Consider the following 144,179-nt stretch of genomic DNA (forward strand, 5'->3'; position numbering starts at 1 on the left):
GTACTGTCACGCTACCGGCAGGGAGATCCGCTGGGTCCCCCGGCCGGCAACAGCAACCGCCGCGAGGTAGGGGGAGACCCCCCGCTTCGGTCCGGCAGCCGCAGCTGCCGCGAAGAAGAGGGAGACCCCCCGCTTCTGCACAGCAGACGCAACCGCCGCGGAGAAGGGGGAGACCCCCCGCTTCTGCACAGCGGACGCAGCCGCTGCAGATTGAGGGGGAACTTACCTCATCCACGTCGCGTTCCCAGCAGCTTCAGCCAGAGCACAGGTCCAGCTCTGGTGTCCGGACGCGTTCTTCTTCACGCCACCTAGTGGCGCCCGCGGAGACTACATCTAATTATATAGGAAGATTACGCAATCGCCAACCACAAGATGGCTGCGCAGGAAGTGACGTAACGGCACTTTGAAATTTTGGCGGGAAATCTCCAATTAGTGCCTAAACTTCCTGTGCCTACTTAAGAGACTTCAGTACACTGAGACCTTGCCTTCTGATGGTCGTCTATGCCCTGTGCTAGCACCCAGATAGCGTTTTCCTGCTTGATTCCTGTATTTGACCTCGGCTTGTTTGACTATCCTGATCTCTGGTATCCTGACCTCGGCTTGCTCCTCGTTTATCCTGCTCTCCGGTATCCTGACCTCGGCTTGCTCCTCGTTTATCCTGCTCTCCGGTATCCTGACCTCGGCTCTCTGGACCATCCCTGCGGTCCTACCTGACTACGGAGTCTCCTCTGTACGCTGTGTCGTGACATACAGTTGATGTTTTAAGCATATAGTAAAATCTATTCTCTGGGCCCAAGGTTGTCTGAAAATATCTTAAACATTATTATTTTTTGGTTATGGATTTAAGCTAACTTGAACCTACTTGTGGGGGACCTTGCAGTCCCATATGAGACCAGCTCGGAGTTCCTTTTTCCCAATTTACAATAGCAATTAAGTTTGTAAAAAAATAGGAGCACTGGGTCTCTTACTGTAACCTTGCACATGCAATGCACAGCACATGAATGAATAAGAGGAGGAGACCTCGCTATGTCCCATTTATTTTGGAAAGACCTGTGAGTAACATAATTTTCCCTTACCAGAATATTAATTAGTAGTATGGAACAGTCTGTCAAAACAGTTTCCTTTGACATGAGTTCTGCTATACTCATTACACAGAATATCCATGGAATAAATAAAAGGAAGAAAAAAGGAAAAGAGGGATTTCAAAAAAGTAATCTGATTTAAAAAAAAAAGGCAAAACATTGTTGATACTCTGATCAATCGGCCTAAAACAGAATTAAGTATAAAATAAATCATAAAAATAAAGAAACCCCTGTGTTAGCCTCGCAAATCTGTACACCCCTATGCTGACGACTTGACAACTGATGAGCTGTTTGAGTGCATTCTCAATAATTGATTTGTCATTTAATTGAATAGCATGACTGGCATAGCTCATTATTCTGCTCATTAGTTAACTATTGAAGAAAGTAAGACAAGTCAATAAAATGGAAGGCCGTAAATTCCTTTACTAATTAGCACCATTTCCTTAGAGAAACATATATTAGGCGATTGGTTACTGGAACATCTTTTTCTTACATTATAATACTTAGTTTAAACCTTTGGTGTCTTACAATTTTTATTTAACGTAATAACCAAATAGCAGGCACTAAAACAAAGTGCGAACATGAAACCTACTGGAAAGACTGACATTTAGTGACGTATATATTAATTATCAGGAAAAGCATAGAAACATAATAGGCATTACCTTATATAAAAACTATCATCCTGCAACATATGAGTTTCTTTCTATGCCTAGAAAATTATTTTTGTAAATTTTAAGTAGATCTTCTTTTATACTTTTTTAATTCACGTATATGTGATGGATAGCCACCTGTTGATAACCACTAAAGTACTAATACTATTTTGTTCATTACAAGGTTTAGACGGTTAACTTCAGTATTTTTTTAAAAAATAAAGACAATTAAAAGACCATTTTAAAATGATCTGTGATCTACCAAATTTCACAAGTAGAGACTTCAAAATACTATTTTCTATTGCTTTGAAATATTTATAACTAATGAAGTTAATTATTATTCTACAGAAGACATACCTTACATAGAGGATACAAACTGAAAGACAAGTCTCACATTGTTTGTAGCAAGGATGGTTTAAATAAAATGCTCCTTTACCGCATGATAGTTATCATACATTCCTTGTTTCGGGAATTACTTGTGCGATAAAAATATAAAATGATTATAAATTTTATATAAACTGTCTAATCTAAAAATAGTTGCAGTATTAACAAACTGAAGGACAGTATAGGTTCTTCTTGCCCATGCAATTTTATGTTTCAATAGAAAATAAATACATTTACTTATTATGAATATTTAAGAGTATCGACAGCCTCAAATTCTGTCTTCTTCAAAAAACATACCCACTATGAAAGTGAAAGTACGAATTATAGGTGAAAGATGTTTCACTTCAGCCAGTAGGTTATTAGTATAGTGGTAATGGACCTACAAAAGAAAACAATAAATATTATTGTATATTGTACTTAACCGTAGGATTTGTCAATCTGAATAAATATACATTCACAGACATTAGATTAGCTTCTAGAGTAAAATCATAATTCTGTGTAGGAAAGAATAAACGGTGTGGTTATTAACCCCCAAATAATTCAAATGCTATGTAAGTGCTTTTTTCATAAATAAATACTGATATGTATTAAAAAGACAAATATTTGGTCCTCAAAATGAACTTTTATTGACAGGCAACTATTAATTATAAAAGGATAATTTGAAGGCAATATCTTTGAGGGTTTTTTTGTACTTATGTATGAGCCTGTCTATATGTTTTACCTGGTCACCTAATTTTTGTGTCCACAAAAAATGTATTACAATAAATGGTCAAGTACATGTTTTAGTTATTTATTAATTGTTGAATATGCAATTTATGTGTCCAGAAATCAATGGTGTAGAATTTGACATAGACACATAAAGAACACATATTGTTCAGTATTTTAGTGCACATCCTTTATATGCTACATAAATCATTTTTAAATATTTTTTTCACAAAACAACTGATACAGAATAAACATTATAAAGTTCTACACATTTTACACTTACAATAATTTTATTTGTACTGTGTGGTTTTTTTTTTAAACTGATTATAAATATATTTTATATAATTCCTTAATAAGTCATAATAGTTTTGTAAGCTTGCGAGCAGGGCCTAATGTAAAGTTTTGTCTTAGTCTGTCAATTTTAGTTTTAACCTATGCTGGGAGAAGCCCTGCGTAAATTGTATATTGAAAAAAATAATAATAACAACAAAGTTAGAAATATGGCTTTTTTTTATTCCTGTGAATGCCAGCCAGTAAGTTCTTGGAGTTAATATATGCAACAGAAAGGCAGGCAGAAACACTTGCATTTAAATTGTTGGCAAGGATAACAGGCTGTCAGCTTTAGGAGAACAAAGTATTAGTGTCATGCTTCTAATGGGTGTGATTCCATGGACCTTCCTTAATTCATGTAAGCCTTTTTACCTCTCAACAAAGAGTATGCAATGTCCTTTTAGGGAAACAGATTTACAGCTCCGTGGTAAGCGAGAACAATGAGGAGGCCAGTTGACCAGAAAGATGTTTTCACACTGCTCCTGACAGACAACCCCAAGAGACTCCATCCTTGTATATTTGTAAGCTTTGCATCCATTGCCTTTGTTGCTAACTTCATTATTTTGGTGCAAGCTCTTAAGCACCTCCTCGGAAAGCCTTAGGGAGGATGTGACAGAAGGCCTGCTTTATTTACCTTAGTGGCCTCCCCATGTCATCTGGTTAATCATGTGGCTAATCGACAACATTGACGATCCCCCTCCCACACTGTGCTTAACAATGATGGCTCATTCATATTTAATACAATGAAGCGTTTAAGTCATTCCATGCTCTCCCTGAGATGATTGGTTCTCTTTGTTTTGGTACTCTAGAGATTTTTATTCGAAACAGGCATATGTTCAGGCTCCTGCGACAAAACAGGCTGCTTCAGCTGGACAATACACTGGATCTTTATTACTAGTGGGAAAGTCAATGAATCGATTTGTGTAGTGTGAAACGTGGCCTGAAAAACCCCTTCCTCACAAAAATGATCACATTAACCGTTTGCTAGTCTTATGAATAGCATTTGAAAAATATGTCCCTGACAATTCTTTGTTTAACCGATCAAAGCTAGGTAAAATAATAACAAAAACACTCATAATTACTTCTTAGGGCTACATAAATGAAATATATACTGATTTATCATAACAAAGTATTTCTTTATAACTGTAAAAAACCACAAGTTTATTCTAAGAAAAAAAGCAAATTTTTCCCCAAAAAAATCACCACATTTTTATTACAAGGTCTTTCTAGTAAGCTTTTCAGTTATTATCCCAAACCCTGAATTCTGTGAAGTTTAGACTATAGGTTAAAAAAATATATTGTAATGATTATAGCATATTAAAGTATAGGTAAAATAAAATATTAGCACAATGTGTAGGCTGCGATTTATAATAAAAGTACAAAGAATATTGTACTTTTTCAATTTTAATTAGATTTTCAAAAAAATATTTTACAGGCAACATAGATTAAAATAATGCTCAATGTGAAAGAACATTTGTAGAGGTAGAGTTGCATGAGCTCTCTATGGTAAATCTAGTTTAATTTTTAATTGTCTATGGTTCTGTATAGTCTAGGATGTCTGTATTGTTGCAAAAATGTGAATGCCAAAAGAAAAAACACTGTAACAGGAGTGTTTTACACTATACCTTATAAAGCATCTCCTGCAATGTGGAAAAGTAGCTATATAAATGTAGTTTGTCATACAACCAGCGTATTTGTATAAACTACATTCTCTTAGCTTACGTTTAGGAGTTGATGGTAGTTGTGTTAATTTATGTAACATACATTAACATTAATGCATGCCCCATCTTATGTTCACATCTTAAAGATCAATTTTTACCATACCTACAGCAACAACCAACCTGAAAGTTGCTCTATTTCTAACTTGGTATTAGTGAGCAGCTAGTGATAATATATTCAGCCCAAGAAAAAAAAACGGGTGGCATCAGTAGTGGAAACAAGGAGAAGGATCTTATGATTTAGATTTTTTTAGTGCTCTGGTAGTCTAGAGGGTGAAAACAGATATTTGTGATATTTGTGATATTTGTTTCTTTGATGATTTTAATCAAAAGTGGAAGAGCTTTTCACTTTGAATAAGCCATAACGTGCTAGATGTCACAAATATGATAAACACAAATGGGTCAAGAACATATAAGGTTAAACATCATTATTTAATTTAAAGTAATTTAAAGTGGGACAAGGTGGTGAGAAGTAAAAAGAAAAGAAGCGCTGGCTCTATATAATCTGAGAGTTGTATCTTTCTTACCATTCATTCATTTCTTGATTATTTTCATTTTGGGAGGTCTATTATTGATATATGTTTCTTTATGATATCTTTTACCGATGAACATTATTGATTTACAAAAAAAAGGAAGAACAATATCTAGGGTGGTCTTTCTCAATGGTACCATCGCACACAATAAACTATAAACATATTCATTTCTTAATTTACTGTGTCCTGCTTTGATTACTGCAATTCCATCCCACTGATTTGCTAATTAATCTACTTTCTACTCTTCAAAGACTATGAAGTATGCCACTACAAGACCAATCAATCTACACCGACATTCCTCATTTAGAGATCCAACTGGCTTTCCATCACTCTTAAAATTATTTCTCACCACCTCTTCTAAATCTTATCTGGTCTGGATCTACAGGTCAGTCATAATCAGAAAAGCCAACAGATTGTTTTACATTTATTATGAGGATGGGTAATGCTCTATCTATCTATCTATCTATCTATCTATCTATCTATCTATCTATCTATCCATCCCTCTCTTTGTAAAGCTAGAGAGAAAATGTTGCAATTGCATATTTGCCAGAATGGGATATTGAGTATTGGATTTATATACCTTAATTATATTCTCTACTTTGCAGCCTATGTTCTTTTGTCTTTCGTTAAAGCTGATTGGAAATACAGTAATTGACACACAGTATCCCCCCTGATCCCCGCTTCATTAACACGTTTGCAGCACGTTATCTTTATCATTATTCTGTTGCCACTTCAAGGATTAAAGGGTCATTTTATCACTTGATGAGTTGATACCATTGTGATGGAGTTGCGAATTGATCACTAACATGACAACTGGTGACAAGTCTGCTTCATTAGTCTGCTACTTGGCTTTTAATTACAACTTATTAGCCTGCCTGTTAGAAGTGGGAAACGATAGACTTAACAGATTTTGCTCCTGTCATCTCCCAATCTACGTACTTTCTTAGCCACAAGAAAGTGTTATTTATTGCTTCTATTTTAAAATGATGACCAATAGTTTAAATACAGCACTATTAACGTAAGATTATTTTTTTAATGTATTCTGTGTTTTAGTTAGCTTTGCAAAAAAATAAAATAATAATCATTATAAATAGTTGTCATTTAATCTCTAATATATCACTGACAGGCCCGAGCTGGCCATCTGGTAAATAGGGCAAGATCGGGTGCTGTAGTGCGCAGCCAGTGGCTGGATATGCCCAGCCGCATGATACATGAGCATAAAAAGGTATTTCCAGTCTCACAAATCCAGCTGTCTGTCACATTACATCATCAGGCAGCCGCTGTCTTTAAAGTGCCAGGGTCGCCTTGTGACCCCAGTCCGGCCCTGATCGCTGTGTTTGTGCATTAGGATGCTTCTTATTCATCTCCAGAGTAGCCTTAACTTACACATAATTTGATGAATTTCAGCATTCCGCTCCCATGACCGAGGCTTCGACGGGCTGCTCACAGTAGTCTCACCGCGCCTCCAGGATCTTTGTCCGTGGGTCCCCTTGAGTCGGCACCAGCCGTGATCGCAGTATGCAACGCGTGCTATGTGCTACGTCATCACACGTCCCACAGCCCATATATCCCATTAAATCTTGGGAATGATTAGTTTACCATGAAACTTGTATGAATGTTAAATAGATCACTTTGTAAAATTCAATAATGTATATGGAAACAGTAAATAATTTAATTTCTTTTCTGACTTATCATGATACAAACTTGTATACGACCATTGAGATCTATGAATGTATAAATTTTTCTTCTTGATATTGGAAAACTGATTTTCTTTAATATTATTAATTTTATACTGAAAAGATCAATAAAAAAAATTATATATTTAAGAAAAAAGGTTAGAAAGGTTGGCCAGTTACTCTGAAATACACAACATAGAAACTGAACCAGATATATGATGCAAAATAAAATAAAGCAATTTAAACAGGAACAGGAACAGGCCCAGACTGGCAATCTAGCAAACTGGATAAATGCCCTTTATGCCATTGGCAACTTGTGCCATACACTCACCTTTACTGCTGCTCAGGTCCTTCGGTGTGACACTGCTGGGTAGATACACATAGCCACACAGTGTGACGCATGTGCATTCAGCCAGTGGTCGCTAGACTTGTGCATTCGTCTTCGGGCGAACATGAAAACGAACACGAAGAGTGCGCTTTCGTGTTCGTTCCGAAGACACGCCGAAGAGAAGACAGTGGCGGTAAAACGTAGGCGAAGACGAAGACACACACCACGAAGATCTTCGTGATCGTCTTCGTCTACCGTTCCCCCCCCCCTTCTAATTTACCTTGTCTTTGCGGCATCGCGGCAGTTCCCGGAAGTGGAAATCCGCAGGTTCGCCGTCACGGGTTACAGGGCAGTGTGAATGAGCCTATTGCAGGGCGACCAATAGAGTTGCTCATACGTACATTTAAACTCCTGGCGCCAGAGCTGCATTAACACAGTATTAACCCCTTAACCAGGAAAACGAAGAAAAACCGAACACGAAAAATGTCCACGAATATTCGCCCGAAGAGAAGACAGGAACAGGTGAATATTCGCGGAATACGAAGATTTTTTCCCCCCGAAGACGAGCACGAAGACGAACACGAAGAGCCCCCTTGTGCCCAAGTCTAGTGGTCGCACACATGTAATTTAGGGGCTACTGGCTGTAAAATGTCAAAGCCCTTTTCCCCAGCTTGAATAAAAACACACTATGAAATCAATAATGAAATGTATTTTACAGCTAATAATAATATACAGCTAATAATAATAATAATAATGCTCTTCGTGTTAGGTCATTAGTGGTATAATTCTTACTTTTGCACATTCTAAAAATTTGAAGCATTAATGCGTATTATACACCTGAAAATAAAGGCAAATATACTAAAGTACCAATTCAGGTCAAGCTTATTAATGTGTATTGTACATGTTATACAAGAACCATAGTTGTTGTTATTTCGCCAATATTTTAAAGCTTTACGACTGAGTTTTTAGACAAGTAGGGTAGCTCAATCTACTCGATGTCGAGTTCTAGATTGAGCAGCAGTAGTAGGAGACACCAATTATCTGGATGCTAGTTATTAACACAATCATTGTGTGTTTGTTACACTGCTTGGCCCTGTCTGCTTTTATCATAGGAACACCATTTTATTATAAGTCAGTATTGTTGACAAGCTGTTAACTTGTGCCAGATCTCACATTATTTCCACTCAATGTTCATTCTACTGATTAGTAATTAAGCATTGACTAAAACCAGACATAACAGAATTGCTGCTACTTTTCATGTTACTTCATGAAAGTTAATATTTCATAGTTTATTTATAAAAGTGGCCCTAAAAACACTTTTTGGTAACTTTGTGTGCCAATTCTCCTACACGTTGAAAAAAATAACTTGAAACATTATTATTATTATTAGTAGTAGTAGTAGTAGTTGTATTTATATGTGTATTAATAATTCATGTGTATTATTGTTATTATTATTATTATTGTGTTTCAATTTATGTAAATGAGCAATCACGTACAGTATATGAGGATTGAAAAATATCAAGTAAACATTTTATAATATATATTTTATGAAGTAAGATACTGTTCGTCTACTTGACTAAAACCAAGGTTCGAAAAATTTAAAGCAAAATTATATTTTTCTTTATATTCTCATTGACAAAGTTTAAAAAATATTGTATATAAAATAATTTTCCTCAATATCAATACTTTTCCTGTACCTGATGTCCTAATGTTTAAGAAAAGTTTGTGAAATGAAAATGACACTTAATGTCTGTAGTCATTAATATCTCAATTGATTTTATTGTTTCCTATGTATTTGAGTATGTAATCCCTGTAATCTATTATAGATCATATAATCTCTTCTGTTCCCTTTTAAACTGGAAAAACATAAAAACCAAAGTTAATCAGTCAAACAATGTCATCAATTAAACAGGCCCTGTTGGTATTTGCATTTGATTCTATAAATGCATACATTACACAGTAAAGGGTTATAAGGTTTCATTTTTCTAGCTATCTATTTGCGATGTAATATGTAATATTTCATAATGTATGCTACGTAAGTGTGGACATTTTCCAGTGCCTCTACAACCACCTACTCAGATATTGTAAATAGTTCTATGTATTTACGTTTTTATTCCGAGTATTTATATGTATTTAGGACTAGAGAGTAACATATGTGTCTTTACTATGCATGTATTGGAGTAAGTGGATGAAACTATGAATGATGATGTAAAAAAAAATCATCCAAAAAAAGAAATAAGAGCTCAATGCATGGAAGTAGAAAAAGTAAGAGAGTGACACGCATTTACGTATTTGCTCGATTATAAGACAAGTTTTTTTCAGGGGTCATCTTATAATCAGACCTCAAATAGGTCTGACTATGAGACTAAGATCCAGATCCCCCGCAGCGCAGCAGGGGACCTGGATCCTCCTGACTCCCCCCCCAATTTACCGGTGCTTCTGAGTCCCCAGTGTGTAGCAGGGGCAGTGTGTAGACGTCTACGCGATTCGCATAGACAACTTCCGCTGCAGCCGGAAGGAGGTGCGGTTAGCACCGGGGGTTGTCTGCGTCCATCGCGCAGACCTTCCCCGGCTGTCAGTGAGGAGAGTTACAGTGCGGGGAATTCTCACTGACAGCCGGGGAAGGTCTGCGCGATGGACGCAAACAACCCCCCCTGCTAACCGCACCTCCTTCCAGCTGCAGCGGATCGCGTAGATGTCTACACGCTGCCCGGACAACACAGCGGGAGTCAAAAGCACCGGTAAGTTTTGGGGGGGGTGTTAAATGGGGGGCATAAAGCATTTCTGTAGGCAGAGTGCTCTATGAAATGCCTTTTAACCCCCTTAATGCCACTCTGACTCCAGAAATGCCTTTTAACCCTCTATACACCACTCTGCCCCATAATATGCCTTTTAACCCCCTAAATGCCAGAGGGTCAAAAGGCATATCATGGGGCACAGTGGCATTTAGAGGGTTAAAAGGCATATCATGGGTCACGGTGGCATATAGGGGGTATGAGGCATTTCTGGGGCAGAGTGGCAAGCCTGGGGGCAGATGTGCATAACTGGGGGGGCAGGTTGGAAAATAAAAGGAAATAAAAACAAATTATTTTTCTCAATCATAGCTTTTATTTAAAAAAATAGTTTACATAGTTTACATGAATTAACATTTACTGGTAAAACTTTTTTCCTATAGGGTCGTCTTATATTCAGGCTTTTTCTTTTTTTCCTAAAAAAATATTCAGATTTTGGGGGGTTGTCTTATAATCAGGGTCTTCTTATAATCGGGCAAATACGGTATATATATATATATATATATATATATATATATATATATATATATATATATATATATATATATATATAAAGGAATTTTACTGCATGCTAATTAGTGCAGGTGTTATTTAGTTATTGAAGTTAGATAATGTTCTAGTCAATGAAAGTAAGAGCAACAACCAATCACATGTATGCTATCAGAATACATTATTTTGCTAGCATACATATAATTGGCTGGTGCTTCAGTGATTTAAGTTGTAGTGCCAGGGGTGAAGTTAAATGAGGCAGAAGACTTTTCTAACGCCAATAACTAAAGAATACCTACATAAAAATAAAATGTTATTATAGTGCTCCTTTAAGAGGCAATACTTATAATTTCCACATATCCTAGCTGTCTTGTTCGCCTTTTAGTTATGCTTAATACCCATGGTTTATTTTGTATGACAATACTTATATTAGATATACACTGACCTACAATTGATGAAGGCCCTCGTGCTGTCTATCCGCTAAAATAGAATGTTGGAGTGGAGTTCCCTTGTTATATTTTGCGTCTACCATCTTAAGAACTGAAATTCGGAATCATGATAAATCTAAACATATATTGTTTCTATGGTAACACATTGAATAACATATTATGAAACGAAAGAAATAGTATAAAGTAGGGTTTTTGTTTAATTCCATCACTCCCTAAGGGATTTTCTTGAAAATATGAGGTTACTTTTATCAGTGCTGGCTGTTTGAAAGGCCTCTTTTGTTTCTGCATAAAAGCCCAGAGGTATGTAACATAACAGGAGTGTCTATCTTTCATGTGTCAGTCATTTATTCTTTCTTCTGTGCATTAATGACCTGTGTAACTATATCATACGTATAAGTCATAGCACAATATTTGTTGACAATGTATATGTTAATGTATATCAGATTATGGTAAAATGAAAACAACGACTATTGCTTCAGTGTGAACTAGTTATGCATTAGATGTGGGAGTTATTAATAAAGATAATATAAGTGATACTTTCTGTGTAAACATCTTGAAAGGTTGACAAGGCAAAGACTGTAGTACTACTCTCCTGTTTTTACATTGCCGATTGTGGTTGGTTGGTTGGTTCAGGCAGCATTATTAAGGGTAGGTGATTAGATAATTCCATGTTTAACGAAAAGTAATCAAATATCTCAAGGACTGTACCTAGAACATTCCTAGGACTTGTCTCCTAGAACACATGCTATCCTAATCCTTACAGGACAGTGGAAGGAATTGAGTGGGGTGAATGGAGACACGGCTAGCTGTTAAAAAGAAATGAGGCACGAGTGGGAGAGCAATGTCTACCCCAGAGTACCAGTAAAGAGTGTCTAGGTCAAAGTAACAAATTCCCATGTTTGCCCATGACTTGTCATTGTCATTGCACCTCTGTTCTGATAATGTTTATATTTACCTGTAACATAAAAAAATCCCACAGCCATGTTTTTAGAGATGGTATGATGTGGTTGTGACTGAAATGAATCATGTTAATGGTTGCTTTTTCAGCCTTGACTTTTTAGAGATGATAAACTAAAGCAGTTCCATGGGTGGCACAACCATATAACCACTTTTAAGAATCAGCAAAGCTTAATATATAGTAGAATATTGGAAAATAAGCAAATGTTATCAGAAATTACTTTTCTACATTTATTTGTTGCGAAAAGCCATGTGTTTCTTGATTTGTTTCTTGCATTTCTTAACCAATCACAACTCAGTAAGAATTCTTTATTACTGCCTAGAAAATGTACAGTGGATAAGTGGAACTGTTTTCTAGTGCCAGAGACCAAGGAAGGCAGGTAGGATGAAATGGAGTCTAGATAGGCAAAATGCTGCTAATGAAAAAAAAAAGTGATTTAGTTGCTAACATACTTGTGAAATACAGCTATATGCTAACTTTTTGTAGATATTTGATGCAGGGAGTTCTATCATTAATGAAGGTTAGATTTTATTCAGTAAAACAATAAAGTAAACAATAAAAAATAATAAATAAATAAATAAATAAATAATACAAATCATATTCCACTAAATGGGAGACATGTAGGTATTGTCAACCCACCAAAAAAGTGAACTCTGGGGTTCTATAGATTACTGAGCTTGTGGGTAAAATGGCTCGCCTAGGGCCATCGCTGCATGAAGTGTTTTGACCTTTAGATATTTTTATGAAATTATGTTTCTAGACCTCTTGCTCGTCAGAAGTAAAGGAAAAAATAAAAAATAATGCGCTGTACATTTCTTTAAAATTCATTTAGAACATCTATGTAAAAAATGAAAATAAATTACTAAATGTGTGCGATTAACATTGCAAAACTTTTTTTTCAAACTTGAGTTCGAAAATTGTTTTTTTTAAAAAAAGAATAGAAATACCCTGATTATGAGCATGAATTCTTCAAAAATCTTTATATTCAAAAACATACTGCAACTACATTTGCCCAAAGGTTTGTCTATTGTGACATGTAAAAATGCTTTGTACTTTGGGTTTCAGCCAATTTTGTTTTAAATTAGCATGGAAAAACCTTTTATGTACATGCAAAAGTCATGAATGTGAAACATATAGCCAGAAGGCTTTATGTTCCTTGCCTTTTACAAGAAAACATGGCTGCCCAAATAAAACAAGATCTGAATCCACCTTAATAAGATTCACAATCGTGTCTTAATGCAATTTGTCCAAATGCATCTAGCAGGAACACGATTATTTATGATTTCCAGTGACATGAGACGATATCTATTGTGGAATGAAAATCTTAAGAGAGCTTTAGGTACTATATTCTACAAGTTCATAAAATATAATTGATGTACTATAAGCAAATTATATTATATTTGCTAAGAATAAAATGTGCTGGTCTTTACCAGCTGGTATGAAAATGATACTTTGTCTTGTATATATCATGCAGTTCACCACATGATTGAATGTTCTGATTCACGAGCTTAATAACAGAGCAGTACTGTCTGTTTAGCTGAATCACAATAATTTACTCCTTAATGTAAAAGGATGATAGTTGCCAAAAAAGGCCCTGGCTCAATGTTTAAATTAAGATGTATTTGCCAAAATAACTGCTGATTCTTATCACATTACCATTTTCTTGAAGAAAGGACATTGATCTACTCTACAAGAGGCTGTGTTATCAAAGCAGAAATGCAGATTTCTTGTTAGAAATCTTTAGAAATACAGTAATAGTGTAAAGACAGTTTTGTCAAATTGTGCTTTAGAATTATGACATATCTATTGGTGTTTGCACTACTATGCTGTGATCCTGGATGGAATGGAGAGGTTGTGTGCATCAAAACATATATAACCTTGAACAAGCCACCAGCTAACATGCCTTTGGCCAAGAGTCCTAGTCCAGCAGTTGCTGCAATACACCTACAAAACACAACACCCCAACTCTGAGTAAAGAATCTGAATAAGCAAATGGCCAGGGATGCCTCTGGGACAATGAGACAAACACAAAATAATGACAATAAGACATATTTTAGAAACAAAAAAGGAAGGTAATGGACAAGAAGGCAAAAAAGACTTAAGACACCTCCTCTCACCTCTTTTTACCCTACAAAAAAGTACTTTCCCTGACAAAAAGGAGAGAGTCAACAATACATCCCTCAAGTGCTAGACAAGGGGAAACCACAAAAACAGAAATTGTTGCAGTTTCAATACATTGACAGGACTGAACATATTTAAAATGCCCTCTAGATTGTAAGCTTGTTTGAGCAGGGCCCTCCTCGCCTGTTGTTTCTGTAAGTTTCATTATTATGCTATATTCAATTTGTTAAATCCTGTCTACCCATTTTACAGCGCTACAGAATATGATGGGGATATATAAAACAATAACTCTCTATAGAAAAAAACAAACCGTCTAGAGTACTTACTAGATATGTTTTGAACAGCCAGCAATTATAAACCAGGAAGCTATTACTTTTTCCCTATTCTCCAGAAAACGGAGTGTGAGATTTCAGTGAGGACCCTGTATTTGATAATAGAACAATGGCTATTTGTGTACTAAAACGTATCCCTGTTATGTTTATTAACATTTATAAGTTTTAAAAGGAATATAATACAGCCTTCAATGAAAAGCTATATAAATTTATGAAATGAAACTACTAAAACATATAAAATTAATCAATGCAACATGTAATGGAGATAAAAGCAAAACCCAGTATAGTATATTGTGATACCTTATTAATTATTGTTTGTAGAAAAGCCAAAGCATAATCACGTTCCTTTGTATATTTTTTTTTTCTTATTTACTAAGGATATGCTTTTTTCTTTTTTTTTAAAACTTTTTTTCTTATTTAATAAGGATATGTTTTTTTTTACATTTTTTTTTTTTACTTTTTTTTCTTATTTAATAAGGAAATGCACAAACAACTGTAGCAACCAAGTGTAAAGACGTGACTAGTTGAGCTAATTTATATGCTGTGGGATACTTGCATTTAAATGCAGTTTTAGAATGAGCAAATGAAAATCACTTGGCAATAAGAGACTCAGTGAACAGAAAGAGCTGCCAAGAAACCAAGATTCAATGCAGATTTTATGAGTTGAGAGAGCATTATAACAATTACGCAATTGGCCTGATTTCTGTCAAACTCCTACAGAATTTGGCAAGAATGCCAAGCGTTCCTCCGTGCATAAACAACACCTAGAATTATTTAGAATGACTCATTGGTGTTTCAGTTCTTTGTCCCAGGATTATGTGATATCTGTGGAGCATCCTGTTCATCAGTTCAAGGGGGAAAAAATTGCTCTTACGCTTTCCTTTGGGTATGGCAAATATTGCATGTCTTGTATTGCAAAATAGCAAGTAACTAATAAAGAAACTGGAACAATTATTTTTTATCTCCAAGGCTGTATTGGAGCAACCTGACTTGGGTGATAGATCTGACCATGATATGCTTTAGAAACTGAATCACAGCTTACTGAATGTGAGAATTTACTCAATTTGCATACAGATTATACATATCACATTATGGAGCATACAACCAAACTGTGTCAAACGTTGATGGTACGGCATGATTTTTGACGTGATAATGCGTGGGATGCAAGTTAATGTGAAATTGACTGTTTGTTCCTAGAAATGTGGTTATTGCTGTTCAATAAATATGCTCCCCTGAGCTATGTTGGCTGTAATTGTAGGAGCCTATAAGACAGGAGAAAGGATTGTCAGTATGTCGTGGTAATGGGGTATACTACAATTTGCATAGAACATGTTTATCTTTTTGGGATCTGTCAGGAGGAAATGAAAATATTTGCTCTGCATTATGGAACAAATTGCCTAATCTTGATTTATACTATCTTCTATAATTTGATGAGCATTGGATTTTTAATAAAGGGTGCATGTGACCGCATTTATTTTCATTTGAGTAGAGTTGTGCACTTCGATTAGCAGGTATAGATACTTTTGTATAGAAAAAAACCAGAAGGATAAATAGATTAAAGACTGATACCTCCATGTCTTTCTTTCTTTTCTTTTCTTCTTTCTTTCTTTCCTTTCTTTCTTTCTTTTTCTATTATTTATCTCATTAGAAAATAATATTTAAAATTATTAATATAACATATAATATTGTGTTTCCATGTTTCTATAGTGAGGGTGTTTAAATAGGCAACATAGATTATAGTTTATTTTCTTTATTGCAGAAGCAATAATAACCAGTTTATGCTACATGATTACATGACAAGGGTGATTTATCAGGCATGGAGCTATTATTTGACATATTGATGAATCAACCAAATAAAGTAAAATGACATATATTAATATTGTCACTCTTGAGATTTAATATAATTCACCAATACACAAATGCTTATTGTTAGTGTTAAATCCAACGTTCCTAAGAACTACATATTCACATTTCTGATTGTTTGCTGTATAGCATTTTGTATGATTTATGACATCTTTCAGTGTTAGCCTATGGATAAGTAGATACTGTATGTATATAACTGGGAGTCCGGGTGAAGCACCGCTTCTTCGGGTCACCGAGTCACTCTGGAGAATCTCCAGGCCACGGGGAGTAGCGTGGAGGCATGCCTTACTCCCATCTACTTACCTCCTACCACTTTTTCTTTTTTTTTCTTTTGGGGCTGGCCCCAAATGCATCATCAGCTGAACACCCACTGAAATCAGCAGGGCTGTCCACTAACGTTAGCAGGACCACCCACTTACTACCCACCCGCTACCCGAAGTCTAGATTTTCCCAGGGATGGATATGTGCCAAGAGTTTCATAGTAGCATAGTAATTTAGGTTTTAAAAGACCTAAGTCCATAAAGTTGAACCCTTCTATATCCTTCCGGCTTTTGATCCAATAGAAGGCAAAAAGCCCAATTAAACTATTTTTTCAGATTTTGCCACATAGGGGGGAAAATTCCTTTGTGACTCTAAAAGGCAATCAGATTTCTTCTTGGATCAAGAAGCTGTAAAATTTAAATGTGTATTCTATCATTTATATCCCTCTATTTTCTGCTTTTATAAAAAAAATATCCAGACCCTTTTTGAAGGCATTCATTGTATTTGATAACGCCACCCTTTGCCAGTGAATTCTATACCTTTTTTGCCCTCACTATATAGAATCCTTTCCTTTGTTGTGTATGAAATCTTCAGTCTTTCAGTCTCAGAGATGTTAATGCTTTAAGTTGAAGTACAATCTATAGCCATAATGTTCTGTAACATAAAGTGCATCTCCAACAATGGTTGATCTGTTTAAGAACAAATTTGTACCTAAAATACTTAGGACATAAAAATTTGGGACAAAGAAGCAAATTGGGATTTGCATAACTAACGGCTAAAAAACTAGGAGTTTAAAACATGTTGAAAATAGCAAACATATATCCAAATGTGAGTTGCCAGAATAAATAAAAATTATTATTTTTAATCAATTTGTCACATAAAATCTCAAAAGAGGTAGTAGACGCATTAGTGAATGTACAGCCTGTATAGCAGTGTAAATTTGCTGTCCCCTCAAAATCACCAGAGCTTCACAGGTTGCCACTGGAGTCTTCTTCCACTCCTCTATGACGACATCACGGAGCTGGTGGACGTTAGAGACCTTGCACTCCCCCACCTTCCGTTTGAGGATGCCCTACAGATGCTCAATAGGGTTTAGGTCTGGAGACATGCTTGGCTAGTCCATCACCTTTACCCTCAGCTTCTTTAGCAAGGCAGTGGTCGTCTTGGAGGTGTGTTTGGGGTCATTATTGTCACGGACTAGGTCCAAACAGATGACTAAAAGACCCAGCGCGCCCAAAGATTGTGTGCAGGAGTTACGGTGCAGTAGTGGAGTTGAACAGGGCCTGGTTGCAGGGCGACCACACTCACCCAGGTGATGAGTATCTAGGGATGTGCAGCCAAACACCAGTGCCCTGATATAGCAGCGGATGTAGTCCAGAACAAAGTCAAATCCTGCAGGCACCCTAGAACAGGCATGAGACATCGCACAAGACTCATATGCAGGATGCTGCAGGCTGGGAGTATGGAAGCTAAGCAGAGAAATATAGCAGACACATAACAAGCAAGGGACAGGGAGACCAAGCACAAAACATAACCAGACAAGATATACATAACACAGGGCACAACAGGGAACAAGACAGGACACCCCGCTGCCGGGGATACAGGACAGGACACCCCGCTGCCGGGGATACAGGACAGACTGACATACATAAATACAGAAACTAGCCTAGGACTGTATGATAACTATTGGAGATTCTGTCACATCTTATGGCCATAGTATGCTTAGCCCACCACTACGCCAAAGTACTCCAATGACGGTGGGTCCTAACGCTAATCCCTGCTGACAGAGGTACAAAACAAACTAAACATGTAAACCAAACACATAGCACTGAGACATACCTGTAGACTGCAGACTGAGACAAACAGAACACACAGGTGGGGCACACCTTATAAAGGAAACAGAGCTGAAGCAGAAGCAAGGAATGGAAGATCAGAACAGAGCAAAAGGAAATCCAGGAATGGATTGAAGCAAAACAGGGAAATTGAAACAAGAGCGAGATATGCAGCTCCGCAGCCTGGGAAGGACGTAACAGTTATCATGTTGGAATACTGCCCTGCGGCCCAGTCTCCAAAGGGAGGGGATCATGCTCTGCTTTAGTATGTCACAGTACATGTTGACATTCATGGTTCCGTCAATGAACTGTAGCTCCACAGTGCCGGCAGGCCCAGACCATGACACTTCCACCACCATGCTTGACTGTAGGCAAGACACACTTGTCTTTGTACTCCTCACCTGGTTGCCGCCACACATGCTTGACACCATCTGACCCAAATAAGTTTATCTTGGTCTCATCGGTCCATAGGACATGGTTCCAGTAATCCATGTCTTTAGTCTGCTTATCTTCAGCAAACTGTTTGTCGGCTTTCTTGTGCATCATCTTTAGAAGAGGCTTCCTTCTGGGATGACAGCCATGCAGACCAATTTGATGCAGTGTGTGGCGCATGGTCTGAGCACTGACAGGCTGACCCCCACCCCTTCAACCTCTGCAGCAATGCTGGCAGCACTCATACGTCTATTTCCCAAAGACAACTTCTGGATATGACGCTGAGCACGTGTACTCAACTTCTTTGGTCAACCATGGCGAGGCCTGTTCTGAGTGGAACCTGTCCTGTGAAACCGCTGGATGGTCTTGCCCGCCGTGCTGCAGCTCAGTTTCAGGGTCTTCTTATAGCTTAGCCCATCTTTATGTAGAGCAACAATTCTTTTTTTCAGATCCTCAGAGAGTTCTTTGCCATGAGGTGTCATGTTAAACTTCCAGTGACCAGTATGATAGAGTGTGAGAGCGATAACACCAAATTTAACACACCAGCTCCCCATTCACACCTGACACCTTGTAACACTAACGAGTCACATGACACCAGGGAGGGGAAATGGCTCATTGGGCCCAATTTTGACATTTTCACTTATGGGTATACTCACTTTTGTTGCCAAGGTGTTAGACATTAATAGCTGTGTGTTGAATTATTTTGAGGGGACAGCAAATTTACACTGTTATACAGGCTGTACACTCACTACTTTACATTGTAGCAAAGTGTCATTTCTTCAGTGTTGTCACATGAAAAGATAAAATATTTACAAAAATGTGTAGGGTGTACTCACTTTTGTGAGATATGGAATATATACATAAAACAACAACAGTAATCCAAATTCTGCTCTCACTAGAATACTGTACACTTTTAAAGCTGTCAGAAAAACAAAAATGCACTTGGCTGATAATGTATAGCACATTCCAAAACAAGGAAGTATAAATAATGCTTATGTGGTACACTAACACAGTTACAAAATCCATTTCGGTTGACCTAATTTTTTTTTGTTAAAATGAGATATTTTTGCGCAAATTGTTTTTCTTTTTTGTGTTGTACCATTAACTAGAGTCAGTGGACCAGTTATATTAAATCTTATACAAAGCTGTTAGACCTTAGAAAATTCACCACTTTGTGTTGCTTTACACACATTTTCTCAATTATCATGGGCAGAAGATCCTTTGTTCTGTGTATTGTAGCAAAACTGATCATTCAAGTAATTGGTAAAATGAAAGAAGCACAAACTTAAAGGGCTTTTTCTTATGTGGAATTTATCTGCTGTTATTCAAATTGCTACAGAGCTTTGTTATATGCACACAAAATATAGCAAAGAAGCACAACCTAAAAGGCATACACATTCAGATTCCTGAAATGACTAGCATGTACACAAAAACAGAGCAAGAGTTCAGCACACCCTGGAAATACTGTTAATATTGGGGATATCATAACACTATACAGCCAATTTTGGCAAGCCCTGTACAATCTTTCATGGCTATATTGCTTACCAAGGAGCTGAATCAGTGGGGCTGCACTGCATTTTAACCCAGTGAGACTCTCATGCAATTTAAAGCCTTCTCTGGACACCATTAATAATGCATCTGTGTGGCAGGTAGGCTCATCAAGTGTAAGGTTTGGTCAGAACCTGCAAAAATGCACAAAAAAATACAGAAAGGGAAACACACCCTTAAAAAGCATTCGCTTTAAAATGACCAGCAGAGAAGTCTTTAAATTGCTTGAGAGTCTTAGTTGGTTAACTTAGTGGGTTAACTGAGAGTCCCACTTATTCAGCTCCTTGGTAAGCAAAATAGCCATGATAGGACTCGCCAGAATTGGGGTTCTTTGACAGTGGTGGATAAGAAATATATGGCCATGTAATGTGACGGAATCCCCAACATTTATGCCTCAGATAGGTGCTTTTAAATGGTATTTGCTTGGTGTGCGGTCATGCTTTGTTGCTTTGTAATAAATGCCTGTTATTCTTTAATATATAATGTAAGACTTTCTATACTATGCATATATAATAAAGCAGTGATTGTTCATGTTGTAGAAATTTTACTATTTTTTATGTAGTATATAAGATTTTGAAATCGATATTCAAATAAAAACAATACTATTTAAGCAATTAGAAAATGTAAAAATGAGTACAGATTCAGAGAACAAAAAAACTGTGATTGCTTAATGGCATAAAACAGACCTGTAAATGTAGTTTTATAAATTATGCAATATTTGTTATACAAAGACACAGCAATTTTCATTAAACCACAGCCCTTCATTTTGAAATGTGTTGCATTATACAGATAATATAATTACTTCATAGGACACAAATGTGAAATTCCATTGTGCCAATTACTAATTATTGTACAGATTTCCAAACTCCCAGTTCATTTGAAGAACATAATAATTTCACAGGAAACAACTAGGATCGTTGTACAGGCACATCATTGGTTCATTTCAGGATTTCAGAACACAAAAATGTGGTCTATAAAGCCAAAGACCCCTAGGTTGGTAGATGGCGCAAATCAGTCACTGAGCACCAGAATGAGAATGGATCCATCCACACAGCATTAGGACTGAACTACTTCTTCTAATGTCTCTCTTGGCTAACCACACATATCACTGGAGAAAGAAAGAGCTAGTCTTATTTAACCCCTTACTAAGAATTGATGTGTCATCATAGAAAAACATGCATTAAACAACAACATATCTGCCTGGCATGTCATGGGGTTAAATGAGCTTTGAAATGATCAACAATCCCTTTCTTCACTCAGCGCCATATTGGAAGGCAGCTGGAACCAGTAAGAGTAAAAAGGTTCCAATAGGGTCTGTCCAGGCCCTCCTGAGACCTCTGAGCTCTCCATCCCCATCACAGATACTGCAATCAGCAATGCGGTGCAACGGAGCCCTGTAAATATATAAAAAATAGAAAAATAAAAATCAAATTTTTTTTTAAATCTTCAATTAATAAATAATGTTGTACAATGTAAAAATAAGACTCCAGCGATGTCACCATGACATCATAAGGGGAACCATACAGAAAATGTAAAAAAATAATAGTTAAAAAAAGTCAAAATATGTGCCCAAACACCTTGTACTTTTAAAAGGGTAGAATGTAAGGGAGCATATACATAAAAAAGGAATATACTACTTGTACTTATTGTCCTGTAATTTGCAAAACTTGGGTATTTCTGAACTTGGGACAAATTTTAGAATCCATTTAGCAAATTTTTTCATTAACTTTTTGTAGATGAGTAAAAGATTTTTCAGAAAAGAGTCAGAAAAAGTCAGTTTTCCACCAAATTTTTTTTTATAATGCATTATCACATGATCAAAAATAAAATCGAAAAAAGCCCTTCTTGTCCTGAAAATAAACAGTATATAACTTGTGTGGGAACACTAAATGAGAGAAGAAAATTGCAGCTAAACACAAGCACCACCGAAATGTTAAAACAGCCATTGTCATGAAGGGTACATATTTTTTTTATGCTAATGTTTCTCGACTATTTTACCAATTATGCACTTTAGTATCGGACGCTGAATTTAATACATAAAAACATACCAGGCTTTCCTACTTCTGGTAAATAAAAATGTACATCTGCAAACTCTGGTCATATCTACACTAAATTCAGCTTAATTGAACCTTTATAAATACAGAAAGTAATTATGTGAAGTAGGACTGCATGGCAGTTCTAATTAATTACTAGTGAATCTGAATAAACATATGGAAACACTTTTAACCCTCTCATTTCTGCCCTTAATTAAATACATATAGTTAAACTTAAGCATACAATTCACCATATTTTACTGTGATTTCCTTTACTCTATTTGTATATTATTCTTGCATATTGATTTCCCCTCTTTGACCCTTGGATGTTAGACTTTTTCTAGAGTTTATTTGTTCCCAGCTTCCCACACTCACTGTGGAACTGTGTACCATGGACTTTTTACAGATTAATGACAGCTAATAATATCTGATATATCTGGACATTGCAACATAATGAGATGTAGTCCCACTGGATTTCTGAAGTGTCACCACTAACAAATTTGCCAAAGCTGCATATAATTAGCATGTAAAGGGGGTGTCCGTGTACTAAATCTATAAAGAAAGACGGATAGTCCAGGAGAAAAACCAGAAGGGAAAAAAAGCATACATTTCTTGACACGTCTTGCAAAATATATGTTTCCTGGCGTGAATATTTTGTAGGTAACAAACTGTGGACAGGTTACCTTTATGGTAACATTATTACTGCATGGCTGATAGGCAAAATTTCATTATACTACTGCTAATGTTACAATATTTTCTGGAAAATGTCACCCTATGTAAATGAGCTAAAGGTTTCATTGTTATTCATAGTTTTTTCTTTAAAGATGCACTGTACCTTTTTTTCATGTGGCACCTTTAATGTAACTTCATTAAAAATCAGCCTGATACTAATGTTAGCTTTGATTTATAGATTGACCAATTGTCCTGGAATGTAAAAAAGCAAAAAAAAAAAAAGGATGTATATGACCCATTGATTTAAAGGGTATAGACATTAGTTGGCGCTTAAATGCTTTAAATGATAATTCCTATATACTGATTTTGGATAATTTAAGGATATTAGTGAATTTTATTAGTGAATTTATTAGACTTAACATCTGATGTAAGGTAATACATTTGTTTAACAAAATAAATCGTTGATAAATCCACAAGTAAAAGAAAAAGATCCTGCAACAAATTCTAATGCCATACTGAGTATTGTGAAGTAGTATACACATCTCCATCTCAAATACATCTAAAAAAACTCAACACTTTGTACACTCACACCGATTTGTTCTCCAATATGGTTATCATTGTGATATGTTAAAAGTGTTAAGATGGCTAAAGCGGGTTCCATGTTGTACCGTTCTCTTTTCTTCTCACTGGAAAGCATCCCTCCCACCCAAACAGTATCCTCATCCCAGCTATCCAAACTTCTATTCCACTTTTAGAAACTAACTCCTAGTTCGATTTTACAAGAAGAAAGCACACCAAGCTGTCTTTTTCTACAAGTATCACAGTTTTTCTATATTCCTTTGTTTTTAATTGCTTTATAAGGTTAACATTGTTTTTCTAAAATTGTAAATGGTCTCATACTTGTGTTAATAAGCAAGGGAAATATTAGTGTATTCTTCATAGTAAAATATGTTTTAATAAATAAGATTAGATTCTTAGAAACTTCTGGAATTCCCCCTGAATTTTGTTCCATTGATCATAAAAATGTTAAGAAACGTTACCACACAGCACCTGTACCACCTAAAAAAATCTCCAATCATAGTAATGTTACTTAAATGTATAATTGATCAGTCTTGCACATTATCAGAAAGGTTTGGCCGACCGTGCTGTACACCGCAGCCTACCTGAACAGCAAATCTGAACAAAGTAATGATGACTCTCATTGACCATTTAAGGATATTTTCAGATGCCTAAAGGCATTTTATAGTTTACTACTTAATAAACATATGTAATTGTGTTAAAGTATTAAAATAAGCAATTTATATATATATATTACTAATGAACCTTGGAAGTGATCATCTTAACTTCTGTGATAGTATTCCTGCCCATCAAGTTGCTGTTTCTGGCAGGTGTGCCCCTATTGAGGGGATAACTTCAGGAAATTAGATATTTTTTACATGGATAGATCTCAGCTTCCTCAAGGTAAACTTTGAAATAATATGTCCAGATCAAAACACACAAAGAGGCAGGTCCATTGGGGAGGCAGTCCCCCTGCCACAGAGAGCCCCACGGTGTTCTGCTGGTCAATGGGCTAGTTATAGGGGAGATGTCTGATGTGACTCCCAATTTTTTTTATCAGAGTCTTGTTACTTATAGCCATTTTAGGACCAGGAAAAAAAAACATTTTTAAAGATAATGTTATGTTATATACTACTTGTTATGTCCTGTCTACCCATTGTACAGCTCTAAGGAATATGATGGTGCTATATAAAACTATAAATAATAATAATAAAAATAATAAATAAATGGAATGCTAACATTAAAAAACCAAAACTTACGAATAATTTCAATATAGGATGAACGTCTTAAAAATACACCATGAAGAGAAAAGCAAACATATTCATATTTTCATTCTATTTTCTTCTAGTTTGCATTAATAAGCATATTCAAGAAAATATATTAAATAATATAACAAATTAAGTTATAAATGTAGAGATGTGCTCCAAGTCACTTTGAAAATCTGCATGCGAATGCATAATAATCACATAGCTACAATATTACAATATTAAAAAATACCTAAAATGAAATTATCATGTAGAAATAATCATAATGTTATTGGAAACTCAATTATAGTGGCAACCCTTGTCAGGAAATTAGCAGGGTTTGGCAATGGCAAGTCAGACCTAAATTCATCAAATATATATTATCACAATATTACATGTTCACTTCGATTCCATGTAAAGACAAACATCCTCACTCACTGGTATCTGCTCAATGCATTTGTATTATTCATGAACAACTCTGTGATCTATTATACATACAAAACTGATTGTACACAGTCTGCCGCAGGCTACTATGCAGAGACACAGAATTAATTTTATTATATACACATGCATGATAATTGTGTAGGATTCTGTGAAATATCAAACCTTGTTTCTATGCGGCATTCTTTTACTTTACAAAATGGGTACCTCAGATCAACAGGCAAGTTCTGACATCAAGAGCAGTCTTTATTTTTATTGAGAAAGATGCTAAGTGCGTTTTTGTGACATATTTAAAATTGTTTTGTCAGCTAGTAAAAGTAAAAAAGATGAAAAAGGGTTATTACAAACTTTAATCTTTTCTCCCATTCCATCGTGTGAGCAGTATCAATTGTCTTAAATGTGCCAAGCAATATTAAGGAACAGATTTTTTTTATGTTTAGCAAGATTCTTTTGGTAAGCATTATGAAATGTATGAATTTATAAAAAAAAAAAAAATGGTAAAAAAATAAATGCTAACAGCATTCCTCCAAAGAAGGGGTTTATATTAAAGGGACTAAAGGGACGGTCTACTGCCCCAAACAGCTTCATTAGTTGTAAATGCATATTTATATACTTGGTATATAAATGCCCCCTGTGGTCTCTGCAATTATCATCAATGCTGGCTACATGCAAGCACTCGAGTGTATGAGTTAGATGAAGGTGAGCACCTTGTGGATGCTCAGTTCTGAGCCGAAGATGCACTTCGCCAGATGCCTCTATGGCAAGGAAGAGGAGGTAGTGGCGGGCAAATATGCAAAATGGATTCTGAGGAATCTTTCTATGAATTTGGATGCCAAAAAGACAATTAGAAGGCAATATCCAGCTCACATTAAAGTGCATATGAATGATGGAGTGTATAATTAAGATCCTAAATGCTTTTTAAAAGTAGGTAACAGCAACAACTTGGACACCACTGGAATACCAGGAATATGTCTCAAGGTTTACTAAACATCATAACAAACATAACATTAATTACCAGATATCAAAACAAAGTAGGATGAAACAGCTCCCACTGGTGTTATGGGTACCACAAAGCAGAAAGGACCCCAAATTCTTTATGTAAACTTGTCCATTAGCAGTCTCAAGCAATTATTACAAATCAGGAACAGACAACAATGTAAAGGATAGGGCTGCTTTGGGTCATTTAGAATTTATTGAAGGCCCTATACGAATACATTTACAAATGAACTATTTACTTGTCCCTATTTAATTATTTGGTTGAACCTTTAATGTGACACCCTTGTTCTTTTTATCACCTTTCATTATTTTCTTTTTCCCATCTCTGACTTCTAATTTGCTCTCCCATTCTTGCCTTTACTCAAAAGGCAAACAAATATACGATATAATAATGTCTTTAAATGCCTCCAATTAAAGACTCTCCAAAATGTTCATCCAACAAAATGTTGGTGTCATTTTCAGTTTTGTAGAATGTTTTGTACATAATGGTATGGTTACTTAAGCTTGCCATCTAAGATAGCAACTGATACACAATAATGACTTGGCAGGTTCCCAGAAAACTTAAAAGCATATCAAGTGAGGCTGGATCTGTTCATTGGTAGGATTTATACTGTAAAACAATGACATTTTAATCTACATTAATGTAATGATGATTCTAAAATATCACAACTCTGGTATATTATGGAAATTCTAAAATCCATATCAGGATTGATAAACCATATGTCCTCTTTAAGTCCCTTGATTGTCATTCATGTTTGTCCATAGGGACGTGCATGAGGATTTCTGGTATTCAGAGGGAAAGTACAGATTCAACTGACTATAGCTCAAGGAACAAGCCAAGTGCCTGCCTCGCTCACATTTGTGTAGAATTTTAACTATTTATTGCGCTTGTCCATCGTTAAACCTTAAGCTGTAAGTACATTTTTATGTACAAACATCCACTACAAAAATAGAACACCCACTAAAATAGGAAAAAAAAGGAATATTTTATAGGTTTATTGTACATTTAAAGGGTTAATTGTATTTTTAATGCAATACCAATTTGCGTGTAAGGTGGCATTCGGTTTGTATATCAAACACCTGCCAAGGATACATTTTACTGAAATGAAATATTATTGTTTTATATTTTTAAACTGTTTACGTTTGATGCTCAAATTCAAGTTTTGGATTCACTTCTTACAGATGAAAAACATTTCCAAATGTCTAAAACTGTAAAATGCCTTTATTTTGAAAGAGAGTCTTTTTTTTGACTAAAGGAACAATTGTACTGCTTTATATATCTGGGAATACTGGCAATTATTTTTGCATTATCCAATAATCTGTGGGTCACATAAGGCCACTTCATGTAAATCATCATATTTTTTTTTAAACATGAAATTAAAACAGAGGGAAGTGAAAGACAAAAGGGGGCTGCACCTTTCTTCCACTTAAGAAAACTTACAAACTATACAAGGAGGCTAATTCTAAGGAGTGATTCGAGAAATAGCCCAGATGATTAGGTTGAAATTTGGTATATAGGGGGAGCATAATAATGCATCTGTAGATATAGATACAATTGTGTAAGTGGTAAATCATATTAATCTTCCTGATCTGGATGTGTATACATTCTGGGTATGTGTTACTGTATGGCTCTAGCAAATAAATGGGGGTGCACAAACTTATAGAAGTGTAAAAAAAAAGGCTTTTTTATCAGAAATCAGAAGTGGTCAGACCACTTATGAGAAAGGCGTCCAGCAGAAACGTTGGTCTACAGGGAACAACTCCTTTGTCACTTTGTGTTTTTTGGCTCTTATTTTGGACTTCCTTTAGACTGCTTGAATGTTTGCACAAGTATAAATCTTTTGTGCTAATATGATACATGATTTTTGTATACTTTTATAAGTTTGTGCACCTCTACTTATATTATTTTTCGCTTATTTGCTTATTAAGCTGTCTTATTGGAGTCCGCTTGAGAGCGTTGTTTTTTGTTTTGGTTCTTGCTTTGGCTGAGTACCTCTCTATACTTGGGATCTATCAAATAACCCATTGCTAAAACACCAGCCTCCAACTACACATTGATAATAGGATCTTTACATCTCGGAAACTTAAATAAGCAATGAGACACAAAGGGCACCTAAGTATTAAAACAATGTTACACTATTTTGTGACACCCAGTCTGGAAGCATTAGAGGTGAAATCATAAAGCTGATGTTTTGGAGAAAAATCCTGGTCTTCAGATAAAGAAGAGACCCAACGGCTTATGTCTACACGTTTTTCTATGTTCACCCAATAAAAGGTATCAGGTTCAACTAAAGACTCTATTTTCCACACAACATTCTTATTGTCAGAACGATAAAAAAATGGCAAGTAACTTACCACTTAAACAGAGCAGAAGAAACATTTGAATTTTAGGATTATCTCAATAATTTGTAAAGGTTTTTGAAGGGTCTTTTATTGGGGGAAAAATGTGTGCATTGTGCAGCTTTAAGCTGTCAGGATGCTGATGTCAAGAGACACTACACTAAACACTATGCTGAAACAACAACTTATCTGACCTCACTGATAATCACTGTTAACAAACAGAATACTTACTCGGGCTTGAGTCATGACAAGGAAACCTGTCTTCAGTTGAAAATGATGTCTTTTTACATAGTTTAAGTAAACAAATCTTTTCACAGCAAATCATAACATCACAGAACGTAATTGAACTCCACCCAGTAACTGGCGTTTAATATGTGTTTGTCTCTAGAGAAGAGGGATCTAGATTTTGAAAAGCTACAATCCTGGGATTTCCTTACAACATTATTAAGCTTCCAGTATGTCAATAGAGGATTTGAGCCTTTTATTAGTTTAGAGCTCATTCTTTACTTCCTTATTCGTTTCCACGTACAACACATACCTAATATTTTCAATACATAGGTCCTATATATTTCTGCCTATATATTAGTATTGTATCAGATAAGGTATGGGATCCTAATAGCAAAAGCATGTCATATAGAAGCACTCGCTGACTAGTGGCATGCCCAGGGAGACATATTTGGAGATGTCAATTGGTTATGTACTGAAAACTAACAGAGAAAAGCACTGGGAGACAATAAAGGCATTGTGTGTCAAGTCAGGTGGTCAGTTGTGTTAAGGTCCCTGCTCACATTTACAAAACAACTTGCAGAATTACTACAATGCAAGTTGTTTGTAAGAGCATACAAGGGCATGTTAGTTACTGTAAAAGGATATGCGAGGGCATAGAGCCTACAACCAAAAAAATGATAAATTAAGCTAACAAACACCTGCTTATTCCTTGATAATAAAAGATGACACCATTATCAGATTAAGGCTAGTCTCAAAGGACTCACTTCTGTACCAAAAAGACTTATGAGGGGCCTGTGTTACGCCTTTGATTTTTATCCCTTAATTGTGGCACAACTCCACTGTTACTGCCACTAGTTTTACCTGTGTTCTGTTTATTAGTTAAGGCAATGCCAGACCTGTTTATCCTGCAGGGTGCCCAATAGAAGGAGTCCAGCACACTTTTTGATGCCATGGTTCAGGTAACTACAACTACAAAGATCTGGCACAGATACAAATGAATTAAATGAACAGAACAGTGGGCAGGTTAGTGCTTGGTTTTAGAAGGTGGCTACCACACAGCTTGGGATGTAACAGAAAGTCTACAAGAGAGAGGAACAGTCAGGTGAAATAAGAGAAAGTTCGTATAGGAAAAAGTGGAGAAATTAAGATATATTTGCTACATATACAGGAAAACATGCTTCATATGCAAAATGTGAGTTAAAATAAACTTTCTAGCAGATCTGGCAAAGCAGTTCAAATGTGGTTGAATACCTTTTGAATACTACAGGGGCCTGGTTTCAAAAGGTGGCTAGCACAGGTGGCAAGCCTTTTGGATGTAACAGAAAGGATACAATATATATATATATATATATATATATATATATATATATATATATAGCAAAATTAAGATAACTCTAACATTCTGTGTGCCCCAAGCTTTTGTTACTTTTCACAGTTTAAAAAATGGAAGCTTAGATTAATCCTGATCATCATAAAGCACAATATTCAGAAAATATAAATAATTAAACAATAATATACACTTGCGTGATCATTCTTCATACTTAACATAACTGTTTCTGAGCAAGTGTAAATTCATTTTGCAAGCTTTAATCTTCTATTGTAATTAAATTGTTATGCAATTTATAGAATACATTTGATGATACCATGGAGACTTAATTAAAATCCTAATTTGGTGCATGTAAACAAAAAAGTCTATTACCATAAGCAGCATTTGCTTAAAATGGCTTTTATTTTAATTGTGATTGTCGTTTCTCTAATTATCTAATTGTAGTTCATGTTACCTACATAATGAGGACCATAGCACACAATAATGACGTATAATATCACATCGTCCATAATATTCCTGATTTGACTGTATGTAGAATGTGCATACTTAACACAGGCTATACAACTCATTCAGCAATGATCTGTCATCCACAATTCTATGAGATAAACATTATGCAATATTGGGAGTGTAGTATTTAACCTTATCGATAAATACATACAACAAAGCAAGACATCAGTGCACACCTAGCAAATATTGTTTTGAAGCACCTAACTAAGGCGTAAATATTGGGGATTCTAGCACTGCCACTTTGTGTACATGTTTGGTAATTTCCCCCTTCCCAGATGACCCCCTCCCCAGATAACCCTACCGCCACACTACCAGGATTTTCTCTTCTACTTATGGTTTTTGGTAACAAAGATGGCACAGACAAGCCACTTGGGCAAAAAGAAGGCGCAGAAGTTGTTGGGGCGAAAAGATGGCAAGGATGGCGCACAGCTGTTTGAATGCACAGACACGCCATTTGAGGCACAAAGATGGCTCAGACAATCTGTTTGGGGACAAAAACGTCATTGAAGTGTCTCCCACGATACCTCTAACATTGAGGGTTAGAGTGACCACATTTTATTTGGGCCATTCAAGGACACAGTACGAAGCGGATGAGATTACACACAGACATATCTTATATATCTTAAGTACACACACGGTTACATACAATATATGTTAGAATATATACATCATTAGGAAGCCTTGGGAATCATGCCAATTTCAGATTTAATAATATGTTTATATTATATTATACATACAGTCATTACCAGACATGAGTAGTCTCAGACAATTAACCCCCTTCATTACCAGCCATGAGCAGTCTCAGAAAATTAACTCTCTCCATCACTAGACATGAGCAGTCTAAGATAATTAACCCTTCCATTACCAAATATGAGCAGTCTTAGAAAATGAACCCCCTCCATTACAAGACGAGAACAGTCTCAGACAATAACACCGCCTCCTTTACCAGACACGAGCAGTCTCAGAAAACCCCTCCATTACCAGACATATAACCTCCTCGATTATCAGACATTGCACACACAGTCACACAAAACAGATAAACACAGGAAGACAGTAAGCAAGAGCAGGTCTCCACTTAATTCTGCTTCTAGAGCTGCACCACTCTCCCACAACCATATGCACCACAGCCAACACTTCAATACAAAAATGACCAACTCATGATGAGATCAAAGCCATTACCGCTGCTGCCGCTAGTACCAAGGCTCACATCCATGCAAAGCTAATTCCTCTTATATGCCCCATGGTCTATAGCTTGCCTCCAAGCACTTGCATTATCTGGACTAGTCTGAAGGATGTTTATGCACGTTTATGGCCCATACATGTTTCTTAGCTTTCTATAGTATCTTAAGACATAATATACTGCACATATGTGAATACCAAATTCCGTTTTATGTAGTAGGAACATTTCTTCTATAAGTATATTCTAACTTCTTCCCGGTAAAATGAAAAATACCTGTGAGAATAACTCGTCACTCGTGTTCGAAGAGTAAAGTAAAATTTAAACTGTTAGTGCACCGGGAGGATGCAAAATCACAACTAATCATTCTGATATTATTTGGGTTTTGGAACATCAGCTGGCAGGTTATTGTCAGACAAATATTACATAACGGTCGTTAAATGTGCAAAGGCATAATGCAAATTTCATGCAAAAATAAAAATGCCCCATTCAAATAAATGAATAGCATTACAAAATGATCTTTAACAAAAAAAAAGTAATGATAGCAATTAAGTATTGAAAATGCTAATTTTATAGTCAAGGACAATTACCTCATTTAAAGTATACTGGAATCATGCCAGAAAGAGGTAATTTAGTCTTTCTAGATCACACTTCATGATGGATCTAGTACTTTCATTATAAAGCACTGTTAGGTGAGAAAGAAAAGGAAAGAAATAAGATACATATTGACCTTTCCTACAGTTCTAGTAGAACATCTTTAAAAATTATTACTACTGTAATATTTTAATTGAAACAATTTCTCAAATCAATGTCTGTCATCAGTCACCAGTTATATGGAAACAGAATCACAGACTCTATTAAATATGCTATCAGAAAGCAGGTCCAGCCCACTAGATCTATATAAAATGTAATTTGTGAATCTGCCTTGTCTCATTATGGAAGAGCACACTAAAATTCAGTGCAATGCTGTTATGTGCTAGCTGCCGGCTGTGTAATGGGATATTGATTAGTTTGGATCTAATGCCGACAGGGGTAGATTCTCTTGTGGAGTATAGAGGTCATAATATTTGATTACACAATAACTTTTAAAATACATGATATGTCCTGCTTAAAAATGTATTTGCTTGTTCCATTAACTTGGTCTTTGCCAAGCGTCTTGGTAATCCAGCATTTATGAAAGTTATTGAAAAGAAGGATTTTAAACAAAAGTGACACGTAAGCTGATTTCCGAGATGAAACCGTGTTCCAAATAGTCTTTATTTTGTGACTGTGTTAAAAAAGACCAGTTTTTAATGCATGAAGTCTTCTGAAGTCAGTTGATAACACAGATTCATATAGCTATGTGTATTTGAGATTATGGACTTGTTTGTGGATGGCCTTTATCAACATTTGAAGCTAGGACTCCAACAGTATATGTTGCCAGAGGTTACTGGAATAAAACTAAGTACTAATATCAGATCAGACGGGGAAGCCCCTTAAAAGCATTTTTTTTTCCGGAATGTGCCAATTAGGAGGAACATACATGTTAAGATGGTAATTTTTCACATTTAGTAATTGCATTACAGATAGCTGGACATTTAGTCTGAAGAATAAAAAAAGCTTGCAAGTGAGTTACAAAACAACTGCAGATCTACTTAATCATCTAAAAATATTAGTATTTATTTTCCATCCAACTTTATAGAGGATAGAGAGTGCGAGGCTTTTTTAAGTAGTGATTTCATTGCAGGACGTTCTCATATCCTTGTAATGTTCTAAGAACTATAAAGCAATCCTTTTTAAAAACCATGCTCCATACAATAAAACCAACAGAATTCAATGCGTTACTAGATTGGTATCTCCATTATGTTATATACTACTTGTTATGTCCTGTCTACCCATTGTACAGTGCTATGGAATATGATGGCACTATACAAAACAATAAATAATAATAATACATTTCAATATATTAACAGAAGTATAAATATATGTCCTTTCGTGCACTTAAGGTAGTGACTGATTGAAGTTGACTCCCAATGTAGATACAGAGACATAGACATATATTTTCTCTCATCACGAGTTGTCATATTCTCTGTGTATCCAAAAAAGTAACTCATGTGTGATGGTTTTGGGTTTTAAAACTTTAGCACTGTACACACAGATGCACAGTTGCATGATTATTTATTTATAAATTAATTATTTATTAATTAGAGAAGTTGGGGATCACTGCTCTTAAAGATCCACTGTAACTACATGTTTGAGTCTGATTATATGTACACACATGCATAGGCACTTGCATTTAATAAAGTGCTTTTTTTCTTTCTTCTTTAACCCCTTCGTGACAAAGGCTGATTCTATTTTTTGTACCCTTCGTGACAATGGCTGTTTTATCGTTTCTGCGGTGTTTGTGTTTAGCTGTAATTTTCTCTTAACCCATTTACTAAACCCACACAAGTTATATATTGTTTTTTTCAGGACAAGAAGGGCTTTCTTCAGACACCATAATTTTTTATATATGATGTAATTTTCTATAATAAAAATAATAAAATATGACGAAAAATTGAAAAAAAAAAAATTTTCTCACTTTTATTTGAAAAATCTTTTATTCATCATAAAAAACTACTGAAAAAACCTGCTAAATAGATTCTACTATTTGTCCCGAGTTTAGAAATACCCAATGTTTTTATGTTTTTTTGCTTTCTTCTACACGTATGGGGCAATAAGTACAAGTAGCGTTTTGCTATTTCAAAACCATTTTTCTCTGAATCTGGTAATTCTGTCTCCATGTGGTATTTGGGGCATCTTTGAAGCCAGCAAATTAAATTTACCCCACCGAACCATATATTTTTGAAAACTAGACACCCCAGGGTATTTTAGATGCTGATAGTTTAACCCTTTCCATGCACTAATCCTACCACCAACCCTTGTCAAAGTTTGTGATAGTAATTGTTTTTGCTGTTTTTTAAACATACTTTGTACTTCAGGTGTAAAATTACAGCTCCTGGTATGTTGTTGCTGTCACACAACACCCCGATATGTGTTCAGCAACATCTCCTGAGTACATTGATACCCCACATGCATGGGTTTGTCAGATTGTTTGGGGGCAAAAGGGCCAAATTTGGAACATGCCTCCTCAGCCGTATACCGCTGCATGGCAACAATTGCAGCAAAAATAGTGGGGAAGGAAAGGGTTAATGGCTCTAATAAAAAAAATTAAAAAAACCCTAAAAAAAAAAGTACAAAAAATAAAAAAAGTAAAAAAAAATGTAAAAAAAAAGAACCCCAAAAACAATTGCCACTATGCAAGATCACTGTTTATGCAGTGATCAATGGCAATGAAGGGGTTAATATTAAATGGGTGGCTCTTATAAGAGCCTTTGGATCAATATATATATATATTATTGAGAATACCTAAAAACACACTGATCTGTCTCTCTCCCTCACTAGAAGCAAGTGAAGGAGGGAGGCAGATCCAATACTGATCAAAGGCAATGTTTAGAAAACATTGCCTTTGATTTATCAAATCATGATCACTCTTATGAGTGATCTGACCACTAGGGGTGTTATTCACTGGATGTCCATGACATCCAGCAACACCCCCCCCCCCCGATGATGACAGCAGGCTCCGCCCCCGGCTTGATGGGCGCCGCCATCTTGAAACACCGCATGTGTTTCGAAGACGCCGGCACCGGGAAGGTAAGTTGAGCATTTAGGAAGCGATCGCGAGTCGCTTCCTTTGCTAAACAGGTGTTGCAAAGATGCCTCGATACTGAGGCATCTTAGCAACACCAGCTAAGCAAAGGAAGCGACTCGCGATCGCTTCCTAAACCCGTTTTTCGGCGGCGGGCGCCGCCATGTTTGAAAGACGTGCAGTCTTTCAAACATGTTTTTTTATTTGCTCCTAGGAGCGATCGGGGGGGGCCGGGAATGTTTTTTTTGGTGTTGCTCAATGCCTCGATGTCGAGGCATTAGAGCAACACCGTTTGAGTGAAAAAATCGATCACGGATCGATTTTTTCACCCGTTTAAAGACGTGCCGGTCCTGGCACGTCAATTGTCATAATCGTCACGATTTTCGGTGACGTGCCCGGACCGGCAATTGTCATCAAGGGGTTAAATAAAGCCATCTAGTTAGATTTACTTTAGGCATACGTGAAAGTATTACAATAGCAGATGTACTGCAACTGAGATTAGCAAGCAAACAGCTAGGGAATACCCAAGGGCATTACAAAATAGGGCCGGTGTTGTGAAAGCCATTACACAGTCTAAGATGTGAATGTTTCAATTACGACATTACATGTTTCTTTAATGCCAAACATGCTAGGTTATTTTCATAAAAAAGATCTCTTTTCATAACTTTGCAGAGACATGTTAACATTTCCCACACATATAGTTAGAATGATGTATGGCGCAGAGCACTGCACACTTAGTATGGTTTGGGGTCTGGAATAATTATTTAGGTGCCATAGTTGAAAAGAATCAAAGTTTTAAGTGTTAGCTGAAAAGTAATGGTTCTACCAGAAATCCTTAAACAGTCACAAGGGACTGTTTGCAAACTTATAACCAATATTTTAAAACATTCTTTTCAACAAGACAGTTTTGGCACCTAGCAATAGCCTGTTCCATAGGCTTTAAAACAAATAACGTTATTTTTATGGTTATCCTTAGATCCCCTCGTAAGACTTTTACTATAGCTTTAACAGCTCTAACAATCTTGGAATATTAATGCATATAGTCAAATATTCATATCAATTTTAAATTGTGCAATAAATTAGCAAGGATTTTTTCCTTTGGCAAAATGTATTTAACTGAAATAGACATCAATTTACACCAGGGAACAAAGATTGTTAAAATATTCAGACTGAAGAAACAATCACAGTGATGGTTCTGAAATGTTCTTTGCATCAGTTTTATCTTACATTGTGCAGAAGGTAAATCATAGCATGTCCTTTATCCAGATGTTAAACAACCACAGGCCCAATGGGAAGGCAATATTTTACTTTTTATTCTAAGTATAAGTAGGGGAGAGGAACAATCACAGGCAAACGACCCAGTAATATAATAGGCAGAAATATAGCTTACACCCAATCAGATCGCCGGCCCGGATTCAGGGCGGCCTGGGGGCCGGCGATCTGGCCGGGCGGCCGGCAGACGAACATTCGTGGCAGCCGCAAAGTTAAAAACTAAGCGGCTGCCACCAGGACTGGCCGCCGTGCCGGTAGCATACCTGGCGGGGGGCAGTCCGCCTGGAGTGCCACTCACTGAGGGGTGCCGGCACGCCTCCAAAAAACGATGCGCGCGGCAACTGTGGCTGTGCGTCGGGACTTGATTTCAAATCCCGGCGCACAACACTGAAGCCACGCCCACCGTCTTCCGCGCTCTCTGCACCGGAAAGGACGGGACACAGAAGAGGAAGAAGAAGAGGAAGAATGAAGAGGAGGAAAAGTGACAGTGCCAGAGGAAAGGTAGGAAAATATTAGTAAGTGTGTGAGAGTGATGGGTGTTATGCTGTAGTTTATGATGAATGTTTGTGAATGAGGGTTTCAGATTGCATGGAAGTGTGGGGGGATAGCATGGCATAGGGAGGCTGTCTAGGCATGATAGGAGTGTGATTGCTGTTATCAATTTTTTTTTTTTGTCCATGTGTGGTGTGTTAACAACACTTTTATTAAAAGTAAATTACATACCAAAATTGGACAGAAAAATTCAATAACATTATTAATAGATATATATGATTGCAAACAGCAATCACACGCCTATCATGCTAAGTCAGCCAGTACATGCTAGAACCTGGGCATGATAGGATTGTGATTGCTGTTAATTATATATATATGTATATATATGTATATATATATTAATATTGTTATTGATTTTTTTTTTTGTCTAATTTTGGTGTGTTACTTTTAATAAAGTATTTTAAAAGTTTTTTTTTTTTCGGTTTTGGCCAAATGAATGCTGAATTTTCAGTTTCGGTCCAGAATTTTCATTTCGGTGCATCCCTACTATGTACTAAGCCAGTCACTGAAGTGTTAGGCCTACACCACATCAATGTTTGGCTTAGTATATAGTGATAGGGGTTATAGTGCAGTATTGTCAGTGTCTGGCTCAAAGTATAGGCACACATTGACGGTGGTACAGCGTAATCCCTAAGTATATAATGTTAGCAGTTATGCTGTACCACCGTCAATGTGTGCCTCAATATATAATGATAACAATTTTGCTGTACCCCTGCCAATGTTTGCCTAACCATAGAAACTATGCAGTTTTAAAGTGTGTGTGTGGGGGGGTGCCACATACAGGATCTGCCACAGGTGCCAAATACTCTAGGTATGCCCTTGCGTCGTGCGGCAGTCAGGCCCAATGGCCATTCCTCAGCTGTTCGTCCCACGTCTTAAAAGGGGTGGGATAAAGAGCTGAGGCACGGCTATTGGGCGGCGCGGTGCGTGCACGCCGGCCGCTTTAATTTCGTTAGGCATCGGTGGAGTGACTGCCGCATGACGGCCGCTTTTAATGTCGCTTGCAGCCGCTTTGGTGGCGCAATGGGCCACTTGACTAGACTTGCCCCCCAGGCCTTAGGCTGCCAGCCCTCCCCTGCACCCAATGCACAAAAGTCCTGTAGAACAATATAAGGGATCCAGACACAGTGTAAACACTGATAAAAGCCCTTTTTTTCATTGTAGACAAAATAAAAGAAGAAAAGAAGTTACCCAAAAACTTCAAAAAAGGCAGTTGTTCCATTCTGCTTGTCAGTCCTCCATTGAATATAAATTTGAATATTTTGTGTTCATTTTTTAAGGAACTTTAACTGTCATTATGCGGTAGAAACATGTAACTAATCTTGCCCAATCATAGGTAATTTCCTAAAAAGGCTGGCAACTTACAGCACATGCATCAAGCCAAGCCAAATACCCCAAACCGACTTGTCATACAAGAGACTCAAGTTGCACTGCCCAGTCCTATCCAACGTATATTAACCAGCACAGAGGGTGCACGAAATATTTTGATTAAGGAAGGTCTAGACACTATGTGTGTCTTTGCTATACTATTAACCCTGATGGAATTGGAAATAAAAACAAACAAGATAGATACAAGATGTTTCAAAGTGCCTGCCGGAACCAGCGAATTAAATTTGCATGTACTTAAAGAACTTAAAGAAACACATCACCGACCCGAACTGAGGCAAGTTGAAACTGAGGCTTAATTTACATGTGGTAATTGCAGGCAACCTTGGTCATAAAGTTGCTGGCTTTTGTATACTTGCATCAGCTCGACTCTACTGCACTTGAGTGTATGTGAGTTGAGAGACATTTTTGTGTAAATGTATTTGACTTTAACAAATTTGCAACTTAGACTTCGCCCTTGCTGCTGAAAACTCGTATGATTAGTCAACTTGCATGCACTTGCCACTCACTGAATAGACCCCATTGTGTTACTGTCTTGAAAAAATATGATATCAAAATCTGAAGTTTTCTATAAAAATGACTAAATATCTGTAAACTGACTTTCAGTACTTTGAGCTTTCTATATCTACTTTATTATGTGTGCACATACCAGTTTCTTTCTATTTTTTGTGTAGTACCATACAAAACAAATTTGAAATGCTCACCAAGAATGGACAGCCGCTTCATTGCCTGTCCTTCAGTGCATCGCTGATTGGAAGCATCTCAAGTTTTAGCTCTCTTATTCCATTAACATATGAGTCAGATCTTGACCCAAGGCCAGTCCATAACTGAAATGTGAGGCAAATGTCCCTTGCATGAGGGAACCAACAACCGCAGACTTTTGTATGGTATTTTACCCCTTTGGGACTTCTTGGGGCCCACCTCAAGTGAAAAGGTGTGTCCTGACGAGAATCTCCTTGGGCTCTTATGCCTAGGGGGACACCGACTGCACCCAACTGACGAGGCCCATGAATGCTTTGAGTGAGGGTAATGGCTTGCTGTTAGACAGATTGGGAACACTTTTCTGCCTCAAGGCATCCTCCCTATTGGGAGCTCTATCTAGTATAACTACCTATTCTTCTTTAAAAAGGAGTACAGTCTTATTTTTATAAGAAACTATGAGTTATGAAAAATATGAAAAGGACTGGACATATGGGCCACCTGTATTAGTCAGGCTTTATAAAAAAGGTCTGCAAGGGTCACCATTCTTTTTAAAGGTAATAGTCTTATTGATTTTTCCCCAAGAAGTTTTATTTGTCTGTACTATTATTGATGGTTTTCATTGACTAAAAAAACATTTATGGGCCTCCTAATAGGAAACAAAGTTTCCAAGCAAATAGGAAGAGTTGCTTGAGATGTTACCACTTTTATATGCATGACTCTTATCCCATAATTTTAGCATATTATTTTAATTGTGTATTTTAAGGAAAAAGGTGTTTTGGTGCATATGTCAGTCAAACTAAAGATAAAACATCTAATGTGTTAAATAATCTAGTGTTAGATCTAAAGCTGACAGATGTGTTTAAAGAGTGTATCAAGGACAAGCCTGTGATTGAGGGAACCACCTAGATAGGGAAACAGTGTAAAGTATACAGCCATGAAATAGTGAGGTCCTGCAGGGTCCTGGTTTCAGAAGGTGGAGAGCACACAGCTTGTGATGTTACGTAAAGGATACAAGAGAACATATGCACCCATGCTCACATCCACTTACACATACATGCTCACAGGCATGTACACATATACATCCATGCTCACATACCCAAACATTCACATCCATGCTCGCACATTTACCCATACACATTCATGATCACAAATGTACTTATACACATTCCTTCTGACACACATACATACATGCTGACACACATGCATGCTCACACACAAATATGTATTATACACTCTCCCTCCCTTACCCCTCGCTCACCCCCTTATCTCCCTTAGCTGGACTGACCCACTCCAAGTCAAACTGGCCTTGGCTTTCGTGAACAATTTTTGACTAGCCCGGGGGGCAATTATGGCACCCTCCTGATGAGTGGCACCCGGGGTGTACTGACCCCCACTTTATTACAATTGTAAGAACCATGGTATAGATGTAGGACAGGCTATTATTTGATAAAAAGAGATTGCTAATGATTTTAAGAGCTAAATGACAAGAATCATTTTAACTGTGTAAAACGTATAGAATGCAATGAAAAAGGAACACAGTATTTTTTAAAGAAAAGCACTAATAAAAGAGAAAATATAAATAAAATGAAACAGATATCCAAATGTTTTTTAAAAAAAAGTATATAATTTTTATAAGGAGCTTTTTAATGAGAAAAACACAGATGCCAATTTTTTGAATGACTCATTAAAAGAACAAGAAGAGTTTTAAACACAAGAGAGATTTTAGATACCATTAAAACTTTAAAATCGGGCAAAGTACCTGGCCAAGATGGTCTACCCATTGCATTCTATATAACTTTTTATATTTTAAAAGATGACTTGATTTATCTGCTTACAGACATGTTTTATTTCAAGGTTTTACCAGGTTCCTGAAAAAAGTCACACTAATTCACAAGAAAGGGAATACAAGTGATACGAACAATTTGAGACTCATTACACCTTTAAATTGTGACTACAAAATGTTGGCTAAAATATATTCAAACTGTTCAAAATAATAATTATATAGTGTTGAAAAGCTGATTCACCCTAACCAAGTGTGTACCATCCCTGAGCGTAGTATACACGATAACTTTTCAGCCACACAAAATAAAAGACTGGATATTTTATTATTGATTTTGAGAAAGCTTTTCACATACGTTTCTTTTTAAATTCTTAAAAAAAGATGGATATACCTCATAACTTTTTATCGTCTCTTAAAGCATTTTATGGCAGATGCCCAAGTGAAATTTTAATAAATGGTTGTAGGACAGAACCAGTCATTTTAAAATCTAGAGTAAAACAGGGGTGCAACGTAAAACTGAAGTTGTTGGTTCCCTTGTACAGGGGAAATTTGCCTCGCATTTCTGTTCTGGACCACCCTTGTGATATGCTGATGGAGATTTCCCTCCGTAATGACACAAGAGAGACAATAATTGAGATGCTCCCAAGCGGGAACACACCATAGGACAGGCTATGTAGCGGTTGTCCATTCTTGGTGAGGATCTCAAATTTGTTTTGTATGGCCTTTTTTGTGTGGGCCTAATGCTTTGTTGGCCTACAGAATATGTGTACATGTGTCTATGTCTTTAATAGTCAATTCCTGTCGCTTGTTTGCATGTCTGTTTTACTGTAGAATGCTTCTGGATACTTCTGTAGAGCTCATTTTGCTCCAAATCAGTTTATCTCTCTGCAGACATTCAACACAGCTTCTGACAGCCTTCAAGGAAATAATGGTGCTAGAACTTTCTCTTGAATGATATACTGTTGACATCATCTCATGAATATTCTTGCACTGGTATTTGTTAGCTATTTGATTGCATCAATGACCTTATTGACCTTAAAATTAACCTAGAATATTAACTTTCTCTCATCCGTTTGTTCTTTGAAGAACTTCATAGAAGCAATTCAACCTCATCACACTTTAATTTGTTTTTAGGAATAACTAGTTATACTCACCTGTATATTTTCTTTAGTCAGCCATCCATAATTCATTATTTTTACACTAGGTTCCTATACGCAACGTTGTCCCATATTTCCTCATCATCCTAATTAAGCGTGTAAGGTTTAAAAGCAATGTAGTAAAGCTCTACTGAAGCATCCCGTAGATTTAATGAGTTATTAACTTCCATTATAAATTTGTTCAGGGGATTGTCAGGTTTGTTGCTCTTATTCACTTCTCCACATCTTAAAAATATGGACACTTTTGAGTTATGACTTTCCTACAGGAACTAACAGCTGTATGCACAAATCATGCATATAAATCAGTTACAGAGGCCTATATTCTGTAAATGCACCTATTAATTAAGCAATGTCAGATGCTATGAACCATGAAGTTCATTACATTTTTAGTATTCAATTCGCCAAATTTTTGAAGTAATTGTGATTTTTTTTACCTTTTACTTAACAGTAATTTTACCGGGATTTTTTTTGCCAACATTTATAGTCTATGTCTAATTCAACGTTCAAATGTTTAGGCATAAAGCACTAACGGCAGAAAGTAGAAAATACTGAAATGTAATTACTGGTAAGTTATAATGCACTTGAGAACTCATTATACCAGTCTTGGGAGTTTTAGGATTTCCAGTGAAACACGCTCCAAAAACATCGCATTTTATGGGCCAAGAGCTGAAGAGACATAAATGATGTTAAATTTGTCCTGGATGAATGGAATTTTTGATGATCTCGGTACTGTGATTTATGACTGTAACATTTTCCAGTCATTACATGATTGCATTTCAGTATTGTGACATGATTTGCATATGTGAATATGCCAGCAAATTAACTACTGAAGACTGTTGTGTTTGCTTGGTTGAAGAACCACACTTTTTCTGTAGGTAAAAATAAACATTAATAAATCCAGCTTTCTTTAAAAAAAAAACTGCATTGTAATTATTGTGGTCACATGCGGACTTTGATCGCCATTTCTGTTTAACTCATGGAAATCTCACATCTGCTGACCTCAAAGACATGTAACATTACTTCATTTAACTTGGATGTTGCTTAAACAGCTTTGATATACCATGTGTGTAAATGTAAATTGAATCCAGTGTTGCTGTATGTAATTTCTCTCAAAAGTTACATAAAAGTCTAATAATGATGATCACTCTGTATGGTCACATGATAAGAATTCTATATCATGCATTATTATCTCATAATAGTGAAAACCACAGTTAATGTGAGTGTATGTTTATATATATATATATATATATATATATATATATATATATACACACACACAAAATATAGACATATATCACCTTGACATTATGTAATCATTATGTGACAACAAGATTGGTATGCTGTATTATAATGAATGACAATATTTAAGACACAATAAACGTAATGCTTAAGTAACACCATGACATAAAAAATGAACTAGTTCAAGACAAACTGATTCTAAATAAATATTATTGGCAACTCAAAATGTCTTCTGTAAATCCCATAGCCATTTGGTGTATATTTATGGCCAACATGTAAGTGCAAAAAGGTTCAGATAGATAGATTAATAGATTGATAAATGGATAGCTGGATAGACAGATACATAGATAGACTTATTTCATTAATGTATCTATTGACTTAAGCACCAAGATAAATTCTTATAGGTGTATAAAATATCAATGTAATTCATTTACTGATGCATGCTAACGATATACAAGATTAATTATATTACAATTATCTACTTGGGTTAAATAAATATATCTTTAACAAATAAATCTCCCCACAGCAAAAACTCTCTTCATACATTCGTCAGATAACAGAATTCTCAACCTTTAAAGAATTTTTTGAAAAAAGGTCAATGGGTCCTCAGGAATTCTATAAATTTGAAGACAGGATAGTAGTTATGGTGAAACTATGGTCTCTCTTATTCTTTCCACCTTTTGTGCAATTTGAGTATAGTCCGCATGGGGACCTTGTGGGTCAGCAAGGAGATGAAGAAAACTAGTACATATAGGCGATACATTAGGTGCAGAGGAAAGAGTCCCCGGAGAAGTAGGGACCATTTGCAACTGTGCCTTCTTCCATATTTGTAGTTTTGCTGTCGATTATAGCACATACACAAACATAATATTTATGGTTTTATACACTCTCAACAAATTCTCACTTACTCATTAATCATGTAATGTTCTTTTGTGGTCTATAGCACTACTTAAGATTAAACTACACCTAGGTATGTTAGGGCAAAATACTAAATTATTTGCATCTTTTGTACTAAATAAAACCAACACCTATCCCCCATAGTTTAAGACTTCGAGGAAGGATTATTGGATTCTTCAGTTGAAGTTGACACCTTTTATTGGGCCAACATAGGAAAAGATGTAGGGAGCAAGTGCTGTTACAGTGCATACTGCAAAACACACAAAGGAGAAACACAACATATTACCTACATGTTCAGAAATGCAACCTGTAATGCATTCACGCATAGTTTTATTGATGAGTTTCCTGAGTACCATCTTTTGTCACTATAGAACTGCTCGTTTTTTCCCCCTGATCATTATTGAAGCTTTTGTGAAGCTAATTAGCAATCACGAATGAAAAAACTTTTTAAATAAAACCAGAAAAAGCTATTTAATGTGTATAAATTGCACTTCCAAAGACACGATTAAGAAACATGCACCTAATAAGACATTAAACTTTAAATATGTCCCAGAAGATCAATTTGGAAACTATTATGAGGGAAGGTAGATTTAGAATAAAGCCCTATATTAAATGAGCCTGATGAGAAGTTCTCCATATAAATTGTATCGTAGTATATGCAGAAGACAGAGAATCCCATTTTACGTTTATTTATATGAATAAACACAACAATGCACAATACATGAGATTAACCAGAACTACGGATTATGAAACGTCATATCATGGTCGATCCATAAAACTTTTACAACCCCTGTCTTACTTGCACAGAGATTGCATCCCCAAAGCTCAGTGCCAGAGACACATGTTAATAAGCTCACAACTTTTAATTAAGCAATATGTATAAGTAGGTTCCCATTAAGCTGTGATTTGTGGGCTAGTTCATTACAGTGGGTTTCAGCCACAAGACACATATCCAATACAAATCAAACAGCCTGCATATTATCCAGCTTAATGTGAGCTTCTGCGTTATATATTATCCCTGGTTCACATTAGTGACATCGAACTCTTTTATTTTTTTCATTTCCAGTTGTGATGAAGTGAAAGAAACTCTTACAATGAATTTATTTAATACCCTGCTTAGGAAATGTATTGCTGAGGCATTACATTATTAAAAACAGTTTTTACATTAAATTAACTCCAAAACCTATGCAAACTTAAATAATATTTCAAAGAAAGATAAAAATCTACTTTTATGCAACTTTAAATAAGAAGGTAGTCCACTTCACTTGTAAATTCCACTTTAATATTGCTTACTGCAAACATTAGCATTTTATGTCAATTTGTGGTTTTATTTAATTTGTAGTCATACTTGATCTTAAGGGCTGCAATTGTAGTAAGAGTCCCAAAGCCTCTGGAACTTAAGTCCTTTGATTAATTTTTATCTAGCATCAGTTTTATGGGAAACCTGGGACTTTTGAGACACAAATCTCTTCTCTCTTACTGGTCAGTAATAGTAGTCATTGAAGATGACTGTCTATGATATTATATCTTGAAAGCTTAAGGCACTGAATGGATGCACAACATGCCCCCTCTTGCCAAAGGAAGTTGCATCAAGGATTGCTATGAATTCTCTCTACTCAACGCATCTTTCCTAACGTCTTTTTAAAATAAATCCAGAGAAGTTTTGAAAAGTACAAAAGACAAGAATAAGTAAAAACACTTCCATCCAAAACGGATTTGATTTATAGTTAACATGTTATAAAAGATGTCCATTTGGTACCACAAACACGTGTTATGTTACTATTGCTGCCCATATGGAGCAATGCCTCCCCCTTTTTTAAATACTTTTTAAAAAGTGCATTGTTCACTGTAATCTTGATCTCTTGAGGAGGCCAGGTCTCAAACCTTAATAAAACTCTATTAAAAGCATTTTATTTCTTCATTTCTCCTGGCTTTAACACTAACAATTCCTAAAGCAAACGCTACCTGGAGCGCTACGATCAGGGCCGGCCTTAGGGGTGTGCGACCTGTGCGGCCGCACAGGGCGCCATGGCAACAGGGGCGCCTGCCCGGGACTTAAATTAAAGCATTGTTTTGTTTTTTTTTAAGTTTATTTAACATCCTCCATATTAAATAAAGTTGTTTTAACTTTATTTAACATGGAGGATGTTAAATAAAGTTAAAACAAACAAAAAAACCCAATGTTTCAATTTAAGTCCCGGGCAGGCCGGGCGCCGAGCGGTCGCTCGTGAAGTTTTCAGCGACCGCTCGACGCCCCTCACTCTTCGTGACTCCGTTGAGGTGCCGGCGTTTCCTGCTGAACGCCGGAATTATTCCGGCGCTCAGCTGTGAAGCGCGAATCCCGGCAGATCGGGAAGACGGATGCCGCCCGCTCCCACCGCAGGACTCCGGCAAAGAGGTAAGTAAGCATAGGGAGAAGGGGCAGAAGGGGGGGCAGTGAGAAAGGGCAGAGGGGGGGCAGTGAGAAGGGACAGGGGAGGGGCAGTGAGAAGGGAATGGGATGGGGGGCCGCCAGAGGAGAAGTTCGCACATGGCGCCAGAACACTTAAGGCCGGCTCTGGCTACGATGGTGTTCATTGCAATGGTGGGACTATCTGGTGCTTATATATGCCTTATTTTCATTATATTACATAAATTACATTTACATACTGCACAATTATGTCCCTCTAATCTCACTTAAACAGTGCTGTATACATATTTATTCCTTTTCATATTTTTCAGTATCACAGGACAGAGTCTTTTTATACATAACATTAACATCTGTTAAATAGATGGGTTTTAAAAGTATCCATCAGTGTATTTAAATACAAATCAAACAGAAGATATATATTGAAAGTAACTGCATAAGAAGGGAAATTGGTCTAAAACCCCAGGGAAAAAGATCACATTAAAGCGATAATTAAAATGTTCACTGTTAACACGTGCGTAAACAACAACAAAAAAGTGATTTTGATCATTCTGTTAAATATGCGCTGCATTGTTAAATGGTATAGGCCTCCACTAGAAGCAAATTACTTAGCACTTCAACAAACACAGCATGGAATCATTCCAATAGATACTGTATTGCTGAGATGCTCTGGCTTCAGATTTATTAAATAAATCAAGAGATAATGCTTTGAAGAGCCATGAAAAAGAGCAAGCAGCGCCACTATAAGAATTGTTATTCATTTAACTAACGCATTACATAAAGATCCTTGGAGAAGTGTTGGAATATAAACTCAATGGTATGTAACAGATTATATCCTGGTACATTTACTCTTGTGTTTGTATGATGAGTAACCAAATTTGTTTAAAACACAATCACTGGATTATCATGACATATGACATACCAATTAATTTGATTAGTATGTTTCTTATTTATAAATTGAAATACAATCCAATTTCCCAATGCTTTCCATGAGAAGGAACATTTGCCTTGCACGGGCAACGGGCAGCTGCAAGTGGTAGAAAGAAGGGCCAAAATGGGCAGGGGTACATATAGCTAATAACCAGTATCCCACACATGGAGAATAAAGATGTTCCTCAAAGGTTAAACAACCACCTGCTATTCCAAGGGGCTCGGGGACATATTTGAAATATTCATGCTATGGTGGAATGTCTGAAAGTACATTACATTCACATTTTTAACATATGCTTAGTACTATATTCCATCATTGACATGTCTAAAGGCAACCTATAACTAGGCGTGGCTGAAAGTTTCATCCATAAATGAAAAGTAACGAAAAGTAGCAAACATTTCCACTTAAAAGTTTTCATAGGCATTTGCAGCATATAGAAACTGCCCTCCACTTATGGCAGAAAGGAGCAAATGTGATGGGCTTCCATGGTATCTACCATAGGGACAGATTTTCGTTCTTCCCCCAGCTCTAGTCATGACTTTACTCAAGTGCTATTATTCACTATAAGTGTACTTTAATACTACAAACCTGTGAATATTGTATTCTTTTAACATTTTATTTTAATACTTTTGCAACAGAAATGTTCTCATCAGATTGCCTGTTATTAAATGCATTCTAGATGCTCAGGAACATCTTGTCAGGAAATGTGCACATGAGAGATTTCAGTCTGTTTTAGCTCTATTTTCTGCAGGTGTTGCTAGTAAACCTAAGGTTTCCATTCAAGCATTTTGAAAGGTGATTTATTTCTACATAGATTTCATCTGAGCGTAGCACAGTGCTTCGTACATCTTGATCCTTGTTGTTCTATTCTTAATGGTCCATATAAAATTCAAGCTAAAAATAAAATATAACAATCATTAAGAATAGGAGTTTTAGAGCAGACTTTGCAGTGCTTAGTAATCATTTAAAGATTAACTTTCTATTGTATGTAATCTATGTTTTTAATCTGATTTAACATTTCTCAGATGATAGTTATTTTCTTTTTGCTGAAAGTACATATTCCAAAGTTCCTGTATATAAACTCCCCCCTACCTACTTTTTGGTCCCCATACCTTCTACGGAAGTTGCAAAGAAGGAGTAGCTACAACCTTTCATAACCATATTGTATTTGTGACCATAAGCTATTTTGTAGCATGCCCAAACCAACTTTAACCTATGTGCAACCAACTATGCATTTTTTTCTTATTTGTTTGTTTGTTTATTCAGGTGCAGTCTTACTGGCCAGCAACATAATCCAAATATGTTCCTACTTATATCATCTCTGTTTCCTAATCTCCATTGCACGATTATACAAATACACATAACATTTGATGGTAGATAAAAATAAGTCAGCTCATCTGGCTGGCCATTTTTCCGTAATGTAGAGAGTCACTGCTCAATTGGTCAGGAACACCATTTGTTTGCTAGACATCCTCACATGAGAAAAGGTTGCTCCTTTCTCACTACAAAAGAGTCTTAATTATGATCTTAAAAAATTACTCTAACCCTAGTTTTATTTAAACTGGTTTTCACTGCATGCAAAGACTTTCCTCCAGCCCTTATTGCCTATACTAAAAGCATAAGCATACTTAGGAATGCTTTTATCATATTCTTAATAGTACTTTTTTGAAGTCAATGTGAAATTCAATAAGCTCACATTTAAATCAATGGGATAAGTGACTTACATGAAGGCTAGCTGAATATTGATAGTTTACATACATGCAATTTGCTGCCCCTATCTCCATTGACTTTAATAGCCACTCAGCTCCCACTGATTTGTGGTAGTGCTGCTTAGCATGTGCAGAGCGTGTATTTAAGTATGCTTCCTGCTTATACTTTTTCAGCAGATTTCAATGGAGTCCATGTAAATCTGTAAATATGGTATTATTTTAATATTTAATGCTTTAGCAACATATACATTTTTCTCATCAGACTGTCAGTAATTAAATGCATGCTCATGGGGTCTATGAGCCCGCACTGGGGCACGTAGACATCATGACCCACATTTATCCCTCCCTTCCTCCCCCCTTCATACAGTGACTGCTGTTGAGCACGCACACAACATTAGCTGGTTGACCATACCTGGATGTTGCTCACAATTTATATGCCAGGAGAAAAAAATACAACATGGTTGCTGAAGGGAGTCAAGGGACAACTGTTTATGAGCCCCTATAGTAGGCCAGGGCCCATGTAAGATCCCCTGTTTGCCCTATGTGAAATACAGGCTGCATCAATAACAATGCAAAAACCTTTTAGCTTAAAAATAATGTTTTTATACAGCAGTTTAAAAATTAAACAAAACAATCTTACCTCAGCAGCTAGTGGTACTTGTCTTTCTTTCTCTTAGATCTGCTGTGGTGGAATTTCCATCCAGAGATTCAAGTTGATTGTGATGTTCCTTAACTGTGCTCGATACTTCATTAGGCAACTGATTTATACCACTACAATCACCAAATATCTAAAAAAAAATCAGATTAAAATGCAGATACTTAATGGCTTCTAATGAATTAATGTAACTTTCCATAAAACATAACCAGTTATTTATAATTTACAACTAAACTTTCAAGAAAACTTTACATAGCGGTCATGTTATTAGTTACTTGTGCATAACATGCATGTTCTCTACTTTTTATAACAAATTAAAAGAGAGAATATTACACGTGATATTTTTACGGTATCTTTAGCATCAGCTTTTTGAAAATGAATGAAATAAAAAATAATCCTTTAAAAGTGATAAATAAATATACTATAGGCAGATGTGCACACAAGCTAGATTAAGTGGTATTACAACATATGTTGTAATATAATTGTGTCCAAGGTTATAACAAATTTAAAACAGAACAGTTTCCTTTTTTAAATCCATTTTCCTTTTTTTATTCTACTACTTAATTATCATTTAATTATCATGCCATTTTTTACAATGCGTCTTAATAATTTCATACTGGTTCTCAACATATGTTGGAAATTACAGTATAGATAGAAGATCCAGCTCCACAAATACAAATTCAAAATTTAATTAGACCAGTTAAAACATGATAGACAAAAAAGAGAGGGAGTGTGTGTTAGCAAGAGTGTGTAAAAGTTTATTGGAGGGAATGTATATTAGAATCAGTGTAAGTGTGTGTCAGCAATAGAGGGAGTAAGTATGTGTGCACGTGTTAGCGTGTGTGTATGTGTTAGCATGACTATATATTTGTTGTAGTGTGGGTGTGTAAGTCTGAGAGTGTGTGTGAATATCTGTCAGTGCAATTGTTATTTTCTGGGTTGTGGGGGCAAGGGCCGATGGGGCCACTTGACAATGTCTCCTCCTTGAGACAGAAGATCCTAGCCCTCCACTGACCATACCCACGCTATATAATGAACCTCTATCAGTACTTCACAAAATGTGCCTTGTTTAGACACAATTGCTGTGCTTGCCATTAACCCTAGCACTTTTGGGGTTTTTAAAAGAGAAATTCAATGTAAGCTCATAAAGAACTAATTAAGGCATTTAAACTCATAAAGGATCAAAAGTCCCTAATGGAAGTATTACATAAAAGTATATTAAAATATTAATCCCCACACGTCTTAATCTATGCTTATATGAACACTAACAGTAAATATAATTTTGCTTGACAATATCTCCATATCTCAATATCTTACATTAAATATCCTCCATTGCTGATGAGTATATTATCACAAAATACATGGCATCTTAAAGATTCAATATTCAACTATATAACAGCATATGAGGGAAAGATTTTCAGCCAAACATAACAGCCTAATTTGTTTACTACCAGCACTTTATATTCCTTTGAAAATGACATCAAATAGCAATAAAATCAGTGTTAAGTATTCTACTGGGGAATATAAATGCCTTTTAGCTATACTGTACACATCTCTAACATGATTTCAGAATATTTACCCTCAATTTATGTTAAATATGTAGAGATTCTATTCTAAAAAAAAAACAGGTTGGGTCCCCTAAACTGTAAACTGTCATTAGTGTCAACTTTCCCTACCATTTTAGCACATACTGCCGTATAATTGTATAATGCAGCATAATACTGTATATATTACTTTAAACTGTCACTCTGAATATTATTACATGTTCATTTTCCCCCAAACAAATGTGTACCTCTAAAGTAAGCTGTTTGCCTCTCTCTTATCTGTAGGAAAATACATAACACACACACATATATATTTACTTTTTTTCCTTTGCATTTCTTGTAGAAAATAAAACTTCAATTTAAACATAGACGATAAAGAGATTGGCTATTGATTGACTTATTGAATATTATTGGAAATCATAAATCATTTGCTGTTTATTTTTTACTGTTCTTACATTAGATTGTTAACTATAACATTTGATGTAATATACATTTTATAATATATTGACTCCACTGTACCAAGAAAATATGAATACATTAAATAAAATGTATTAAAATATTTTAACCATACTATACCCAACAATATTACATATATTGAGAGAACAAGAAAATAGAAGAAAATGGTTCAAGATTTGAAATAATGTACTTGTACAGTATAAGTGAAAAATTATAATATTATGGCCTTTACAAGCCTGAAAGACTTGCTTTATTGAAACGTCAGATGTCACGGAGAATGATGTAACCTTTGTTGAAGAAGACGAAGATTTCACTTTTTTCCTAACATTAGTTTAGGAACATTCAAAGGCATTAAATTCACTATTTAGAAAAGCCGAATTCACAGCCAATTCCATTACGAGAGAAAACAACCCGAAGCACAACCTTAAAGAATACAGAGAAACTAATTTGTTTTTATTAAGGAAGGATAGATGGGCTGGACAGTTAAAAATCAGTGACCTGGGGCTAGAATTTAAATTCTAATTATGTGACCTATTGTGTCACCTGTTATCATAGCAAATGCAACTATCTATTAATGTGGATAGCAACACTTTAAAACCCAACACACATTAGCAAGGGAAACACAACAGTTGACATGCTACATTTTGTTAGATGCCCTTTAATCAGCTTTTATAAATGTAATCTTTACTACAATGTTTCTCCAAAGCTGCCTGAAATAAAATTTCAGTCGCAAGAAGTCTTCAGTGTTTCATACATTTTCTCTGTGCTTCTCTAATGATTTGGAAGGATGAAAACAGACACTACACAAATGGATTAAGAATGGCACATTCTTTTAACAGTCACAACTGAATTATTTCCCATCCAGAATACCTTCTTGGGGAGAACTAGGACAAATATTAAATTAAATGCCAAATTTTACATAATTGCTTAATCCTGCACCCATTATCCAATAAGCATTTTTATGTGATCTTGGAAAGCTTACTGTCAAAGCAAAGTATGTGAGTGTGCTGTTCTATGCTTACGTCTATTCATACCAACAACAAAAAAACTGTGTTACAAGGACCTCCTACCATATGATTTGTTCACTAGCATTCAGTCACCCTAGGGGTTGAACTCCTAGGTTTGTATGACTTTTTGACTTTAATGATTAAACTGAGACTCTGGGACTCACAACAGAAGTGAGATGAGAGTCAAAAATAGATGATGAAAAAAACACAGGAGAAATCAGGACAAACAATGAATAGAGAAAATGATAAACCCAGGTGCTAATAGAAAAAGAGTACTGGACAGTAACAAGGATAAATCAGGTCATAGTACAAGGTAAAAAGTATGCAATAACAAAAATTGACTATTTTGAAAATGGCTTGGTGAAGCCCAGGGTTAATTAAATGATTAGAACCATATGGGTTATAAGCAAGAGAAGGACAAAAACAAATACCCCCAAGGTATGTGATGAAATTCTTGTTTCCTGTTACTAAAACGCACAATGTATTTGCTGGTCCACATAAATTGAATAACCCATGGAAAATTAGCATTGCAGGTGTATCAACTGAAAAATCACATGCAAACTTGCCCCAGCATCTAGATTTCACCCACAAAACTTGCCCCAGAACCTAGATTGCACTCACAGGACTTGCTCTATAACCCAAAATGCACCCACAGGATTTGACCAAGCACCCAGATTACACACGATTGACCCAGCACCTTGATTGCACCCACAGTGGTCTCCTCTCAGAGCCTCAGGTCCCCTCTTAGTCTAAGTCATGTGCACTCTTTATTCATTCTATACTCTTTACGCCAAAAATAGGATGGACAAATAATGGACAGGCTGTCAGAATAAACACATATACTCATTGTGTTGAATGATGAATGATGATTATCTAACATTTGACAAGTTCATTGTATGAAGAGTTTTCAGACCCACTGCTCAGCAGTAGGCAGGCAAAGCCTTAATGACCAGCATAACAAACTTACAGTTAAACAAATCTGTAGTCAGCCCCAGGAGTTCCACAAACTAGTATAAGGGGTAAGGAGCTCACAAGGTGAAACTAAGTGAGCTATCAGCAGGAGACAGGTAAAGGCAGGACCAGGGAACAGAAGTCTTACTTGGTTGAAGCACAAGCAGTAACTATCGTAAGGGTAGTGACCATTTCTTGGAAAGGCTCTCTACTTGTTCTTGCCTACCCTCGGGTATGTTCCATTTTGACATTTTAAGCAACCACCCAGTTGCCCAAATAGGCAGGTGCACCTCTGCTCAAGGTTGCAGGTCAAAACCCCTAGTTAATGAAAGCTTTATTCTTGAATACCATTGTAAAAGGAAAGTTTTTTGTTTACATAAACAGCATACACATGTATAAACAGATAAGGTACATATATGTGTCATGTTAAAATGGACAGACATAAAATGCTATGAACATTTAAGGTTCAGATACCTATTTCCTTTGCACGATGTCCCTTTTACATACCTCAACAATGGCACCATCTGGTAGTCTGAGAAACTGTCTGTACAACTCTTGGAAACCACTCAGATGAATGGTATAGATCAGCACATGTGTAGTAATGTCCCTTGTGTCATCTTCAAAAGTCATAGAATGGAGATGGCCTGGTTGCTGGTTGTAAGAGCCTGATGTTTTTCTAGATGCTTCCCTTTTCCTATTGTAGTCATAAACTGTTACCTAGATGTATAAAACCATGAATATAATAATATTAACATATACTGCGGTTATTCATGTTATTTGCCTCACTGACCATTAATATACACACAGCTATACTTAAAAGTCACATATGAGCATGTTTGCGGTCGTACACACAGTTTGCATTTTTTCATGTAAGCTTTTCATTTTGCTGAACTCCTTACAGGGGGTACAGCTATGACTGGGTCGTGAATGCCAGGGGATCATCTGCTCTACACCTCTGCCATTCTTGCTTTTGATGGTCTTGGGCTTTATTAGGGAATGAAAGTTCTGTGACAAGGTGATTCCAAGGGGATTCCACAGAAAGCTCTTCTTTACTAAGGACTCATGGTGTACTGTGATCCAAAGACTAATCATATAAATTCTATTTTTTATTATTGTGATTATATATATATATATATATATATATATATATATATATATAAAACAAGTAATGCTACTTTAATTTACTATAGTCCAGGAATCTACTTATTTTCTTATAAAATATTATGTCCTTGAATTTCCCCCTAAGTCTGCAAGCCCCAGCCTCTGAACTTAACCTATCCTTTTGGCACTTTTTCTCTCGCTGAAATACACTTTGTTGAGTGTCTTCCTATAATTGAAACATTCTATCATATCTGACACTATACATAAAATAGAAGCCACATTTCATGTTTTTAAACCGTACCAAAAGTCATGCTTCATTGAACAGTAGAATGAAAATCATTACAAGCCACCCTAAGTGACATACAACAGACTTCACCAGCAAGTAAGTTTAAAGACGCACATAATTTTGTAACAACTAAAATAATTAATACAACTCCATTATGAAGCCCTGAATCCAGATACCTGTGATAAAGGAAACAATATATAATACACATGTAACTTAAAAATAAATACCATATATATTATACGTGGCAGCCTGTAAGTCCATTGAGAATCGCAAAGGTTTTTATGCCGTCGCCCTTTTAAAATTACATACAATATATTGTTTTATATCATTAACCATGTTTTGTCAGGACTATAAGAGACTTAGTGCATATACATGCCCTGACATGAAGTTCTTAAGTTCTTTAAAATATGCCTGACCCTGAATAGCTCTGACACAGCTTGCCTCGTTTCCAAACTAATGGAAGAATTATGCTGCAAGCTTTTTAAGGAGCGCTCTCTCTCTCTCTCTTTAAGATATATATATAATGTTTTCTCTTAGTGGGTAACTAATATTTGCCTCCCACCAGGAAACCCTATTTCCTGAGCCAACAAAGGTAGGCAAAGGGGAGGAGGTAAGGAGGTATTGAGGTGGGAGAGAGGAGAGGTGGGGAGAATATTTTGCCCACCCCTTCAAAAACAATCCCGCGGACACCCATGACTAAGGGAGTAGCTCTACTAGTGTTAAAATCATATTGCAATCCCACCTTTGTTCTTGCATTTATTTTTACAGAGATGGTGTAATCAGCCTGATTTAGTATAGATTATCATACAGTACATTTAGTGTTTTATGAATATATATATATATATATATATGATAATCTATACTAAATCAGGCTGATTACACCATCTCTGTAAAAATAAATGCAAGAACAAAGGTGGGATTCCAATATGATTTTAACACTAGTAGAGCTACTCCCTTAGTCATGGGTGTCCGCGGGATTGTTTTTGAAGGGGTGGGCAAAATATTCTCCCCACCTCTCCTCTCTCCCACCTCAATACCTCCTTACCTCCTCCCCTTTGCCTACCTTTGTTGGTTCAGGAAATGGGGTTTCCTGGTGGGAGGCAAATATTAGTTACCCACTAAGAGAAAACATTATATGACTATAGTATTAGTGTAACGTATGCTAGCACCAAAAGCACTCACCGCAGGAGATCTTCAGAATAAGGAATCACCAGGAACTCAGGATGATCCCAACAGTGAGGAAGCCGCCGTGATAGCTGAAAATGGTAGATACTGAGCTGAAGCAGCGAGGTGCAGAAGCAGTAGATATATGAACAGCCCGGGATCAGATACACAATGCTGGAAGTCAGATGAGCCAGGGGTCAGGAACACTAAACGGGTAGTCAGATGAGCCAGGGGTCGGATACACGATGCGGATAGTCAGCCAAGCCAGGGGTCGGATACACGATGCGGATAGTCAGCCAAGCCAGGGGTTGGATACACGATGCGGATAGTCAGCCAAGTCAGGGGTCAGGTACACGAAGCAGGTAGTTAGACAAGCTAGGGGTCGGTAACGATAGTCTCAGGCAGAGGTACAAAATCAGCAAGCAAGAGGGTAGTCAGGAAATCCAATGGTCAACCAAATAGTAACAAAGCAAACTCAAACTTCAATTCAGAGATAAGACCACAACAGGGTGCCTGTGGACAGATCTGCAGGGTTTTTGAATCTGGCGCCACTTAAAGCCACGCCCCCAACAGAGCATCAGGGGCGTGCCCTAAGACGTCCCTCTGACTCACGGCTCCAGCCGTGAGAATTGGCTGCACCCCCAGTGGAGACCGGCGAACCGGTAAGTAAACCTCTCTGGGGATTCCTAAGGCAGCGAGCGGTTTTCATTCTGATCGCTGCCGAATCCCCAGACCTGCCTTCCTGCTTCCTGCACCGGCGATCGGGTTGCGGATCGCCAGTGCAGGGAGATCGGGAACTCCGGGCCCCACTGCACTTACGTGCGGACGTCCGCCTGCCGGGGACGGAGCCCGAGCTCTCCAGCTCGGGTCTCCGTGACCCGCGAGCGGATCGCTGCACATGAGACCCCGGGACCGCGACCGGACCCGGAACTGTGACCGGACCCGGGACCGCGATCGCGACATTACCCCCTCCTCGAAGGCCGGCCGATGGCCGCAACGTCCCAGGCTTGGTGGGATTTTTGAGGTGAAATGACCGGAGTAACGCAGGGGCATATACATCTTTAGATTTAACCCAGGACCTCTCTTCCGGACCATACCCCTTCCAGTGAACCAAATAAAACACAGAATTTCTGACTTTCTTGGAATCCAGGATGGATTGGACCTCGTACTCAACATGAGAATCAATTATAACCGAGCTAGGGCGAGGAATAACTTTGGTAAAACGGTTGCAGGTGAGAGGCTTAAGTAGAGACACATGAAAAACGCGAGGCATTCTAAGGGAGGAAGGAAGATTAAGTTCATAAGCTACTGGGTTAATTTTGCGCAGAATTCGAAAAGGACCAATGTAACGCGGGGCAAGTTTCATGGAGGGAAATTTAAGTTTAATATTTCTCGTGGATAACCACACACGATCGTTAGGCATATAAGACGGACCCAACCGACGACGACGATCAGAATGCCGTTTATATTTGAGGGCCGCTGTGGATAAGGCGTGACGGACTTTGTTCCATACGGAAGGTAATGGTTTGATATAAGAATCTACCGCTGGGACCTGGGAATCCTTAAATGAATCGGGCAAAGAGGAGGGATTGTAACCATAATTACAAAAAAACGGAGTAAGTAATGATGATTCATGAATGGTATTATTTCTAGTGAATTCGGCCCAGGGCAAAAGTTGGGTCCAATTGTCTTGATATTCATTTATAAATAAACGTAAAAATTGTTCTAGAGTCTGGTTCGTTCTTTCAGAAATGCCATTGGTCTGGGGGTGATATGCTGAGGAATAGGCTAGGGATATCCCTAATGAGGAACAAAAGGTTTTCCAGAACAACGCCGTAAATTGCACCCCCCTATCAGAAACTATTTGCATAGGAATACCATGTAGACGAACCACGTTATCAACAAAAATAGGAACCAAATCGGGAGCCGAAGGTAATTTAGGGAGTGGAACAAAGTGCGCCATTTTAGAAAAACGATCAACTACAACCCATATAACCGTATTCCCTTCATAGGGAGGGAGGTCAACGATAAAATCCATGGCTAAATGGGTCCAAGGACGAGAGGGAACAGATAAAGGTAGAAGCAACCCGGAAGGCTTAGAATGAGATGCTTTAGCTGTGGCACATGGGTGACAAGAAGCAACATAATCGACACAATCCGACATTATCTCAGGCCACCAAAACTGTCTTCCTATAAATTCCAGCGTACGCCGAGCACTAGGGTGACCTGCCGGGAGAGCCGAATGTGCCCAGGATAAAACCTTAAGTCGTTCTGAAGCCGGAACAAACAGAGAACCTATAGGCCATTTACTATGGACAGGTACCTTGGTTTGCGCTTTAAGAATACGTGCATACATCGGCGAATACACATGAGTAGAAACTGATGCAATAATCTGAGATGGGGAGATAATAGGTTCAGGTTCAGACGTATTGTCAGTATCGGATGCGAACTGTCTAGACAAGGCATCGGCCTTAATATTCTTAGACCCGGGATGGTAGGAGATGAGAAAATTGAATCTAGAGAGGAACAAGGACCATCTAGCTTGTCTGGGATTGAGTCTTTTGGCGTGACTGAGGTATTCTAGATTTTTATGATCAGTCAAAATAGTGACGGTATTCCTTGCCCCTTCTAAAAGATGCCTCCATTCTTGGAGTGCTAAAACGATACCCAGAAGCTCACGGTTGCCCACATCATAATTCATCTCCGCAGGAGAAAATTTCTTCGAAAAATAAGCACACGGATGAAGTTTCGCATTAAAGTCTTTCCTTTGAGAAAGCACAGCCCCCACCCCAATCTCAGAGGCATCCACTTCAACGACAAAAGGCTTAGTGACATCAGCATGTCGTAACACTGGAGCAGATGCGAAAGCTTTTTTAAGGAGAGTAAAAGCACTAATGGATCCAGCAGACCAGTTTTTACAGTCGGCTCCCTTCTTCGTCATGGCGGTCAGGGGGTGTACAATTTTAGAGAAATCTTTAATGAACTTCCTATAATAGTTAGAAAACCCTAAAAATCTTTGCAGGGGACGTAAAGCTTGAGGTTGAGGCCAATCGGAGATGGCAGACAACTTGTTGGGATCCATCTCAAATCCTGCCGCAGAAATTATGAATCCCAGAAACGGAACACTGGCAGCTTCAAACAAACATTTTTCGAGTTTAGCATACAGTCTGTTATGACGAAGGCACTGTAGAACAACCCGAACATGGGTACGGTGCGATTGAAGATCCGGCGAGTGAATCAGGATGATCCCAACAGTGAGGAAGCCGCCGTGATAGCTGAAAATGGTAGATACTGAGCTGAAGCAGCGAGGTGCAGAAGCAGTAGATATATGAACAGCCCGGGATCAGATACACAATGCTGGAAGTCAGACGAGCCAGGGGTCAGGAACACTAAACGGGTAGTCAGACGAGCCAGGGGTCGGATACACGATGCGGATAGTCAGCCAAGCCAGGGGTCGGATACACGATGCGGATAGTCAGCCAAGCCAGGGGTCGGATACACGATGCAGATAGTCAGCCAAGCCAGGGGTCAGGTACACAAAGCAGGTAGTTAGACAAGCCAGGGGTCGGTAACGATAGTCTCAGGCAGAGGTACAAAATCAGCAAGCAAGAGGGTAGTCAGGAAATCCAATGGTCAACCAAATAGTAACAAAGCAAACTCAAACTTCAATTCAGAGATAAGACCACAACAGGGTGCCTGTGGACAGATCTGCAGGGTTTTTGAATCTGGCGCCACTTAAAGACACGCCCCCAACAGAGCGTCAGGGGCGTGCCCTAAGACTTCCCTCTGACTCACGGCTCCAGCCGTGAGAATTGGCTGCGCCCCCAGTGGAGACCGGCGAACCGGTAAGTAAACCTCTCTGGGGATTCCTAAGGCAGCGAGCGGTTTTTCTGATCGCTGCCGAATGCCCAGACCTGCCTTCCTGCTTCCTGCACCGGCGATCGGGTTGCGGATCGCCAGTGCAGGGAGATCGGGAACTCCGGGCCCCACTGCACTTACGTGCGGACGTCCGCCCGCCGGGGACGGAGCCCGAGCTCTCCAGCTCGGGTCTCCGTGACCCGCGAGCGGATCGCTGCACACGAGACCCCGGGACCGCGACTGGACCCGGAACCGGGACCGGACCCGGGACCGCGATCGCGACAATTAGTACATTAGTTTGCAATAGCTGGGGTGGTAAATGTCGGCCACCACAATCCCAGTCTATAACTACAATCCCTATGAAGTTCCGGCAGCAATATTGCTGCTAAATATTATTGTAGATGTGGTCAACAAAAATTTGTGTTGCTACCGAAGACTTATTATAGCCCCCATACCAATCTACAGCTACAGCTTTTATTGCTGTTTCAACATCATGGGAGTTGCAGTCAAGAAAAGTTATATTGTTGTATTGTGTATTCTGGGGTATTACAAAAAAGAGAGTAGTTTGGAAAGGAGAGAGAGAGAGAGGAGATGTGATAGAAACATTTAAATACTTAAAGGCAACAAAGTACAAGAAGGATGTTTAGAACAAGAGGTCATAATCTAAAAGTGGAGGGTCAGAGGCGTAGTGGTTATGTAAGAACGTTTTACTTTACTGAGAGGGTACTAGATAAATGCCTACTAGCAGAAGTGGTAGAGACTAATACAGTGAGGGAATTTAAATATTCATGGGGTAGGCATAAAGCTATCCTGAATTTAAGACGAGACCAAGGACTAATTAAGGTCTGAGTCTTTACACCAGGAAAAATGGTAGGCCGAGTTAACTGTTATGAGATTCTATGTCCCTAAATATATGTTAATAACTGTTATGTTACCTGTGGATATTAACTGATTTCAGTTTTGTCACTTTTAATTTCCTTTACAGAATGCAAATGACAGAACTAATATATTAGATGTGTCCTCCTCAGTTAATGTGTGCTAAAGATCAAAAGGGTTTCCAGGAATATAGATTAAACTAATCCCTTTTACCATCACTTTTTATAATCATGTAATAAAACTGTACAACACTTTTAGAATGTTTACCATGCAGCAGATTAACTGTGATCATAAGGCCAGTAACAGTGCTGACTTTTTGCAAAAATACAATTTCACAAATTAATATTCAAATGCAATACTAGTGTACATAATCTTCTTATTCCTACACGTTGAAAGAAAACTGAATATCAAACATCAATGCCCTTTTTAAATGTAATATCACATTTTATTCTATCACACTAAATCATGCTTCCAAGTGCTCTTAAATGCAAAAAAAAAAAGTTTGTGTGTTCTTGGTTCATATTATTATCGTATCATCTTACACAGCATTTGTCTTAATTAATTTATATGCATACCTTAAATGTATATATTATATAACCAGAAATCTACCACCTTTCCGTAAAAACTAGGGATATTATTTTTTATTTAATTTCTTCTTTTACTGTGTTAGTGTGGTAGACATGGCAAGCTATCACTGTGTGTGACAAGTAGGGTTTACGGATGTATCATTTAGATTTTTTTTTCTTTCTAGATAAATTAAAGGTGGTAGTATTGGAATGAATGTAAGCCAACAAGAAGATACCTGCTACAGAATCAGTTTGACTCATGTCCCATCCCAGTATGTGTCTCCGCACACTGCCCGGTAAGAATGGAAATGGCGATGAGGCCGTTTTAACCATAGGATCATTTTGAATACGCATACGCATTTTAGGGGCTAATCATAGCTTACATATTTAGTCCGGAACAGCAATATGCTGCAATGGAGTTAGTGAATTTTGATGTTGAAAATTATCTCCCTTTTCACATTATGCTATGCATAATATGAATGATGTATTTCTCTTAATAAACTATAGGAAATAATAGAGCGGTTGTTCTAAGTAGAATGAAATCAGTCTTATTGCACTTGAGTAGATTTACCGATAGATTTACCGATCTATTAGATTATATCTATTAGATTATATCTAATTTAGTCAAAGGCCAATCTTTTACATAGGGGGAAAACTACCTGGCACCCTCAAAACCCTTTGAGGCCTATAGATAGCCCAATATACCCATAAAGGAAGCATCTTAAATATTTTTGAAACTTTAATTGAGGATGAGAGATGGAAGGCAGTTAAGCATAAAGGGAGTCATGCCTGAAAAATAATTGCACACCTTAAATTTTATAGTGTGTGCCATAATGGACAAAAACATATGAAAAATTTAAAAAAACCCTCATATTCATGTAAAACGTAATTTCATCTTCTGATAGATATAAAAAAGTAATATTCTTAACATGACGGTCAGGATTAATTTTCAGCAGGGGGAAAATAATTAGAATCACACTTTCTTGTTGAAGGGAGTGAAAATGTAAACAATACTTCCCTCCAGGCAAGTGCTTTATCAAGTCGACAGATGCATTTGAATTTCCATGGGCGGGGGGCAAAATAGGTTACGTGTCATTTTAATAGAAAGGCCTAACCATCAAGATAGACTGCTGACTTTATCAGTAGTGCTGTTTGCAACTAATCCACCAATTACCGATCCACATCAAAACACAGAATCTCAACAAGTCATTTTGTTTCCCCCGTGCTTTTTATAATCGGAGAACATAAAGTTAAGGCAATGAATGGTAACTTCACTCAATAGTCAGCTTTTGAAGCAATATGCTGAATTTTTCTAATCCCTTATGGTATGAAGGCATTGAACATATGGTGTATTAACCCCTTTGGTGCTTTCAGGTATGGCTTCTAAAGCTAACACTACACAGCAATAACTACTTTGTAGATATTTCTGTATAGGTCATCAAGCATATTGTCCACATTGGTGTTATCAGCTCTAATTAAATATGGTTTTCCATCAAAAAGGATATTTATATATACTAGTTATACACACATACATCTTCATGATTAAATGCAGTCTTTAAATGGACATTCCAGTGTCCCAGGCACCCTTATGGACAAAGAATGCATATTAAGTTTTTTTATATGCATTCACTAAAACTGTAGGAAAAAATTATTTTGCTTACCTTTATGAGAACCTACAGCTCCATAGCTACAGTGTAACACCTCTTCTAAAAACCAAGGTTTCACACCACTGATTGGCTGCTTGAAGAAGCCAGTAAGTGTCAGGAAAATGATGGCTAGGGTGTCCTTTTCATTTATTACAGCAATAAAAAATGAATAAAGACAGTATTTCAAACATATTGACTTAAGTTCCTTACTCACCTTTCTACTGCACTGTAATAAATAAATACATTAAAAAAAGAATCGCATAACAGATCTATCCCAGAGGCTCACTACCATATCTAGAGTCAAAGGGGTCATGTATTAAAATGCAGGAAATGTCACTGAAGTTAAAATGATACAATTTGCCTCATTATTGCCGGCTGCTACAAACCACGTTTGCTAAGTATTAAAAATAACAGCACAACTCTTGTAATAATAATGACTTACATGCTGCAAAGGTGATTGGGAAAATGTTAAAAGTTTGGAAATGATATATTGGGGTCTCTTCAGTAGGTTAAGCAGTTACACACTGTGTTTAGATTAATCATTTGTGTAGGTAATATTTCATCTAATGAAGGGTTATTCTTGAACTAGTTTTATCTTTTAGATTTCTATACATAATTACAGGACATTACAATATATATATATAGTTAATTTAGTAAGTATGATAACTTTATTGGCTAAGTGAAGTATAATAGATTGCAAGTTTTTAAGACTCTCCAGGTCTCTTCTTTAGGTATATTATATTTCAGGGAGGGGGTTCAGCTTCAGTAGTTAGCAGTATATTGTGGTATTTTCAGTGTTGATAGTGGTATATAGTTGTACCATGTTAGCAGTAAAAAAAACAAAAGTAAAGATGTTTTTTTATTGGCTAACTGAAATATAATGGATTGCAAGCTATTCAGACTAAGTGTCTTCTTAAGCACTATTTAAAGAGACTATACAGAGTACAGATCAAATAACACATTTCTAAAACATTAAAACTACTGGGATTTTACATTTACCATATCTACTATTATCATGTTGCATCGTATGCCAATAAATAAATTTGCACTATTGTAGAAATGGTTATTACATTACAATGTAGGGATGCCAAACAACTGTACAGCATTGTAGCCTATGTATCTTGTTCTATAGATAGAAACAAAAGTAAAAATGTGTTCACCTTGAGCTACACATTTTCTTTCAGTCCAGTTGAACAATGTATGGGCAGTTATAATAACAGTTGGATTAACAATGGGGCAAAGTACATACTTCCAAAGTGTCCTACTTTAGGAGGTGCAGTGTCTCTTTGTGTATATGTATTTATATTAGAAGGGCCCAACCTAACTCCACGATAACATTGATCTGCTCCTGGTTATGGTTATAAAGCCTACCATCTCAAACACCGCTAGACAATCTTTGAATAACAGATTACTTTTATTGGTGTTATTATTGTATATTTGTGTTATTACATGCAGAAAATTAAAGATTATTATTAATAATAATAATAAATATTTTAAGAAAGACTGTACACAGAACCTAAATTAAGTCCAAAGGATGCTTCTCATATTGTGAAATTCTTATAAAACCTTAAAGAAAACCAAAACAAACGTAATTTTCAACTCAACATTATGATTGCCAGCAGTGAACACCTTGCTATATCATACATTCTTATTATAATACTAAAGTTAAGGAACACTTCCCTCCCATGCCTCCCATAGAGTATTTTTTCAAATTTAACTCCCATCCCTAAAAGGCGAGTAATAGGGGGTATATTTTAGGGCCGAAACAACTAATCAACTAAATCGATAATAATAATGAAAATCGTTCTTGATTAATCGCTGTCGATTAGTTGGTTGTTCGATTAGTTTGTCGTACAGCATGCACTATTTTAAAATGTCTCTCTCTTGTCCCATCATTAACGCCCCTGTTCCCCTCATTAACCCCTCCCATCCTCCAGTCTGCAAATAAAATAAACTCCCCGAGCCTCATTCCCACCCCTGTGCCTGATCTGGTCCCCAGTTCCCATCATTAACTCCCTCCCACCCTCCTGTCTGCAAATTAAAAACTCCCTCCCACCTTCGGTCTGATCTGATCCCCAGTCTCTCTCTGTCTCTCATCCTATCATTAACTTCCCCAGTTCCTTCAATAACCCCCTCCCACTCTTCTGTCTGCAGGTTAAATAAACTCCCTCCCACCCTTTTGTCTGATCCGGTTTCCATGATTGACTTAACTGATTAATGGATTAATTGAAAAAATTATTGGCCAACTAATAGATTATAAAATTATTGTTAGTTGCAGACCTAGTATATTTGGGTAATATAGCATGTGTCGGAAAGAGGTAGGGGTTATCATGGTACCCCTTTAGTTAAACTAAGGTACTAGGGACCAAAGTTTCTTTTTTTAAATTATTTATTTTTAATATTTATGTATTGCAGGGAAAAATTGGTGACTACATGCAAATTCTTATTTAACTCGCCTGAAACTCACAAAATTTAAAGCTGCAAGAACTCACATGCCCTCACAAACAACTTGTATTTTAATATGCAAAGGGTTTTGTGAGTGTTAGCATGCAACCCTCAGTCAAATCTGGTCAGTTGATTAAACCTTAACTTCATTGGCTACTTGACTTTTTAGTGAATAGCACCCTACTTTTCTAAGTCCAAACAAATGCCCATAAACCTTTTAGAAGAAAAAAGTAAGAACATCACTTTTCCTTTTGAAGCACATCTGAATAAAAAAAAAATAAAAAAATATATATATTTATTATTATTATTTAAAAATGTAAATACTATGGAGGTTACATATATACCAGAATGTTATGATTCTACTAATTGGCTGCTATGATAACAAGACCTCTAGTCAAATTTTACACCAGAATCACCTTTTAAACACAGTCCTCAACCATTTTTGGAATAACATAGCAAAACCCTATTATGTGAAACCAATATTTGTCTTTAAGAAGGAGTAAACAAATATGTTTAATATGTTTACTGCCAGCAGTAAACACATATGAATAACATGTGTAAAGCATAATAGTATGATATCAATATAGCTTGACTCTACTATTTAATACCTTTTAATGTAAGATACTGTGCTTCCTAAGAACACATAGCAGCTAGTTCCAAAATGCTTAGATCAACATCAAAGACATTATTGTTTGCAGTGACTAGGTGTTAGTGAATTTTCCATCTGATTAATTTATGCCTTCCTCTTTTTGTAGCTTTTTCTGCAGAACAGGTAGTGATATTGTTAGAATGAGTCAATGACCATGGGTGTCAACATAAATTAGTGGTCCCATTAAGAACGACAGCAACCCCCTCATTTCTGTCCTTCTTTGGATCAATTGAATAAAGGGGAATGAGAACCAGGAGTTAGTGACTGGCACTATACGGTGTCTACTGATCTCCCGGAGGGAATTTTGTCCCAGTTGTATTTTAATGGGAGGCCACAGAAAACTCATGCAATAACTCTGCCTCATTACTTCCCTTGAACCCTCCCAGAGGCCAGCTGTCATTAGCTGGAGGACAGAAAAATACAACATTAATGTGACATCCCATGTCGAACTCAGAAGCTTTATTATGCTGCTTATAATGGGGTTATGCCGGGAGAAAAGGCAGCACAAGTAAAAAAACTAAACATTAACATAATTACTATATTATAGCAATTCTAAGCAGGACATATTGAATTAGATGATCTTCCTGTTTACATGACTATAAAACATGGTATGTATGAAAGCACTGGGAGATGCATAGTTGTCTTCCATTATATATCTTTGTACTGCTTAAGTGTTTGGATTGAATTTACCAGTGTCATTTCAAACCTGCTCCACACCATTATGCAAACACAATTACTAGAATCACATGTGGAAGAGTAATTCATGATTCAGTAAGATTGGTTGTGACTGCTGATCTGGTATATTTCAGCATGATGACTGAGTGACAGGGGAAGGTGAAAATACTTTAATTGGGTAAGCCTGTATAATATCTGGCCTCCGGATAAAAGACTTCCGCTTCCTGCACTCACAGAGTCCCAGCAATAAAACTGTGAACGTACTATAGCCAAAGTGAATTGTTACTATCATGTTTTACAGCAGTTTCCTCGCAGTCCTGGAGGTATAAAGTTCAGAAAATGAAATCCGAGGTTACAGAAACATCATAGTATACATTTCAACATAACATCCACACTCCAAGAATGCATTAGCATGAATGACTAACCTTCTATAAAAAAAGGCAGACCAGTGAATTTTCAAGTTAGATAGAAAGTATTAAGTCAGACATGAGCTTTCATAGCGTAAGCACGTAAAGAGAGATGAGGTTATAGTGAAGAGATCATTTCAGAAAGCCATTTGTAATAATATATATATAGATTGTGTGCCGGAAAAGCAAGTATTACCGCAACATGACTGCCAATTTCTGCTCCTTCAATAAATCAACAGTGATGGTCTAGGAAATACATTTTTGTCACCTGCAAACTTTACACCTGCATGACCTATTTTATGCGATTTTGATTTGCCAAAAGTGTCTTAAGTTTTTCCAGTCATGTTTGATAACAAGCTTCCTAAATCTAAACCATTTTGGGTTCAAAGCTGCACGACTTAAAAGTAAGGGAAGTATTACAGCCCATGTAATCTAAAAGCCTTCCTGTCATGCATTTATTCGTCTCGTTGTGCGCACATATGGAAAAACTTACAGGGAAAATTCTGTAAACTCTAAAATAAAAATAAAATAAAATGGCATGTGTCAACCAAAACCAGAAAAACCAGAACATGAAATCTGAAGTGAATTGTTAGATATGAACATGTCGTTTTGTAAAGCGATAATGATTGTCTTCATTTGGAAGAGATTAAAAGTTGGTTAAAAAGTTACAGTGTTCAATGTTTGTTATATTGAAGCAGGCAAACCACAACAAATATAATACAGTGGTATACTATTGCTATTATTCTCAGTTGTGCACTAATGTTAATTTAAATGGAAAAAGATATAACGTTTGCTTCTTATAACTTATTATGTCTGTAGAAGGTATAAAAAGCCAGATGTTAAATGTGCGTCTTTTTAATTTGTAATACATATATACAATACCATGCAATACATAGTTTGAGAGCAAGTATTACCCACATTTATATTGATTTTGAAACTGGGCTAGGGGTATAACTAGAAACCACAGAGCCCTGGTGCAAAAAGTGCCCAGGGCCCTCCAAATTCGACATCTGGTCTGTGCCATTATTGCCCCTTACCCCCACCCTTGCAACATACACTCTGGCACACATATGTAAACACACTTTACACAAACGTACTCATACGTTCTCAAACACACGTACACATTAATTCTAACATATACTCCATCTCAACCCACTTACACATACAAGCTCACACACAGCCACCTACACATACATGCTCATACAATGACACATCCATCCTCACACACACAATTACAAATACATACTCACATCCACACACAATTACACATCCATGCATAGGCACACACCATTACACATCCATGCTCAAACACACACCATTACACATTCATGCTCATACACACAATTACACATCCATGCTCACACATACACATAGTTACGCATCCATGCTCACACACACAATTACACATCCATGCTCACACATACACATAGTTACGCATCCATGCTCACACACACAATTACACATCCATGCTCACACATACACATAGTTACGCATCATTGCTCACACACACACCATTACACATCCATGCTCACAAACATAATTACACGTCCATGCTCACACATTCACATAGTTACACATCCATGCTAATACACAATTACACATCCAGGCTCACACACACACAGTTACAAATACATACTCACATCCACACACAATTACACATCCATGCATAGGCACACAATTACACATCCATGCTCACACACACAATTACACATCCATGCTCATACACACAATTACACATCCATGCTCACACATAGTTACACATCCATGCTCACACACACAATTACATGTCCATGCTCACACATTCACACATTCACATAGTTACACATCCATGCTAATACACAATTATGCTTCCAGGCACACACACTTACCACATCCATATTTACAAACACTTACAACGTCGATGCTCACACACACAATTACATGTCCATGCTCATACATACACATAGTTACACATCCAAGCTAACATGCAATTACACATTCAGGCTCACACACACAATTACATATATATGCACACACACAATTACACATCCTTGCTCACACACAATTACACATCCTTGCTCACACATATACAATTTCACCACGGGGTCATGTGACCCCAATACATTCCTATCTCCCTGTACCAGTTCAAAGTAGTTTACAAAGGGCCTTTCTGAACAATTTTGAAATGCATTTAGAAATTAATTTTGTCTTGATCACCACCAGCATAACCACTTTAGAATCTGTGTAAAAATCTCTGTCTCTATTCACTAAATGGCAAGTACGTGTGCATCTGCAAAAAAATCAACTTGCATACACTTACCTGCAGTAATTGAATGGACCTCACAGACATCAATGTGTGGGGTCCATTCTAATCTATGGATAATGCAATGCAGTTTCCAAACACTGGCCCACAGGAATATATATATATACATACTCATGTGAAACCAGCAGTCATTTTTCAATCTGATATCATTTGGGAAAGATGGGTTAATCTGGTTTGCATTATTCTTTTGGCCGTCTTTTTTTACAAAAACTTTTAATTTGTTTATGGCCATGTTTCTTTGGGACAATAATGAGGACTGATGCCTTCACTGACCATTGCTGGATGAGTCCTGAAAGGTTAAGTTATTGACCCCCCCCTTTTCACCCTCTCATTCAAGGTGGAGAGTTTTTTTTACTGTCCACCATTGTAGTACCCAAGGGGTGCTTGGATGGACCTCATCCCCTTATTCCACTGGTGAGTTGAAAAGTGAGTAGAGGTTTGCCCTGTGTCAATTCAGTTTGTTATGTAACTCTTTGTAATGAGTATACTTGTATTGGACTTGCCATTTAAATACCACTGGCATAACTACAGGGGTGCGACCTCTTCTTCCTGTCTCCTCGTACCAGTTCAAAGTTGTTTAGAAGCACCCCTCTGACCTGGACTGCACAGATCCGATTTTGAACTGGCACGGGGAGACAGGAACGTATCGGGTCATGTATCGTCACGTGTCCTTGCGGTGAAACCGAGGCTGACCGCACGGTGTGCGTGCATGAGAGCATGGACATGTACTTGTGTCTACGTGTGAGCATGGACGTGTACTTGTGTCTACATGTGAGCATGGATGTGTACTTGTGTCTGTGTGTGAGCATGGATGTGTACTTGTGTCTGTGTGTGAGCATGGATGTATAATTGTGGATGTATAGGTTGTGTAATTTGTGTGTTTACATATGCTGTATGCTGGAAGGGGGGCAAGGGGTAAAGAAAGCACAGACCAGTTGTGTGGGGGCAATGATGGCACAGACTAGCTGTTGAAGCTGGGGGCCACAGGGCATTTTTTGCACCAGGGCCCCGTGGTTTATAGTTATGACCTGATTAATACATGATTGACATTTTCCTTCATGTTGGATAGTTTTCTCCTGCTCTCACATATGCTGGTAAGGATTGCAGAAATGTTTATAGTCACATTGTTGCAATTTTTAGATTTTTTTCAATACTTCATAATTGTGTGTTTTATTTTTATTATAAGTGTCACACTGCTTTATATAGTAGATGTAAAATAAGCAACCTTTGTAATGTTCAAAGGGAATCTGCAGCACGCGGACAAAATCTGTTTTAACAAAATAAGTGTCAGTGAACAAATTAATTAGAGATTCAAAAGAAGCAAAACCCCTTGCTTTTCATTAGTGGACAAATCTGTAACATTTCACTGATGACAGATTTACAAGAATGAACTGTTACAGACTAGACTACCCTAGGTTTTCAAATGTTTGCCTGTGGATACAAATTATCTAGATGGGAAAAGAAAAGCTATTTTACTGAACAAACTCTAATGCAGCATTTGAAGACTTCTGTAGTGAAAACATCTTGAGGGCAATCAAGTGCCATTACTATTTAACACATGTCAGTGTACCTCCTGATGAACCACTGATAAAATTACTTTGCTCTGTGTATTTCACTATACAAAGGCAGCCCATGCTTATCTACTCTAACACTTAAGAAATACCTAGCTTCCTTGACAGTTTAACTGTAAAACGTTTTAAATGTTGTTAATTAAATCAGTGTATTTTGATAAATAATGAGTGTTTCATGAATAAATTCAGATCGTTACAGTGTATAATCCATATGTAACATATCTATGACTGTATTAGGGAATGTTGACCATTGTTACTGTTTATAATTGTGTGCAACTCTGGTCCAAGTGAAAAAGCTACAGGGCCACTGGATGTGTGTCTAGATGCATTGCTGTGTGTGTATGACAATATTTTTTAAGCACCTGTTGAAGATATCATGTGATCAATCCCTGTATCTCAGCTTGGCTAAATCTGGCCCTCGAAATTCAGGAAATAGAGATCTGTGCCTAAGTTAGCACTGACTGCTCTTCTTATTGCTCAATCTACTTTCCTCTTTCTCCATGGAAGGGGAGCGGTGTTCAGACTTCCCAACCCCACACAATAACCTAATATCCAATTATAAAAGTAACATATAAATGTAATAACATATAAATGTTTTTGCAGTTACATGTCTGCTTTTAATTCAATTTTTGGAAGATATTTGAGTGTAATTGGTTCATCTTGACCACATATTAAATATTCTAATATTCTCGAGTATATATATATATATATATATATATATACACTACTCCTGCTGGGAATCTCCTATGCCCTTCCTTAACATGCTCTATTTGTGCTGTATCTCACACAGGTCTTCACATTTTGTAAGGCCAACATGCCCTTAAACCTTGGATCACAGGGGGTGGGCAGTATGTACTCTGGTATAAGTCCTCTGTCACATCTCTAAATGTGGACTATTTAGGTGCTTAAAACAGGTCTGCTACATTTCCAGAAATAATGTGTACATACATATATTTTGAATATTACTAATTTAACAAAATCTATTATTGTGCACTATAAATGTATACTGATTATACCACTGAATATAGTCTTTAATTGTGGATGCCCTACCTTCCTTCTCTCTCCATTGATTCCTCTCCACTGTTCAGCCTTCTGTACGATCTGGCTCAACTCTTGATTTGAAATTTCCAGATCACATGGAACATAAAATAGCTCTTCATTGCAGCTAATGCGTTGGAACACATCTAATATCCAGCTTTCTTTATGAAGTCTGAAAATAACATGTACATTTGCATATGTCAATTCAAAAAAACAAAAACTAAAATAACATTCAACAAGTTGAAAATGAATAGTTTCTGATTTTGTTTCAAGGGTTATTCTAATTTTGTAATTTTGTGAATGAAGCTATTAATTATTTTTTAACACTTTATATGCCCAATATGTATCAAAAGCATTGATTAACTTATGATATTTAATTTGATTTTAGATGCATGACAAGGTATGTTTCTGGTCAAATGCATCTTTTTTTCAGTAGTGCACATTCGGGCATACTTACCTCTGTCCAGTGCTGGCTCATGCAAGGTTTCCAAGGTTTCTGAGACCAATGCATGCATTTGCTCCTATTGATTGTAATAGGAGCTCTTCCCTGTCAGTGACTGACAGCTTCAAGCAGCAAATAAAAGCACCAAATGCAGACATTCCACTGCAACCCTGGAGCTGCATCATTTTCTCCAGGTGATTTTGTTTGCAGGTGAATTAGAAATAATAATGTACATACAACATGTATTTGTCAGGGGCCCGGGTACCAGGTCAGGTGGTAGTCCATGTGCAGGGGCAGGATCAGTCTTGTGACTGTGCTCAAAACAGACAGATGTTGCTGTCTTTTGTGGCATCTGTAAACACTAGCTTTGGGGCAGCAAGGGGTCTGTAGACAGGGCCTGCACCACCTATAGGCAAAGGAGGCGCCCGCCTAGGGCGCCTACTTGGAGGGGGCGCCGGCAGCCGTGCAGGCTGCAGCCGCGAACCGCTGGCCGCGGCTCGCGGTCACTATGGGGAGGAGTGGGAGCAAATCAGCCAGTTAGGAGGACCTTATGGGAGCGCTGTTATCAATATTATTATCCATCCGTATTATCATAAATACATCGATCTTTCAGTGGTGTGCACTTTTCACTCCATTTTTTAGGTAAAGACTTATATATACCTAAACCCCTGTGCTGCCTTCTCCACGCAACATACTCTTACCTGAGAAGATAGAGGTAAAGTACAGAAAATGAAATGATGAATATCATTATGTAGACCAACATAGTGATGAATATACCAGGCGTTCCTGATTGTTCGGTTCGGTAAAAAATCCAGTAAAGCTTAGCTGCATCACCAATAGGTTTTTCTGCACTATAAGAAAGTCTCTAAAAAAGAGGGCAAAATGCAAAATAAAAAATACACTTACTATACTGTACACACATAATCATACTTGTATTTAATACCCAAACACATACTTAAAAATACAAATGAGATTAGCACTATGTTGAAATATTTTATTATAAAATCTTATTTTGTAAATTGTAAATAACTTACACTTATGGCAGCTGTCTCCAAGTAATGAATAAAATAAGATTGTAAGCTTATGTTTCAAAAGTGTTTGTGGGAGATATTATGAATTCAATTTATATTTCTTGCCGCTCAAAATCTCTTCTAGACAGATTAATACCAACTAGGGAATCATTTTATTTCCAATTTGGTTTGATGGACATTTAGATGTTGCTAGCTAAAATGCAGTAAGAGGCTTTATGGGTAAGGCAGACTGAAATAAGTAATGCATGTTTTTGCTTGGGTGAGTTACTACATGCAATTTTTACGCTACACTGTAAAAAACAAGGTGTGCTTATTTATATGATTTTTTCATTGTCCGGGCTACACATAGTGACTTACCCCCAGAAATGCATCCATTAGGAGTACTGCCAAGGGATCTAACATTGTCCAGAGCCCACATGCTATAATAGATTTTGACAAAATAGTTGGGAATGAATTAAATAGCATTTGACAGCTCCATCTTAGAAGAATCAATATGAGCATTGATATATTCAGAGAAATTGGTCCAATCACCACCACACCTAGTTCCTCTTTGATGTGCATTAATGAACTCTGGTAGTTTAGTTCAACAGTATGAGGATAAAACGTAAATCTATGAATCAAACAAAAAGATATTTTAAATCATTTTAAGTAACACATCACACACATATGAGCTTGTTGGACCTTTCAAAACCTTGGCCTTTAATGTAGAGTTGTTAACCACCCCCCACCCCCCCACACAAAAAAGAAAAAAAAACTATGACAGCCTCCACTTTTCTGGGAAGGCTTTCCATGAGATATTTGGAGTGTGTCTGTGAGAATTTGTTCAGTCAAAAAAGCATTTGTGAAGTCAGACCTTGATGTTGGATGAGAAGGCCTGGCTTGCAAAAGGTTTTGTGGACCTTTTTTGTGCACAAGGTAACAGATTTGCTGGAACGGGAAAATGTCTTTCCCAAACTAGTGCCACAAAGTTGGAAGCATACAATTGTCTTTGCATACTATAGCCTAGCCTTGCATACTAGCATACTTGCATTGTAGCCTGACTTTTCATTCTGTAGCCTAGCCCAAACCTTAAAAAATAGCCCAAGACCATTATCCCTCCTAGGTAGGTAGGTAGCGCTTTCCTGGCATCTGCCAAACCCAGATTTGTCCATCAGACTTTAAGACAATGAAATGTGATTCATTAGTCCAGAGAACATGTTTTCACTGCTCCAGATTCCAGTGGCAGTGTGTTTTAGCACACCTGGAATTTTGCATAGTGATCGTTGGCTTGTGTGCAACTGCTCAGCCATAGAAACCCATCTCATGAACTCCTGACATGCAGTGCTTGTGCTGATGTTGCTTCAAGAGGCAATTTGGGACTCTGTAGTAAGTGATGCTACAGGGGACAGGCATTTTTTATGCGTTGTGCACTTCAGCACTCTGAAGCCCTGCACTGTAAGCGTGGGTGGTCTACCACTTCATGGCCGAACTGTTGATACTCCTAGACACTTCCACTTCACAATAATAGCACTTACAGTGGTCTAGACAGATCTAGCAGGGCAGAAATTTCACAAACTGACTAGTGGTATCCTATGTTTATGCCATGTTTAAAGTGACTAAGCTCTTCAGTATGACCCATTCTACTGCCATTGTTTGTCTATGGAGATGACTGCCTGTTTGCTTGGGGAGTTATACACCTGTTCGCAATGGGTATGGCTAAACTTCTAAACTCAGTAATATGAGGGATGTGCAAATACAGTAGGATTAAAGTTGTGCTTTTGTATATTAAAACAAATGCTTTGAAAATCAAAACAGAAATAACAATTATTTTTTTTTCATGATTTATTTTAGATTTTCTGTTTGTTTTCAGATATTTTTTTTTTATTTAATTAGTTTGTATGATATTGATAATAACTGTAATAAAGTGCAGGGCGAACACATTTTTAGTTTATCAGTGTATCTCAGCAATGTTAAATAAAAAATGAAATATTGTAAATTAAAATTAGATATAAAATTATCTTTTTTAATATCTTGAATGAAATCACTTAACCACATTTGTTTTTGTAGTTAAATGAAACATATATATCATTGATAGAATTACCATTTTCATTCTGAATTTCTTCACATTATGTAATGCATTCTGTGGCATTTTTATGTTAGAGAAAATATGCTGTCAAAAAAAAAAATCAAATATTGTGAATTTTGTCATGTAGTTCTTAAGCCTTTAAACGTGTAAAAAGCCATTTTTGCCCTAAGGCTGTACCACTGACAAATGAGACCTTTTGAATGATTCTTCCAGCACTGAATACATTGTTGGTTCATATATACAAACTTGAAATTTCTTCTAACTTTCTGTATTGAAAACATTTTCTTTTTTCACTAAATTAGCCTTGTGATTTACAGCAGCATTATAATAATATAACAGAGGTAGACGTTTCCTATCCTATTTCGAGCATATTTTGTTGTTAATTGTTTTGTTCTACTTTAAAGTTACTGTGCTCCAGCAAGGTACAAATAAGTGAGCTTTCAACAGATTGTAAAGAAGGTAAATGTAATTAAACAAACAACACTTACTTTACGACAGGAATGGAAATAGCTTGGAGGAAAAGCCACTGGCTACAATAATGCAGATAAAGCCGCAGAAACCACATCAAAGTCATCATTAGTATAATAGACCAAAAGTCACGTGATCTCCACTGTCCTATTTCCATCTCGGAAAATACTGCCCATATTGCAAGTTTGGTGTGTTTTACAATCCTTTGATACATGTGCATTCCGTTTAATGTTTTGCTGCTTAAATTAAAAGAAAAAAGGAAGAAAAAATGATATTAACCACAAAATATATCAAACCTGGACTAGCCATGTATAAAGTAAACAAACTTCATTTTTTAGTGCAAATGTTTGCCTTTTAGATGTTTTACCTCTTAACAAAACATTTTGTTATACTTCATTAGCAGTGTAGCTCCAGTGGCCACTGTCCTAGGCATCCCCAACACCACCACCAAAACATAAAAGAGCCTGCCAACCTTCCTATCCCATTCTGAGACATTTGCTTCCTTTGTTACATTGTCTCTATTGTTTTCTATGTGACAATGTACCATGCTCGCAGTGAGAAAGATATGTAACAATAAGTAGAGAATGAAAAGTGACATACTTTCTATCATATCTGCATTTTTCTAGGTAGACTATTATTAGTCCATGCCTTACATAGGCTATTTTTCTAAATTGCACCCACTCTTATCCCCCTAAACAAGGATGATTACACCCCTCTGAGCTTTTTACCCCCTGCCCTGCCATGCAGAATGTGGGGGAAAGGGGGGGGGGGGTCTGGTGTCAGTTAGTAGGGTATTCTCTTGTTGGGACTTATTTTAGTGAATAAACAACCTTTTTCATTTATTCCAGAAACATGGCTTTTATGAACCAATCTGATTATCCTTAAGGAGAAAGAAAATATTTACTTTCTCACAGGTAGAAGCAGTACGAAAGAACCAAAGATCATTTTTATATATTGTTGAAAATGTGATCTTTCACACGAACCTTAATAAAATAGTTATACTCATAAATTGTTCCAATACCTTTAGTTGGTGCTCTCTCTTTAGCATCCCAAACAAACTGCCCCTACTGCTCTACTACTGTCACCTTTCTTTACATTAACTAGTAACCTCTCTGAGTCTCTCCTCCTTTCTTTTCCTGCCATTTACCACATAATTGCTAGAAAATGCCAACTAAGTTCTTTAATGCACTGTACATTTAGAATTAAGAAACTGTACTTAAATATGATTGCACTGCAGGCAATTAATCTTCTAAAATGTCAGTTATTATGAAGGCAGCAACGTGTATTTGTTATAACATTTAAGTAGACAAAAAAGCAGCAATATGTCTCGTCGACTTTATTCCAATGAGTGTGAATTTTACAACAAAAACAGGACTACATATTTTTTGACATTATAAGGGCAACATAAATCATGTAAATATACAACAAACATAATCTGCACTCATTCATTATGGAAAATCTTCTCTCTTTGTATAATTAGTGAACTTTGCATTTTATTTGTCTTATCAACATGAGCTTTAAAACTTTAAATTTTTTAGAGATGTGCTAGCCATGAGCATGTTGAGCTAAGGAACCATGACTATTATTCAGCTATGTCTGAACGTCTTTAGATGAAATCTTCTTCTACAATAGTTTTCCAGAGGCTAGAGGTGTTGATTTTAGAGAATTTTTCTTGTGAATTAAAAAAAAGGTAATTTATGGATGGTGGAAAGTAGAACTAGACAAAAAATAAGAGTTTCCTCCTTTTTGCTGTAACTTTTGTGCAAACTTTGGTGTCTCGAAGGGGTGCAGAAACATATGCCTCTTTGTACAAAATGTGACTAAATATACACCCAAATGAGTTTGTATTTTTTTTTCAGGTTCTACACCAATTATGTATATGGGTTCCTGGGGTAGAGCAATTTGAGAGCAGACCGATCACAGCTGCGATCTAGAGCTTTCAAGAAGACTTGGAGGTGCTACAACACGCTGTCTAGGGATGTCAACGTGGAGCGGAGTCAGCATGGTGAAAAGCAGGAGACACTTACCAGAGGCCTTTCTGGCACCTTCCAGCGGGTCCAGCAGGAAAAGAAGTCGGCCTGTTCCATGACCTTCTCAGGCCCAGAAGCAGAGGATCTCTCAGTAGAGGCCCAGGCAAGTCGAAGTGGCAACAGGTGATTGCCAGCATTCTGCTAGTTAGTACCCAGGGTGGTGGGGGGTAGGATGGTTTCTCCCTCTCCACTAGGGTAGCGAGGGGTTAGAGGGGCAGCTGGGCATTTGACAGCCACTCCAGGGGTTTAGGTGACAGAGAACATGATCTTTGTCCTAATATAATGATATTGACAGGGATCTTTGTTCAGTCTCCTACCGCTCTTTTTCATAGGGCAGTGGATTTGGTGGGGAATGCAAGCCCTGGGCACTCATGGCAAAGGTAGATATTGAATTTGAGTTTCACTCGCTTCCAATAGGGATTGCCTTCAACTGTTGGGTTCAATGAGGTGTTTAATAAGGACGTGTGCCTCCTGATAGAGTGCTCCTATGTCTTATCTCATGTACCTACTTTGAGAAGTTTAGTTCCTTCTGGGACTGGGTGGTAAGACATGTTGTAAATTGATGGTAAATCAGCTCAACAGCTTCTTGTTCCTGGGGTATGAAGATACGGGGCAGAGCTTGCAACTGTTGCACACCAGCTGGCGGTAGAAAGAATGAGGTCCCTAGTATCTGCCTTAGTTTTTTGGGGTTTGGGGAACGATTAGGAGGATGGGGTTTGCTGCTTACCCATGGACAAGTTGGAGACCCTAAGGGCAGGAGTAGCCAAGGTTTGTTCACTAGGAAGGTTACTCTGAGGCAGCTCCAGTCGCTTTTGGGATGACTTAATTTTACCTGCAGGATAATCCTGGTGGGGTGGGTCTTTTCTAACTCTCTGTCAAGGGTCCACAGCAGTGGTGCGGGCAGCGCATCACTGGGTTCGGGTGGCGAGGGCAATGTTACCAGGTTTAAACCAGGTTTAATGAGAATGTGTTTTTTCAGACGGCTGCTTCTCCTTGTACATGGATGTAGGTTCGGGGCCTACATTGGGACCGATAGTGCATGGCCAGGTGGCCTGAGGGGAAGCATTCTAGCCTTCTCTTCAAGAATCTGGCTTCCGCCCTTTGTGGTGGCTCTTACGTTGTGCGGATGGCGGATGCAGAATGGCAAGGTGGTCTTCTTTACTGTTAAACATGTCTGTGTTACTTTAATGTGATTGCTTATGCTCTCTCTCGCTATCAGCAGGAGGCGCCCTTGATGTGAAATATCGGGAAGGCATGCTTGTGAGATGGGTGACGTATTCTCTAGCTCCAGGTAAGCGGACAGTGTACGACAGGGTTTGGCAGGAATGGGATCCGTTGGTGAGCTGGGTGGGCACTGTGGTAGGTAAAGGGGACCATTTGAATGTATTGTTGTGGTTTGTGATGGTTTTGACTTTAAGTGGGGTACTCTCAATCGTGGGTGGATAAGTGTATGGCGAGGCTAAGTTTTCTTTTTAAGTTGCAGAGCTAGGGGGTCAGACTAAACATTTTCAAGTGATGCAGGGTATCAAGAAGACAAAGATTGAGTGCATCTCTCTGATCTTGGTTTGGACTTTTTTAATGTGGCTGTTGCTTAGGGTATTGAAAATGCCGTGTTTTATCTGGATGGGGAACCCATCCAATTTAAAGTCAAGGGGTGGGCTCTTGGCAGAAGCTTGCCAGGTATCTGGGAGTTAATGCTGTGGTGAGAGCATTAGGTAAACTCAGTGGGAGGTTTCTAGCAGTGGAGCTTGGAACCTCGGGTTTGGGCATGGAGGTGTGTCCTCCCAGAGTTGGTGTGCTATGGTACCTACATAGCTTGGCAAGCTTGAGTGTTTTTCAGTGAATGCTATTTGTTTATGTTATTTATTGGTGTTTAGTTTTTTGCAATGGTATACACTAGTATCAGCTCAACTGAATCCTGCTTAGCCTCCTCGTGTCTCCTTCTCATGCACAAATTGAATAATTCAATCTTTGAATTAAGCCTCAAGCATAGCATAATGTATCAATACATTGCTCTGGTGGGAATGGTGGATGTTGTGCAGAAGATCTGTGCAAATGATACTCAATGGTCTTCCTTCCACCTTAGTCAGACACAAGGACCAGTGAGTTCTTTAGAATGGCTATGACCTGAGAAGCTGCACCTCCTGCCCTGCCTTACAAGCAGCCCTGAAAACTGTAGGCTTGAAAGGCTAGTGACTAAAACCATACATACCAATAAGATATGACATACTTTTTATAACCCATTCTTTGTTCATTCTTACTGACCAAGTGAGTAATAGGTGGTGATTTCTAGGCTTGTGATGTCATCATGCAGGTTTTTGCTTTTATCCTCAGTCACAGGATGTTTTAGAGATCTTGAACCATGATTATTTTTTGTGAGATGAAAAGAATAAATATTGATTTTCCACATCTTGTGACTTTAAAGGAAATAGAAGGGCTACTGTCACATGTTTCTCCAAAATTGCTTTTTAGAAGTTACATAATATTTTTTCCACCAACTAATCATTCTCAGTTCAGCTTGTTATCGGGATCTTCTTGAACTGTGTGACATTTAAGGCTTTTTTTAATTACCATATAAATTGAGAAAAAGGGTAGCTAATGCATGGCGTCCCAGCAGATGTCGGGCAGCAACAATCCATAGGCAGTAACTGCAAGCTATAAGAGTTGCAGTCTAGTGCCTGTGTCACTGTGCATGTTAACCCTATAGAGAGCTAGAGGTCTAAACAAATTTTAGAAACACATGATAGAAAGATTTAAATACATAAAGGGATTTAACAATGTACGGGAGAGGAACGACAAATGTTAGAACAAGAGGTCATAATCAGGGGCGTAACTAGACGCCTCAGGGCCTGGGTGCGAGAATCTGTTAAGGGCCCCCCCACCCCCTCACCCCCCCAAAAAAAACATGATTTTTACCCAACATTTTTTTTTCAACAAATTCAATTTACATATTGAATCATATCTGTAAAAAAATCAAAGACAAAGGGGCGCATGTACAAAGGGCATAATCCAGGGGTGTCCAAGTTTTTTCTGCAGTGGGCCACTTCATCAGAATTGTATACGTGCGCGGGCCGCACTCATTTTTCACTGTGACAAAAAATATGGCCTTTAATAAAATATGCAGATTAAAATAAAGTAAAATGACACAAAACCTTTACTCTTCCTCTCACTGATTTCTGGGCCTTGAAAGTTTTGCGACTACAAATTCAGGATTCCCTAGATTTATTCTAGGGATGAACTAAAATGAAAATTCTGGACCAAAACATTCAGGGTTCACTTAGCCAAAACCGAAAATGACCCCCACCTTTAAAAATAATAATAAAAACTCACATGTTTAATAAAAGTGGGTAACACACAATTGGACAAAATTAGCAATATGACTTGGCATGATAGGAGTGTGATTGCTAACAGCAATCACACTCCTATCATACCCAGGCAACCAGTAAATGCTGGTACCTAGGCATGATGGGACTGTGCTCGCTGTGATTGCTGTTAGCAATCACACTCCTATCATGCCAAGTCAGCCAGTACATGCTGGTACAGGGTGGCTGTAAGTGATGTGCAGACCCCATACTGCTGGCAGCATCACTACACAAGGGGGGCAGCTAGCTAGGTTTCAGCATGTACTGGCTGACTTGGCATGATAGGAGTGTGATTGCTAACAGTAGTCACAGTCCCATCATGCCTAGGTTCCAGCACTTACACATCCATCCAGTAAATGCTGGAACCTAGGCATGATGGGACTGTGATTGCTGTTAGCAATCACACTCCTATCATGCCAAGTCAGCCAATACACGCTGGTACAGGGTGGCTGTAAGTGATGTGCAGACTCCATACTGCTGGCAGCATCAATACACAAGGGGGGCAGCTAGCCAGGTTTCAGCATGTACTGGCTGACTTGGCATGATAGGAGTGTGATTGCTAACAGCAATCACAGTCCCATCATGCCTATGTTCCATCACTTACACATCCATCCAGTAAATGCTGGAACCTAGGCATTATGGGACTGTGATTGCTGTTAGCAATCACACTCCTATCATGCCAAGTCAGCCAGTACATTCTGGTACAGGGTGGCTGTAAGTGCAGACCCCATACTGCTGGCAGCATCACTACACAAGGGGGGCAGCTGGCCAGGTTTCAGCATGTACTGGCTGACTTGGCATGATAGGAGTGTGATTGCTAACAGCAATCACAGTCCCATCATGCCTAGGTTCCAGCACTTACACATCCATGCTATCACACACACACACACACACACACACTCATTTATTCATATAATCATTCATTCACAGATTCATTCCCTCAATCACACACACTCATTCAAACACCCTCTCCACCCCCTTACCTGCACTGCAGCTCCTCGATGCCGCTCACAGACTTCAGCAGGGGGCGCGGCCTCCCTCTGCCTTCTCTGCTAAAGCACAGAGGAAGTAGGATGTCACGTGAACTCCGCTTCCTCTGTGTAGTCCAGAAGACCCTCCCACAAGTAAGTAGCAGGGCTTGAGGTGCGGCTCGCGTAAGATCGGTTGCCCTGGCTGCCGATCTTACGCGGGCCGCACCTCGAGGTCTCGCGGGCCGCATTTGGCCCGCAGGCCGCATGTTGGACGCCCCTGCCTTATTTAAAAAAAAAAAAAAAACGGAAAAAAGATTTCGGGCGGCCCCTTGGCTTGGGCCCCCCTGCCGCCGGGGCCCGGTCGCAGTCGCGACCCCTGCGACCCCGGTAGTTCCGCCACTGGTCATAATCTAAAACTAGAGGGTGAGATGCCTAGATATAAGGAGGCCAGATCAAGGAGCTTTGGCCCCTGGGGTAATTATACAGGAAGTACCCCTTCTCTGGATTTCCTGCCTTTTGAAAGCTCTTTTTCCCACTTTTTCTGTTTTCTGCCTATTGCTGCCTTTTTTCCTTCTGTTCTATACTATTCCGTTTGCCCTGTCTCTTTTTTGCACCTGGCTTGCTGACTTATTTTCCTCACCTTTTTATATCTTCTTTCCCTTTGTTTTTATTTTATCTTATTTGTCTGCCTTTAACATTTTCCATCCTTTTTCTAACTTCTATTCTGCCCCCACACACATACATATTGACATATGTACATACACATACATACAATCACTGGCCACTTTATTAGGTACACTTTGCTAGTACCGGGTTGGACCACCTTTTGCCTTCAGAACTGCCTTTATTTTTCGTGGCATACTTTCTACAAGGTGCTGGAAACATTCCTCAGAAATTTTGGTCCATATGGACATGATGGCATCACACAGTTGCTGCAGATTTGTCGGCTGCACGTCCATGATGCCAATCTCCCGTTCCATCACATCCCAAAGGTGCTCTATTGGATTGAGATCTGGTGACTGTGGAGGCCATTGGAAACCAGTTTGAAATTATGTGAGCTTTGTGACAAGGGGCATTATCCTGCTGGAAGTAACCATCAGAATATGGGTACACTGTGGTCATAAAGGGATGGACATGGTCAGCAACAATACTCGGGTAGGCTGTAACGTTTAAACGATGCTCAATTGGTTCTAAGGGGCCAAAAGTGTGCCAAGAAAATGTCCCCCACACCATTACACCACCACCAGCCTGAACTGTTGATACAAGGCAGGATGGATGCATGCTTTTATGACCCTGCAATCTGAATGTCGCAGCTGGAATCGGAACTCATCAGAGCATGCAACGTTCTTCCAGTCTTTCATTGTCCAATTTTGGTGAGCCTGTGCAAATTGTAGCCTCAGTTTCCAGTTCTTAGCTTACAGGATTGGTACCTGGTGTGGTCTTCTGCTGCTGTAGCCCATCTGCTTCAAGGTTTGATGTGTTGTGCGTTCAGAGATGGTATCCTGCATATCTTGGTTGTAACGAGTGGTTATTTGAGTTACTGTTGCCTTTCTGTCACCTCAAACCAGTCCTCTGGCCTCTGACATCAACAAGGCATATTTTCTCTTTTTTGGACCATTCTCTGTAAACCCTAGAGATGGTTGTGTGTGAAAATCCCAGTAGATCAGCAGTTTCTGAAATACCAGCCCATCTGGCAACATCAACCATGCCACGATCAAAGTCACTTAAATCTCCTTTCTTCCCCATTGTGATGCTCCGTTTGAACTTCAGCAAGTTGTCTTGACCACATCTACATGCCTAATTGCATTGAGTTGCTGCCATGTGATTGGCTGATTAGCTAATAAAGTGACCAGTGTGTGTATACTGTATATACACATATACATACATTCACATACATACACATACATACAGACATGCACTCATACACAGAGATATAATATAAATACATATAAACACATATGCATACATAAACACATACACTTATGAACACACAAGTACTTACTGCTTCTTCCACTTCCCTCCATATATTCCTTGTGGCCTGCAGCTCCATCACTGAGTGGCGATCCAATCAGGTTACGGGACATATGGCCATCATCCTCCCTCATTGACACTGTGTGCTGATAGCTTACGTCATTTCAGGGTGCACAGTGTCACTGAGGGAGGATGATTGCCGCACATTGTGACAACCGATCTCATCACCTCTTTGTGAGACAGAAAAGCACCTCTCACTAATATCAGAATGCTCTGATGTACAATTGCTCTGTGTGCTCTGCCATCTAGCCCTGTTTCTAGGTTTGTGTGCTAAAGAATTAGCAAAAGTTAGATCTGCAACATGACTATGTATTATGACTGTTAATTACTTTTATATATAAACTATTGAGATTGACTATGCGTAACTGATAATACACAATTTATGACTATACAAAAGTCATACAAAAGTATCTTGCATTCACACATCAGACATTTATTTCGAAGATGCAAGAGTGGTGTTACCTTACATGAACTGCATCTATTCTATATCCAATTATCCATAGCGTAGCATGTTAGTAAATTCATGTGACTTACTGCCAGGTAATTTAACAAAACAAGCTTAATAAAGAAGACAATGTTCCATCACTTACACATCCATCCAGTAAATGCTGGAACCTAGGCATTATGGGACTGTGATTGCTGTTAGCAATCACACTCCTATCATGCCAAGTCAGCCAGTACATTCTGGTACAGGGTGGCTGTAAGTGCAGACCCCATACTGCTGGCAGCATCACTACACAAGGGGGGCAGCTGGCCAGGTTTCAGCATGTACTGGCTGACTTGGCATGATAGGAGTGTGATTGCTAACAGCAATCACAGTCCCATCATGCCTAGGTTCCAGCACTTACACATCCATGCTATCACACACACACACACACACACACACTCATTTATTCATATAATCATTCATTCACAGATTCATTCCCTCAATCACACACACTCATTCAAACACCCTCTCCACCCCCTTACCTGCACTGCAGCTCCTCGATGCCGCTCACAGACTTCAGCAGGGGGCGCGGCCTCCCTCTGCCTTCTCTGCTAAAGCACAGAGGAAGTAGGATGTCACGTGAACTCCGCTTCCTCTGTGTAGTCCAGAAGACCCTCCCACAAGTAAGTAGCAGGGCTTGAGGTGCGGCTCGCGTAAGATCGGTTGCCCTGGCTGCCGATCTTACGCGGGCCGCACCTCGAGGTCTCGCGGGCCGCATTTGGCCCGCAGGCCGCATGTTGGACGCCCCTGCCTTATTTAAAAAAAAAAAAAAAACGGAAAAAAGATTTCGGGCGGCCCCTTGGCTTGGGCCCCCCTGCCGCCGGGGCCCGGTCGCAGTCGCGACCCCTGCGACCCCGGTAGTTCCGCCACTGGTCATAATCTAAAACTAGAGGGTGAGATGCCTAGATATAAGGAGGCCAGATCAAGGAGCTTTGGCCCCTGGGGTAATTATACAGGAAGTACCCCTTCTCTGGATTTCCTGCCTTTTGAAAGCTCTTTTTCCCACTTTTTCTGTTTTCTGCCTATTGCTGCCTTTTTTCCTTCTGTTCTATACTATTCCGTTTGCCCTGTCTCTTTTTTGCACCTGGCTTGCTGACTTATTTTCCTCACCTTTTTATATCTTCTTTCCCTTTGTTTTTATTTTATCTTATTTGTCTGCCTTTAACATTTTCCATCCTTTTTCTAACTTCTATTCTGCCCCCACACACATACATATTGACATATGTACATACACATACATACAATCACTGGCCACTTTATTAGGTACACTTTGCTAGTACCGGGTTGGACCACCTTTTGCCTTCAGAACTGCCTTTATTTTTCGTGGCATACTTTCTACAAGGTGCTGGAAACATTCCTCAGAAATTTTGGTCCATATGGACATGATGGCATCACACAGTTGCTGCAGATTTGTCGGCTGCACGTCCATGATGCCAATCTCCCGTTCCATCACATCCCAAAGGTGCTCTATTGGATTGAGATCTGGTGACTGTGGAGGCCATTGGAAACCAGTTTGAAATTATGTGAGCTTTGTGACAAGGGGCATTATCCTGCTGGAAGTAACCATCAGAATATGGGTACACTGTGGTCATAAAGGGATGGACATGGTCAGCAACAATACTCGGGTAGGCTGTAACGTTTAAACGATGCTCAATTGGTTCTAAGGGGCCAAAAGTGTGCCAAGAAAATGTCCCCCACACCATTACACCACCACCAGCCTGAACTGTTGATACAAGGCAGGATGGATGCATGCTTTTATGACCCTGCAATCTGAATGTCGCAGCTGGAATCGGAACTCATCAGAGCATGCAACGTTCTTCCAGTCTTTCATTGTCCAATTTTGGTGAGCCTGTGCAAATTGTAGCCTCAGTTTCCAGTTCTTAGCTTACAGGATTGGTACCTGGTGTGGTCTTCTGCTGCTGTAGCCCATCTGCTTCAAGGTTTGATGTGTTGTGCGTTCAGAGATGGTATCCTGCATATCTTGGTTGTAACGAGTGGTTATTTGAGTTACTGTTGCCTTTCTGTCACCTCAAACCAGTCCTCTGGCCTCTGACATCAACAAGGCATATTTTCTCTTTTTTGGACCATTCTCTGTAAACCCTAGAGATGGTTGTGTGTGAAAATCCCAGTAGATCAGCAGTTTCTGAAATACCAGCCCATCTGGCAACATCAACCATGCCACGATCAAAGTCACTTAAATCTCCTTTCTTCCCCATTGTGATGCTCCGTTTGAACTTCAGCAAGTTGTCTTGACCACATCTACATGCCTAATTGCATTGAGTTGCTGCCATGTGATTGGCTGATTAGCTAATAAAGTGACCAGTGTGTGTATACTGTATATACACATATACATACATTCACATACATACACATACATACAGACATGCACTCATACACAGAGATATAATATAAATACATATAAACACATATGCATACATAAACACATACACTTATGAACACACAAGTACTTACTGCTTCTTCCACTTCCCTCCATATATTCCTTGTGGCCTGCAGCTCCATCACTGAGTGGCGATCCAATCAGGTTACGGGACATATGGCCATCATCCTCCCTCATTGACACTGTGTGCTGATAGCTTACGTCATTTCAGGGTGCACAGTGTCACTGAGGGAGGATGATTGCCGCACATTGTGACAACCGATCTCATCACCTCTTTGTGAGACAGAAAAGCACCTCTCACTAATATCAGAATGCTCTGATGTACAATTGCTCTGTGTGCTCTGCCATCTAGCCCTGTTTCTAGGTTTGTGTGCTAAAGAATTAGCAAAAGTTAGATCTGCAACATGACTATGTATTATGACTGTTAATTACTTTTATATATAAACTATTGAGATTGACTATGCGTAACTGATAATACACAATTTATGACTATACAAAAGTCATACAAAAGTATCTTGCATTCACACATCAGACATTTATTTCGAAGATGCAAGAGTGGTGTTACCTTACATGAACTGCATCTATTCTATATCCAATTATCCATAGCGTAGCATGTTAGTAAATTCATGTGACTTACTGCCAGGTAATTTAACAAAACAAGCTTAATAAAGAAGACAAATTCTAGGTTTGCTTCTAACATGAAACGTTAGTGTTTACATCTGGTTATTTGCTAAAATCTAACATTTTTTTTAAATGGTTACAAAAATGGCTAAATTACACATTTACACTCACAATTTTAACAAGCAACTGTAAAGATTGTAATTGCATATAAAATATTTCCAACTGATTGGCAAGTTAAGGAGCTAATATGAGCCAACCACAAATAAGGTTTGGAGATTTCAACACTTTACTATTGGTAAACACCTACGTAATTACTGCGGTTTTCTGCAAGAATAAATGTGCTCCACCCCTTTATAAGCTTGGATGCTGTCCTCATATACCTTCAAACATCATGTTATTACTTGTTCCCTGTTCTTTCTTGGTTATAACCTTGAGAATCCTGTCTACTTGTATTAGTTATATTATTCATAGTCTGGAGTACCAGCAGAGAGGTCTGGATTATTTTTGGAATAGATCTTCCTTCGCTGACTGGAATAAAAATGATAAGTACTGGTATATGATGTCATAGTTTCGCGGCCACAGGAAATAAGAACCTTGTTAGGAGAAGTGTGTTATTTGTAGGACATAGATACCCATAGAAGAGACCACCTGGGAAAGTCAAATTTATTCTCCTCAGTATAACCTGTTTCCTCCTGCAGCTTCCCTTCTTCTACTCACAGTCCAACACAAATGGGGTTAGCCAAGGCATTAAAAGGTAAATTGTTCCCAGGGCCCCTGAGGATACCTGGACCCTAGACATCTGCCCTTTTTACCTTGGCAAAGACAGTCCTACATAGGTAAAGTAATAGATTAGATAGATATAACTTTCTTTACTCTACGTTATACTTAATTATAGTAGAGGGTACACCTAAATTGAAACTAGGGTTCTCATGACCATCTCATATAGATGCCCTACGATTGGCAACCCAAAACCCATCTTGATACAGTTTAGCAAACAGGACATCTTCTGTAACATTCTGTAATACTACTAGGGTAATTATTAAGTAAGCAAATATACTATTATTATTATTATTATTATTATCTTTTATTTATATAGCGCCAACAGTTTACGCAGCGCTTAATACAATACATATATTCAAGGTATATGACAAGACAAGAATTGACAGAATAAGACAAACTGATACATTTGTTGGAGAGAGCCCTGCTCGCAAGCTTACAATCTAGAGCTGACTGGTTTCATTTTTCTGAAATGACATGCTCATGTCAAAATGTTTTGGGTGAAGCAGTGATTTTAAACAAACACAATCTAAGAGAAGATTATATATATTACATTATAATGATGTAAGATTAATCAGCTTCGTACATGGCCAGGTCTCTTCCCAATATCTGATAAGGGATCAATAGGTTACTGGAGGAAGCTAAGCAGTTTCATTAAGTTTATTTTTTTTATAGAACCACCTATAAGTATTGAGACCCTACCCTGTGTTGGGTTGTATCACCACATATCTAAAAGGTTGGTGGCTGAAGAGACTACATAATTTGTAGTCTCCTTGACTTTTTTTACTGCACGATTTCCCTTTTTCATAAAAACAAATCAGATGCTCGAGACCGAGAAGCAACTAACCTAGATTTAATGATTAAGTCCTAAAGTAGTGCGGACCACATGGGCAAAACTATTTGGTTTTGATTGATTAGTCATGACCTCCTGTTATCAACAAAACAACAGCCTAATTTCTCTAATGCCTTATGTGTGTGCAAGAACACAGAAAATAAGTTCCAACTGACAGACCTCATTTCCTTGAAGGATTCTTTGCGAGGTATACATTTAGTTCACATCTGTGAAATACACACATTTAACTGTGGAACTTTTTTTTTTTCTTTTTGAACTTCTAGGACAATTTGCATATGTTATGCACCTAATTACACACAGGGGATTAGTTCTGACCACCAGGTCTTGCAAAGTCATTGCTCGCATTAATTCAGTTTTTACTGAGGCTGATCATATTTCATTTCATGATGATGAATTTTTAGATGTTTTTTTCTTAATGTCTGCTTGTTGACAGCTATTTTCATGAATACTCTTCCTCTGCCTTCACATGAGATACAGCTGTGTATTGTTGTTACTTGCCTCCCATGTTTTAAATTATAACTCAAAATATTGTTACCTGAGACAATCAATTATAACGAGTGATGATGAATTATCTGTCTACTATCTGACTCCAGGAACTTATGTTTTATGATGTCCCTGTACTTGTGTTTTGCAATGCCCTGGGAAACTTAGCTATTCCATGTTACATAATGAAGAATCCATCATAAGGATTGCATAAGGACCCACAAGAACCTGATCCCAATATTTAACAAATAAAATATCACATTTTTTATTCTGAAAATATTGATTGAATAAATGAAGCATGTAAACAATCTATAACGATGTCTTTTATTGTTTGGTGGTTTATCTGCTTATCAATAACAGACTTGATGATTGAAGGGCTGTTCATAAACTGGAACATATTGGGGATCAGTATGTCCATCAGAACCTGCTCCTGTGATTTAAAGAGCGCTATAGTCATCATTCCTTAGAAAGCATATAAAAATGTGAAACTGGCCTTACAATTCCATACGTCTAACTAAATCAAACTGAATTGGTACTAGCACTTATTTTATGCATTTGATGAACCCCTCTAATGTCCTTGGGAGCTGCTAAAGGAACACTAATTCTTCAATGTTAATTTATAAATGTTAGCACTGATGTCTTAGTCAACTCTGGTTCAACCCAGCGTGTTTCCTAAATACACAATATGTTCTTTGGAGACACAATGACAAATAAAAGCATGAAGATTCTTGTTTATCAGGCTCATTTAATTTTGTTATTAAAAAAAATATGTAGCTGTAGAATGATTATTGGAGTTGCTATACCTAGATGTTAAGGTTTTAATCAGTAGGAGAATGCAATACAGTTGCATAGAACCAATTTATCACATTTAATTTTAGACCCAGAAAGTAACACCTTTTAAAATTAGAACACATTAGAAAATGAGCAAACAATATGCAACTTTGACACCTGTCTGGCAATCAAAATGTAATCTAATATAATTGTTTAGCACTTTTAAACAAAAAAAATAGACAAGATGAAAGAAAATGAAATAAGCAGCATAAAGAAATCTTTCTGTTGGAGTGCACTATATGCACTGTTTTCATAATTTTATTGTGTAAATGTACACCAATACTGCAATAATATTACAGGAACCGAAAAGGAATAAATATGAAAAAAAGAATTGCATGGCGTCTAGGAAGAATTTTAGATGCAAGTTCGTAAAAGCATACCCATGTCTAAATCACCAATATATCCAATGTACCGTGTTAACTAATTATTATCTTAACACTCCAAACAATAACTGTTTAGGGTTTTATACCATTTTCTGTATGGGAATATCTGGGAGCTTTGTAAATGAACTGACCTTTACACTCTCCAAATAATAGCCTATTAAAGGCTCATGGAGACAACTGAATCAGTTCTATTAAAACGTATCCAGTTACTTCTCAGTAGTTAAATGCATTCTAAATAAAGTCACCTGTATTCAAGAAGGGATTTCAACCTCGATTTAGGATGCTCAGATATCATTAAGTCCGAGTAGAATAAGGAGTAAGTTCCATGCTGTGTGACTGGGAATTTTCTCAATAACCATGGAACATTGACACGCATCCATTACAAGAATGTCATTAGCAGTAGCTGTTTGGCAACATACTTATCATTACAGAATTATGGCAAAATGGAAAAGACTGATGGGTACACAGTAATGTTTTTCAGGTGATATTTGTCACGCATTCCATGAGTAACTTTTTAAGAGCCTAAAGACAGTTGAATGTTCCATTCTCAGAAGCCTGTGAAGCCATTACATCGACACAAAAAGCATAGCTTACACTCGGTCGGTGTCCCGTAGGGTGCACCTGCTGTATGCGGAAAAACAGTCTATCCTCACCAGAATACTGCATTATGAAGGTTTATTATTTTAATGAGCCGACATTAAAACGCGTAGATTATTTGCCTCCTTTCATTATGATCTTTAACAATAGACTATTTGCAAAATTGAACCAAACCACAGTGGTGTGCAATTTGTTTTTCCTTCCGCAGTGTAATTCATTGACTTCCCTTTGTGTAAAATCAATCTGTTCTGTTTATATGGCATAAACAACAAGCAGTTTCACAGGAATGAGGGAAACCATATGTGAAGGTGTTTAAAAAGGCACAACAGGGAATACATAGAGGAAAGAAGCATCTGTACCTTCAGTATTTCCAATGTCAAATCACAGGTGTGTTGTAAAAAAAAAGTTTATAGTTTTTATTGAAGAATAACATAACAGTTGTGCACTTTACTGGTATTAACCCTTGTAGACCCACCATGCCGTGAAAGCCGTATTTAAATTAAAGGGAACTAAAGTCACGGTACACCCTGGGCACAATATATTTATATATTTAAAGGTGAGAGGTTCCACACCAATTTAGGTATTTTAAAATATTAAAGCCAAGCCAAGCCAGTTAAAATATTACATGTTAACTGACCAGTGCTTTGGAAGTAGCAAGATAGCAACATGTATGCAAGTAAGCAAATGCAATCTTGGAGAATTAAAGAGCCTTAGAATTATTTGTGCTGTTTGCTGTGAAGGAATTGCGTTAGGAATTGAGGCAATCATCCAGAACTCTTCATTTCTTCACTTGCTTAATTAGAAAATGAGTTCAGTCTAAGAAAGATTAGTGTTCTGTGAGGAAATTGCTAAACTTATTTGAATGGTTTTAGGATGAATATATGTATATTTAGATTTGCTAAATTCCTTGGTGAATGACAATATATTGTCAACATGATACATTATTAACAGTCTAACTAAAAACATGGATTGTGTACTACCTAAACTGCATGTTTTTGCACCAGGTGTTTTTTTTATTGTTATTTTTATGCAACAACACAAGAAATCAATGCAAACCCAATGTATACTGCAAATGCTATCTATGTTATTAAATATAATTTGCAGTTTACAGTATATATATTTCCTGAGTATGCACTGATCCCTTGCTTTGTTGTATGGACATGTTGGTCATTTGAACAAATCCTCAAAATCTATATGAATCTGCTTGTTGTGGTATGTAATATTTGTTGCACAAAGCCACATAAATATTTATTTTATAAGTTATTTTGTGTTTCACATGAGTACTCAACCATCCATGATCTGCTGCTACCTACATGAATAACATGTGAGGCAGGATGCATTGCATTTGCTACAAAAGCAGAAACATTAGCCTGTGTTTGTGACAATACTTCATGTACTTCATGTACACCCTTAGTGTTTCGAAGTCCAGCTAGGACAATACTCAACTGTAGTGAACTATCCGTGCCAGAAAAGCTTTCCCACTAAAATCAGTGGGAGTGGGATCTGAACTCCAAGCACTGGAGCTGACTGGAGGTAAGTATATGACATGTGGGGTGATGTGTTCATGCACGGAAAATTGCTGGGGTGGGAGAATCGTCCCATGCATTTGCAAAAGGGACATGTGCAGGTCACTGGAGAGCTCTTTATATTGGCCTTGCACATATTTATCCAATGTTATAATATTCCATCTAAGAGGCCCTTTTTCTGGCCTATATAGATGCAACATTTTTAGTTTTTCTTTAAAAATACCCTAATTTATTGTGTAGCTCCCTTTTGCACCTTTTCTAGTTCCATAATATCCTTTTAAAGAAATGGTACCAAGAATTGTACCGCATATTCAAAGTGAGGTCTTACTGTTGACTTGTAAAGAGGCAAGATTATATCTTATATCTTCATTATCCCGTTTTATGCATACAAATATATTATTGGTCTTTGCAGCTGATGACTGGCATAAGCGCACTGTCTTACTTGAATGTACAAATTTAACATAAAAGTAACTTACCATACAGCAAACCGGTGCTTTTCTAGTTCCTCCAGGTATGACGAACTTGTTGAACACTGTTCCATTGGTTTCACAATATCTGTTTCTGACTTTTGTGTCGAATGACAACGCTTTTCAAATGTGGCATTCTTACCTTTCTGTACAAAGAAACATAGAATGTGACAAACCATTGAAGAACCATTTGGCCCATCTAGTCTGTCTGTTTTTCCTCAAGCCTTAATTAGTCCTTTGTCTCATCTTAATTTCGGGATAGTTATAAATCCATCCAATGCATAAAAAAATTAATGATGATTTTATATCTTGGATAATGTGAGATGAAGCTTAAATATTTTATAATAATACATTGATACATGGAGGCATCATTACACAAATCTATTGTGATGTTTACAGAACATCAGTGAGATATTAACCCCTTAACGACCTTTGCCGGTTCAGGACCGCCATGGAAAAACGGTCGCTTAACGACCTTTGACGGTCCTGAACCGTCAAAAAATTAAATAAGCTTAGAATGTCGAGGCATTCAGCAAGGCCGAGATCGGCATCGAGGGCCATGTCTGGCCCCTCCCCGGGGCGTCAACAGCCGCCATACATTGTATGGCGGCGGACGCCCATTTTAAAAGCGTTTAGGATGCGATCAACGATCGCCTCCTAAACTTAAATGGTGTCGCTGGAATGCCTCGATCAGGAGGCATCCAGCGACACCAAACACTTACCTCCGGAGAGCGGTCACAGCCGCAGCTGCCGGTGATCTTCGCCATCAGCAAGATGGCGGCGGCCCGGGAAAAAAAACAATAAAGAAGAAAGAGTTCGCTAGACGGTCTCCAGACCCTCTAGAGAACTCTGGCTCCTCTTGCAGGTTGAATACAGGTACTGCACTCAACCATGCAAGTCAATGGAGCCCAGCTTTCTAATCACAATGTGATTAGTAAAATATTAAAAAAATAATAAAAAAATAAAAAAATGGGAAAAAAAAAATGTGCTAACATTTAAAAATAATTATGCAGTGATGTCACTAGATGAACCATCCAGTACCAGCAAAATGTGTAAAAAAATATAAAATAAAATCAAAAAATAAAGTTTATTATTTTGAGCAAGTGCTAAGATTTCTCAAAAATATCAACAAAGAGTTAAAATAAAAGCACTTCAAATACTTCTAATATAAAAAAAAAATGGCTGATGGGGTAAATTGGAGTGGCCGAGCTCAAAGATAGGGCATAGGTACAGACTGACCAAAATGGAGAAAAAAAGCGCACTTCCCAAATGTGGCATTTTAAATCTCAAACAACACGACAAACCCATGCATGTCGGGTATCACTGCACTCAGGAGATGTTCCTGAACACACATTGGGGTGTTGTTTGACAGTGACATATACCAGAACCTGTATATCTATAACTAAAGTACAATTTGTGTGAAAAAAATTAAAAAAAATTACTATTACAAAGTTTGACAAAGTGTAGTTGTATAGTTGGTGCATGGAAAGGGTTAAAATAACAGCATTTGGAATACCCTGGGGTGTCTAGTTTTCAAAAATATATGGTTTGAATGGGTTAAATTGAGTTAACCGGCTTCAAAGATGTTCCAAAGAGGAGATGGAGGCAGACTGACCAGATTTGTTAAAAAAGATTTGGTAATCATAAAACGCTGCTTGTACTTATTGCCCTATAACTTACAAAAAACAGCAAAAAAACATAAAAACATTGGGTATTTCTAAACTCAGGACAAGTAGTAGAATCTATTTAGCTAGTTTTTTTACTTGCTTTTTTAGGTGAGTAAAAGATTTTTCAAATAAAAGTCATAAAATGTGTTTTTTTTTCAATTTTTCACCATGTTTTTTTTATTTTTTTTATAGTAAATAAGATGATACGATCAAAATAATGGTATCTGAAGAAAGCCCATCTTGTCCTGAAAAAAACAATATATAACTTATGTGGGTACACTAAATGGGTGAGGAGAAAATTACAGCTGAACACAAGCACCACAAAAGTATTAAAACAGCCTCGGTCCCACAGGGTACAAAAAGAAAAAACGAGCCCGGTCCTTAAGGGGTTAAATAAAAAACTTATCTCATAAAACAACATATCCGTGTATGTAGGCAAACAACTACATTGAACTAAGTTTGCTAGGAACATTCCCATAAAGTATTCAGAAAAAACAATATAATTACTGTACTATTAAAATTACCTTCTATCGTTGAAATACATATGTAGTAGTTCACATTAAAAGTGTGTCTGTCTTCATAACTAAGAACTTCATAACTTCATAATCCTCATAATTTTGTAGCCTTACTTTGCACCTTTTCTAGGTCCATAATGTCCTTTTTGAAGGACTGGTGCCTAAAATTGTACTACATTTTCAAGGTGAGGTCTTACCATTGACTTATACAGAGGCAAGATAATATCCTCCCCTCCTGAAACAATACCCTGTTTTATACATGCCAATATCTTATTGGCCTTTGCAGCTGATGACTGGCATTGCGCACTGTTGCCAAGTCTATTGTCTATAATACAATTATTCCTAAATCATTCACCTTCTTCACAAGGGAGTTACCATTTAAAGTATATGTTGGATGGTTATTATTTTTCTCGTAAAGCATAACTTAACATTTGTCTAGATACCCATGTATCGTAGGCAAACAACTACATTAAGCTAAGTTTCAAACATATATGTAGTAGTTCACATTAAAACTTAAAATTTAAAAATTAAAATATTTTCATTCTGTGTAATTTTTTTAAAAAAAATCATATAAATATAATTATTGAATTGTAATTATTTTTTTCTATTTAACAAGTTAATGGATTAAATGCCACTGCACATAGTGATAAAGCATGAATGATGAAACGATAGAATGAAATTACCTTTATTTAAATTTAGCATTTGAACTTATTATTTATGGCATTCATAGAGGAAATTAGCATTATTTACTGCAGTATGTATGTATATAAATGAATACAAATTGGTGGTCCTACTCATGTTTCAGAGGTCTTAAATAACTACATGTGTGGCAGTCCTGTCTTTGGTCTGAAGTTTGACAGAATGTGTTAATATGAATGAAAAGAAAAAAAAATGCTGAGCATTCAAAATTTCCTCAAAGCTGTGCTTCTAAAGTATTGTATTGATCTGAATATGACCCTTAGCTTTTCAAAATATATTGGTCATGAACCTCATGACTACTTACTTGAACAAAGCTCCAGAGTGCTGGGTAACAGGACAGGTACTAGCTGTAGGCCATATTGTTATAACACCAATTATAGTTTTGTCCACCAGTTCTCAGCACTTATTGCCATCATGGATAAGGATGGGCGGTAACGACAGTTTGGGCTTTGCAGTTTTTTTAATCTATGCTGCAAAGTGCTGTCCTTTTTTTGTGGAGCATTTTCTCTGGACTTTTGTAATTTCTGCCAATTTGCGCATATTTAACCATGTTAACACAGTAGCAACCCTTTATATCAAGTTTGAAAAATAATAAAGCAGAAAAACTGTGGAAATAGCATTAACGATGTTTTATGTATTTTAGAAATTCATGCAATAATTAGATGTATTTGCTGAAATTCCCACAGGAGGTGTTTTTCACATATTTAGCCAAATTGCGCCCAGCCTTAATTACTATTAATATTATCATATATATTTTTATTATTTTTTTAATCACATATACATATTCTAGAGTTTACAGAGTGCAACTATGCTGTATAAATAATTCATAAGACGTAAATTGGTCAGTTACCAGACCATACTAAATGGAGTTTTTTCCCCCATGCTTGCATAGTCACTAAAAAACAAGTTGTTTGGAAGTGTATGCGAATGCCTCCTACTTTTAGTGGGGAGTTGATGAAAACATACACGTCATTGACTGAAACGTACAAAATTTAGTGGACCACAATATCAATAGAAAATAGAAAATAAATAAAAGGCAAAATCAAGAAATATAAGTGGGGATCCCCAGAGCCATCTATTAACCAGTGGATGGGATACAATTGAATAATGAGTTGGGTTCTCCATTGACTTGAATAGACCCTATTTAAGTTAATGGACCCCATTCAAGACAACGCCCTTGGTTAATAGGTGGCCCTGGGGAACCCTTTTTCACCATCATAAGGTTTATGATTCTGCAATTTGTTTGCTGTTTTCAACCAGCAACAATTTAGTTCATAACAGTTTAGAGTTATTTTTTGTGCAAATACAAGTTAATTTGTGTGATTGTCCAACTCACATGAGTTTGCTCCTACAAACTCACATTTTAGCCAATCTGCATGCTCTCGCACTTAAGTGAGTATCCTAATCTGTTGACTAGTCTAAATTATCCCTAATAGCATTGATTCAGATGAAAGAAATACCCAAAACTTTTAACACAACCATTTTGCCCAGAAGGAAACTAACTTCATGACTGCAAGAGAAAACCACCTGGACCAGCAATTACAGGGCTTTACCACACTTGCTGTGAAGAATATTCTTCTCTGTATGAGTTGGAACCATGGCTCCTGCAATCCTTAGAAGTGTACTTTAATTATTTGCGCTGTCCATGGGGTGAAGATTTCTCCATCAAGGGTCTCATGCGGAATTCTAATGTATTTTTGCATCGTGATGATTTAACCCCACGGACCACTCTTTCAACTGAAATCTCCAATTTCCTTAATTTGTATAATTAGTTTTGTGCGTCTTACCACCAACAACAAAAATTACCTCCTCTGTAAATATGACTTTGCAATACATTCAGCTTTTTATGCACCCAACCCTAAGAACATGTTAGTTTTCGTTAACTTCCACATATAGTTGGAAGCATTCGCATGCACTTGCTAACACATTATTGAATATGAAAGTTGTTTTACAAGCATTAGCATGGGGGAAACAACACCAGTTTAGTCTGGTCAGGTAACTGGCCAATTTTCTTCTTAGTACATAAAAATCACCCACAGCTAACAAAATAGCATTGCAGCTTAATTTGGCAACTCATTTAATGTTTATTGTGCGCTGTGCTGTTTGGTATGTATTTACATCTATCTAAATGCGATGACCAGGAACACCAGAGAATGATTACTGTGGCCAACTGTGGCATTAAATTGCGCAACTATAAAAAGGCTACATTTAGGTGGATCATATAGGTGGTTGTAAAGTCCTCCTTTATTAAAACCTTTACACTTGTTATCAGTATAGGTTGTAGCTGTATGAGAAGCCAACAAACAACGGCAACAAAGAAAAATCTGAGATGAAAATAATTAGCCAATTAGCACTTCAAAGCCTGTCAAAAAAAGCATGGACTTTGATTAATTTAGCTGAAGTGTTCTGCAGTTATAAAAAAGGCGTGTTCAGAGCAATAAAAGGTTTCCCAGTATTGCTGATCTCACAATATATCAGTTGCTTTGACTTGTCATGCACATCAAAACTGCCTTTGAAGAATGAAAAACCGACTACCAGGAAATGCATGTTACAAATTCCTGTTGTAAGAAAGGAATTGTTTTGCACCGTGTGAAGCATGCTGAATGTTATTTTTACCTTTTGGTGTGTATCAAAGTCTTCTTTCAATAGAAGAGCTTGTTTATCCACGTATGGTACAACTTTATTTCGAGGTATACCTGTCAATTAAAAAATGGAAAATAGATACTTTGAAAATAAAAATGTTCAACTTATGTTAAGTTAAAATAATTATGAAAACATTAAATCTAAAATCATTTTTTAAAAATGCACTTTTGTTATTTGTCGAAATATAGTGTTTCATTGCATACATGATCTTTTGTAGCAGTTCTTTTCCTTTTTTATTCATACAATCCTCATTAAAACAGAGATTACAAAATAATTATAAAAGTGATGTCCCAATTTTACTTTTCACAAATCAATATAGTGAACTATGTAGAGCCCTTCTTATAGTGGTACTCCAGGGGACTGGGAGAAATTCAGTTGTTTAGGATAAATTTGTTAACAAGCATAGAATAACTAAATGAATTTATTGAAAATAGCCACAGTTTATAGTAACTACTTTTTTTTAAATCCATGTATTTATTTTAGTGATATTCGACTTAAAAGTAAGGGACAATTTTACATGAGGGAGTCCCATAGCCAAAAGAGGAAAAACTACCATTATCTAATTGATTTATTATCCTTAAGTTGTCTTCCTGTTAACCCCACCCTCACAAATGCTGAATGACTCAGTCAAAAATAGTGTGACTTATTCATTGGGAGCTGCTTTAAAGTTTTTATAGGGATTTTTTCTCACTCTATCAAAAATGTCATTTTTATTTGGAATATCATCACTATAAACACAATTTTAATCATATCAGCACTCTGAAATATGATGGTACTATATAAAACAATAAATAATAGTAATCAATAATATTCATGTTCATGTTAATGCAAATTTGAACATCCTTTCATTCTTTGACTTCAATAGGTCAAAATGAAGTAAAATGTACATATGAGATAATAATACAAGGAAAGAACAGAAGGGCGTTTCTCTGGGGTTTCTCTGTAAAACTGTTTCAGATTTAATTAATTTTAACTAGTTTGATATCCAAAGCATGCTCCTACTCACCTATTTAGTGGAAGAACAAGTTTGTGTCTTGTTTTACTTAGATTATGCCTTACGTCAAGTGTATAATGTCCCTTTATCACATGTCACTTTTACTCTTAATATATGTGCATGTATGTGTTTATGAATAAATTAGATATTTTGAACTAAAACTAAATATTTTAATATAATTTATAATGAAAAGACAACGTGACATTATTTTCAGATATTGGTTAGACCAGGTGCCCTTAACTCCAGTCGGGAATTAATTCTGCCCTTGCATAAAAACACATAGTTTAATTATTTTTTTATTGGGATACCTGTGCTGAAGCTGGGATATCCAAAAATAGTTTATGGCCTTCAAGAATTAGAGGTATGCACCCTTGGGCTACATGCAGCCTTTATTCACTTTCACGCTATGTTTACGGTTCTGCCATCATTCCAATTTAATGACAATGTAGTAAAGATCATTAATGGAAGACCAACGAAGGCCTTCATTTTACACAGCAATAACATTAAAAGCCATTAGCTATGTGTTTGACTACTATGATTGTTAACTCTATAGGCTAGTGATTTTGCTTCCTAATGTAAGCATACTTATTGTACCTTGATCATCATATCTGTATGACAACTGTATTTTCATACCTCTACTGTATTATGCAGTAAACTGTAAAGGAATAAGCAAATCTGCTAACACTAGATACGTAACGATATTCATACATATCAAAACTGAACTGTTATGCTGTTATGCATGTGTTCTGTTATATGTCTATCTGCCCCAGCTGCCACCTCTGCAGCCACCCATCTTAATGCTGAGCACTAGGATATGATGTCATTTGATGGCATTCCACCTATTAATTATATGCAACGTCTTGAGGCACAATGAGCAGTGGCATAGGTCAAAATATGCCTGTGGATATATATGTGCACATTTGAACTTGTGTATATATATATATATATATATATATATATATATATATTTGACACATGCTGCGTTATTAACGATTATCTGTGAAACTGTGTTCTTCATTACAAAAAAAATGACTGTGAACTTAAATAAATTAAAGTAGCGGAAAATAAAAGCACTTTTTTTGCATAAGTATCTAGTTGCACAGTGTTTCATTTATTGTTGATGTGGAAGTCATATCCTGGTTCTATATCTGCTATTGACCGGTGGGAGCACCGGTGACTACAGCCTGCAATCTAAAGCGCAAGAGGGGGCTTGCATTGTGGAATCTGAAGCAAGGTGGGAGCTGCTTTGTTTCTATATTACAAACATAACTTCAAACTAAGTCCTTTAGTTTAATATAAGCTTATGTGTTAGCACGCGTTTGAAATATGGACACTATTTGAGCCAACTGTGCTCATATACAGAAAACCCAATGCAGAACACTTACACGGTATGAGATGAACTCACATTGTGTTTGGATATAAAAGATCCTATGTTAAGTATTGTGAAACCTTTCTTAAACGTTAAACAAAACAAAAAATCTGCAGAAAAAGGATCCAAAAATAACTTTTAGATTGAATCTGACAGCAAGTGCTGAAGAATTCAAAGTGAATGGGATGTACAGAAAAAAACTGATGTGAGAGTGCTGTGTCTAATAACCAGAGCTTAACGCCAGCAGATTCCTAAGCGCTGTTACAATCAGTGAGATAAAAGTCACACACAATAACAAACTGGTACAAAAGGAGAAGAGGGCTGTGCTCTTGTAAGTTTACGACCTAGCTCCCATGACTCTCAGCCAGTCTGGTATGTTAAGCATCATGGGGAAATGAGTACAACTGGAGTTTCAAATGTTAGTTTTTATATGATTATGGATTCGGACTGTACCTGCTGTGGAATACCCATCTCATGATTCTCAGCCATCCATTTAATTGACTAAACATCATGTAATAACAAATGTAATAACAGCACTTTGAGTGCCAAATGTTACCACAACTGCTGGAAAACTACCAAGTGTCCTATTTTGGTTCCAAGCCTTTATGTCACTTTTCTACTCCCCTCTACCTACCCTCTTTTTGTAATACACAATACCTTAAGTTTTCTTTACTGCAACTCCCATGATGTTGCATCAGCAATAGTAGGAATAGTCGCTGGTACACTACGTCTTCAGTACAAACACTAACCATTGTTGACTGCATCTACAATAATATTCCGCAGCCATATTGCTGCCTGAAATTTATGGGAATTGTAGTTATAGACTGGGGTTGTGGTGGCCGACACTACACACTAACTGCAGCTCCCATGATATCCAGTCAGCCATTACTGGATGAACAGCATAGGAATTGTAGGCTGGGGTATTTGTGGGTAATCTTTACTCACCCCAAATATTGTAAACTAGTGTTCTCATGTTGTGCCGGTACTTGCTGGTTTGTTAGCTACTACCATACCTGGGACCTTCTCAGCTCCGGCTAGCTGGAGCCTTCCCTTGCGGGACGCGGTCAGGACAGTCCTGCTGATGTCGGTGGGCGGTCCCGCTGATGTTGTGGGTGTTCCTGCTGATGTCAGGAGGGAACACCCCCATGTAAAGGGAAAAATGGGTGGGGAGCGGGGCGTGTCAAGACCCAGCTCCTGTGACCCGGAGAACCGGAGGAGCAGCGCTCACCCAGAGAGTTCCCAGGTATGGCTACTACCACAAAGGTCATATAAATTTTCCTATTAATGGGTAACTAACATTTGCATCCCAGCCCGGAAACCTGTCTTCTGAGCCAACAAAGGTAGGCAATGGGGAGGAGGTAAGGAGGTATTGAGGTGGAAGGGAGGAAAGGTGGGTAGGATATGTTGCCCCTGGAAAAAATTGTGTGGACACCCATGCATTGCTTTGCATTATTTTCCTTCATTGATGGCTATATGATAAGGTCTTAATAGTTGTAGGACATCCACTTGATTCATTAGGGGTTTATGAAAGTTGTTTGTTGACAATAAATAATTTGTTGGTGCTATGGAAATATACAATATATATATATATATATATATATATATATATATATAAAACACTTTCAAAAAGATGGTCAGCACTCCAGGTCTTTAAATAGACAATTTCATTTTATTCAAAGTCAACGTTTCAGTCATTACTGACTTTCATCAGGTATGTCCTGATGAAAGTCAGTAATGACTGAAACGTTGACTTTGAATAAAATGAAATTGTCTATTTAAAGACCTGGAGTGCTGACCATCTTTTTGAAAGTGTTTTACATGGAAACTGCTGGTTACTAGCACCGGGCTTGGAATATTTGGAATGGTGTGCAATGGACTCTGTGAGTAAATATATATATATATATATATATATATATATATATATATATTATAACAGAAAAACACCAATTGTACTGTATACATTAATGCTATTTAAAGTTAGAGTTTATTTATTACACCCATCTTAATTATAGGTTACATAGAAAATGATGCACATGTACAACATACATTTAACCATCTCTTACTTTGTTTAAGTATTTTTTCAAGTTATTATGTGAAATAGAATTTAATAGCTAAAGGTTGCTTGTCAAGGATTTAGGATTCCAAGTTTTAATCACATATTGTATGCTATGTACATGTAGTCGAAATGTTGTAGTAATGTGTTGTTATGGCTGCACAGTAATGCAAATTGTTTAACAAGAATCCAGACTACACAATCAGAACTGTGAAATCTTACTTTCCTGATAAACAACGCAAGTCTTTTATGCAATCTGCTAATTTATGTTTTTTCTCGTGTACATTTTTACTTCCAGTTATTACATTTGCCAGATTTATGTAGGATTTTTAAATAGTATAACTGATTAAACATGCCCTGGAACCCTTGGTAGGTATGTCAGAAAATATAAACTGTATATTAACATTTTTAATAATGCATGAGAAACAGTGGAAAAGGGGCTGTCAAAACATCTTACTGTCAGAATAAACATATATTTGGAAGCCCGTTTTTTTGCAAGTAGGATAAGATTTCATTTGTAATGTGATAGCGAGTGAAATTTACTTGATGTCTGCTAATACAAGAGGGTATTTTGGAGGCACTCTCTATGGTTTTCATTTAGCGATGACCACGGCCATCTTTAATATTGATTGACCTTGGGCATGCATTTGCTTGGGGTCTAACAGTGCTGTATGTGTGGCTGGAGGGCACTATATATTTGGCTAGGGGAGCTCAATGCAGGGGTCACCTGTACTTGCAGCACTTGCACAGCAGGTTAGGAGGAGGCTGCCAGAGTCAGTGCAGTCTTCCCTCCTGAAAAAGGAGTAGGCAGAGAGGATAGAAAAAGGGGAGAGGGACTTGAAAAACACAAAAAGAGGAAGAGAAGTTATTAAAAGAAATGCAAAAGAAACTCTCCTTTTCCCTTTGATCTATCTTTTTTCTGTCTCTTTGATTTCTGTATGAGAACAAGGCAGAAAAAAATTAGATGGCAAGAGAGAGAGAGAGAGAAAGGACAGATAAATGGGAGAGGCACTTGAAAAACACAGACATAAAGAGAAAGAGAAGTCATTAAAAGAGGTGCAAAAAGGCAAAATGAATAATTTAGCTAAATCTCTTATTTGCACCTCTTTGAATAACTTCCCTTCTTTTTTTTCTGTTTTTCAAGTCCCTCTCCCATTTCTCTCTCTTGTCTGCCCCTTTCTTTTCTTCTGTACATTTTAGTTTGTGTAACTGCCTCCAAGTTCCTTTCAAATGCTACTTGGGGCCTTGCAGTCGGCTATCTCCCTCACTTTTCGCCTTGCGTTGTAGAGAGAGTACTGCCTTAAAAGAGACCATGTAGCAAAACCTGAGCAGTTCGCCGAAACGCGAAAGGCAGCTTTTAATTTTCCGGTGGTCCGAGTGGCAGACACCTTGCGGGACCACTGCTGAAGGGGTGGGTGCCCCCTTTTTACTGTGGCAATTACAGAGCATAGTAGTGGGTTTAGCTGTTGCTTTGCATACTTGTGTATGAGTGTCATCAACATAGTGCAACAGTGCTGTCACTACTATAGAGTTTGTGGAGGTCTGTAACCACAGTACAGTTTTTACACAGGTGGGCAGCCATATGTGTTAATACAGACCTTTCGGGAAGTACTCCTTAAGTACCCATGACCTCCATATGTTTTGTCAAGAAAACCAGTGTTCTGTTTCAGAATGGTCAAAAGCAGAGGGAGAGAAGGGCCTGCTTACACTGAAAAGCCTTTGGCTTTAGTATTACTACTGTTATTAGTTGGTTTATATAGCACCATCGTATTCCACAACATTGTACAATGTGGAACCCAGGGCACCCTCTAACACCCTCTTTGTGTGAAGCAGGTGGGGGTAGTTAAAGGAAATAACACCAGTTTACCTGACCCAGTGGTTAAACACAAGGCTCCTCACAGCCAGAGGGAAAGCTGCAGTTGAGAAATGGAGGTGAGTAAGGGTAGGAGGCAGAGGGAAAGGGTGGGAGTGTCCATGTATGACTGTATGCACATTACAGTGGTAAAGTGTATGTATATGTGTCAGCATGAATGTGTGTGCATGGACAAAGTTGGCACTTGCTGTTTGGTGGGCACAAATATGGCACTGTTAAGCAGTTTGGGCACAAAGATGTCAGAGACAAGCTGTTTAGGTACTCAGTATCCATGCTTAATATACAGAGAGGAAGAGGTGGAGCCTAAAGAGGAGGGAATGGGACCAAAAGAGAAAGGGGGTTTATAATGGAAGACGTGTGGCCTTGGCAGGGAGATGTGGGGCAATTAAGATTAGGAGGGGTGTGAGTTTTGCTATGTCAAGGGGAGCACGAAATAGTAGCTTTATCATGAGAACCAATACTTTGTTATTTTTTACCATTAGACTGAAACTGTTAGAAGAGGTATATATATATATATATATATATATATATATATATATATATATATATATATATATATATATATATATATATATATATATATAGTATATATACCACTACAATACAAAAGAATACACCAATAATAAATACAAGTCGTTCTTTTCAAATAGAAAAGGGTGATACAAATGGAGAGTTTTATTACTTCTTCATGTACACAGAATGAAATATAAAGGTCATTCTGGGTGAAGGATCTGTCAAAATTAAATGAATACCATATATATTTTTGAAAACAAAAACCACAAAAAAGAGTTAAGGGCTACTATGTTATATCTGGGCCAGCTCAATAATTGTACATATCAGGATTAAAAAAATGCAAATTTACCATATGTTCTAACAGTATTTCATTATTCATATACTGTATTTATCAAGCTCTGTAAGTAATTATCCATAATTCTGCATGATGGGCTGGCACAACATACCAATTACTGGTGAGTAGGAATACCAAAAATTGATGTTTAATTTATTGCATAATTACATTTACACAGAGAAGTATGCATCCATAACTAAGATTTAACCGCTGCTTAAAGAGAAGGGAGTGTTCCAGAAATTGTACGAATGTAATACAGAAATCTAGGACATAATATCCACAACGGTGCAACTCTATAAAGAATTAGGAGGGAAGAAGAAAAGCATATGCAGTAGTAGGGAAACAGCTATGGCATGGCATCAGGTGAGCCAAAGCTAAGACAGGCCTCTGAAATCACCTCAGAGCTCTGAGCTGAATCCAGTTCATACCCCCATCATTATCATTGCCCAATGGTAACCAAGCTTTAGTCATAGGCTGAAAACAAGGAGGACATAATATGGAAAATACATGGTAACAAGATGACCATTAACACCGTCCTACTCAAAATGTGACTAAATGTATGTGAACAACACTCCTAATTATTACTTTGAGGTGTTTCAGCCACCCTCTTTGCTAACAGGTGTATGCAATCAAGCATGTAGGCAGCAATCTCCATAGCAAACATTGGTAGTTGAATAGGTCGTACTGAAGAGTTGAGTGACTTTAAACGTGACATCATAGGATGCCACCTTAACCACAAGTCAGTTTGTGAAATTCTTGCCCTGCTAGAGCTGCAACTGTTCACTGTGCTATTATTGTGCTATTATTGTGAAGTGGAAGCTTCTCAGAGAACAGCTCAGCCATGAAGTGGTAGACCACCCACACTTGCAAAGTGAGGCCAAGTGCTAAAGCGCATATAGCGTAAAACTGCCTGTTCTCTGTAGAACCACACACTACGGAGTTCCAGACTTCCTATTGAACCAACTTCATCACAAGCATTGTGCGTTGAGAGCTTCATGAAATTAGTTTCCATTGTGGATCTGCACACAAGAGGAAGATCACTGTGCACAATGTCAAGCCTTAGCTAGAGTTGCAGTTGAAATGTGTTCTCTGGAGTGATGAATCCCATATCTGGATGTCTGATGTCTGGATGTCTGATGGACAAATCTAAGATTCCAGGAGAACTCTACCTACCAAAATGCATAGCATCTACTAGACTTGTGCACATGGACCAAAAATAACAATGAATTTCTTTTCCTGCCCTTTCGGTTCAGAAAATATTCGGGGGGGGGGTTAAACCAAATATAAAAATATAACAAAGGTTCGTCTACATTCAAAGGTATTTATTATAAGGTAACAACACAGCAAACACATTTATCTCATATACACACGCATAGCCAAACGCCACAGGACAACAACCCCCTTTTATCTCTCTCTCTATATATATAACAATTCCCTTCAACACAATTTGATCTCACCCACTGTAAAGCCTCCAGATCCAATAATAGCTCACAGCTGGGAGCTGGCTCTTACCACATCCACCATGGAGGAAAAGGAAAAGAATTGAAGGAGTTCATGTGTGGCATTTTATTATATACCCTTCATTTGACATCACATCCTGTTTCATCACTTCCTTTAGTGAACTGTGGGAGGGAAGGATTCTAAGAACGCCCACCTTAACCTATTTCCTTTGTTTATGGGGACAAGACAAGTTACCACAGGGGGTACCATTTGAAAACAAAATACGTTGTCACTGACTCACGCTGTCTCACACTCTCTCATCCTCTGTCACACTCTCATTCACTCACTCTCATGCTCTCTGTTTCTCTCTCTCAATGCCTCCCTACTGTTTCGGACGATCGCTTCCATGTCCCCGTCTTCTTTTCCGCAACTCCACTTCTTCTCTTGCCTCTTCTTGTTCTTCTATCTTCTTTCTTCTGTCATTGTCCACTTTCACCTGCTCTCCCTCATGCACACCCTCTCACCCGATTGGAGGGCTGGAGGAGAGGCTGTCCCCGTGGTGCATGCTGTGGCTCCGCCCTTTTGAAGGTCAGGTGTCCACATACTTTTGGTCATACAGTGTATGTATATACATTTCAAATGTTGGGAAATCAGCAATGCACCAAGTATTCTCTCTATGTGCTCATGTACTGAAGATGGTTGCAGGTACACTACACACAAAGTTTATAAAGTCAAATGATTTGTTTCTAGGGCTGGGAATAAGAACATAGATAGTTAGAATTGGGTGAAAAATTAATTGCTACAAATAGTATTTGATATTATAAAAATAAATTTTAGCCATGTCTGCTGTTCCCATTGATGTCCCGCAACAGAAACATAAAACTATGCTAAATTAAGTGTGTGGTCAGCCACCTATTTCCATTAAGATAACAAGTTTAGTCTGTCTCTTGTGGTTGACATGGAACTACTATGCTTCACTGTCAGATATTCAATAAAAAAAATTTCAGAAAAAAATAATCTTTGGAATGAGTTTCTCATTCATCTTGAGATGTTTAGCATATCCAGGTTGCAGCTGGAAAGGCACAATCGATGGTCACTCATAATGTAGCCTGCTGCCTTAAAGGAGAACCTGTCTACAATGGCAGGACACACTAGAGCTGGCCATAATTGATGTTAGACTTCCTTATTTGTACAAGTGGATCTTGATGGTGGTATACACAGGCACTCTGGATGGCACCAAGGATTACTAAATTGAGTTCTGTCTCCCCTTCTCTGCCCTGTGTCTGTCTGTTCTGACTGTGAACATCCGTCCTTCTTTGCTGTATTCCCAGAAAGAAATGAGAAGTTATGTATGTGTCATGCTCTTTATGTAAAAATGGATGTCAAGAGTAACACTTCTCTTTTTTTAGATAATGGCCAAAGTTTTCACCCACCTATACCAATATAACCTCTAACAAGAAATACACATTGCAAAAGTTATGGCAGGGTAAAGGTGATGTAAAACCCTTCCACTTAAAATTAAGGGCTATCAGAGGCAATATTAAACACTAATTTACATCCACCAGATAAGCCAAGAAGGCTTGTTTTTTCCCCTCAGAAATCTTATGGTGCTGCCACAGCCATAAGGGATTCTTGGTAGGCAAAAAAGGTTAAGGGATCCATTATCCAGCATTAAGTGGAGATAGAGGCAAAGGTGACCATTTTTACCTTCTTTGCACATGCCTACCCAGTATCCCTAATGCTATAACAGCTAACACAATTTAAAACTAAAAATCACCGGTATTGATAGCATCACAAGGGACAATGATGTCTTCATGTCTAGAGCACTTATATACTTAAACAACCAACAATTGAATATTTTATATGAAATGTACAACATTCAAACAGTTATAATAACATTTATCATGTAGTCAAATCCACAATGCAAGCAGCATACAACTCAAGGACTCTGAAGGCTAATTTCATCTGAAACATTGGGAGATATCCAGGGTATCCATCATCTTATTTTATTTACTTTAGTCTCTTTCAGGACCTCTATGGTGTGCTGTTAGTTTTTGATTAGAAACCTTTTTTTGTGAAGGATGAAGCATGCTAAACTGATTTCCATGCTGTCTATTTTATAATTGAATTATTTGGTGAATGTTGTTAATTATTTGTATAACATACATATAATTGATTCAATGATATCATCTTTGCATAGTATAGTTCCTTGTTTGGTGCCTATTTAATAAGAGCCTTGGATATATGTGATGGATTTATTAGTAGTTCTATAGCTAGTAAGTACTTTCATTGCTTTTTATTTTGTGGTATCAAATTTCTGTTATTTGAACTCACCTTAATAACAAAATCTATAGCAACAAATCTATGGATTCTTGCATTCTGCATAAAAAAGATGGCAGGTAAAATAAAACCAGAAAAGAATTATTGTTTTTCAATTATTTTAAATGTATAGTTTTATGATAAAACCCGAGCCTCAGATCAGATTTCTGCAAAAAGTTTGTGTAATACAAAAAAGCCCCAAAGAACCTAAATTTAGTTTCAATGTTGAATCTCATTTTTTATGGAAGAGAATTAACACTGGTGTTTTTATTCAGTAATTTAAATGTTAAGCTGCCAGATGTGTGTCTCATGCTTCAAGAGTTGAAGCTTTGCATTATTTAGCATATTAAGATTCACAGAATTTAAAAAAAGGATTCCATTATTGCCTGAAGGTTCTAATTAAGTAAACCTCAGCCTGATCCATGTAAAGCTTATGATATGAACAAATTTTTTCTTTTTTCTTCTTTTTTTTTCAGCAGTCAGACAGAGATATAATAAAGTGATACAATAAATATGAAAAATCCATAGATAATAATTTTTCATGTGCTTCAGGAATTAAACCTATCTGTTATTCTTAGAATATTTAATAGAGTCTAGCAATCAGAAATGCATTTTAGGAACTACAACTTTTTTATTTTTAATTGTAGCAGTTTCTCACAAATGATTAATTATAGAAGTTCTCTTGAACAAAAAGAAAGCCATACAACGCAAGATGCAGACTTTCTGCTAAGTTTCATTTCTTTATTTTAAAGCTGTGCAAAAGAAATGTTTGGTTTCTCAATTAAAATCTTGCTGGATAAAAAAAAAAAAACTGTTAGCAAGAATGAGTGCATGAAATAAAAATTGTATATATGTGGTATTCATAAATCATACCTTGAAATACTGTGATGTTTGCCTTTTTGGAAATGTCAGAGGTGTCAAAAGTGTCCAAGCACAGAGCTTAATACAAACGAGAAGGGTCCTTTAGGTTCAAGACATAGCAATTTAACATCAACTTAATAGTGTATCCAGTCACCAAATAAAAATAAAGTAAGTGAGGCAGAAAAATACAGTGTAAATGAATGTCGGTATGTGAATTTAAAACATTTTTGGTTGTTGTTAATGGAATTTAGTGGTTATATGATCAATACCCATCACCTGAAAATATATACGGTGTATATGCACAGTATACAAATGAAATTATTAAAAATATCTCCATCCCAAACCATTTTATTGAATGAGAACAGCATACAATCAATCTTCTATGTTCAATTAATATGAATTTTATTTTTTTCCTTTGCAAATCCGAAGATTTTATGGTTATTATTTTACAGAAACAGTACAGCCGAATCTTCACAGTACCTTCCATAATGTACATGTAAGAAACATAATGTACAAGGACTAAACATTTCCTCTGATCATATAACATATTGTATAAAGCTTGCTGACATTAGCATGAATGCCAGCATAACTTGTATAATAGTATGAATGTGTCGTATGTAAATAAAAATATAGGCATTCAGAAAAGAGTGACACACACTATGAAAGAGAAGAAAGATTAAGTGGGAGGGGGCTGCCCTGGGGTATCCATCTCAATATCTGCCCCCTTCTTGGGTGTCCCCTTCTGGATATACTTCCTTACTAATTTAGGAGAGAAGCTCAAAATGGGACCACACCTGCTCAGTGCCCTAGGCTGCTACCTCGGTCACTTATATACTGAGGACAGCCCCTGAAATGGGTGAGACTCATTGGCATAGGCAGAGACCCTGAGACAGGGTTAGAGGAGCAGATGAAAGCCAGGAGGCTTGATAACTAGCCCAGCAAATTCCCAAGCTTAAAATGAAAATCTGAATGTACAGATTGTTTTTTAACTTTAATTCTCAAATGCAGACATTAGTAAACATCTGGATGTCCACTATGCTTCTTAATTGTTTACATAGCTACTGAGCTTGTAAAAAGTCCAAGCCTTCAAATACTCATATCTGTGATCTAGAAGAAGGCAAAACAACTGCAATTAGACTTTTATCCAATTTTGTCACAAAGAGGTAAAAGACTAATTCTTGACAACAAAGATTTTCCTTGGATTAACATCACCTTACTAAAGTTAAATAGCTACAAGATTTTAACCAAATTCAACAAAACTACTTAGCATGGCAGTGCATCTACCTCTAAAATACCTTTCTAAATGTTGTTAATATGTACAATGTTATATGTATTTTACAATTCTATGAATGCAAATATCCTTAGATGTTTGTATTGTCCTAGAATATACAATACATGTATATGTTAATTGTACCCCCAGTTGGTTGTCTAAAAGTAATCAAGCAAAGTTTGTATTTATAGCCAAGATCCAATCTTTATTTTACTTTTTCTGTTTACCTTTTTCACAGTATCTCTTTTTATGCTTGAGGTTTCTGTAGATCTACAATATTAAAAAATGTCTGTTTGGAATGGGGAACTGGCAGACTAGGGGGGACCGTGGCTAGAAATAAAAACCTTTTGTTTTCTTATATCCAAATGGACATTTTGTTTCAGAATATGCTTGTATCAGTCACCTGTTTTATACGGCTGACGTCTATCCAGGAATTAACTAGCAAACTATATATACATTTATATATTATTTCTGACCAATAATAACTCTATGAAAGCAATGGCCAACATTCTCCTTAAACATTTGGCAACGCTAACCTTGAACATCATACATCTTATAACTTATGGTATGTCTTAACATTAGCGTATTTTTAAACTGCTTATGGAAAATCAACATATGTAAAATTCAAATGAAGTATTTGTGATTACAGCATAAAAATATATTAAATGTGCCCTTCTATTTACCTTTTTTATGCATCTTCTGCTTCAAGTTTCTCACAGTTCTTTGTTCTGCGATTTCTTCTACCTAAATAAAAATATACGACAGCTATTGAAATATGCATTATGACAGCACTTTAATGTATAGACATATTGAAGAAAACCCAAACCTGAACATATTGCATCAAGCTTTTCTGGTTTATTTTTGTTTGTGTTTCCTTTGAAATATCCATCTCTCCTTTCATTATATTAAGCTGTGATTCCATATTCTCCACAGTGCTGGGAACTAGTTCCTTCTGAATGTTTAGATGTCTATAAGAGGCCAAGGGTTGCCCTGTTAAGGAAATGACAAGCTGTGAAATGGAGGAGATCAATTCTTTCCACATGTTCCAGTACTTTAAAAGCAGTAAAAACTTGTCAGGCAAAATCATTTAGATAACACTATGTCGTGGTACTTTACCTATGTCCAGACTAATTTAAAATAAAAGTAAAACGAAGGAAAAGATTTCAAAATGGAACCATTAGAATTATTCGGTTAAACTAAAAGTGTACAGAGTTGCCTTATGGTCAACAGTATAAGTATAAATTCATGAAGTAATGAAGTCTTGTTTACACAATCAAAATTGCGCTAGCATTTCAGTACACATATATCCCAAATACAATAATTATATTAAGAAACTGAAAACGGGTCCGGACTGCCATCTGACACACTGGACAAATGCTGGCAGCACCCGCCCGCTATGTGAGAAGTAAAACGTAACATGCGGCCTGTCATATCCAGCCATCTGCTGAATTTATGCCACATGGCGGCCCCGGCCTACAAGTGCCAGGGCCACCTCATTATCCCCGGTTAGGCCCTGTGAAAAAATATGAGGGTCCAGGGAGTTCCAAAATTTCCAGATTTGCTTTCTGTTGATAACAAAAGATATGAAGACAAAAAAATACTAGAAAAGATAAGATTTTAGTGACCAGACCTTTCAGTGATATTAGAAGATTGTGAAGGCTTACTGATCTCACTTTAGATCAGCTGGCAGCACGCTGGATCTTTAAGAGCATCTCAGGTTACCAAGATGGTAGTGTTACAGGGACATTTTACTGACAGTCCTGTTGCTTATAAAATGTTATGTAAAAGGGCCATGTCCAAAACTATGATACATAAATAACAATATACCTCTGCCGTAGCTAATTGTATTTGTTTCTATTCTATTGTGATATGTTATATTTTTAATATTAGAAGTTTGTGGAAAAGCTGTCCATTTTTAACCTTTAGTGAAGTAAAAAAAAAGCACATTTATAAAGCAAGCATTTTTAATGTATTCACAAGATTCAAAACTGTATATATAATTTTGAAAGCAACAGAAGCATTTTTTCATTCAACTGCTCAAGCAATGATTTCAACTGTGATCTCAACTCCCCCAAGGGTTCCTGTCTCTAATTGTAAATAGCCGGAAAGTCATCAAGCAAGCATTTAATAAACTTTTAATTTGAAATGGATTACCACATGTTGTGTTTGTTTACCCATTATTAAATCTCTCAGCTACATATCATTGGTAAAATCAGCATAGCTTTTGCTTATATATTACAAAACAAACACATGGGGATATTACAATGCTGTCAAAATATATTTGGAACTAATACAGGAACCATTTTACAAAATATATACATGTTATTTTTGAAATTGTTCTAATAGGGAATAGCATATGTTTTTATAGTAATTGACCTTGCCTAGTTAATCTAAAATAGTTTGCCCTGCAATCTTAACACACAAGTGTCTACAACCGGCATGCTCACTTCGAGCTGTACTCTTGATATTCGGTTGCCATCCAGTATTAGGAACCCAGCCGTAAAGCACCTTGGTTTTTTTTTGTTGGTTTTGTTGGGGCATTTATATCCTAATTATGGAATCTTACATGTTGGTAACTCATCTTTAATATAAACTAAGTGTTTTGTTGAAGTATATCCCCACATGCACAAATTCCTACGGCGACCCTCAGATTTGCAGGTATGTAGCTTTAATCAGTGTTGCCATCACTTTCAAGGATTTTCTTATGCTAATGACAAATACACCTATGATTAAATCAGGTATGCCTGCAAGATATGTTGGTTGAGGCGTGAAGATTGACTCTGGATTAATATAACACATTTTTATGTCTAATTAAGAAGCTATGGCAATACCATAGAGTCTAAAATAAATTACTGTTATTTAAATCCCAAAATGAGACTTTTATTTTAATGAGTGGCTCCCTAAATATATTTTAATGGCAACTATATCCAACACTGTTAAACTGTAACAATTTAAGAAACAGATTGTAAGGACTGCTTATATTTATCCTATGTGATATTGAATTATGGATGTACACTATTTTTATAAAAACAATAACGTGACATAAAATATCCATAACTTAAGTGGGAGGTTATATATAAAAAGTATGCAATATAGGATTATTTTGACCAAAGGAATCATCCTGGTCACTAGACTTTTCATTTCATTGCTATGGTTCAAGATTTACATCAGAATCTCATTTTATATATAAACCCTTATGTTGAAAATTGTTAAATTTCACTTTCAGATAAAGTGGCATCCATAGGCAAAGGATTTGCTGGTCAGCCTCAAATGACGACTGAGGTATACTTAAGACTAGTGCCCCAAGAGCTACCTGCTGCTTCCTCCCTCAGACCACGCATACTGGGAGCATGGCACTTAGGCACCCCTATGACCAATGTGCCTGGGGGGATCACGTAACACCTGTGGCCCCACAGTAGTAGTGCAGCAGCTCTTATAGAGAGTGCAAGCTGCACTGGAGAAAGGGCTCTATATGAGTTACCAAGGGGAAGAGAGGGAAGAGGAAGCAATGAAAGTGAATGTGTGTGTATTTAAGTAAGTTTATGGTGTTTGAATGGGGATTAGTATATGTAAGTGTATGATGTTAAAGTGAGGGTGGGGTTGTTAAAGTGACTGGATGTTAGTTATTAGTAGTGGTATATTACTCAAGTAAGCAAAGGTACATAGGGCTTAAGGAATATTTTTTTTGCAGTTATTTTAGCTAGCTTAAATTTTACATGCAAAATATTAATATAATATATATAAACCTATACATCACTGCCACTATTGGATTTTAGTCCCAGATCTTTTTGGAACTTAGCATCACCCCTGTGGTACTGTCTGACAGTTTTGTTGCTTTAAAAAAAACAAACAAAAAAAAAACATATTTATATGAGGAATATATTACAGAAAAAAAATTCTGAGATCCCTTTAAACACGATAAACTATCAGAGAAATGCAAAAGAAATATATATCTCTTCTCTTACAGTCTATTTCTAGGGCCTAAAGCATAGGCAGATCAAGTAATTTGTTCAAGGTTAAAAGAGAGTTGACAATAGGATTCAAACCAGGTGTACCCAGTAAGAACATTCACCTCTTCACCTACTTAATCTTTGTGATAGGTCATAACATTCTTTAACCAGACGCTGTACATTTGGCATCTAAGTATTTACAGATTTTTCATTGACAATACCATTAATAAATTACTTAAACAAAAGTGAACATACTTACAGCAAATGCATTCCCAATAGCAGCTTCAGTTCATGACAAACAATTTCTAAACTTTAACCTATTTGTGCTTGTGCATCTTTTTTAATGTTATTTTTTTTTCTCACATGATACATCTCATGATGAAAGGCAATGACTGTAGTAGCCTCGACTCCCGGGCTAGGCCCCCTGCAAGAACCAACCAACCATCCCCCCAATAAAGACACGACAACCATAGATTTTGGGTGTAAAAAAGGCCACAGCCGAAATTTATTTAAATGCAGGCCATTGCCACGCAGACCTAAAACCAAAAATAGGTGCGTTAACAGGACAATGACCAACACACAGAACAATAAATAACATAAATTAACATAATTCAACATTAACCATTTAATGTAAACCATCCCAAGCTTACCAGGTTATCCAGGAACCACACAGGGAAGGACATACCGAGATGCCCAAACCCAAACCTGAGGTTCCCAGTTCCACCTACCAGGAAACCTCCCAAAACCAATGCTCTCCCATCAGCATTAACCCCCTAGATACCTGGTAAGCTAACGCACGACCGTGACAACAAACACACACCAGAAGAACACACACACAAGAGGAATAGGGAGGGAGGGTGGGACAAAGAGTGAGTGTCAGGTGAGCCAAAATGGAGACTGCTCCATTGGCGCCAAACCCCTAAATAGCCCACCGTTAACCCCTCCCCCCACATTCAAAAAATGCCGTCAGGACCTATCCCTGCTCGGCACACAGTCAACGGCCCACTAAGGCCCATTCTGAGCACGTGGGCTTCATGACTGTAGTAGCCTCGACTCCCGGGCTAGGCCCCCTGCAAGAACCAACCAACCATCCCCCCAATAAAGACACGACAACCATAGATTTTGGGTGTAAAAAAGGCCACAGCCGAAATTTATTTAAATGCAGGCCATTGCCACGCAGACCTAAAACCAAAAATAGGTGCGTTAACAGGACAATGACCAACACACAGAACAATAAATAACATAAATTAACATAATTCAACATTAACCATTTAATGTAAACCATCCCAAGCTTACCAGGTTATCCAGGAACCACACAGGGAAGGACATACCGAGATGCCCAAACCCAAACCTGAGGTTCCCAGTTCCACCTACCAGGAAACCTCCCAAAACCAATGCTCTCCCATCAGCATTAACCCCCTAGATACCTGGTAAGCTAACGCCAAGAGCCCATCCCTTGAAACCTTAAGCCGGATGGGCTCCCCCACCCAGAAGAAATAAGGCCTTCTCCACACCCTCAACCACCGCTAAATTGAAGAAATCATAACCAAGATCTGTCAAGTGCACCCCATCACCACGAAACAGACCAACCCCAAAACCTTCCAGGGCCACATGTCGTACCACCACGCCCCGACAGCCACGAATAAAGCTCGCCATGAGCTTATTCACCTTCTTCCTACCACGTTCCATGGCCTCCACATCCCTAGCATGTCGCCAGCGCAAACTCGGGATACACTCTGACCACACAACCTTAACCGTAGGAACCAGCGCCAAGATACGCTCGACGTCCCACCTCATCCGACAAACCAACTCACGCTGAGGAGTGACCCCGAAATCATTGCCCCCAGCATGAATGACCAACACATCGGGACTAACCCCCAAACGCAGATACCGAGAAAACAACGACAGAACACCCTCCCACAACATACCCCGCACACCAAACCACCTCACGTCGACCTGGTCCCTAGGAAAACCCAGCTGCAGACCGCTGTCTCTAACTGCGGCTCGCCTCCGGGCCCAATACACGTGAGAATGGCCGATGATCCATAAGATGAACCGGGACCCTGTAATGAAAAACAAAAACAGGAAAAAAGGAGGGAGGGTAGGCATGACCAAAATCCCAACCATCAACTGAGACAGAACCAATCAATCACCCAGACCTAACCTATGCGGCCTGATATATCTCCGAAAACACCCAGACTCCCAACGGCCTATGCGCCGCACCACCTCATCCCCCAAACCAAGCCGCGCCGCCTCCGTAGCCGCCCCAATGCGAAAAGAGTGCGTGCCAAAATCGTCCGCACCCACACCAAGTTTCCCGAGCCCCAACTTCATCACACGAGAAAATTGAAACCGAGACAGAGGCGTGAAATCCGCATGAACAAAGAAGGACAACCCCCCAGCCGGCCTGACCCGCAAAAACCGCTGCACACACTGCACCGGGCAGATCACATCACCAGGAAGGGCATAAAGCGTAACTTGCCTACCCTTCCCGAACACGTCAGTTTTGGAGGAACGCAACCACACCAACACCTGACCATCACCGCATTCCACATCCTGAAACGCTAAACCACCCTGCACCGACTTCCGCGGACTGACCAATTCCGACACCCGAAACGCCCCGAAAAAGGCCAACGCAAAAACCGCCTGAAACAGCACAACCTCATAATCATCTTTACAAACGGCAACCAAAACCTGAAGCAACCGGCGCAAGAGACCGGCGGATAGAGGTCGCCTGGTATCCGCGCGCCGCCGGCCCTTCCTCATACCCCGCAGCATCCGCCGAATCAAAAAGGACTTCGTAAGATCCCTCCAACCACGTAACTGAAACATAAAAGCCAGAGCCGCCATGCATTTACCAACGCGGGAAGGCGAGGCCCCACACAAAGCCAATTTGGCCACAAACCACAGCAAAACATTCAACCGAGCCCCGTCCCCGTCAGCCTCACCAACCTCCGTCGACAACACCTCCCAGTCCTGCCAGACCCTCTCATACGCTGCCCAAGTAGCCGGAGCCAAGGAAGACCTCACCCATCCCGCAAGCAAGCGGTCCCGAGACTCCACATCACCTCCGGGCAAGGCAAGCCCTCCGCTTCTGCCATAGGCGCCTCCCGCCGAAACCGCTCCCACTGCAAGCGAGAGAGAGAATCCGCAATCACATTCAAATACCCCGGCACATGCCTTGCCTTGAAGGACACATTCAATTCCATGCACAAGAGCACAAACCACCTAAGCAACCGGACCACCGGGGGAGAAGACGCCGACAACAGGTTAATAGAATGAACAACCGCCAAATTATCCGTAAAGAAAACCACACGACGATTGCGCATCTGCCAACCCCACAACGTGAGAGCCACCACCAACGGGAACAACTCCAGAAATGCCAGATTTCGTATCAGAGGACTCGCATGCCAATGACACGGCCACCTCGCAGCACACCACTGCCCGTCAAAATAAGCCCCAAACCCTATGCTACCAGACGCATCAGTGTAGAGCGACAACGAGGCAGCCGACACCGATGGCAACTGAAAAAACACCGTCCCGTTGAAACGCGAAAGAAAAACCTCCCAAACAGCCAAATCAGCCCGCATAGGCCGAGACACGCGCACCCGATGATGAGGGGACCGCACACCCGCAGTAGCCCGAGACAAAGACCTAGAAAAAACTCGCCCCACCGGGATAACCCTGCAAGCGAAATTCAAACGCCCCAAGAGCGACTGCAGCTGCCGCAGAGTGACCTTCCTAGCGGCCCGCACCCGAGCAACCTCAACCCACAACACCGCCAACTTATCCTCCGGAAGACGGCAGACCCCGGCTACCGAGTCAATCTCCAAACCAAGAAAACTAAGGCATGAACTAGGACCCACCGTCTTGTCCGCTGCCAAGGGGACCCCAAAAGACCGTGCCACCAGCTGCAAGGAGCGCAACAGGTGCAGACATTGCCCCGAGCCAGCCGGGCCAACGCAAAAGAAATCGTCCAAATAATGCACTAATGCCCGGCAACCTGCCTCCTCCCGCACGACCCACTCCAAAAAGGTACTGAACCTTTCAAAATAAGCGCACGAGATGGAGCAGCCCATCGGAAGGCATAAATCGACATAAAAGGCCCCATCAAACCAACACCCCAGCAGGTGATGGCAATCCGGATGTATCGGAAGCAAGCGAAAGGCGGATTCAATATCCGCCTTTGCCATAAGAGCCCCAGGGCCAGCATCGCGCACCAAATCAACCGCCTTATCAAACGAGGTATAAGAAACAGAACAAAGCTCCCTATCAATGTCATCATTGACAGAAGACCCCTTGGGGTAGGACAGGTGATGTATCAACCTGAACTTACCGACCTCACGCTTCGGAACAACCCCAAGAGGCGAAACCCTAAAACCGGCCAACGGGGCCTCAACGAAAGGGCCAGCCATACGGCCCAACTGAACCTCCTTAACCAACTTGTCGCGCACAACCTCAGGAAAAGCCGCCACAGACTTCAAATTGCGACGCGACAGCCTCGCTTCCCGAGGCAAAAAGGGGATACGGAAACCATGCGCAAACCCAGCTTCCAGAAACTCCGCATCCTCCCGCTTACCGTAGCGGTTTAGCCACGGCAGCATCGCGCCGTGCTTCACCGGCGTTATCCCCTTTAGACCCAGACTGGCCAGCGGAGCCGCCGGCCTTGGACCGCTTGAAGCATTTGGACAAACTATGTCCACCGCCACATCCGGAGCACTCATGCCGGAACTTACAGGAGGCCCCCCACTTGCATTGGCTGTCGTTAAACTGCCAACAAGTGCCTTTTTTACCCGCGGCCGGCGTGGTTCCCTGAGACCCCCCGCCGGCCCCCCCTTGAAAGGGCGACGCCTTCTGGGCCATCATTAGCTTAAGCCAAAGCGGAAGATCCATTTGATCCCACCGCATGCCCGGGTTAGCCGCCAGGCGCTGACGAAACTGTTCGTCATAACGCCACCAAGCCCACCCCCCGTACACACGGTAAGCTTCCCAAATCCCGTCAACATAACAAAATAACGCCGAACATTTGTCCGGCGTCTTCTCGCCAATAACACTGGCCAAAATACAGAAAGCGCGGAGCCAGTTCCCGAAAGTCTTCGGGATCTTCCGGTACCTACGCTTCTTTTCCTCTTCCTCCTTTTTCTTATCCTCCTTCTTATCATCCTCCTTCGGTTCAAACGACTCCTCGAGAGGAAGTAAGGAAAACAGCTCTACAAACTCCCCCTTCCAAATCTTCTCCTTCAACTCTAGCTTCAAATGAACCCCAAGCGGGCCTGAAAATGAGACATAAGCGGTCTGCCGCGCAGCCTCCGGCACACTGGCCAAAATCACATCCCCACTATCAGCTACCACCTCACCCCCGGACCCACCAACCTTAGCGTCATCCGCAACCTCAACACCGGAGGGAGGAGCCGACCCCACAGTCCCGGCCACAGAGACCTTGTCCCCACCCGAACCTACCGACCCTGGAACCCAGGCACGCTGCACCCCTGTACCGGACTGCGGACTACCCGCACCCTCACCACTCCATGACGCCACTAACGCCCGCAACCCATCCAGAATACCTGCCACCGAACTACCCTGACCCTGCGCAACCGCAATCGCCGCGCCACGCTGCGCCACACACTCACCAGCCTGGCCCCCAGCCGTTCCGGACCGCTGGGCCGTGCCGTCCTGAAGAGATGTCACCAAACCCGCCGAGGAGGCTGCCTCCAAAGCCACACTCGCGGGCTGCTCCACCGCTGCACCTCGGCTCCTGGCATCCGAAGGGGATCTAGAGGTAGAGAAACGCCTGAACGGAGCTGCAGTTGAGCGACCCCTACCCTCCTGAACTCGAGACGGGCTCCCAACCCCTTCCCTCACACGATCCCTGGACCCCCTAGCACGCCTACAACCGACCCTCCCTAGCTGCCGACCCCTAACCCCAACCCAGGACCCATCCGAAGACGAAGAACCCCGAGAGACAGAACGCCGAGACCGACCCCGGGGAGAGCCACCAAGGAACCCCCCAGAAAATTCACGACCCGACCTACCACCACCCCCAGCACCCGAGCGACCCCGACTACGGGAAAGATCACCCGAAGAACCTACCACCTCAACAGAGGAACGGGCCCTGACAACAGGCACCCGGGAAGAAGCCCCAGGGGAACACTGACCAGAAAGCCTAGACCCCCCACCCCCGTGAACCGAGGAGCCCCTAGAGGACACCGGACTGACACCCCCAGACAGGACCGCAACCTCACTGCCCCCAAGGCCAGGAAAACCCCCCACATCTAAAGCCTCCCTCCCCAGGCCCACAGCCGAAGCTGCAGAAACCCCTACAGACCCACGAAACCCCCCACCCCGAGAGCCCGAAACGGCAGGGCCGAGACCAGCACCCCCCGCTGCCCCACGCACTCGCCTGCCCCGTCCAGCGCTGCTCCTCCCGGACTGCAGCTCCACAGGCCGCTGTGCAGGCCGCACAAGGCCGTCCCGGCGGCCACGCTTCCTCCGTACGCCGCTCCCCGAGGAATCCTCACTGGGCGACAGCCCAGGCTCAACGCCGTCATCCCGGCAGGGAACCTCCGCCGCCGACATCGGGCCTTCCCGCTCCTCTCGGCCGGTCCCGGACACACTGCCGGCCCTGGAGCGGCCTGCCGCGCCGCCGCGGCCCACTGCCGACCGCTCCACGCCACCGCTCCGTCGATGAGGCGGCGAGCACCCTCCAGGGCTCAACCGCTGCGGCGGACGCCGCCGCCGCCTGCTCCTGCCGCTGCTTGCAGCCGCGCCACCGGAGGAGCGCACGTGACCGGGCTCGACTCCGGCGGCACAGCCAGACGATCCCGCTGCACCGTCTTCGGCCCCCGAGGTCCCGTCCTCAGCCAGGCGACGTGGTGGTCGGGTCTGCCGGGCGGGCCTCGTCCGTCCTCCGGACTGGCCGAAAACCGGACCCAGCTGCGCCTTCAGCCACTCCGGGCCTCTCTGCAACGCCGCCAGCCGCACTCCCTCCAGGATCTTCTCCACCTCCGGATCCATGGCGACCTGCAGGGAAGACAAGAGGGGAGAAAAAACACGGGGACAAAGAGAAAGCACAGGACAGACCAAGAAAAAAGGAAGACAGACAGAGCGACAAAGAGTGAGTGTCAGGTGAGCCAAAATGGAGACTGCTCCATTGGCGCCAAACCCCTAAATAGCCCACCGTTAACCCCTCCCCCCACATTCAAAAAATGCCGTCAGGACCTATCCCTGCTCGGCACACAGTCAACGGCCCACTAAGGCCCATTCTGAGCACGTGGGCTTCATTTCTGATCTTGATAATAACTGGCGATGCCACAAATTTGGGTTATGAAATAGAGCTAAAGTATAAACACAGAACACAGATACCTATTTTGTTTTTGAATCTCAAAATAACATTCGTAATTCAGAAAACATATTTCAGGATCCATAGGAGAGCCATATTCTCAACAAAATGGTTTGTTCATTTCTTTTCACCTAATGTCCATTAGACATCCCAGAATTACAAATTTTCCAGGATTTCCATACCGTTCTGTTCTTAGTTCTTACCAGTGGTTCTTGCTAAATAACTTATCGTCCAAAAAGGGATTTCTACAACACTCATTTTATTAATTTAATGGTTCTAATGCACAATATTTTTAAATGGTAAACAGAAATAATGTTATGTCTAGGAAGAAAAATCTCTCAACCTATTGTTACTTGTTTTCACCTTCATGGAATTTCTGCAAAAAGCGTGAAAGATTAACATAGTAATTTAGGTTTATCAACTTTGCTGTTGATCCAGAAGAAAGCAAAAAAAAAAGAAAAAACAATCGTGTCATTATTTTTTTACTTCAAATCTGATGTGTTCACTGGAAAACAACCTATAACTAATCATGTCTTTATTACCAATTATATCCCTGTATATTTGTCTTTGTATGTGTGTAGTGAAAGTCACATCTTTATTGTTCTTACTGTAGCGAACACTTTTTGCTGCTTTAAGTAAAAGATTACCTCTTTTTCTATGCAGAGTCCTATTAATGAACAGGTCGTCAAAGAGCAGCTGGACTTGTCTCCATAGGTATTTGTATAATGATATCATATCCCCCCTAAGATGCCTTTTTTCTAATATAAACAAATTCAAGTCCTCTAGCCTTTCTTCATAATGTAGATGTCACTAGGGGGTGCGGCGGGTGGGGACCGCACTGGGTGACACCATCATTGGGGTGACACGCAAAGCTCCCGTCATGTGGTCCTGCCTGTTTTCTCCAGAGACAGACTGGACTGCCCACCGATAGAAGAACAGGACCTGTTGGGGAGATCATGGATCTCCTTCTAACTGGCCCAAGACAAAGGGAGTGCGATGGTCTGTTCAGACCCCCGTCTTACTGCTCCGACGAGATGTTGCCGGCAATTGATGCTGAGCACTGGCATATGACATATTCCAGCCCACAGCACTGAAGGCACACGCCATGACGGAGTACTGGAACAAAGGTCTGTAGTAACAGACCCGACGCTCCCACCAAAAGCCTTAGGAAAGGTATGTACTACTTTTCTGTCAGTTAATTAGCTTTCTGGTCAATGTGACAGTCTACTATACTTTCTAAATAATTCCAAAGAATTAAATCTTTTTTACTCACTCAACCAATAACTTTTACATCCTGTACTCACCTACCTTCTTCTCACTCTTCTTATGGCTGACCAAAGCTATTGGCTTTCACCAAAGAGGAAGATGAACTTACATATAATACCCATAAAACGACTTTGCCCATTCTTTTAGATGGCTTCTTATTGGCATAAAGAACATTTGCTAATGTGAATTTGTAATATACTAATATTGATTGTTTTGTTTGTAAAGACACATTAAACCGGCTTATTTTATTGTTTTAAAATACAAAATACATTTGCATTTACATAATATTTACACAGTTATTCCCCCCCCCCCCAGAATACATAACTTTGCATTTGTCAACATTAAATCTCACCAGCTGCTTGGTTGCCCAGTCCTCCAGTTTGACCAAATCTCCTTGCAGGGAAGTAATGTCTAGTTCAGACTTTCCTACCTTTCCTAATTTTGTGTCAGGTAAACACTGATATGTGGCTTTCAATACCCACTGCAAGATCATTTATAAAGACAGTTGACCTAGGACAGAATCTTGAGGAACTCCATTACAACTTTTGTCCAGTTGGAGTTGGCATTTTCTATTAACTATTAACAATTCACTGAACTCTATATTTAAGTCAATGTTCAAGAATATTACCTAAGCCCATCTCTTTTAATTTGTACAGTAGTAGTAGAAGTATGAGGAACAGACTCTATATTTAATATGATCTATATTTTGCTTACCTCTTTATACAATGAAATAAAGTTTGTCAGACACGATTTGTCCTTCAGAAAACTGTTTTGAAATGTATTCCTGAATATTATGACTTAAAAAGCTTAAAAATAATTTCCCCACCCCAGATATCAGGCTCCCACATCTGTAATAAGCAGACTGAGAATTTGAATATTGGTACCACTTCTGCATCATGTGTAGTAGTGTAGTCAGTTTTTTTTCAGCATTGAGGGCCCTGTACCATTAGGCATGAATCTATGCGTAGTTGGCAACATGTTTCATATTCATTTTTAAAGGAACAAACCCCTTTTTTTCTTGTTTTCTGAAATGGTTTCTGAACATATAGAAATGTAGAGAACGTATGCATGATATACCTTGTTCATAAAATGTGCTGGAAGTTGTAACTTGGTGTTGATGCAAATGTTTTGACTCGTCCCTTTGTAATACAGACTTTTTTGCATCTTCAAATTCTGAGTTTTTTTCATCATGACTGGCATAACGGAGAAATTCTTGTGGTAGCTGAACAAATACTTCATAGTCCTGCTCGTTTTCAAATGTTGGTAGCTTTATAACCTGTAACCATAATATAGCAACTATAAATAAGATACAGAAGACCAGTCAGGTTTTTCCACATTGAGGGCCCTATACCATTAGGCATGAATCTATGCTTAAGTGGCATGCAACATTTATCTAACAAGGTTTACAAGAAGTTACAGTTTTTTTAAAAACCTGAAAGACTACACCCACCAAGTGCTGCCAGTTGGCTTTACAACATAATTTGAAGGTCACCTAGTGCATATGGGCAAAATATTGGAAAAGATAATTATGTTTGAACTTATTTTAAGAGGTTAGGAATATGCACATGAAGGGTGATGTGCAACACAAATCACTTCTTATCGTTGCTCTAATGAGATCCACTACATAAAACGTAGTAGAAAATACAAATTCTTGCATTCAGTGGACATATTAAAAATGTGCATGCCACATTATTTTAAACATAAAAACAAAATCATGGCTCCTTCCCGATTTGTCAAGTACCAATGGCCATTTTGTGTATTACGTTCATGAAGCAAAACAACTCTTTAATGGCCTTCAGGTCTTAAAGAATGGTTATATAATAGTGTCTAAACAACCTAAATTGTCACTACCTTGGATACATTTTTGGACATTGCCGTAAAGGGACATAAATCCAATCCTAATATCTGATCTTTTTTTAACTTCCTGTAACTCCAGACTAAAATTACCTCCCTGGTACTCATGGGCATGATGAAGCTCACCTTCTTAACACACACAATGAAACCACTATTCAGATGGGTGGTGGGTGTATGATGACCAACAGCCAATAATCATTATGCTCAAAGGTTATGCTATAATCATAATTCATGAAAACACATTCTTTGACATAATTGAAAACCTTTTGTTTTATTCTTTGTTAATGATCTATCAAGTCAAACAAGGGTTCAACAAATAGTGTAAATTATTTATTGAGATAGAGAACTCATTTTGGATTGGTATTTTTTTAAATGGAATTTCCTTGCCGTTCATTAAGCACTCTAGAAACATTATTAAAGTTACACAACTGCAAAATTTCTTTATTATATAAGCTCTCATACCTGAAAATACAAGTTGCATAGCCAGTGATCAAGATCTGTCATAATCAGATCTTCGATTTTAGAGAATCGATCAATCTTTGAATCGTAATGTCCTCTTAAAAAAGGACATTTAAATTTGCCTTCCAGTAGGTTAAAGTTGTTGTCGCAAAGTGGAAAAACAGCCCATGCAACTCCACGATCAATGTAAGTATCTTTTCCATGAAGTAGGTAGAGTTCTATAAGTAGAGTCATTCCGGACTTTATTTTTTTTTCAGTGGGCAGCAGCTATGAAAAAAGTAAACAGGAAAGCATTATTCAGTAATTAATGCAAGCTGAGAGCTCAATCCAGAACTATCCAGCTGGAAAATTAATAAAGAGGAGAGCCACACACATCAAAGAAAATTCAAGAAGCGTTTCCGTTATAAGTTTCAATATTAGTTGTGACAATCACTCAATTTTTATCATGCTTTATATCTCAGACTTTTAAAATAGATTCATGTGTTCTTCCACTTATTAATAGTTTAAGGACTTAAATTTGTTTCTGCTTGCAAGATTCTGTGTTTCAACAAGGCAGCAGGAATCAATTAACAAAGGTATATGGCCACCGTATAATACTGCTGGAAGCATGGGAAAAATATGACTTTTCTTTATTATATTGTATCTTTTGAAGTAATGTTGGATTTTTATGTTGTAATTTCCAAATGTTGTGTGTATCAACCAATCATGTAACAATCGGGTAAAATAAGTGACCATTGTAAATATCTTTCCTGGCTATCTATGGCAGTATTACATCTCGGTGAAAACTTTCCTCCAGATTGAAGATCCGGTTCCTGGTCTACCTTCCGCTCATCAGTTCTTCTTGTGCCGAGATAAATATCTTTATTATTAAGGTGACACACACTGTATGAGGTATTTTTGAGAAAATATAGTCTAAGGCTTTGTATTGATTGGATACAACAGAATCATCTGATAAATAGCACCACAGCCCTGTAGCAGCTGCTATTAAACTAATAACAGTATCAGGTTTATTTAAACCATAGGAAGAACCCATGGAAAAGCTTAAGCGCATTAAACACACATTAGTTACAAAATATAAACTTAATAAAAGCATGAGGTTTTGGCTGCCTAGTTTAACCAATGTTTGATGCTGGTCAATATGAATGTTTAATTCTTATTAATTTTTAATTTTTTAATGTTTAAGAGAAAATATTTCTTAATTGCAATTGACACAATTTAAATTTAAACTTCCTGGCCTATTTACCTTCACAACTAGAACTGGGTTCAACAGCTGAAATGAAAAATGTTATAGATATGTTTCTATCTTTTTACACAAATCCCCCCTTGGCAAGAAGTAGCATGTTAGGCCAATGTTATACTGTAGTGATTGTGAATTAATAGTTTCATGCCTCATTGTTTTTATATATATATATATATATATATATACTGTATATTAGACTTGTGCATTCGTATTCGGGCGAATATGAAAACGAACACGAAGGGTGCGTTTTCGTTGTTCAGCCCAAATAACGAATATGGCGGCGGCAAAACATATACGAAGATGAAGACAGACAACACGAAGAATCTTCGTATTGGTCTTCGTTTACTAATCTCCCTGGTCGCCAGGGAACAGGCAAATATATTTGTTGAATACAAAGATTTTTTTCCCCTACGAAGACAAACACAAACACAAAGAGTTGGCCGGCGCCCAAGTCTACTGTATATACAGTGTAAAAGTTCACAGGTGTGAAAAAATTATATTTATTTATAGCATTTAACAAAATGTAAAGTGTGTGGACAGAAAAATAATCAAATTAATATTTGGTAAGACCCCCCTTTGCCTTTAAAACAACATCATTTCTTTTAGGTACACTTGCAAACAACTTTAAAGGCATTTGGCAGGTAGGTTGTTCCAGACATCTTGGAGAACTAACCGCAGTTCTTTTTCAGTTGCTTCTTTTTCTTTATATAATCCTATACAGACTCAATAATGTTGAAATCAGGGCTCTATGGGGGCTATACCATCACTTGCAGGACTTGTTCTTCTTGTTTAACCTGAAGATAGTTCTTAATGACCTTTCCTGTATGGGGTTGTTGTCATGCTACAGAATACATTTGAGTGAATTACCTGTTGGCATTGTATAATGGATAACTATCTTCCTATATCTCCCAGCATTTAGGAGACCATTAATCGCTAACTCCATTTGCAGAGACACAGCTCCAAACTTGCAAGGAACTTTCACCATACTTCACTGCTGCCTGCAAACACTCAGTCCTGTACTTCTATTCAGCCCTTTTAAATTTGTTTTAAATTGACGGCATTTTTTCACACCTGCCGAAGGATTTGCACAGATCTAGCACCAAGATGTTAGCAGCAGGCCCTTTAAGTCCTGTAAGTTGCGAGGTGGGGTCTCCATGGATCAGACTTTTTTGTCCAGCACATCCCACAGATGCTCAATTGGATTGAGATATGGGAATTTTGGAGGCGAAGTCAACACCTTTGTGTTCCTCAAACCATTCCTGAACCATTTTTGCTTTGTGGCAGTGCGCTTTAACCTGCGGAAAGAGGCCAATACCATCAGAAATTACTGTGTCCATGAACAGGTGTCCATGGTCTGAAACAATGTGGTACGTGTCAAAGTAATATCCTCATGAATGGCAGGTTTCCCAGTAGAACATTACCCAAAGCACCACACTGCCCTTCGCTGGCTTGCCTTCTTCCCATAGTGCATCCTGTGCCATGTGTCCTCCAGGTAAGTGACGCACACAAATCTGGCCATCCACGTGATGTAAAAGAAAACTTGATTCATCAGACCAGGCCACCTTCCATTGGTTGCTACGCAGCCCCATACGCAACAGCCTGGGTTGCACTGTGTGTTCTGAGACCTTTCTATCAGAACCATCACTTAATTGTTTCAACAGTTTAAGCTACAGTAGCTCATCTGTTGGATTTGACCACACGGGGTGGGCTTCACCCACACATGCATCAATGAGCCTTGGCTGCTTATGACCCTGACACCAGTCCTTCCTTGGGCAAACTTTTGATTATCAGTGTGTCAGTGGTCATTCATTTATTAGCTTTCCCGTGAGCTTTTTAACTTTTTTTTTTACGCCCCTAAATAACTTAATATGCAATAAGTCCTCATTTAGCTGCAATCACATTTTACACAATTTGCCAGGAGTTTACAAGAATTTGACACATACCGTATTTGCTCGATTATAAGATGAGGTTTTTTTCAGAGCAAATACTCTGAAAAATACCCATCGTCTTATAATCGGGGTCGTCTTATAATCAGACCTCAAATAGGTCTGACTATGAGACTAAGATCCAGATCCCCCGCAGCTCTGCAGGGGACCTGGATCCTCCTGTCCCCCCGCCCCTAACTTACCGGTGCTTCTGACTCCCAGTGTGTTGTCCGGGGCAGCATGTAGACGGAAGGAGGTGCGGTTAGCAGCACTGGTTGTCTGCGTCCATCGCGCGGACTTTCCTCGGCTGTCAGAGATCAGAGTTCCCTGGAATCGAGACTCATCAGATCAGGCAACATTCTGCCAGTCTTCCATTGTCCAATTTTGGCAAATTCGCCTGTGTGAATTGTAGCCTCAGTTTGCTGTTCCTAGCTGACAAGGGCAGCACCCGGTGTGGTCTTCTGCTGCTGTAGAACATCCGCTTCAAGGTTCAACATGTTGTGTGTTCAGAGATGGTATTCTGCATATCTTGGTTGTAACGAGTGGTTCTTTGAGTAACTGTTTCCTTTCTGTCATCTCAAACCAGTCTGCCCATTCTCCTCTGACCTCCAACATCAATGCATTTTCATCCACACAACTGTCGCTCACTGGATATTTTCTCTTTTTCGGACCATTCTCTGTAAACTCTAGAGATGGTTGTGCATGAAAAATCCCAGTAGAGCAGCAGGTTCTGAACCACTCAGACCAGCCCTTCTGCCACCAACAACCATGTCACGTTCAAAGTAACTTAAATCCCCTTTCTTCCCCATTCTGATGCTCGGTTTGAACTTCAGCAAGTTGTCTTGACCACGTCTATATGCCTAAATGCATTGAGCTGCTGCCATGTGATTGGCTGATTAGCTATTTGTGTTAACAAACAATTAAACTTAATAAAGTGGCCAGTGAGTGTATATACACAGATGTATAATATATGAATCACAACATTTACTAGAAGGGTCATTCCATTCACATATTTGTATTGCATAATTATATACCATATAGGAGTCACAGGCCACTTTCAATCTGTGTGCCACTTTCCATCTAAGTGACAGTTTACTAAGTGCCAATTTAAGAGATGTACGAAGGGATTCATTAACTGCATACTCAAGTGATACTTATCCCATAATCATCTATGTTTTCTCATCTACAAGTATTCCACTGTTTTACTTTTACCGTATTTGTGAACTGCATCATTGCTGGCTGCCCTGCTTAAGCAGCCATCCCTATTTCAGAACTGACTTTGGAGGTGCAGGCCTATTGGAGACACAAGCCACTTTCCATCTGTGTGCCAGTTTATCAAGTGCCAATTTAAGGAGTTAACAAAGGGAGTTCAACAAGGAAAAACAAAGAGGAACTTGAAAGCTCTCTTCAACTCCACTATCATTCTACTCCCATATATTACATCATTCTCTATGTACCATGTCCAATGTCATCTTGTTGCTATTCTCAATTTCTTCTGTTGTCAAAATAACTTTTATTTCCCTCCAGCCACCAGCACCTCCACACTATATCTGTATTGCTCTCTCATTACTTTCTTCTGCCCTTCTCTTATCTCATGCACTTTTCACCACCTCTCTCTTGCCCGCCCCCTTCACTGCCAGCAATTTATCCGCCCCCACAAGTTCCCGTAAACTCTCACTTCTATATTTAGCAGCTGGGGACATCTTCCCAAATCCTGGGCCTCCTTTCTTCTTTCTTTTCCATTCCACCACCACTCAGCACTCCAGAAATCTTTCATTTTACCCACATACCCTACCACCCTTCATACCCTCCTTTTACCTTTGCTCTCTTGAATGCACATTCTTTGTGGAAAAAAACATACACAACCACTTCACCTAACAATTAATCTCCCAAAAACTGAACTCCTCATATTCCTTCTCTCCAATTCTAACATGCCCTCATCAGTTTCCCTCTATGTTGATGATGTAATCATCTCTCCATCCCTCAAGCTTGTTGCCTGGGCAGCATCCTTGACTTTGACATATCGTTCACTTCCCGCATTCAATCTGTCTCAAAAAACTGACGCCTTTATCTTAAAAACATTTTCCGCATCTGCGCCTTCCTAACACAAGATGCCACTAAGGCTCTTGCCATACCTTCATTATCTTCCGCCTTGATTATTGTAACTCTGTCTAAGCTGGTCTCCCTCATACCTGTCTCGCCCTTTACTATCTACCATGAATTCTGCTGCTAGACTTGTGTTCTTCTTTACGAACACCTCTTCCTTCTGTCAGTCTCTTCACTGGCTGCTCTTCATTGTGCGCTCCAGGATTAGTTTCAAAATCTTACGTCTTACTTTCAGAGCTCCTTATAACGGTTCCCCTACTTAATCTCCTCACTGATTTATAAATACACTCCTGCCCCTGCACTCATCCAATGACCCCCGTCTGTCCTCTCTTCTGGTTTCTAGCTCTCATGCATGCCTCCTTGATTTCTCAAGGGCTGACCCTATCCTCTTGAATGACCTCCCTCAACCTCGACCCCATCATTTCGGTAGCCTCTGCTATTTTTCTCAAGGGATGGATATATTTAATGTAATTCATAGGGGCCATTTATATCTCATTTACCTTCAAATGTGTAATATTTCCTCTACCGCCTGCCATATACCGAAAGTATGATCTCATGACATCACTTCTTTTAGGCCGCATATACCAAATAGTTCACTTTCAGAATAACCTGTTGGTGTAGCTATTTTTCTATCATTATGCCAGCAAAGTGCGTACCCAGGAAAACAAATTCTAAAAATGAAATTTGAAAATCTCTTGAAATGCCCTAGAAGACTAGGATATGTAGGACAAACCAGTAGGGCACTTTTAGAATACAATCACAATACATGTGCACAAAAGTACTATTTGCTTCTGTAATCTCAAATATCCAGTAGTATGACCTTTTCATGACTCTGGGCATACTGTATTTCGACTCTACCCTCAGAAAAAAAGAACTTTTTTGGATATATAAACTTCAAACCCTAAATCCTAAGGGGCTTAATGAGGAAGGGGATCTAACATCATTCTATATTTTAAGCTTCATCTTTCTAGCTGATTAACTGTTTTTAAACTAGTGTGAAAAATTGCATTAACCATGGTAAAAATTAGCTATCTCTGTTTATGTTGTTGTTTTCAGATGTCGATAAACTATGATTTATGCGTGCACTGAGAGAAATTAATTAGAGTGACATGCTACGAAATATGTAGAGCATGGGATGAAATACATGTAAGATGTCCAGATCTTGAAATAGTGAAAACCAATACATAGGGAAAATATATATATGTATAGCAATCCTTTAGAATGGATTTGTACTAATATGAAAATGACTTCATTTTTAATGGATTTGTATATATATATAAAAATAAAGATTGCCTTGGATTTTGCTTCTTATTATAAATTACATTGAATTGAGGATAAAAAGGTGGGAACATGGACTTAAATTTTGCACGTGTGTAATAATATAAAAGATATGTATTTAAAGTAATATAATTTAACCATGTTGATGATATACTATTTGATCAAAAATATATGGAGACCCCCCATAATTATTTAATTCAGTGGCATAGGTAGGTGGGGTGCGGTCCCCACCGAGCGCCAATCATTGGCATTGCGGAGATCATGGTTCGCCCTGTAACCAGCAAAATGTAGCACAAGGTCTCTTGATATATGTGTGTGTGTATGAATGAGTATATGTATGAATGTGTATGTGTGTGGGCATGGTTTATATGTATAAGTGTGCATTACCATGGATGTGTATGTGTAAGTGTGTGTGAGCATCGGTGTGTCAATGTCTGAACATGAATGTGTATGTGTGAGCATATATGGGTAAGTGTGTGTGAATATGGATGTGTAAGTGTGTGTGTGAGCATGAAGGAGTAAGCTTTTATTAGTGAGTATGTTTGTGTGCTGCATGTGTGTTGACGTGACTTTTTTAAGTCTTTGCAAATGTGAAAATTACCAGGGGAAGCAAATATAGGATCTGCCCCGGGTGTCAAACACTCTAGGTACACTAGGTACACCCCTGATTGAGTTTAGCCAGTATCAAGCACATAGGCACGCCATCTACATAGATAAACATTGGCAGTAGAATGGGTTGTACTGTACTCATTGACTTTCAATATGGCATTGTCATATAAGGGGCATTGTGGCCCCTTTTGCCACAACTCAGTTTGTGAAATTTCTGCCCTGCTAGATGTGTGCTGGTCCACTGTAAGTAATACTATTGTGAAGTGAAAGTGTCTAGTAGTAACAGCTCAGCCATGACTAGTAGACCACACCAGGCCACCGGGCACACCGGGCATTTTCCCGGTGGGCCGGGCGGCCCAGGGCCAGATTGACGTAGGGGCTGATGGAGCTGCAGCTCCAGGCCCCTACCTTAAAATAGGCTCAGTCAAGACCGGACTGACTGGGCCTATGCTGCCGCATTAACGCATGGCATAAGGGGCACCTGCCCCTTAAGCCCGCAGCAACTGCGATCGGGTCCGCCAGTCTAGGGGGCCGAGCAGCCCCAACCAGGGCCGGCCTTAGGGGTGCGCGGCCGCACAGGGCTTAAGTTAAAACATCGGGGGTTTTTTTTGTTTACATGAACATCCTTCATGTTAAATAAAGTTTGTTTAACTTTATTTAACATGGAGGATGTTAAATAAAGTAAAAAAAAACAAAAAAAACCCCCCCGATTTTCTAATTTAAGCCCTGTGCGGCCGTGCACCCCTAAGGCCGGCCCTGGTGGGTGTTGCCCGGACTCCTAGAGTGGCGGACCCGGTCTCCGGCAACAAGGTAAGTAGGGTAAGGGAGGGGGGTGCAGTGAGAAGGGGCAGAGGGGGGAGAGGGGTTAGATAGAAAGGGGTAGAGGGGATAGATAGTGAGAGGAGGTACATATTGAGAAATGGGGAAGGGGGTACATAGTGATAAGGGGGAACATAGTTAGAAGGGGCAGATAAGAAGGGGAGAGGGGGTAGTATGAATGTGTACAAGAATGAATGAATAAATGTGTGGGTGAATTGTGTGAATGCGTATGAGAATTAATGAATTCATGTGTGGATGAATTGCTTGAATGATTTGTGAGACTGCATTAATGAATATGTGTTAATGATTTGTGTGAATGAGTGAGTAAGTGTTTGTGTCTATCATGAATGTTTAAGTGATTTGGGGAAATGCAAAGATGGTACATGAAGGGTGGGCTTTAACAATAAATAAATAAATAAAAATGGGCTGCTCAGTCTTAAATGCCCAGGCCTATTTTTTGTCCCACACACTCACAGAGTGGAGCTACCAAGTGCTTAAGTGTGTAGTGTGTAAAAATTGCCTGTCTTCTGTAGCATTAGTCACAACAGAGTTCCGAACTGCCTATGTAAAAAACATTAGCACAAGAACAGTGTGTTTCCATAACAAAGTAGCTGCACACATGCCAAAGATCACTCTTTGACAAAGATCATGCTCAATGACAAGTGTTAGTTGGAGTAATGTAAGCCATATCACCGCTGGACTTTGGAGAAGTGAAAAACATTTTCTCTCTATTGGTATTTTAAGTAGTATCTGATATTATTATTATTTATTTATTATCACAGTATTAACCCCTTTGGGACCATGGTCTTTTCATAACCTAAGGACCAGAGTTTCTTTGTCATTTTTACCATATATTTGTTAAACCATGATTCCCCTTTTGCATGTTTAATGAACCTGAACAAATTACACATCATTTGGTTTAGGAGAAGTAGGACCTTCTTTTAAAATCATAAAAATTCATAAAACATAATAATTAGTGATAATAGATCCAAAAAAACTATACTCAAATAGAAAAGTTTTTTTAAATATTTCTTAACATTTTTTCTGTATTGTAGGTGCCACAGATGGACAATGACCCAATTTATGAACAGCAACATCTCCTGATTTTTGCGGTATTTCGGTTCAGCGATTATTCTCCTTTCCTGCCAATAATGTACCCATGTAAACTATATATTGTTTCTTCAAGGAGAGATAGAGCTTTCAAAGGTGGCTGCAGAAATTATTTCCTGCACTTTTTTTCGCCACCACTTATGTGTTGCTTAGATTTTTTTGCACAGGGTATGTGTTACAGTAGAGAAACCTGGCCAAAATTGTTTAGCTGCATCTCCTGATTATGGAGATACACCACATCCTTTTTTCTTTCTAGAGGGTCATATCTATCCCTTACATATAGTACCCTATAGGGTAGTATGTTTTATACTTATGGCTTAACGGGTTTGGGGGTTGTGAAAGAGGGCAGGAGGGTTATACTTTTTAAATGTTGTGTTAGGGCAATAGCATGTAAGGGTTTTTTCTTTTTTTATTATCTTTTTTATATTTTTTGTATTTTTTTAAATGCACTGTTATTAGTGCAGTATGGTTAGAGGTCTGATTAGGGACCTCTTGAACATGTTATTAATGTCTGTGATGTAACTTTACTGTGTCTTCTTTTTTTGCTGATTTGTCTTTCAGCATGGGAGAAGAGTGAGAAACATGGATTCTCACTCTCCTCCCTGCGATCTACCCACAGACTCGCATAGAGATCACAGTGTCTGTGATCTGTGCTTCATCATAGCGATCGGATATCCCGGCAGGGTCTAGACAGACCCTGTAGGGGATATCCTGTCCTCCGATGACCTTCCAGGTGATGTCAGCAGTGATGTGACCCAGAAGGAAATGCCCGATAGTGTGATCGGGAATTAAAAAATGTAACAGTTTTCCGGCATTCGTGCCGGAAGCTGTTACATGAGATCGGGCAGCAAAAAGCCAGCGATGCTGGCTTCTGCTGACAGGGAGGTGTCCAGGCTGTCAAACGACAGCCTGATCTCTCGTGTAGCGGCAGGCATATGTCCTTGCCGCTGCAAGAAATGCAGGACATACCGGTGCGTCCATATGTGTTTCTTTAGATTAGTTTTATGGATGTACCGGTACGTCTATAGTGGACTGAAGGGGTTAATGCCAGTGACATGGTGACATCACTGGGCTCCCAATAAATTTAATACATTTGATTTATATTTCATTTTTCCCTTTTTTTAAAACAAAACCTCTTATCTGTCTGTACTGATCACACTATGATTAGTAAGCAGGGGTCCATAGTCTTGCATTGGTGATCCCAATACGTGTGATCAGCCAGCAGGCAGAGCAATCAGAGATCCCTGCAGGGAATCTTCCTAGAGAGAAAGAAAGAGGAGTCTAGTCATGGATCTCCTTGCTCACAGCACCTTGGGGATAATTACACCTCACTGCCCAGGCATAAGAAAGGTGAAAATGTACATCTGGGATTGATGGTTCCCTCATGCAGAGGGACTTTGCAGAGGTTAAAGGTGCTGTTCTGTCCATTCTGTTCAATTTAAAGACAGCATTGGAAAGAAGATTCCTAATTTTGTCCAATGCCTAAAGATTTCCCTTAAATAATTATTTAACCATGAAAAATTTTATCTAATTCATGTTTTTACCAGGAATAATTGGATATGAAGTGACACAAGCGCAGATAGTGATAGGATGTTTACAAAGTGTAAAGCTGAATCTAGATGTGGACATCTCGCTCACAGTACCTAAAAGGGATACCAACTACACCCCACTGACAAGACCACAAGAAACAAGAAATTTTACTCACATTTTGGACTGCATTGTTTGTGGGACTAGTTTGAATTACATTGTTGCTCTGTAATTGCACAGGTGAGATAATATTTGAGACTCTCCCAAGTGACGATTCACTGTAGAGAAGGCTATTTAAGTATTGTCCATTCTCAACCGAGCTAGTCTCCCCCTGGATCGTTTTAAGAAAGACTGTGATATATTTTTAATTAAGCTTTTTTTGTTTAAAATATTAGTATGCAAAAGGTGAGGAGGCGCCTGGGAGGCTCAGGAGACCACTAGGATTCCCTGGAATGCCATTTCAGAACACTGCATGTGTTTCTGTTATAGTGAGTTATTTGTTCTTACTGAACTGAACTGTGTTCACTAGAAAAGTTTCTTAAAATTTCCCTCCACAAACACCACGTATTTGGCTTTTATTAAAATATTTTCAATTCACGGGCAGATGCTGACATAAAGAAAATAACCTCTTAGGAAGTAGCGGTCTCATCATCTTTTCAAAATGAATACCTCAGGTCATGTTAATCAGTTTCTGATATATGTAGTTTCCAGAAACCACTTCTGGGAATGAAATTGTTGGCATGACTAATAGTGACAAGCATATGAATCCTATTCTCCATACATTTTAGAATTGGCCCATTCTATGAGACTTTACCTTCTGAAGTATTAAAGAGACCTTAGATGAAAAATAAAACCCAGCATTATTTTTTCTTTCCTTCAAGCATAAAAATTGAAGAACATTAATTTTGAAAGAACATTGTATTTTAAAATCAGAGCTGAAATTGCTCGGCACTAGATGACTACATGATAAGTGGTCTTAAAACTTCAAGAATGGGCACTAAATTTTTCACAGAATTTGTGTATCATTTTAATATAATAAAAGTGTGGTGCCCTTTTTATAATGAATACTAGATCATGGTTGTGATTTACATACCAGGCATGGATTAAATGTCTTGTTGAACAGTTGCTACTTTATTCTTACTAGTTTTCCGTTCAAGTGAGAGAAACAGCGTGTGCCCCGACTTTCACATTAAGAATATGTTGCATTTCGATAGATGGGTATGCATTGTTTTAATAATATCTCCATATATTTCAGTCAAAGAGTGTTAAAAACACCTTAATCAGAATAAAAAGCACTTGATTGCCGTGCCAGGAGTAGAATACCAACTGTATCTTCCTAATGAGTCCTAGGTGAATTTAAGACTTTTTTTTAAGGCTTTTTTAGCTAAACTCAAGTATGGTACACTTAAGGGGAGTAAGGGTGAAACACTTGATCGTCACACCAGACGGCTAGTAGTATATTAAAGCCTGAGTTGTTATCAGCCCCTTAAATGATGTGAACAATAAATAAATACGATTTAAAAAACATTTTAAAAACACTACCCGTCCCCTTAACACTAAGTCCCCAAGGTAGTGAGGGGATAAAGCCCATCCAGGAGGGTGAGCACTGGAAATCACTATCTGTTCCCTTGGCTGTGGTTTTATGTTTTCTCCTTTTAGCAGAGATCAAATGCAAGTTGCATTCTACTTCTCAGGATGGCACTTGATCCTCTGACCAGAAGACTTGGGTGTCCTGACAAATCCAAACAACTTGCCTAGTAAATAGAAGAAAAATATCTATATTTGTAGATAACAGAAACAATGGGTTTTTTTATCTTAAAATTTGGGCATAATTTCGGCATTTTTAAAGTACAGATTAAATTATTGCCCACAACTGGCTATAGCAGAATGAAAGAAACCTTAGTGAATAATTATATGTCTGCTGTATACAAATATTTTGAAAAAAAAATAAAAATTTTTAGGTGATTAGATTGGGATGAAGGAAAGATGTGATGGGTTTCTTATGCTTTCCTGTATTGTTTTCCTTTTAATATTTTAAACCTTTTAACGTTTCTCCTTTTTAGGACTATGCTGATCTAAAACGATATTCTCCAATACAAGCCCTTGGGCTGAAATCCTGATGGAAGTCTAAGGTTTTCTAATTAGTCTTCAATCAAATAATTAACACTATGCTTTACTGAGCAACATGTTATATATTATCCCATAGTAGTACCAAATGTAGAGATGCCTGTTCTTTGCAGTATTTCAAAAGTTAAGTATCCACTAAAACAAATAACAGTAAAATTTATAAACAATTATGTCATGAAGGTATAAGTTTTAAAAATCATATAATTTCTCCAACTTACTGTATGCACACAGTGATTTATGGTGATTTCTACATCATAAAATTGGCCATTATGATATACTGGAAGAGTAGTTTCAGCCCATAAATGGTTCTGAACTTTGGACCAGTGAAGAGCATGTCCTCCAAGATGACTGAGTAGAGAGGCTTTCAAAACATAGTGACCTTTGGGAATCTTGTCTTTTACTCCACGTAAACATTTAAAGAGAATCTGGAATGGTTGAGGCCGCGAAAACCATCCAAGCTAAAAGGAAATAGTTTAAGAAAAAAATATTTAATACTCTACAAATAGAATGGAACAATCTGGAAATTGGCTATAATTCACCATTATACAAATGTGTTTATTTACATAGCAATTTTAGAATATAGTTGTATAATATTGCATTACCACAAATTATAAAGACATCAACCACAGGAGGTGCATAGCATAATTTATAAAGAGGCACAGGAGGTGTAAGAGTTATAATATTATAACATTTCATTAATTACTATCTAGCACATATACGTTAAATAGATAGACAGGCTGCACACTTGGATGTCTTTTCCTTTCAAGGGGCTTTTTTAGAAAAAAAAAAGGTGGACCCCACAGTGAATTTGCAACTTGCATACAACTCTCAAGGTTCTACATATCAATCCCAACCCAAGTACAAAAACATTATTCTATAACATATATAAGGTTGTGTGAAAAAGAAAGTACACCTTTTTTTAATTCTATGGTTTACATAATAACAATCATCTGTTCCTTACCAGGTTTAAATATTAGGTAAATACAACCTGAGATGAACAACAACACATGCCATCTTACACTGTGTCATCATTTATTTGACAAAAATAAAGCTGAAAAGGAGAACCCATGTGTGTAAACTAAGTACAATTTATAATTCAATAACTTGTAGAAGCAGCTTTAGCAGCCAAAACTTGAATTGTGAACTGTGAACTTGTCAACTGTATGACTTTATTCTTGCCCACTCTTCTTTACAGTGTTGCTTCAGCTCATTGAGGTCTGCAGGCATTTTTTGAATGCACAGCTCTCAAGGTGTCGCCACAGCATTTCAATTGAGTTGACGTATATATATCGTATTATAAGATGACCCTGATTATAAGACGACCCCCCAAATCTTAATATTAATTTAGGAAAAAAAGAAAAAGCCTTAATATAAGACGACCCTATAGGAAAAAAGTTTTACCAGTAAATGTTAATTCATTTAAACTATTTTTTTAATAAAAGCTATGATTGAGAAAAATATTTTGGTTTTATTTCCTTCTATTTTCCAACCTGCCCCCCAGTTATGCACATCTGCCCCAGAAATGCCTTATACCCCCTATATGCCACTGTGCCCCATGATTTGCCTTTTAACCCTCTAAATGCCACTGTGCCCCATGATATGCCTTTTAACCCTATATGCCACTGTGCCCCATGATATGCCTTTTAACCCTATATGCCACTGTGCCCCATGATATGCCTTTTAACCCTATATGCCACTCTGGCACTTAGAGGGTTAAAAGGCATATTTTGGGGAAGAGTGGCATATAGGGGGTTAAAAAGGCATTTCTGGAGGCAGAGTGGCATTAAGGGGGTTAAAAGGCATTTCACAGAGCACCCTGCCTCCAGAAATGCCTTATGCCCCCCATTTAACACCCCCCCCTTACCGGTACTTCTGAGTCTCCTGTCATGTAGCTGGGGCAGCGTGTAGACTCACGCTGCAGCCGGAAGAAGGCGTGGCTAGCAGCGGGGGTTGTCTGCGTGCATCGCGCAGACATTCTCCGGCTGTCAGAGATCAGAGTTCCGCGCCGGCGCCGCACCGGTGCGGGGAACTCTGATCTTTGACAGCCGGGGAAGGTCTACGCGATGCACGCAGACAACCCCAGCTGCTAGCCACACCTCCTTCCGGCTGCAGCGGAAGTTGTCTACGCGAATCGCGTAGACATCTACACACTGCCCCAGCTGCACACCGGGGACTCTGAAGTACCGGTAAGTGGGGCGGGGGGGTTGCGACAGGAGGATCCAGATCCCCTGCAGCTGCGGGGGATCTGGATCTTAGTCGTCTCATAGTCAGACTTTGAGGTCTGATTATAAGACAACCCCGATTATAAGACGAGGGGTATTTTTCAGAGCATTTGCTCTGGAAAAAACCTCATCTTATAATCGAGCAAATACGGTATATATATACTGTATATATACTTTTTTAGATACAGAATAAATGATGATCTTATGACCACTATTTTATTTTGTTGGCAAATAAATGAAAAACATGGGTTTTGTATTCCTAAGGATTATGTTCATTCTTTACATATTGTGGTGCAATGACAATTGTGCCCAACATACTAATACGAAATGCTGATTGCAAACTTATGGAAGTACTTTAAATGAAATTACAAAAACATAATCCTATGTTAGATTTATTATAAAACAGAAACCATTATCCTACATAAAAAGCATTCTTGGAACCAAATGAAATTATTAAAAAAATGGTAAATATGCTTTAATCAGAAGTCATAGTTATAATGACAAAATAAATTTAGTTCAGTTTAAATGTAAACCTATAAAAACAATAAAGATTTTATTCCATATTTTGTTCTTGAAACTTTAAAAAAATAACATCAGGTGAATAAATAAAATCATCTGTTTGAAACCTCAAGGCAGGATTATTGATGCAAGCAGACTTGTTTATTAAGAGCATTTTAAATTAAAGCCTTTATGAATGTTATATTGAAATATATTTCCCTAGCTCAGCATGCCAAATGTGACATTTTAGATTTTAGATTCTTCAGCAATACCAATTTAAAAATGTCATACAAACAAAGATTTTGTAATATTCCAGTAAACTTGCTGTCTATGCCCAGTTAGTTATCCGTTTTCTAGTTCTCCTGGATGCTTCAAGTGAGCAAGCCATAAAAAATCTTTATCTCTCCGAAACACAGCAATTTAGAAGATAATCGAATAGTGACTGGGGGGCAGAAACGCCAGTCTGAAGAATTATACCACAATCTCTCATACATTTACAACCTTCCTCAAAGCGAGTGTCAGATGAGTTGAAAAAAGACCGGATTCATCACATACCAACTCAGTGTCATTTGCAT

The 144,179-nt window shown here is 38.4% G+C and overlaps 1 protein-coding gene across 1 annotated transcript; it reads right to left on the reverse strand.

Moving 5' to 3' along the window:
* Nucleotides 1-50,346: 50,346 nt before the first annotated feature.
* On the reverse strand, nt 50,347-108,397 carry LOC149302684 (uncharacterized). The gene is made up of 9 exons (XM_089482309.1): nt 108,250-108,397; nt 100,223-100,302; nt 94,735-94,871; nt 76,929-77,147; nt 74,733-74,985; nt 74,046-74,209; nt 72,915-73,074; nt 54,826-55,035; nt 50,347-50,493 (listed from the first exon to the last, which is right to left on the reverse strand). Exons 1-9 carry the CDS (start codon nt 108,395-108,397, stop codon nt 50,347-50,349), a joined length of 1,518 nt encoding a protein of 505 aa, XP_089338435.1.
* Between the last annotated feature and the right edge of the window lie 35,782 nt (nt 108,398-144,179).

Source organism: Sceloporus occidentalis, unplaced genomic scaffold, assembly GCF_023333645.1.
Source record: "Sceloporus occidentalis isolate IW3139 unplaced genomic scaffold, rSceOcc1.0.p SCAF_18, whole genome shotgun sequence".
In the NCBI taxonomy this organism is placed as follows: Eukaryota; Metazoa; Chordata; class Lepidosauria; order Squamata; family Phrynosomatidae; genus Sceloporus; species Sceloporus occidentalis.

What these genes read in the sequence shown, in the direction of transcription:
- LOC149302684 (XM_089482309.1), bottom strand. Translation starts at nt 108,397, where the DNA reads ATGGAAACTAATTTCATGAAGCTCTCAACGCACAATGCTTGTGATGAA. An exon ending in CACTTGGCCTCACTTTGCAA is followed by an intron (nt 100,303 to 108,249) that starts GTGTGGGTGGTC and finishes TTTAATTGACAG; the next exon opens with GTATACCTCGAAATAAAGTT. An exon ending in TCAATGGAGAGAGAAGGAAG is followed by an intron (nt 55,036 to 72,914) that starts GTAGGGCATCCA and finishes TTATACATCTAG; the next exon opens with GTAACAGTTTATGACTACAA.